Genomic DNA, 121896 nt, shown 5'->3' with positions numbered 1-121896 from the left:
TGTCTGGAACGGCAAAACCACTTTTGCACCCAGAGTTTTCAGCAGATCCCAAGCAGACCTATTACTGGAATAAAATTCATTATAAAATAAGGGTCAAAACTCCATTTAGCAAAAAAAGGTGACATGGCATGAGAAATCAGAAATATTAAACCTGAACAGTACTAGCCTTCTCTGTTATAGTAAAAGGGTTGATACTCAGATAGTCTAACCATGAAATTGTCTAAAGCACACAAGTGTTTTTCTAATGTAAGTATTACTGTTATATTATTTCTGAAAAAGAAAAAGGTAAACCAGCAACTGAAAGAAAACATTTATTGAATCAAAGTCAATACTTTCCTTTTAATATCTACAAGTCAACACTGAACTGACTTTATTCAAGAATGAACACAATGTACAAAAAAAGTATGTTCGTTATAAAAATATGTCAATTTTTTTTCTGGCTACTGAGCTGAAGACATTTGACAAGTGCAAGGTAAACCTGCTCACTAAAATTAATTCGCAGAGTGATGACAAAAAGTAAAAATCATTTTGTAACCCTAGAGTATTTAAAGGCCCATTGATAAAGAAGCATTTGAAATGCTGACCCCAAATCACCGTGTTGTTGTGTATTTATGCACACTAGACAACTGAACGTATCTCAATCCTGTGTCATTATGAATCAGTACCTGCATCAGTGAAGACTATCCAAGTTTACCAGAGCTATCCAACCAGATAATTAACGTCTACCATTGGATTACAACTTTACTACTCCTGAAGAGAGTCAATGGCCTCAATGTCCAGTATATCTGTGTGAATATGACTTTTTGTTTAGTACCAGGAAAAAAAGCAGATGTGTATGTGTTTATACCAATCTGGGGTCTGTTTCAACACAAAATGGAAATGGAAATTAGGAGAGGGGCTAGAAAGGAGAGAACTATAATTGTTAAGTGTATCGCATTTATGTTTTTATGTATATATTTTTTAGCTTTCATCTGATTAGGCTCAGTTATGCCCAGTTTGCTAGTTAAAATGTTGAATGTAGTTGAGGATGATTTTTAACATAATTTTTTGAAGTCAGTTAGGATTCAAACTGTTGACTTCTGTTTCATATCACCAACAAGGAAGGAAAAAAAGGAAAGGACCATTTACAGAAAAATCTGAGAACAGTGCAATATTAAAATACAATTTTCACAACATGTGAAAGAGGAACATGCTTTGGAACCTGAGCAAAAGGCTTCTTACTGAGATAGTAAAAAGTCACCCTGTATGTTGTTTTCCCTGGCATCTGTTCTGCCAGATCAGTATGTTGCTCTTAGCAACTTACATGGCCCCTAAATATTTAGTACACAGAAACTGCCAACTACTTAGAGAGGTCAACTAAACTTCAGCTAATATTGCAGGCAGTTTGACATGCTGCTACTGGAAATGACCATATAGCCTAAAAATTAAGCAAAATTTAAAAAGGAAAATGAAAAAGAAAGCAGCCAAACATGATGATGCTTTTTTAAACAGACAAAAAGGTCTACCACAACACTTAGATACGGTACTACACTGGTTTACAATCTTGAGGTCAGCTCTTTCAAAATAAATATACTAAACATTTACAACAAAATGCCTTATGAATGCAAGCTCACTCTTTATTATTTCAAGACCAGTTGGTTGACAACTTAAGACATGACTCTGAAGCAGCTAAGTTACAAGTCCTCCTTCAGAGCCTGCCATGAGCCAGTGCCACAGCTAAACTTTTAATCAGCAACAGTATCATCAGTCCGCAGCGACAAACATTTTTTTTCTGGCACCAAACAGGCCACCATACAAAGCAACTTCACAAAGCATGCGGACATCTACTCTGCTGATTTTCAAATGTATGAAATGATCATTGTGCTTGCAGGTCCCAGACCTTTCAAAAACATTTATAAACAAGGACAGATTAAAAACATTAATAGAAACTCACTCCCTTCTAAATTACAGCAGGGGAGGGGGAAATTAAGAGGCCCAGCAAAAGAAGAATGCTGGGCATTAGCACTTTCAGGAAGAAAAGAAAGAGATGACCAAGCTAAAACTGGAGCATTAATTTGCTTAATATTGAAAAATGTAAAAAAAGGAAAGCGACAAACAAACAAACAAAAACTCCCCAAACCCTAAACAGCTATATGTCCATGGTTTTGACAGAGGCCAAATGTGTGCATGCCACTGAAAGGCACGGTAGGACCAGTCTGACAAATGACATCATCAGAGCAGAACAGCAACTTTCACTGGAATAATCACAAGGGGTGAACAATGAGCCATCACTTCTCTCTTGTCATGAGCACAGAAAGCAGTCACCAGGGCAAAAGGGGGAACACAGGAAAGAAGATACAGAAATTCACAAGAACCTGTGAAACAAAGAGAAAATGGAAGTTAAACAAAAGCAAGACTTTTGAAAATATGATCATGACAGCTTTCTAAACACTATATAACATTAATTTGTTTAATAGCCTTCATATTATGTTTATTTAAGTATGCAGCACTCCTGCAACATTCCTCTTAAATGTGCTATTTAATTATACAACTCAGAGTTGTACTGAAATTTAGTATGCAACCTGCATCTCCTGCTAAGACATCCAATGTACAAAGAACCCCAACTCCCTACAGTAACATCTTGATAGATGGGTGTAAATTCAGTTTAAACAAACATTTTTATAATCCATACTGAATTATTAAACATATCGTTCAGCATAGAATACAAAGTATGTGGTTATATAAATATTTTCCTTGTATGGAGCCCACTACCCAGATACATGCTTAAAATAATGCATCATAAGGGTAGATTTATTTATAGAGAATTGTTTAGGTTACATTGTAGGATGTTCTCCTTTAGCATTCTCTATCAGTGATAGAAAGGCTATACTAGACTGTGTAACACAACATTGGAAGGACTGTAATACTCACTGGGAATGTTTCCCCAAGGTTATCCTGCTTTTGTATCTACAAGTTGCATCTGAACATTTGCAGACATGCCACCTCCATAGCCTCCCTTGGACTGCATTTGGTTCTGAATTGAACTCACCTATAGAAACAGAAAAGGAATGGTGATAGCAAATGATAAGGCAGATCAAACGTGAACTGGTGCTTTTTAAAGTGCCCTCTCCCTGTTACAGCAGCATTATGTTTGTTTGAGGACATTTCTGGAAGTAGGTTTGCTGGAATTTTCACATCTTGCAGTTAGGCAAGCAAGAGAGATGAAGGAAGAACTGGTATTCATTATTTCTTTTTTCTTGGTCCATAAGGAAACTGGCTGATTCAGTCTTTCATCAACCAGTCTTGATTAGTCTCAAGAAAACTAATCAAATTCTAATCCAAGTGCTTCAGTATATCAAGATAAAAATTTGGCTTCAGATTAGAATTAGGCAGGGATTCTTTGCTGTGCAAGAATGAAGTTAACAATACTGTAGTTAAAAAAAGATGATGTTTTCATATAGAATAGTTGCACTGTAGTATAGATTCCATAGATATAGTTTTATAAGCCTATCCAACAGTTCATTGCCTAGGGATTCCTAAACTACTAGAGACCCTTCGGAAGGATTTTTTTGTGGTGATGTAGTATGGAGCACAGATTTATTTTTCCTTCAGCTGATCCTATTCCTTCAATAAACAGAGGATTTATTTAAGTGATGCTTCAACATATCAACTTCTCTGGCAAGGATTTATTTGAAGGTACTTTTTAGGCTGACACAAATAAATACGTGAATTAAAAAAGGCTTCATAGCCTATATCCATAAAAAGCTAGTGAGAGCCCAATTCTCATGTGCTCATGCAGCATAAATCAAAATAATCACATCTCTATGACTGCCTTAGGGCAGATCATTTCAACGTTAAGAATGGTTGGAAAAAGCTCTTTATGTACACCACAGACACACACATATATATTACACAGACAGACACTTCTTTCAGTCTCCATCTTTTGAAATGGGGCTCAGAGCTATAAGGCCCTGTCCCAAAGTGTGATACTTACAATCATTTCAGATATATCCTCCCACAGACAACTCAAAAACGTCAGTAAAAAAAACATGTTAAAACTATGTCAGTGAATCAACCTCTAAGCTAAGACAGGGCAATAGCATTTTTTGTTTTTTTTTTGGTTCACACAGACAAATGTTTTATAATGTAGACACCCACAGCTGAAAACCACATTTAACATGGCTCTCTCCTATGTGTAGACAGTTCCCATAATCAGCGTGAAATGATCCTGTGCTAAAACTCGGCTGGCAACAACCATGTTTAAACAACATTTTAGACAGCATAGTTCTGATACCAGGCCAGTGAACAGGACCAAAATTAACATCTGAAGAAAACATGGCGGCTGTTTTCCAAATAAACCCAAGGAAATAAATTGTTCAATTTCACATTTCACCAAACAGTACTCTTCACCACAGCATCTTCTCTTGAGCTTAGGAGCAAAGGGATTGCAGGTGGTCCACCCACTTCAGAAACTTTCAGTGTATGGGCAGGAGTGACTACAAAAAGACTTAAAAGGATGGCATACTTCTTTCATTTCTGATGTACCGTGCCTTAACTAGCCTGGAAATAGATTATTCCACCAAACATAGGTCTTCAGTATAGGTCTTCCTATGCATATCCCTGGCAGCATGCTCACCTGGTGGCCTTGTAATACTTTGATACGTTGCTTTATTTTAAAACAGCATACAAATAACAAGTCACACCGCTGAACAAACAAAGAGTAAACTTTCAACAGTGGCCACCTCTGAAGTCTTGCCAGGTGCTGTTGTTAATAAAATAAACTGTCTCAATAGTTGGGTGTCTCTGGCATAGGTGTTGCAGTTAGCAAGTGTTGGGAAGTTGTTAGGGTATCAGTACAGATGCTGAAGTAACCATATTTATTCATGGAAGGCAAAAATCAGCAAGTTTTAAGGCTTACCACCATAACTCAACAATGGGACATCCTGTATGAAAATCTATGTAAGCGATATGCAACTGTCAAGAACGCTGACTGAAAATCAGGTCTATGAAAATGTTGCACTGGTAATACTCATTTGGAAGTATCATCCTTCTGAGTCTAACAAAAAACGTTAGAATGAGTGCAGTGAAGTACAATTAAAGCCATATTTCTTAAAGGCACTATGCGGCTCTATGATGCTGTACATGTAAGACAAGGTTCCTCTCCTGAGGAGCTTACTATCTAACTGAGACATAACATGCAGAGGGATAAAACAGGCAATGGAGGGGGGGGCGCAGAGGAGGGGAGAAGAAAGAAAAAAAAGAGGGTGAAGATTACAGCAAATAGAGATTACATGAGCTGTTGAATTGCAGGTGTGTTTTAGTAATTTCTATTTATTTTTCTTCATATAAGGGAGCAGGGCAGATGGCACTGAAATGGAAGATAACAGTGGAAGACTATTCAGCAAAATGAGTTTTCAGGAGGAATATGTAGATGTGGGACAGTGTTTGGCACCCTCAAATAGGGTGGTCATTAGGTAAAAAGGCAGGGAGTGACAAGTGGGAGTAACAGACAGAGGGACAAGGGAAAGCAGTCAGCAGAACTTAGGGTGCAAAAGAGGGATTGGGGGAAATATGGACTGAGCTGTAGATGAGACCAGAGTTGTGTAAGCTCAGTGCAAGAGAAGACAGTTTGAACTACACATAGAAGAAATAAGGGATTCATAAAGCGATTCAAGTACTAAGAAATACCAGTAGATGGTGAAGCAAAGAAAACCTGGGACGCCTCACAGGGGACACAGAGGTAGAGGACAGAGTCAAAAGAGGAAGGAAGTAATGTGGAATGATAAAGGAGCAGGGATGAAGAGCACCAACTAAATCTGTCAATTTTGTCTTTGAGAAAACAGCTAGATCCTATGCAGAGAAGGAAGAGAAAGACAATTAGACCCACAGTTCATACTGTGGGGGTGTGATGGTGTGAACTCAATAGTCCCTAATTTGCACTACTATAGTACAAGTTCATGCCTGCAGCATCCACACAAGGGAGTTACAGCACAGTACTTTGTTGTGTACTGTCATTCACATCCAAGTAGTTCAAACTGTGGGGCAGCACCCTGGGCAGTGCCCTAAAGTGACAAAGAGTTGCCAGGTACTGGGAACATAGGAATGGATAAATATTGCTGGGCAGGCATGGGGCACAGCTGAATGAAGAAAGGAAGTTATATGACAAGGTAATAGGAATTCCTTCAAAGTTGTTCAGCAGAACAAAAGCAACAGCAAAGGCAAGAGCAGGAAAGTTGGATGAATAGCTGGTGCAATGGGCAGAGCATTAAGTGAGGCAGATAGGGTGGATCTATGGTTGTGACCTTGTAATGTACACTGTGGAGGATGGGTAAGAAGAAGAAGAGGGCTGGGAGGAGAAAGAAGTCAGAGGCTAGGGAACTGAATACAGAAGGAGTGAGCGGCTGAGCAAGAGAGAAGAATGGGCAATGCCAGATGATATAAATAGGTGAATCAAGAATGGAGAAATCAGTGTTTCTCGAAGGCCAGAGTGGAAAAAAAATATGACCAAAGCTGAGTGGGTGAGTCCATCCTGACGTGGGGACCAGAGGAGAGAAGAGGGAGATGAATCATATTAGTCACATGTGTGATTTTACTCAAAATAAAGGAAGGAGACTGGGGGGATAGAAAGAAGGCCAACCAGTCAGTGTTCAAGACGAAGGCAGAAGTAGGTTCAGGGATGGTAAATAATGACCATCTGGAGGGAAAGATGAGCTGTATCATATGTAGTTTAAAAATGAAGAAAGAGAAAGGGTCTTTGTAGTCTTTCCTCATCTGGAGAACTGTGTGAACTCCCATGTTTAAAACAGATTAATTCAAAACAGGAACAGGTTCAGAGAAGGACTACTAGGATGAACAGAGAAATGGAGAACCTATATAGCAAGAGGACACTTAAGGAGCCTGGCTTGTTTAGCCTAACAAAAATGAAGGCTGAGGGGGAGATATGATTACTCTCTATAAATACATCAGAGGGATACACACCAGCGAGGGAGAGGAGTTATTTAAGTTAAGAGCCAATGTTGGCAAAAAACCAAAAGGATATAAACTGGCCATCAATAAGTTTAGGCTTGAAATTAGATGAAGGTTTCTAATCATTAGAAGAATAAAGTTCTGGAACAGCCTTCCAAGGGGAGCAGTGGGGGCAAAAAACCTAAGTTGTTTTACGACTGGGCTTGATAAATTTATGGAGGGGATGATATGATGAGATTGCCTACAAGGGCATATGGCCCATCTGCAACTACTATAACCAAATGTCTCCAATGGCCAGTGATGGGACACTAGATCGGGAGGGCTCTGACCTACTGCAGAAAATTTTCCCCAGGCATCTGGCTGGTGGGACTGGCCCAAATGTCCAGGGTCCAATCGATCACCATATTTGGGGTCAGGCAGGAATTTTCCCCCCAGGTCAGATTGGTAGAGACCCTGGGAAGTTTTCCCCTTCCTCTGCAGCATAGGGCACGGGCCACTTGCTGGTCTAAACTATAGTAAATAGTGGATTCTTTGTAACTTGAAGTCTTTAAATCAAGATTTAGGATTTCAGTAACTCAGCCAGAGTGGATGGGTGAACTTCTGTGGCATGTGATGTGCAGGAGGTCAGAATAGATGATCCTGATGGTACATTCTGGCCTTAAAGTCTACAAGTCTGAAGTCTATAAGAGGGATGAGGGCTGAAAGTGGAAGGAAGAAAAAGGAGTCCTTTGTCACCATAACCTTCTGGTTGGTGGCTGTGGGAAAAGAAAAGCGTCCCAAAGGAGAGGGAACAACTAAATACTGATTCAAAGGTTCTTAATCCTTCAAAAGAACTATAAATTGAAATTAAAGAGAAAATTTATGTTTCTAATGAGCAGGCAGATAAACTGTTTTTAATGAAACTAAAAACACTGCATTAAAATGCAGCAAAAGCTAATTATATATTTATCAAGCTATACATCCATTTATAATGGTATGTGTACAACTGTTTTAGTAAAACTGTGCCCTAGCCAATACACTGTTTCAAGAAGCCTTGGTATTGTGTTTGCAATGTCGAACCATCTCCTTTTGCCCTCCCCCTAGCTGCTATCAAGGAATACGAAGTGCCTCTACTACAGCTGGGAAGGCAAACAAGCTGCTTCCTTTCCAGGAAGCTACAAATGTCATCTTTTGCTTACCTAACAACAGAAAGTGATTGATTTCCATAGCTCTGCTCAAAGATTCCCACATGCCTTAAATTCTTATACTTCTTCCCTAGAGTCCTTCCTCCCCATTCACTAAAACTCACTGTTCCCAATCAAATCTCTTTCCTTCCAAGAGTACCATTAGAGGCATATAAATGTATCAAATTTCAAAGGACATAAAGGTATCTTCCTATCAGTACACATCCCTTGCCTGGCATTAAAACTTTAATGAGGTGAATCACATCTTAAAGACTGGTTAACATTTCATAGAAAACACTGAAAAAATATTCTGTATAGAAGTCTGCCTTTATATAATAATTCTTAACACATTTCTCCATCTTTGTTTTCAAGGTTGTGTGCATGAGAACAAGCACTTGGTCTCTTGGTAGTACATAAATTCATTGTTGTTATGCTTTTCCTCCATAGGAAGCTGCAAGTCTCTGCTTGTGATATCACAACAGTTTGCTGTGAGAATAACTAATGTCACAAATAGGATTATAGCTTCAGGTGGAAAAATGTGAATTCTTAATAAAACAACAAGACTAATAACATTTGCATAAAAGATCAATAAACTAATGAAGAGAAATACCAAAAATGTGAAATACTATGGAAACATTTTTATCCCTTTTTCATATATGCATTGTCTGTTGGTCTTAAGGATAGTCTTTTTCTAGTTCTTCCTAGCCTATTTTGCAATACAAGCTTATGGGAATACACAAATGGCTCATTTCTATTAGGAAAGAAAAAGAGGCTTACTCAGTGACTACCTTATAATTTATATGGCACCCAAAATTGCAAGATGATAATATCAGTAAACAGTACATTAACGTTTACTAATTTTACATTTTGATTTAGAATATTTTAAGCACTGTGTTATTCTCCAGTTTTACAATGAGGTAACTCCATTGAAATCAATAGTAAAATAGATGTAACACAGGGGTGAATCAGTTTTCTAACTATAATTTCTCCAGTCTTTGTTCTAGTATTTGTATGGATGCAGTCTAAGATGATACAGGGTTTTCTTCATTCATATACACTTACCGAATTCATTCCACTGAATAAGTCTCCTGATCCTACATGAGCTGTGTGAACAAAGTTTGTTGGCTCTCCAATCATACTTCGGTCGATCCGCCGTCGCCTCTTCTGAAAAGTGGATAAAAAAGTTGTGATTGCCACTTACTTAAAAAGCAAAGAATACCTGGATTAAATATAAAATTTGGTTTATAGTTAAAAGTGAACTGCCCCCACAGAGTGTTAAATGTATTTTTAGCATAAGAAGACCACAGCCCAATTTTTTGGTTAAGCTAAACACAGAGTCATCCACAATACCTTGGCATCAACCAAAGGGCATGTGACCAAGTATTGTGTTTAGAAGACAGCTCGATAAGAATATTCCTAGAATTAGACAACTTTCTATATGCAACCAACTACACATCAGTAACTTTACTATAATCTAATGCCTATTAAACAAAACAACATACTTAATTCTTTACACAGAAAAAGTTCTAACCATCTTTGACATTTGGCGTTGCACATCAATTGTCCCATATTAGTTTACAGTTGTGACGCATCAGATGCTCTTGGTTTAATCAACCATTAATCACCATCTTTCATGTCCATACAAAACATATAAATGCACAGAAATCCTAGACTATTTCCAATATGAAGTCATAGCACTAAGAACACATTTTGTGAGAGTGCTCTGATAGGAGCATTTCTAAGGTATCTCTTCATGGATTTACACAGTATAAACGTATGTTCCCAAAGGTCTCTGTATATTCAAACTGCTTTCATGCAGCTTAGTTAGAGTACCATGCCTTAATACCATGGCAGTGGATGTCAGATTACATGCTCCGCATACCCTTTATAATGTATTTTACCATCCCTCACAGCATGGGACAGCATAACAATTTTGACCTCAGTTTCCCCTTTCTTGCATAGACTTGCTGCCTCAATTTTTGTTAATGTAATAATAGGTAAATGATGAATCAAAGGCAGCCACAATTTACCCTGATAAAGGCTTCTTTGGCAGTCTTCCACAAGACCAAAGTCTGCATTTAAATGCATAAAATGGAACAGACTGCAGCTGCCCTTATCTCTAATACAGGAGATGGTTAGATTGAATGCAGCATCATATGCTGCCACCAGTCGTTGCTGCAGGCCACTCTCCTGTATTAAAAGATGAGAGTGGCCATGGGTTTCACACCGAACAGTCCAGTTTAAGCTAACCACTGAACTGAAATTGAATAAGTACAACACAACTGCCATTAAAAAGTTACCTGACCTCAGTCAAAGCTTCCCTGTCTATCAAGACTTGATCTGTCACAGTTTAAAGGATGAGTATCTCTCCCTTCCTGGTCTGTCATAGATGCTAGGATCATTTAGAGTTTTGGGTGGGAAGTTTACATGTCTTACCAGTGGGAATCACGCCTGTCAAAATACAATTTTAGCTAAAAGTCACTGTGAATCAAAGCCACAGCTGTGAGAATACATCACAGGATATGCCCAATAAGAGCAAGATATTTCTGGAATTAAATCAAATCCATGACAAATATGCACCTTCCTCTCCCACCTGAAGAGTAACTTAAGAAGTCTGCTACGTCTTTTAACACAAATATTAAACAACCAAAGGATGAAAAAAGCAATACTGTAAAACCAGCCACGTACAAATGGAATAATAAAAATGATCTACTCTGCACCCCAAACTGTTACTAGGGTCCCTACAGCAAACAAATTTGACAAGTAATAGACCACCAACTAAAATAAGCATTTTATTTTATTTTCACTGTAGCTTCGCAGGGCTTTCAAGGGAAAGAGGATTTTTGCTGCCTAGATCCATTTTGTTTAATATAAATATGGAAAGAAAAAATGGTTGCTAACCTTTCATAACTGTTGTTCTTTGAAATGTGTTGCTTATGTCCAGTCCATGCTAGGTGTGTGTGCGCCGTGTACACAGTTGCCGGAATTTTTTCTCTCAGTGGTATCCATAGGACCAGATTTAGTGCCCTCTAGAGTCATGCACGTATGCGCCTGTATAAAGAGTGCCACCGGCCCCACACCCCCTCAGTTCCTTCTTGCTGGTAACTCCAACAGAGAGGTAGGAGGGTGGGTCATGGAATGGACTTGAGCAACACATCTCGAAGAACACCAGTTACAAAAGAACAGGAGTACTTGTGGCACCTTAGAGGCTAACAAATTTATTTGAGGATAAGCTTTCGTGGGCTACAGCTCACTTCATCAGAATGCATAGAATAGAACATATAGTAAGAAGATATATATACATACATACAGAGAACATGAAAAGGTGGAGTAAGAGGCTAATTAAATACAATGAGCTATTATCAGCAGGAGAAAAACTTTTGTAGCGATAATCAAGATGGCCCATTTAGACAGTTGACAAGAAAGTGTGAGGATACTTAACATGGGGAAATAGATTCAATATGTTGTGGCAAATTGCCGGCACTACCATGATGGGTCTCGCACTTTCTCTTCTGAGGGGGTGGTTCAGGGCACCGTTTCTTGCCCCTGAACTGGGGTATTAACTGCCCCACTAGTGTCCTAAGGAGGGGAGTGGAGTGGAGTGGGAGGGACCCGGGCCCTCCCTCTACTCCGTGTCCCAGCCCAGGGGCCCGAGGGACAGTAGTAAATCACTAGAACTAGCGGTTCCTTCCCCTGGGCTACTTCCCTCTCCGGCCCTTCAGCTTGTGGGGCTTCCTGCCCTCCCTCTGCACAAACCAGGTGTCCGTTTAACTAGGGTCTTGGTCTTCTTAGCCCACCACAGCAATTCTCCAAACTCTCCTCTGCTTCCCTCCAATCTGCTCTCTGCTCCAACGCCAATCCACTCTGCTTCAACTCCTCCTCTTGTCTGATTGAAGCAGGGAGTTATCATCATGTGACTGGCTTCAGGTGCTTTAATTAATTTATAGCAAACTTTCTTCCCTCTACAGGGAATAAGGCTCCCTTCTAACACTCTCCTGCTGCCCTCTGGCCATGCCGTATCACAATGTGTAATGACCCAGCCACTCTCAGTCTCTATTCAAACCCAATTAATGGTATCTAGTTTGCATATTAATTAGTAACCGTTTTTTCTCGAGTGCTCGTTCATGTCCATTCCATGCTAGGTGACTCACAAGCGGTACCCCCGGAAGTGGGCTTGGAGTACATGGTCGCACCAACTGCAACATTGCTTTCCCGAAACTGGCATCGTCACAGGCCTGTTGGGTGATGGCCTAGTGGGAAGCGAAGGTATGAACCAGTGACGAGGTTGTGGCTCTCCAGATGTCCTGGACTGTTACCTGCATGAGGAATGCTGCTGACGAAGCATCAGAATGGAGAGAGACTCCAACAAATGAAATGTTTGCACTTCCACCAGGCAGACAGCCCTGGTGGAAGGCTTCCTACTACCTAGCAAGACCTGTTGAACCTGAACAAGCAGGCCTGTTTTTCAGGGTTCAGCCACGCAGCAACAATGCAGTCAAGTGCAGAGAAGTGAGTTTTGGGTGAAGCAACTGGCCATAGTCTAGTGAAATCAAGTCTAGGCAGTGTGGGAATGCGAGTGGAGTTGCCACTCATAGGTCCAGAAGCGTACCAAATGAATACTGGTGTGTCTATCCTGGTGCTACCAGGATACCTTTTACCTTGTCCCATTTGATTTTTAGGAGGACCTTGTAAACCAAGCGTTATTGTTGAGAAGCGTACAGGTCTCCTGTCCATGAGAGCAGGAAGGCATAAAAGAGGGAGCTCATGCTGTGCCTGTGCAGCAAGCCGAACTGATGGCATTTCCTGTTCTGCCTGGTGGTGAACTAATCCACCTGGAGAGGCCCCTACCTCTGGAAGATGACATTGATGACCTCTGGTGAAGAGATCACTTGTGGTGAGAGGAAAAGGATCTGCCGAGGTGACCTGCCAGTGTGTTTCAGGCTCCCAAAAGATGTGATGCCTCAATGTGTATGATGTGATCCATACAGAAGTCCCACAGCCAAAGGGCCTCCTGGCACTGGGCTGAAAATTGAGCGCCTCGCTGCTTGTTGATGTAAAACATTGATGCAGTATTGTCCGTCATGACCTGCATCACTTTGCCTGAGATCTGGGGAAGGAACACCTGGCAAGCCAAGCATACTTCTCTGAGTTCCCTAACTTTTATATGCAGGGAGTGTTCTTCCTGGAACCAGAGGCCCTGAGTCCTAAGGTTGCCAAGGTGGGCTCCCTACCCAAGGTCTGACACATCCCCACATACAAGACTAGTGTTATCGATGGCTGAGAGGCAGCAAAGGGTACTCCTCCGATACAGATCCTGGGTCTTTCCACCAGGTCAGCAAAGCAAGGACCGGAGGCAGAATTGAGAGTATTGAGTCCAGGTGGGTCTGCTTGGGGAGTAGGCCGATGCCAGCCACATCTGCCACCATGTGTCCCAACAATTTGAGGCAGACCTGAGCAGTCGTCATTATTTGGATTGCGACCTTGGAAATCACATCCGACATAGCTTGCTTCAGGCTTCCCGTAGGGAGGCTTTGGCTGGGTTGAGTCGAGCACTGCCCTGATGAACTCTATTCTCTGAACCAGGACCAGGGTTGACTTCTGCTCATTTATCAACAGACCCAGTGCCTGGAAGGTGGCCCATACTGTACCGATGCTGTCCTGCACCTGAACCTGGGACCGACCTTTGATCAGCCAGTAGTCGAGGTACGGGTAGACTTGCACGCCTCGACACCCGAGGAAGGCTGCTACCACTGCCATATGCTTTGTGAAGACCTGTGGGGCTGCTGATAGGTCGAAAGGGAGAGCATTGAATTGGTAGTGACGTTGACCAACTACAAATCTGAGAAATCTGTGACCACAGAAAACAGTGATGTGGAAATAATTGTCCTTTAAGTTAAGGGTGGTGTATCAGTCTCCTGGATCCAGGGGGGAATGATGGAGGCTTGGGAGACTATGTGGAACCTCAATTTTTTTTTTAGATATTTGTTGTGGCGATGCATGTCCAGGATGGGCCATAGACCCCACCTTGGTCTTCAGGATTAGGAAATATCTGGAGTAAAACCCCTTCCCTCTCAAGTCTCGAGGAACCCCCTCTACGGCCCCCACACATAGGAGGGCTTGCACCTCCTGGATGAGAAGCTGCTCATTCGAAAGGTCCCTGAGGAGGGACAGGAGTGGGGCATAGGATCATAGAATCATAGAATAACAGAGTTGGAAGGGACCTCTGGAGGCCATCTAGTCCAAACCCCTGCCCAGAGCAGGACCAATCCCAACTAAATGGATGGAGGGGTGGATGAAAATTGGAGGGCACAACTGACTGTAACTGTACTCAGTACCCAACGGTCTGATGTTATATATGGACACAGTGGACTGGAGGGCGACAGGTGGTCCAAAAACAAGAGGAGGAATGGATCTGAAAAGTCAAAAATGGTATATTGCCATCGGCTCCAAGGTTGGTCTGAGGGCTATCTCCAGAAGAATGGCCTTCAGCCGAAAGTCTCTATCTTTTCTTATAGGGAGTTTGAAGTCACTACAGACCTGGCACTTCTCTTTAACATGAGAGTCCCCCCAGACACTTTAGACAGCTAGTTTACAGGTCACTAATTGCCATCGGCTTGCTGCACGGGACATGCCCAGCCCCTGGGATGAAAAGCCCCTCAAAAACAGGGACAACTACGAACACTACTATATAGACTAGCTCTAAAAACTATATACACTAACCACAATAACTGTACAAAATATGAACAAAGTCCAAATGACTGAGAAAGAAGCCTTGCTACAGCAAGAGGGGTTGTCCAGCAACTGTCATGGGCGGTAAGAAGGAACTAAGAGGGGGTGGGGCCAGTGGCAACCTTTATACCAGCACATGTGTGTGTGACTCCAGAGGGCACTAGAGCCAGCCCAACAGATACCACTGAGGGAAAAATCTTTGGCAACTGTGCACACACCTAGCATAGAATGGACAAAAGCAAACACTCAAAGAAGAATTAATGTAAAATATATTTTATAAAAATAAACTGTTTAAAACCTACTCTGTAGTAGTCCACTAAACTAGTGCTTGAATCCAAGAGAAGAGCAATAGGCTCATGTAGGAAATAGTCTGTTCAGTATTAAATTCTAAGTTACTCATGATATAAATAGGGAAAGAGTCTGTGATCGACTGAGAGAAGAGAATTTCAGAATAATGTCTTTATGCTTAACATTGATTAAAGTTACTATAATTAAATAGTTCAGAGTTTAGAACATTTCTTCTATCTCCCACCGTGACAGAATTGTGCATATACTCCAAGGTTTCAACTACTAGACTAATTTCTTGTGTGTCAAATACACCTGATTTTTAGAGCTGGTCAGAGAAACTTTAAAAGACTCATGCTTTGTTGGAATATCTGGTTCTGTCAAAATGGACATGCTTCAAAAATTGGGCTGATTTCACTGCAATTTCATTTTGGAGGAAAATTTGAAAAGCGTTTCAACCTTATCCCATTATGACATTTTCAGAAAAAAATGTTTAGATGTTTTAGTTTAAAATGACTTTGTTTTGAAATTTTATTTTGTGTTATATATTAAAATAAAAGTCAAAATTGAAATGAAATGTTTCATTTTTGTCAAACCAAATATTTCATTCAACCCAAAACGTGTGTGTGTGTGTGTGTAAAATACATGTGTACATATAAAAATTTTAGATTTTTCCTTTGCAGAAAATTGAAAAATGTTGGTTTTCATTCTGATTCTGAACAATGACAAAATTTCAAAATCCTTTGCAAAAATGGAGTCTCTGTCCTCTGCACAGCTGTAATATTTCATAGTAATCAGTACCAGAACACTTCCCTTTTTAAAGAGAAAAGTGATAGTGCTCAGCCAGAACAGGCCTGACTCCAGGATACACCATGAGTCAAAACAGTTACACTGGTGTACCCAACCACTAGTGAAAGTAGACCAGAATCAGATGCTGTGCATTTATGTGATTCAAACCTGGAAACAAAGGGTTAATCATCTCCCCACAACCCCTAAGTGATTTGCCAAGGCGGCATAGTCCACAACACAGCAAAGAACAGGACAATTGATCTCCTGAGTCCCAGTCCCATTTTCTCAACAACAAAGCCATACGTAGGGAGCCCCAACTGGTCTTCCCTGAAGTGGCTGTAAGTCAAGACTCTAAAAAGCATCAGGAAACACTGTTTTTAACACAAGTGCAGATAGGAGCTTAGTTACATAAGGCTGAATTACCATGTTGTCTACACTAGCTTTTGTCAAAGGTCCCAACTCAGATAAGTAGTTAAGCATGTGCCTATGTCCCATTGTAGCAATGTTACTATTGTTCATTATGGACAAAGGGGGCAGAAGAGACGCACCAAGCTGGAAACAAGGCAATGAAATATCTCCTGTCCCTAGGGATATGTAATTGAAAATTAAAGTAACTATGGACTATGAGGTTTTGAATGAGTGCCTTATAAAGGCTGAAAAACCTTCACAACTGAACACAAGATTTCTCTTTGCTGGGACTTTAAACTTTATGTTGGATTTAAAAACATTCTATGCATAGTATGTATACAGTACAAACATATTTCTCACTGACAGTCTATTTAGTTATGTTTAATCTATGAAAGAAAAACAAAGCAAACGTCTTTCTTTCAGATCAAAGGAACTGCTTCAACTTAGCCACTTGCTTCAGTTTATCATTTGTGCCTATTTAGCACTGTGGGCATGACACACATTAAAAACAAACAAAATAAGTAAAAAAAATCTTTAAAAAAACCCCCAAAACTCCCAAACCGTCCCAACCACCAGCACAGCCTCCAGCTGGCCCTTATCTATACCCCAATCTTTATTATACACCATCAGTAAAATAATTAATAGTACCTGAATTGAAAAGTAAATTAAATTATCATTCTAGTAATGGGATCGTCTCATGTAGGGGATTCACAACAATAAAATATAAATAAAAAAATAATATATGCATATAGTGCCACTCAGAGTTTCTGACACCACTGTAGCTACATTAATAAAGCCTTCAGGGAAGTGCTGTAAGTATTCATTTTATAGATGGGGAAGACAAGGCACAAATGGGTTAAATGACTTGTTCAAGGGCACAGAGCGAGCCTATGGTAGTGCCAGGAACAGCATTCGGGTGTTCTAAATCCCAGTGTCTCACTGCTGCAGCTAAATCCCATTCTTTATTCCATGGTAGATGAACAGCAGTTAGATGCTATCCATCTTTCACAAAATCTAAAAAAATCTGTTTGCTGCCTTGTCCTGAATAATTTTTTAAAGAGTGGTAATAACTTTCCATATTTTTGAGGTTAAGATTACTGAATCTTTTTTTTAAAAACACTAAAGACTTCCTTTAACCTGCAAAGTATTTGTTTTTTTAACCTCTTCCTCTTTCCAGCCTTCCCCAAGGCCTCTTCACTTCCTTTTACAAAGAAGTGACAACACACCAAGTAACCTTAGACCCGAGAAAGAAAAGAATACTGTAAATTCCTTCTTTAAAAAAAGGATCCGGGGAAAGAGTCAGAACCAGTAATTCTGAGGCCCGTTTCAGAATTTTTGCAATTACTCCGCACATACAGTAGAATTACACAGATGCCATGTCACATGCTAGTTGCCATAGTTGCCAGGGCAACAGTTGAAGCCTTTCCCATTTTGAAGCTGTGAACAACACACTTCACACCCACACACAGTACTATCTGTTCCTTTTAAAGTATGAAATCAGGATATAGGATGAGACCAACGTTTGGATGTCATAACAAGATGATTTTAAAATCTTGCACATTTCTAGCACTTTAGACCCAGAAGTGAGATTAAAAGGTCTAAATATAGTATGTATCCACGTCATTTATTGAAATTAAACAGCAAGCAGTCAAGGTATCTCTCATAATTTTAAAGAAAATACTTAGTAGTTTACAGCTCCTTGGGAACTTGAAAACTGTTTCTTCACCAAAATAATCGTTACTGTAGGGTCCTAGAGCAAGGCAGTTGTTCGATTTCATTTCTGTCAGGCTAGGAAGTCAAGTGATCTCTCCTGACTTTCTCAGGTTGTATCGGGGGGGGGGGGGGGGGATTTGAGTTTCTCCAGCTATCAGTCCAATCAGAAGCACCACAGCTTCAATCTAAGTTTCATACACGTCTCCATCCACTTACTTTTTTCTGTTAATCTTGTTTTTGTGAATCTTTCTGCCCCTTTCCATAGGTTACACAACTCCTTCCATGCCCTTTCACTTCAGCCTTTTCCTTCTCTTCCCATACTTCAGGTTGCGTGTCACCTCCCACTCATGATAGCAAGAGGAGGAACACTTTGGCTTCTGTATAGCAGGTCCTCTATCAGTATCAGCAGGCAGTCTAGTACTTAGGGCACTCAGGAAACCCAGGTTTAATTCCTTGCACTCACACAGACTTTGTGTGATCTTGGGCAAGTCACTTAGCTCTCTGTGCTTCAGTTCCTGATCTGTAAAATGGGAATAACAGCACTTTCCTACCTCATAGGGATGTTGTGAGGATAAATACATTAAAGACTGTTAGATACTCAGATACTATGGTGAGGGGGCCATATAAGAACCATATCAAGATAAGCAGCAGGAACAGGCACCAGTAGTAACACCAACTACCCAGCCACTAGTGCTATGGTGGTCGTGATAGCATGTCAGGAAGATAGTGCAGGTAGGCAGATTGAGGATTCAGCAGGATTCTTCCACTTTGATGGCAAAAAGAAATGGGGTGAAGTGCAGGTGAAAAACAAAAGCAAACCAAATTCCTGCAATCCTTAAATTAATCTAAATTGCCTCGGTACGTTGCCACGTATGTTTTACAGTTCAGTTTCAAACACCTCTCTTCCTCCCAAAAAAATCAGCTCTCCCACTCATAGACTTTAAATACAGAAAAATCTAGAAAAATAAAGATATTGATCAGCTTTTAAGCTGATAGTTTTCTCATGGGATATTATTAAAGCTGGTAGGCCTGAAATAAGAGCTAACAGTTGAAAGGAATTAAAATTTTGGACTTTTCAATCTTCAGACTATCCCTTAACCTCCAGAAAGGCATGACCACCAGCTCAAAAGTTACAATCTCTGCAGGAATAAACATGCCATTTCATAGCCCACATAATTCAGACGGTTGGGAAAGACAAAGTATTCAGTCAAACACAGGTCACTTTTCCACCTTCTCTCATGAGCAGGATGTTTACGCTCAGGCAGTAAAGTAAATTAATTCAAAGCAAACTCACTTAGCTGGAGAATTGTCAACTGTTTTTATCATTGGATTACTACTACACAGTATGTAAGAGGTAAGCTGTTTAATCAGTTTCAGATAATATTTTAATATTAGGATATGGTTGCCAGGAGTCTATGCTCTCAAAAAAAAGATTTAAAACTTGAAAGAACATATTCTGAAAGTTCATCCTATCCACTCAGATAGGATTTCTGAATTTGCTCCTTTAGTGGAGGACTACAGAAATGCCACAGGCCTCCTGAGAAGAACTGGACTAATCAGAAGAGTTCTCACCAGTCTGGTAATTTTATTCTAAAGTCTTCCACAAAATAATTGTGAGGAAAAAGTCTAATGCTTAAAGAATTCCTCTCCTGCCCCCACACAATACAAAAACCATACCACCATACCAGTAGTAGCCTGAATACTTAGAGCATCAAGAGCCAAGAAATATCCAGCAGACAGAGCAGTGACTGCTTACGCAGCAAAAAAGGCTATGTGAAAAGTGAAAAACAAACAAAATGCAATATTTCAATAGGAATGTCAGGCATCTCTTCTCATGCAGATGGTCAGCTTATTCACCACTTTGAGAAGGAAAGTCTGCAATTGACTCAGGATACTAAGCAAAAGGTTCTAAACTAATTTAACAATAATAATTGCACCAAATTTAATCCAAAAGAGTTTGAATTAAAAGCAGGCACAAACCCAAATGTAAGAATCTATCATCCAAAGAGACAAATCACTCTCATAAAGGACAATTTAATCCAAAACTCATGAAACATTAAATTTCCAAAATATATTTTAAAAGTAATTGAACAGTGGAAAACATTGTTCAATCAATAACAGAAAAAGTCATCCAGAATCCTTTTCTGAGTTATTCTCCTCTTGGTGACTGTTGACCCCTAGCAAACTGTCTACAGATTTCTTGTTTTGGGACACACAGATAGAATCCTGACTCTGAGAACTATTTCTCTGAATTAAAGCCTAGGCTCACCCTGGATTTAACTTAATCAGTTTAGCATGCGTTAAAGCATGCATGACCTTATCTATACGAGACTTTTAGAAAGTATTTGTTAGACCGCCTGAGCTAACACCTTCTAACAACACACCTTTATACCTTAGACTAGAGTCTAGACAGAGCCTAGGCGTTGCTTAGCAGTTCACAGATCAGCTCCCTCAACACAGAAAGCTATGATAATATGAGCTGGAGAAACATACATCTCTTTATTTGTGTGCCGGGAGTAGTGCTTTAAAAGAAGGCATGATGATGGTGCCAGTCACAGATCAGGAATAGGTGGTAAAAGCATGCATGAGTCATCTGTAGCAGAAGCCAAAAATAAGAAATTCAAGGAGTATGACAAGATATTGTCATAAGTAAATGTTTGCTATTTTCTAAAACAATGGATCTTTATTGAATTTTCTCATAAAGCTGGAAAAGTGATAAATGTTTCTTTCCTGTCAACTGCTTCTTCACCATATAGCCACAGAAGTGAAATATGCTAGTCCAAAAATAGAGATGCAGGAGTCTAATGCAGGAGTCTACAACATCCTTCCCTTAACTAAATGTTCTCTTTGCCTTCTAAATCTTATGAACAGTGTTTAACTTCTCACAAACAATTTAACTTGAAATCACAACAAATATATAAAAACTCAATTAACACACACACGGCATGTGTAATATTTTCAGTATGAAAAAGGAAAATAATTCCCTTCAGTAAATAAACAAAGAGAATTTGATCACATCACCATTTTTGAACCAATGTCTGGGCCCAAATATAATTTGCTTTCCACTGTAGTAAAATTATAAACTCAAGAGATCAAAACTCACCATCCTAAGTCCAAACAGATCCATTTGTCTACACCAGACATCTTTAAAACTATAATATGTTGAGTTTTGGAAATAGGAGATTGAACTATCTTACTTAGTTGAATAAAACAGAGACATTAGCCCCTTCCCCACTTTACTTTTAGAGAATCTGATAGCAATGTTGGCATATAAACATTTGATTACTTGCTTTGTGTTACATTTAAGAATATGCACTAACGTCTTCTCCATGTGGGGCACTTTAGGACTGTGCTCTTTATGGACCCAGTGGGCATGACTTTATGGACAATGTTTGTAAATAAATAAATAAATAAATAAATGCTACAGAAAGCATGGTGGCCAGTAAGATGACTTACAGTTAGGGAGTCCAAATCATCCAATCTCTTGTGACACAAAGAGCAGACCATTTTAACCTAAGATCTCCATCTTTCATGGGGACAAGCAAATTGCCTTACTGGGTCCAACCCACAGTCCACCTACTTTGGTATTCAGTCTCCGATAGTGGCTAGCACCAGATACTTCAGAGAAAAGCGCAAGAAATCTCCTAATTCCTAATAGTTAAAGACTGTTTTAAGCCCTGAAGCATGAGACTTAATATAGTTAGTGGTACATTTTGATGTAAATGATAATGAAAGGGAATAACTGGATATTTTTGTTATTCATACAAATGTTCAATCCTTCTTTGAATCTTGTTGAATTTCCAAATAAAGTGGATGATCATGTCTTTCCTCAACTGTTAGGTAGTTAGTTGGGAAACACAGTAGCAAGATAAATAAAATGGGGGTAAGCACCTTAATTACTTCCATTCTCTTCAGCCAAATAACAGAGGGATAGTTTCATTGGATCACTGTTTTCTGAAGAAAAGGGAGGTAAATTAGAGAAAACAAAGACATAACAGTAAGTAATATGAATTCCTAAATATTTAAAAATGTGTCCTTGACCACACAGAAGACATACAGGCAACTGACTGGGTCTGTTTCAAGGACAACTATGATTTTGATACATAGATTTGATATGCAAACAATTTTCCTTACTCTGATTACCCACAAGAACTTTTGGAATATATCAGGCTAGGCTGGAAAGGAGTAACAGTGTACTCTGCTGAATACAAAGAGACTTCAGTAGTGGGATCTCACCTGATCCAGCATGCCAGGGCTTCAGCAAGCAGTCAACAGACATTTCTTATTTCTAACACAAATCGATGTGATGTGGTGCACATGCAAAAGACCAAATTTATGTTATTTTAATTAATTAATGACTTGGTCATCAGCTTTCACACCTTTATATATTTATTTGTAGACTAGGTGTCCTGGTCCACACTTGTCAACATCTCCACATTATTGTACAATAGCTTGCCAAAAAGAATGATATCTTGGCCGTTCTGTTTAAATATTTTGTTAGTTTCTGATCACACTTGAGGAGGCCAAGACAGACATATATACAGGAAAGTTCTATGGTGAACTAGATTGAGGCACTATACTTTATTTTACTTATTAAAAAAAAGCAGATAATGTATATTAAATCTATCAAATTTGTGTATTCTCATATGAGTTTTAAAAAACCACAGCCAGTAATCCCATATTCCAGCACCTAATCTGAGATGTAGATAATTATTTCCACTGTAGAAGGATTAGTCTTTGTCACCACAAAGGAATCTTCTAGTAGTAGTTCCCTGAATCACGTTAATTCTATGAAAACAACATTAATAAATCCCTTAAAAATAAATGGCATATGGCTTGTAGAAAGCACGATATCCAGAATCAGCTGGATCTGACTAATAATATTTTTCCAAAAGTATGTTAAACTTGATCATTCCCACAGCATGTGGAATTTAGTAAGTGGGTCAGAGTTACATTGCCGACATTGCTTTTTTTGAATCAGCAATACACACTGGTGTTGCAGGCTCAGGAGCCCAGTTGAATGAAAAATAGGTTTTGGTTAGATTAAATCCATATTATAATAAAATGGCCTTATCACCATGGACAACAAAATCATTTACATTGATAATTCCAGTGTGATATAATTAAATTTAACAAAACTGTTGAAAGATGGTGCCAAATGTGGACGGAAGCACAGGGATTGCTGGGATGCGAAGCAATGCATCACGGGGCACTGGGACAGGACCCAGGATGCCTTCCGACCCCCTCCACCTTCCACAAGTCTTAGCAGCAGAAGAGAAAAAAGTGCTCTGTGGGATAGCTGCCCAGAGTGCACTGCTCCAAATACTGCTGCTGCAATTACTGCAAATGTGAACATGCTATTGCGCAGGCAGCTGACTGTGTGAACACACAACAGCGGTTTCCCTTCAACGCTCTCTGAGCGGCACGGTAACTCCCGGCGCTGTAACTCTGCCAGTGTAGACATACCCTTAGTAAGTTAAAACCTCACACTGACTGCATACTGTTGATGCCTCCAAAAAGATCCTTTTTTAAGCCAATTCAGCACATCACCACCTTCTGGAATTTTTTGAAGTTCTCAGTTTCTGAACTGTTTGCACAGTATTCCATTATGTTATGATGGCATTACTGATCATATGACAGAACTGGCAATTTCAGGCTATGTTGTCTAAATAAACAGGAAAATTTGCCAGATGAGGTCAGTTGACTCCTGAAAACAATAGGTCTTTTGAGAAACTGTGTCTAGGTCAAACAGCAAAGGGATCTTGTTCTTTTCTAAAGGCTTAAACAGGCTCTATTTAAAATGTGCAATAAATAGTGAATCATACTTGGTAAAGCTAGAAACCACTGTATTTTCCTAGAGGCACGTAAGCATAATCTTCTAGGTCTTATAATTTTGAAGCTTTATCATAATTTTTTCCAGCAACTTTTAATTATTTTTTCCCCCCACAGGAGTTCATTTCCCCCTCCTTTTAGCCATTACCAGATAAAGGATCGTTTAAAAAATGAAACGAAATGAAATCAAACCAAACCCAGTTTTCTCATTACAAAAACAAGATCTTGGGTTTCTACTGCATTAAGCATACCATTCTTCAGTACATTCAGACAATAATTCATATAATCTTTGTGTAGTGACCCAAGAGTAACAGCGATGAATCAGCTACAGAAATGCAGCAAAGTGAAGTGACAAGTTTAAGGTTATGATTTGTGCAATATCACTGGCTATCTGAACTAGAGTTTGCAAGACCTCCAACACATGCTCTTTCCTTACTGTAAGCAAGTTATATGACAATTCTCAGAAGGGCATGATTTTAACACGAAAGCTGCTCACTTGAATCAAACAGCTGGCACTGTGAAGGTTTATACCATTAAACAAGCTTTCAATGTGAATTTCACAGTAACAATGAAGGGTAGGGACAAGAAATAATACAGAATACTCATGGAAGAGAAAAACATGAAAAACATGGAAAAATAGGGAGATGGAAATTAACATTAGAATGCTACCTACTGAAAAATAATCACATTTAAAATTTTTTTTAAAGTGTTGTTTAAAAAGGTGATATTTAAATCACACTGGCTGTTAATAGGATATGGGCCAGATTTTAAAAGTTATTTAGGTGGCTAGAGAGGCACCTAGGGGAATTTTCAGAAACACCTAGTCACCTAACTCCTATTGATTTCATCTTTGAAAAAGTCATTAGATGCTCAAATAAGTTTTAAAATCCAGCCATAAGTACTTATAAGAATCTACAGAGAATAGCACCATAAAAAAAATCTATTTCCACTTGCTGAGCCTCTCCTGAAAATTAACACAGGAAATATTAGCAGAGAGGTCAACTGACATGATGAAAAATGACAGCTCCATGACAGGATGTGTCTCAGTACTTAGAACATGAAACCCTTCCTATTCAACCAAATAAATGTCACCCCCAACTGAAAAACAAACACAAGCAGCCAGTTAACCTTAGATAAATCTGTATATCAAAGCCCGTTTGGTTAAGAAGCCGTCTTTCATATTAGCGAATCAAATAGGGACTTGCTGGTGCTAGCTGAAGTGAGCTGGTAGTTTTGTCCACTACATACACATGTGTAGAGATACTTATGTCTGGGTATATTTATATGCACACAGCAGTATATACACACATGTTGTAAAAAAGACTTAGTTTTTAAAAAATGTAACCACACTCTCCTAAATCTGAAACATCGGTTTATACTGAGCTTCAATAAAATAAAGCAGGAGCTTCTCAATACTGCCTCCAAACATGCCACCAGAAATGGGAGATGAATGAAATAGAATCCTCATGTACACTTCAGCACAACTAACCAGGAAGCAATCTAATTGCCTTAAAACATCCCTGGCATCAGGAAGGGCAACAGCAGCAAACATGGGCCAGAGTCTTGAACCTATTCCTGTCACTTATTGCCCGAGCAAGCATTTTAACACTGGCCATGATGATTCACCCTCAGGCAGTCCCTGATGTGATCACAAAGGGGAAGGAATCCCCAACTACGCCTGCAACAATATTACTTTTCGGGAGCCTCTCAAAACAACCCGCAAGAATTCCCTTGCTGAAAGAAGGTGGATGTTCCAATTCGTATCCAGCTAATGGGCTAACTTTGCCTTCATCTTTTCCAAGTTCTAGGTCTTTTGATGCTTTCCAGTTTTTAAATTTGCAACTGAATGCACTACGGAGTTATAATTCTAGTCTTCAAGTAGAGTATGGTGACAGAGGACTTGGAACTTCATTCTCAACACTTCCACAGTCAGACATGGGCAGTTCTATCACCATTGCTACTGCAGACTCCTCCTCACTTCTCGTTCTTTTTCCCCATTCTCTCCAGCAGACACTGACAGTTCAGGAACTGGATCCACTGTGAACCTCTTTCTTTGGTTCTTTGCACTGTGGGCTCTGCCCCTTCCCTCCAGTAAAAGATTGGCCAGAGCAACCAGTTGTTTTATTGGAGTGGAAGGGGGAAAACAGTGAAGCGCCTGTGTTTGTATGTGCTGTGAAGGGGGGAGGGGTGCAGAGGCTGAACTGTGGCACCAAGCAAATAAGGACAGTAAGCCTATTTCAACTCCTCAGATGTGGAGCTTGTAGCATCCACTTCCCAGCTTTACCCGCTGCAGCCAGCACCAAGTACTTCCTGAGGAGTGTACAGTCCTTCAAGGCAAAAGGAATAGGTCAAATGAGGAGGGAAAATGGGAAGAAAACAATCATTTCAAGGGACAATTTCAAATAAACTAAGGATTTGGGTCTGCAGGACAACTGCATATTGGTAAAATTTAGTTTATTTTTACTGAATGTTGTTCCTCTTGCCCTTTGAAGAAGAAAACCATGTGAAATTCATTATGACATGCAAATAACCTTCCAGTGAATCATGACTGGGGGGTGGGAGGGGGAGGGAGGAAGGGGAAAGGGGAGTCCACAGGTCCCCAAACTCTCAGCTTATAGTCAAATTGTTCCCAACAAACATTTTCACATATAGCAACTATGGCTACTGGATTGGACCACTACCCTGACACAGTATGGCAACTTCTGCAGTCTTTTTCCTGGGTTAAAAAGAAAAGAAAAAGCAGCTATATTTCACAGTCTGGATGTCAGACACCTAGTCCCCTGATGGCCTTATACTGTTATTGTGAAATATGGAGATTCCCTCCCTGTCTCTTCCCCCCAAACCATGTCAAGCAAATTGTTTTCTGACAAATGGCTTGCACACATATCAAGTCAGGTTGTGAAATCTGACAAGAGCACTAGTTACTCACCCTCCTAAATTCCACTGTAGTTTCAGCTGGAGAAAAAGCATGGTATTAAGGTTAAAGCACTGCACTAGTAGTTGGGAGAGCTTTATTCTTCTCTCAGCTCTCCACAGACTTCCTGTTTGAGCTTTGGTAGGTGCAGGCTGTATGCCTCAACTTCCTCATCCACAAACCGTGGGCAATATTTACCAACCTCCCAGGGATGCTATGAAGCTCATTTCAATGATGTGTGTTAAGAACTGTGAGATCCTTGGATATAAGGCATAAAGTACTATTGTACAATTCCTGTGCTGAACAGTTGTGTAGTAGTGTTGTGTGATGTTAAATAGCCACAGTGTTCTACCCCAAAGGCAGCTGCATCGCAGCTGTCAGTGAAACAGCACTACGTGACAGGATATGACAAGAAGTGAAGAACAATGATGTATCCATTTTGGTTAAAGGAATATAATTACCTAAAGTGGAATTAATGGTACTATACCGCTTCCCTAGTGAGAATGGTCATGACTTATTTAAATTTTTATTCCAGATGTTCAAAAATGACACATCAGAAACAGCTTCAAACATCAGAAGGTTGTGGTCAGCTTTACAGACTCAGGTCTCCAGTGGCTCACTCCCACACCTGTCAGCTGGCATTCGAATCCACTGAACAAGACTATAACTCCTCCTGTAGCTGACTGGCACATCTGCAGCAAACAGCATACCTGCAAACCTGTAGCTAGTCAGGAGTCCTATCCATTGGACACCACCTTTGCTCCTGTTCAACTGTTCTCCAGTCCTGTTCCAGCTCTCGCTATTCCTTCCCTAACACCCCCAAACAAAAAATATTTACAGTTGCTATTACCCATCAGACAACTTCTTAAAAACTACCCCAGATGCCATCCATTTCTCACACTGGAATGATGGCTAATATATAAGTTTGTGATCTTTTGGGATGAAGTCACTATATAAATATAAAAGGATACAGAGTGACATTTAGAAGTGCTGTTACTTTAAACATCTGGCAATCCCCCCAGTTTCTCTTGCCCTAAATCACTTGCAACAGCTATGTTCAATTCCCCCTGAGAGGAAGGAAATTGATCAGGCTTTTCAGAAGCTTAAAAAGCTTATTTTTACTAAAACAATGTACACTTTACACTCCAGCTGGATTTTCTGAGTAAAAATAGAATCATTTACAGCTTCAGAAATAACCATGGGGTCTTGCTAAACCATCTTGCCATTCTGGTCAGCAAGTTCCCCACCACTGTTTTTAAAGCTGTAAAAGTTAATTGCAACTAATTGCTAATAGTACTAAAATCCTATTTGAGCATATACAACCCCCAAGTAAGTGTTTTGGGGGTTTTTTTTGAGCTAATAAGAAGGCTTTAAAGCTCAAAAAGGGAGCACTTATTTTCCCCTTTAGGGATTTTTGCAGCTCAGGAAAAAAAGCTTTTTCACTTTCTATCTCTTATGCACTAGCACGGTGGTTTTTAACCCTTTTTTCATTTGTGGACCCCTAAAAAATTTCAAATGGAGGTGCAGACCCGTTTGGAAATCTCATAGTCTGTGGACCCTGAACAGTCCGCAGATCACAGGTTGAAAACCACTGCACATAGTGGCTCTCCAATGTCTCCGTTCTGTGGACCATTTAAACAAAAATACTTCCACAATGCATGTTTATGGTCCCCATCCCCAATCCCTCACTGCTTTGTTTTCCAAAGGTTTAATTCTGCCGAGTACCAGGAAGAGCTCTGTGGATCACAGATGATCCCCAGAACACTGTTTGAGAAACACCTGCACTATCATAACACTGCTATCTGGGTTCACATCACTGCAGCAAGTTTTATTTTGTTTGCATCCCTTAAACTCTCAAAACCATGATGAATGTTAAATCTTAATTTATTTGTATGTCTGAGTATGAAAGATTTTGTAAATTTTGTCCAATTTTAATGCCTTTGTTAAAATAATTCTTTCTCAACTGTTTTGCTGTCATGTTTTCAGCATCATATCTGTTGAGTTTGGGGACAAAAATAATGTTTTTTTACTGCTTTTTACTCCCATTAGCCCTGCAGTGCCAATATAGGTCAGATTCTAAACTGGATTCTGGTCCTTCTTGAGCAAGAACAAATTGTTTACTAAATTCCAATAAACTGAGAGCAATGGGTTCCCTCTGTGTCATGGAGGGACTAATTTGGCCTGCAGAAATTTTATTATGATGACACGTGAGAAGGACCCAGCTTGACTCTAAGAGCCTCGACTGAGTTTGCAAGGCTGGCAGTTGCAGGAAAAATATTTTTATTTATGATGCGACATGGACTTCATTGATAGACAACAGGCTACCATTTTTACAGTCACCTTCCGATGAAGTGAGCTGTAGCTCACGAAAGCTTATGCTCAAATAAATCGGTTAGTCTCTAAGGTGCCACAAGTACTCCTTTTCTTCTTCCAGAGTAAGTTTCATTTAAAAGGGAGAATTTTCTTTGTTTCTTTACCATTACTCAGAAAGTTATAACATTCAAAAAACAAACCAAAGTCCCCCCCAGTTCACCTAATCACTTCTCTCTTCCTCTTGACTGTGCAATTAAATTCCAGTCATCTTGCAGTTTATAAAATATTATGGAAATTTTATGAAAAAGCACATGATTAATTTTCCTGTTATATAAGCTGGGGAGTCAGGCTAAGGTGAAAAGAAGCATTTCAGTCAATTAGATAGCCTTTTCTACTAATTTATAAAGCTAAGTGTTAAAAGTAAACAGTTACACTGGGTTAAGTTAAGGACATAAAACATATGACAATAATGCATGATGTGTTGGTTAACTGTATAATAGTGGCTTTGTGCCTCAAGAGGTCTGTTGCTCCATGGGAATCACACGCCAATATAGTATTCTTTACCACACAATAGGAGGCCTTCATATTTGTGACATACAGCTATCATTGAAAAAACTGCAATAACTTAACATACATATTATTTCATCCACATTAGGCATACCTTTTATATTGTTTTATATTATTATATTAATCTGTTTTTGTGGATGGGTTTGTTTCCTTTGGAAAACATTTTAAATGGGCTTTTTAAAAAGTGGCAAAAGCTTTCAGTCACTTTTTTCTTAGATATGAATCATTTGGATTCCAATTACTAACTTCATTTAATCAAGTTTATCTTACAATTATTAATAGGTTTCATCTGTAAATTAACAGATATGTAGACTTAAAAAATCTGGCTGCACACATACTATATTATACACCCCCCCCCAGCTCCTACATTCCAAAGTTCTGTATACTTTCCATTGCTACAGCACCTTTCATCTGATGATCTCAAAGCACTGATCTTGGTGGGACTACTCAGGTGCTTAAAATTAAGCAGCTTCTTAAGTCTTTGAAGGATTCAACTTTAAATAACATCTCACAAAAGTACTCTGTAGTAGATATACCAGTTTTACAGGTTAGGAAACTGAGGCACAAAACAACTTTAACATGGCTATACAGGAAGTAAGTGCAGGAGCCAGCAGCAGAACCCAAGACTTTCAGCCCTTCTACATTAACCAGACTACACAATCTCTTCTACATACACAGACACAAGGTGATTTCTCTTTACTGGTACAGAATGTACTTTATGATGTGACCACTAAAATTTCCTCTTTCCTTCATTCTCGTGCCCTCATTTAACTCAAATCATAGCTCCACAAAGGAATAAAAAGCAGATAAACCATGGAAGATTCTCACTCACACCAATAAGGACCCAGGCGTAGCAAAGCACTTGAGCACATGCATGACTTTAAGCATGTTCTGAAATCCTCTTGACTTCAATGAGACTGGAGCATGTGCTTAAATGCTTTGCCTAGTTGGCTTAGTGCTGTAAAAGAATTCAGTGTTGAATAGGCATCCAACTGAAGTCCAGCTTAGTCTCCAATAGTCAGCTTCAGCTTCATCACTTTTTCAAATACCTAACTGAACCAAATAGGTAGAAGGGCTGCTGCCTCCTCTCGACACTTCTGGTATGGCCAGTTTAGCTGCTTTTCTCCTCCTCCTCATAGCCAGTTCTGATGGCGCCCTAGCACGGGTGAAGTAGTAACGTTCACAGATCTGAACCACTCTGGATATATCAATTTGCAAATTGGGTATTAGCAGAATACTCAGGGATTAAATGAAGCTCACATAGATTTTAATATCAGTAATCAAAACTGATGAAGATGTATAAAGATAAGCACCTCCTCTCTCACCCCCTCTTCTCTGCATCAGCCCCCAGATCAATCCCATTTCCTTATTCTACAAAGACAGAAAGCTACAGTGAATAAAATTAGCTACTGTGTTATTCAAGCCTTGCTTTCTTTACATTCCAAATTCAACGGACACTTCATATTGCTCAAAGCTTGACTCCCATTTTACACAGTATAGAGCAAAATCAGTAGGCATTTAATATTTTTCCATGGAGAACAGGAGACTAATTAAGCTCCCTATAGCCTGCTGTGCTAAAGATCAGCATGCATATTCTCTGGTTGGCAATCCCCCCAACTCTCACCTTTACAAGTACTGCAATGACCAACTTTTACCACAGATAAGCAATCCAGTATATATGTAAAGTATACTATTACAGTACAAGCAATCCAGGTATGTAGGATAGTCTATCAGGTTTGTTAAGGATATATGCCTAGAGGGATTCAATGCCCCACTTTAACTTTGGTTTATCATCAATCATTATTTTAACAGACAAATTACGTTAGTTCAGCAGAAGTGGGGTACAACACATTTGTAAAAAGATTTGTTCGAAACAAAGGGCTAGATGACATACTTGTCCAGATTAATTTTACAGAAGTGCTCTCAAGAAGCTCACTTGATTTAGCTTTGGCTTGGGAATTCCAAGGAAGTTTTGTCAGTCATACAGAACAACTCAAATTTATAAGTGATCATAGTACAATTTCAAACTTTATACAATATACTACATTGCCACATAGCTTTGGTTCCAATGTAATAAACTGAACTTTGTAGTATTTATTTCCTGATAACACAAGGTAAAAAAAGAGAGAGTTGCATGCAAAATACATAATCAGGTAGAGATTCAAAATTACAATTTACCCCTTTTCTCTTTAAAATTTCAGATTATGATGTTTTATGAAGCACATTTCTAAACTGTTGTTCCATTCCTCCTGCCTAACTAATGTACAAACTTTGATACCACTTAACACCATTACTGGCTTATGTTCCCCTAATCTTTCCATTCCTTTTTTCTCTATCCATTACTTTTTCCTGAATGCCACCCAACCCACTTCTGTTTCTGCTTTTCTTTACACTAGCACAATGGGAGCCAGTGTTCCACTGTGACAAGCTGGTCAAGTCAGATAACAGTAACCTGCCTCAATTTTTCCATCTGTAAAATGGGAATAATAATGCTGGCCTACCTCACAAGGTTGTTGTTCTTGGGTTAAATCCTGGCCTAACTAAACTTAATGACTAAACTCCCATAGACTTCAATGGGCCCAGGATTTCACCCAATTAAACAATCTGAGATCATTGTAGGAATTTCACTACTATACTAATCTAGTTCAGCCACACACAGGGTACACAAGAAAGTGGTTTTCCAGGGTTGAGATTAGTTAGCAGATTAATAAAACAATTCAGACAATGTCACTGAGTTTTTAATGCTGACACTAAAAGCTCTGGGACATAGCACATCCCCACTCAGGGGATGTTCTTGTTGTTCAGTAATACGGATAGAAGCACAGAGAGGAGAGCAGCCTCTAAGGGACTATTATATTCTCGCTGTGCATGAGTTGAAAAGGGGCAGAAGATGGGCAGAGCATTAGCTCTGCGTCCTTGTCCCAACAGGCCAGCCAGCACACCTGTGCTGGATAACCAATGGGATATGCCATGCCATTCTGGTAAAAGGTACTGCACTCCCTCCCCAAATAGGGGGGGAATCAGGAGGTAGATTGAGACATTAAAGCCCAATCTCCTTCCTGCTCTGCTCCTGGGGCAACAGAGCTCTGTGCTGCCCCATACGTGGCCTTGTAGCAAAGCCACAATTTAGCCCTGTACATGAACTTGAATAATTTCAAGAGCTTTTGGAATCTGGGAATTGCCTAATACCAAAAATACATTTCTGAATATGGGCCTGTTGTTATTTTATGATACTGTAAAATGAAAAGGGATGGATTAAAACTTTTGAAAATCTTTCTGAACTAAGACTTCTAGTAGCAGCCTCAAACATGCACAGAATTCTTATTAAGAAAAGAATTATATCAGGATCAGTTTTTTCTTAGAGCCAGCACAGAATTTAGTCACTAAAAATACAAGGCATAGGACAGCAACAGTTAAAGGACATTAGCTTTACTACAGTACACACAGTACAAGGTTTTAGCATGGAAAATTAAGCCACATGGCAACAGCTCTAATTTCTTTCCACTGTCTACCTGTCCATTTACATGACACATTCTTCTACAGAATGGGAAACTGTAGCTATGTTATTAACTAAATTGGTGGTCCTGACAAAAACCTTCTGCAAGAACGAGAAATGTGTGTAAGGAACAGCAGATTCAGAGGAACTGGAAGGTATAAATGTTCCTAATGGTACATTCTGACATTTTGGGGTTAATCTATCCTGGTTCTTATATGAAAGCCAGAGTGGCAAGGTAGGCAGTTGTCAAACACCAAGGAAAGAGGAGAAGCCTTCTGTATTTTACTGTTAAACACTAAAGCAAAAATCAAAAATTGGAGCTTATCCTATATAATATTTTAAACTTATAAAAAACTTGCTTCAAATGTGGTTCACTTCATCCCAAAACACTATGCGGGGCTACCAGCTCTTGCTGATCCAATTCAGCTTTTCTGAAGGCAGATGCATCTCTTTGTGACCGACATGAGACATTAGTTCTGGAAATACATTCTCAGTGACAGAGCATTACTGACCATGACTGACTACAAAAGATCAGAAAACATTTGAGAATTTCTTTTTAAAATGGTGCCCTGATTAGCAGAAGCTTCAAAAGCAGTTTTTCTTTCAGAGTTTTAGGCAAATAACCTGTGCTCCTCCTAGCAAGCCCTTAAATTAATCTAACAAAAAAATGCCAAACCCTTTTTCAATGTGCTGACAATTGTAGAATTATACATTATTCACACACATACACACTACATACAAACATTTCATTCCTCCAACAGAAGACTAGGCATAATTCTTGCACACATTTTTTAAGATATCTGGCTTTAACACCTATTTCACTAATAACCCAATGAAAAGGTATAATGTTACTACCACTATCTTTAATTGCTCATCAGAGATCACCATTTTATTCACAAACACGTACAAGAGAAATACCCAATGATTTCCATGATTTCCCTGCATTTACGTAAATATACAGAAAAATGCTCCTTATTTACCTTGGTAATGTTTAATATTTTGACACTGCACCAGAGATTGTAAGACACAAGATAGGTCATTTAAACAAATAAAGCAGCCTATTAACTGTTAATGCAATATGAAGTGGCAAACAAAGTGAGGACCAGTAGAAACCTGCAATAAACTGGCAAACTGTCTCTTCTAATAAATGACACCTTTATCAAACCGATTTGACAGGCCATTAATGAGCTATATAATACAGAAACCTCAAATATCTGAGATTGATGGTTTGATAAGTAATTCTACGCTACAGCCTATACAAAAACGAAATATTTCTGAGTTATTGTGCCAGCTGAAGGTTCTATCTTGTATATTTCAACACTGAAATTTATACTATATTATAGGTCAAAAAAGTTTCAATGATTAAAGGGCACTGAATGATCATGTTTTGTCCACATTGGGTCAGAACCTGCACTTGCTTTTGCTAATGTGAGCGCAGAATCTGGCCCACTAGTTTTAAAAATACTCTGAACTACCAAAATTTTATTTGACTTGTTATGTGGGCTGGGGGTGGTTTATGCTGGGTTTGCTAATTAATTCTATTGTATGGTTGTATATATTAATTAAATTTAAGGCTACATTTTAGTCAGGGTATTTTTACTAAAAGTCATGGACAGGTCACGGGCAGTAAACAAAAATCCATGGCCCGTGACCTGTCCATGACTTTTATTAAAAACACCCATGACTAAAACTTGGGGGTGGGTGGGGGGGCTGCCCAGGGCCCATGCAGGTGCTGGGGAGGGGTTGGGGGGGGCAGGCTCCCTACCTGTTTCCACACCTCCCCCTGGCCCCCACCCCTCCCGCAGCAGCAGTTTGGGTGTTGGAGGGGGCAGAGGATGGGGTGAGGCAGGCTCTGCGGGGGCAGTGCCATCCACCTAGCAGCTGAGCAAGGGAGACATCGATGCTTCCAGGGGAGCCCCCCAGGTAAGCACTGCCCAGAGCCCATGACAAACTTGCAGCCTTAATTATGTTCAGGTGCCCAACGCTGTAGGGATAGGTGTTTTTTGTACAAATAGGGAGAAGAAACACACAAATTACAAGTTTCAGAGTAGTAGCCGTGTTAGTCTGTATTCGCAAAAAGGAGTACTTGTGGCACCTTATAGACTATCAAATTTATTTGAGCATAAGCTTTTGTGAGCTACAGCTCGATGAAGTGAAAGCTTATGCTCAAATAAATTTGTTAGTCTCTAAGGTGCCACAAGTACTCCTTTTCTTCTTACAAATTACAAAATGTTTGTCAGCCTTAACCACAGAAATCTCTTCTATTAGAAATAGAACTAGCGGATGAAAACGTTTGTCAGCAGCAGGTCCCTTCTGGTGGCCATATTCATAGTTTATATCACACTTTGTGTAGCGCTGCTTACACAATACACTAGCAATCAGATCAGATTAATTTAAATTAATCACTAAACAATCAATTTAAATCACTTATTTTAATCACTGTTTAAATTAGCAAGCAGGAAACCTTGATTGAACTCATTGATTTTAATCTTGTTTTGAATTTGTACTTTTTAATTATTTTCCTAAAGAAAGGTTGATTCTCATTAGTTGTTAATCATTAAAACATGTTGATTTGCAAATATATACAGCCTTTACACTAAATATGAGGCTTCTTTTTGCTAACCAGGTGCATACATTATAACTATACACTTTATAAATGCAATTTTACAGCTTAATATTTATTCAGAGTCTTAATTTTTCCAAACTTATTTGAGAAAATGGTGAGTAATGCATTTATTTCCTAGATGATTAACTTTTTACTTGTGATTTGTGTCAAGCTCTTTCAATGGAAATTCAAATTAAAAAAGCACAAAACAGCATTTTTAAATGTTATTCGTTAAATAAAGCAAGCTTAATTGTGTTGAATACATAAAAAAGAAGTTTATCACAAAAATTATCGAAAATGTTATGCATTTAAAACTGGATTAATAAGAAAAATATTCTCTGTAGCTAGTGAACTGAATTGATGGTTTCAAGATTTTAGAACCAGTAGATCTCACCCTCTCACACTTTTTTTTAATTCATAGATTGGAAGAGGAAAACAAATTTTCTTGCTTTTTCAAATCCCAACTTTGTTTCTTAAACTTTGAATGAACTATTCATTGAACTTAACTAGCTGAAGAAACCAAAATGAAGAAATTAGGCTCTCTGCGCCTGCAAAAAAGGCTACTGCTGTCAAAAGCTGGTTTAGCACTTTTGGTCCCAGGTGCTTAACCAGTGATTTCCACCAGTTCAGTGGTCTGACTTTCTTTAAAGCTTGGCAGTAATCACGTACTGCTTAGTATATTTTTTATTTAAATGATAAAGTCAAAATTATATAATCTAACATAAGTTGCCAATTTCAAACTTAAATTTAAATGTGTTTATTTTAAAAAGAAAACTATTTCATTTAAATCAAAAAACCTGATTTCTTAATGAAAAAAAATAGCATTTTTTATCTATCCCGCAGTACAGTGTATTCATTTAATATCGATCATGGACAGAAAGAGATGGGTTATAAACTGAAGGTTCCACTTGAGTTAGACCTTTAAACGGATAGCAATGGCAGTGTTTTAAAGGGGCTCTAATGTTAGCTTTTTTCTGTAATTCACAACGTTGTTAACAGTGTTCTGGAATATACCACAGAATGAAGCAGAATTACAGAAAGGTGATGTTAAAAAGATTAGATAAAGGCAGGTCTGTTTCTTGTACTATATAAAGATTTTGCTACAAAGTTAAAATGGTCTCTAAAGAAGATAGAATACACGTGTACTTTGCATCTTTTGGCTTTCCTCTTCACTTCAGAGGGCTTTACCGCCATCTTGGAGCCCAAAACTAGGGAGAAAAGGATGGAGAATAGTGCCATTTTTTGGTCCTAGGCACCTCCCAAAAACCTAAAACCTACAGGAAAAAAAAAGCCCTACCAAGCGGTAAAAGGCCTAAAAGGAAAGTTTTTCAGGCAAAATGAATTATTTAAAGTAGGGCTGTCAAGCAATTAAAAAAATTAATTATGATTAAGCATGCTGCTAAACAATAGAATACCATTTATTTTAAATATTTTTGGATGTTTACTACATTTTCAAATATATTCATTTCAATTACAAACACTGAATACAAAGCGTACAGTCCTCACATTTATTTTTTATTACAAATATTTGCACTGTAAAAACAAATAATTTTTCAATTCACCTCTTACAAGCACTGTAGTGCAATCTCTTTGTCATGAGAGTTGAACTTACAAATGTCGAATTATGTACAAAAAAACTGCATTCAAAAATAAAATAATGTAAAACTTCAGAGCCTACAAGTCCCCTTAGTCCTAATTCTTGGTCAGCCAATCACTCAGACAAACGAGCAGGGTGGATTTGATTTAAATCATGATTTAAATCACTAGTCAGGAAGACTCGATTTAACCATGAATTTCTACATAAAAGTGCATTCTTCTTGGTTGTTATAACCTTACCACATATTCTTCACAACTCAGATATAGATGTAGGTTTCATCTTTAGAACGTACACACTATACATTTTTTCAGGGATGTGTTTTGAAAACTTTTCTGATTAGTTTTACGGGTCTATCAGAAAATGAATGCTCATTTGGTTATTTCATTTACCAAAGGCAATTGAAGCAGATATTTATGAAGTCACTAGGAGGTGAACTATCATCAATATTTGGAGGATTTCCTTGCCATGCTCTATTAGGAGAAGAACATCACCAGACAGACATTTACATTGTTTTATTTAACTAAAACAACAATGTTATGTATTCTGGATTTTTTTCTTCAACAGCAAACATATAATATTTTAACAAAACAAGCATATGAATTTCTGAATTTAAACATTCAAGTTTTTTAAAATCAAGTTTCTTTTTGTTAAAATTGTTTTTAAAAAAGAAAAATTAAATCAAGGTCAACATGAGAAACTTAAAATATTGGCTTCTGCAGCTAATTCAATCGTCTTCACCTTCATTTTCCTGTTTGTTCATAATCTGGAAAAGAAAAACAAGCTTTCCTGCTTTTTCAGGTCCCAAACGATTTCTCAGTTTGGAATGATTTAGTCCAAAGGAAGAAAATATTCTTTCTACACCAGCAAAAAAAAGCTACTGCTGTTAAAAGTGAGATGATCACTTCAACAGTCTCTGAATCCAAGTGCTTAAGTGACTTCCACCAAGTCACCGGTGTGACTTGCTTTAAAACATCATCAGCAAACATATTTCTTGAATGGTTCTTATTCCCAAAGTGGGTCTCTTTTACAGCCTGCTGCCATTATAGGTTTGCCCTTCTAGTGAGAGAATGGTATGGTAGCTCTCAAATCAATGAAGGCTACACTCAGAAAGACCGCAAGACTTCTGGAATATGCTGCTCAAACAGTTTCACTTTTCAGAGTAACAGCCGTGTTAGTCTGTCTTTGCAAAAAGAAAAAGGAGTACTTGTGGCACCTTAGAGACTAACCAATTTATTTGAGCATGAGCTTTCGTGAGCTACAGCTCACTTCATCGGATGCATACCGTGGAAACTGCAGTAGACATTATATACAAACAGAGACCATGAAACAATACCCCCTCCCAGCCCACCGTCCTGCTGGTAGCAGCTTATCTAAAGTGATCATCAAGTTGGGCCATTTCCAGCACAAATCCAGGTTTTCTCACCCTCCGCCCCCCCACCCCCCCACAAACTCACTCTCCTGCTTTTATTTGAGCATGAGCTTTCGTGAGCTACAGCAGGAGAGTGAGTTTGGGGGGGGGGGGGCGGAGGGTGAGAAAACCTGGATTTGTGCTGGAAATGGCCCAACTTGATGATCACTTTAGATAAGCTATTACCAGCAGGACAGTGGGGTGGGAGGGGGTATTGTTTCATGGTCTCTGTGCGTATATAATGTCTACTGCAGTTTCCACGGTATGCATCCGATGAAGTGAGCTGTAGCTCACGAAAGCTCATGCTCAAATAAATTGGTTAGTCTCTAAGGTGCCACAAGTACTCCTTTTCTAGTTTCACTTTTGTTTCTACTGCCTGTACCTCCCTTCTCACATTTATCTCCAGACTTCTTCCCTTTGTCCAGATCAATTCCACCCCCAACAATCTTCTATTCATTGAACTTTTTGAAACTTCCCACTTTTAGAGAGACATAAGGGATTAATTCTGTGTACACAAATTTGCAAAGGGACAATAGGGTTGAGGTCTGTTATTTCTCACCTCTATGTATTATTTATTTATTTATAATAATTTTTGCTGTTAACAAGCATGTTACCTCTGAAGACTCAAATCCACAGTTTGAGAACTAAGCAAAACTAAGCATCTCTGATGGTATTTTCTAGACTGAGCACTGAGTCCCATTGGGTAGATAGAAAAATTAACCTAAATAATCTATGCAGAAGCCCCTGGAACCCCATAAGATTGGGTCCCTAATCCATGAACTATTGGAAATCATTTGCAAACATTTTCTTAAACATTACATGTCTCATACTATAGAATTAGAATGTATAATCCCTATTCCATGATGAGATATCTTTGAGCTAGAATGTATCTTAATTAAACCTATCTTTAGATAAAATGTTTTTTGAGGAAAAAAATCTGATTTAAATAAAAACTGGATTTTTTTGATTTTATCCACCCTGCAAAAACACTGGTTACAATTCACAGGAGATAATGCTGCTTGCTTCTTGTTTACAATGTCACCTGAAAGTGAGAATAGGCGTTCACATGACACTGTTGTAGTTGGTGTTGCAAGATATTTACATGCCAGATGCGCTAAAAATTCATATGTCCTTTCAACCACCATTCCAGAGGACATGCTTCCATGCTGATGATGGGCTCTTCTTGATAACGCTCCAAAGCGGTACAGACCAACATGTTCATTTTCACCATGTGAGTCATATGCCACCAGCAGAAGGCTGATTTTCTTTTTTGGTGGTTTGGATTCTGTTGTTTCTGCATCAGTGTTGCTCTTTTAAGACTTCTGAAAGCATGCTCCACACCTCGTCCCTCTCGGTTTTTGGACAGCACTTCAGATTCTTAAACCTTTGATCGAATGCTGTAGCTATCTTTAGAAATCTCACATTGGTACCTTCTTTGTGTTTTGTCAAATCTGCTGTGAAAGTGTTCTTAAAATGAACATGTGCTGGTTCATCATCCGAGACTGCTATAATATGAAATATATGCAGAATGTGGATAAAACAAAGCAGGAGACACACAATTCTCCCCCTGTGGAGTACAGTCACAAGTTTAATTTTTTTTTCCAACTAACATCAGCAGCATGGAAGCATGTCCTCTGGAATGGTGGCCCAAGCATGAAGGGGCATACGAATGTTTTGCATAACTGGCACTTAAATACCTTGCAACGACAACTACAAAAGTGCCATGTGAATGCCTGTTCTCACTTTCAGGTCACATTGTAAATAAGAAGCAGGCAGCAGTACCTCCCATCAATGTAAACAAACTTGTTTGTCTTAGTGATTGGCCAAATAAGAAGTAGGACTGAGTGGACTTATAGGTGCTAAAGTTTTACACTGTTTTGTTTGAGTGCAGTTATATAACCAAAAAAAATTCTGCATTTGTAAGTTACACTTTCACGATAAAGAGATTGCACTTCAGTACTTGTATGAGGTGAATTGAAAAATACTATTTCTTTTATCATTTTTAGTGCATATATTTGTAATAAAAAATAATGTAAAGTGAGCACTGTGCACTTTGTATTCTGTGTTGTAATTGAAATCAATATTGAAAATGTAGAAAAACATCTAAAATATTTAATAAATTTCAATTGGTAGTCTAGTGTTTAACAGTGTGATTAATTTTTTTAATCACAATTAATTTTTTTCAGTTAATCGCGTGAGTTAAGTGTGACAGCCCTAATTTAAGGTTTTTTTAATGCTCTGTAGTCCCAGACAGGAGGAATCCTGGAGACCACCTGTTGAAGCAGGCTGGAAGAATAACCCGGGGTTTTCCAAGAGGTGGAAGTCAAACTTTCTTGTGAACAGCAGTCTTGTCCTGTTTCCTGGAGCTTGAGGGCAAGCCTAGATATGATGGAGAACACAAGCACACACTTTCTATACCTTTTGTATCTTTCCTCTGACGGAGCCAAAAATATCAAAAACTATGCTGTTAGTACTTATGAGGCATCCAAAATTTCTTAGATGTTTTATAGACGAAGAATGAAGCCACAGAATCTATGATGAAAGGACTTCATATTTAAGAAACATGATACATTCTGAGCATGGAACGGAATATAAGCAACATAACTGAACAAAGTGAAGTATGTGTCTATTTTGCTTCCATGATTTTTATTTTACAACATCAATTTTTGTCATCACTTCTCTGTGGAAGGATTAATCTTTACAAGCCTTGTGGAAGAAATGTGTTTTAGTGATGGACTTGAAGGAACAGTGGATCAGGTTAGGGAATGGGTTCAAGGTGTGGTGGCTGGCACAGTAGAAGACATATAAAATAGATTGGGACAAGGACATGAAAGTTGTGGCTTAGCTTGAGTAATGGGGACAATGCTTACATATTTCCTATTTTGGAAGGAACAAATCATTACATGCGGATATCTTTTATGCTAAATCTAGCATATTCCATATTTGTTCATTTGCATGATTCTTTTAAAAATTATTACGCAGGCTGAAGAGTAACTGCAGCGTGAAATCTTTTGGGTTAGAATGATAAGGTGCTGCCTGAAGCTGGATATATCATCATAAGCAATTTACATTTTTGGGGGCTTTGATTTATTACTCTGAGTCCTTGTACTAGGATGCTGCTAGTGTAATTAGATGTATAAAATGTGCAACTGCATTAAACATTAATACACAGGATACATGAAAAAATCTTCTGCAATTCATTTATCCTCATGGGCAGAGAATGCAGTCAGCAAGCAACTAGGAATGATTCATTTTAATATACAAAGATGAGTCTTCTAAAATTTTACTATTTTATAAAATAATCAAATAAATATGCAATGCATTACTCCAAATCTACCAAAATATTATTTTACAGTAAGTTTGAAGCCAGAGTACCTAATCAGCAATAGTCTTAATGTGTAAATATACCAACAATAGGGCATAGGGCCAGAAAAATCTCTTGTATGTTAGATCACTGCAATTCAGAAGCCGGGGAATTTGTTCACGTACCCTTAGTCAATTTCTAAGAACCAAATTTTAACCACCACCGAATAGCATGTGCATTACTACATAATTCAAAATACAAAAACGCTATTGTGCTAGCTCAGAGTTATACATATTAGATTAGAATTTAGCACTACATTCGATACGATGGTTGAGGGCAGCACAACTGATATATTCCAGCTGTCTCATGGGACACAGGAACTTCACAGTGTGTTGTTCACTAAGGATATATCTACACTGCAACATAAGTCCAGGCTCAGACTAGAGCTTTAGCCCAAACCCCTCTTCAATCTACACACAAATCACTCAGACTCGGGCTTGGCCATAGAGTTGTAGAAACCTGCGGGTACTGAGGGTCCAAACCAGGATTCAAGCCCTATTGCTTTGCAGTAACGATGCAGCCACCCTCCTCGCCTGCTACCTCCCCCGCCAACTGGGGCCCTCAAGAGTCCAATAAAAAGTATCCCACAATCCCATGGGCCAACTATCTACATCCTCCCTATCCCAAGAATCCTCAAATTGAGGCCAATGAAAACAGAAGCATCCCTCCTTTGTGTATTGCAGCAGCTCAGTGAATCAGCGCTAAGTCTTCCATTGTCTTCTGACCACTGAAATGCAAACACACCATCAGCAGCCTTGTGTTTGCAATGGAGGCTTAACAAGACAAGCCTTTGCAGCACACTGCTTCATGGTCACTGGAACAGAGGCAGATTTTGCTGATCCTTTGGTGTGAGGCCAGCAGAACAGTGGACTTCCGTTAGAGTACTAGGAATGACCAGGAATACCAGCAAATAGTGAAGAAGCTGGCAACGCTGCAAATATACCAGACTGATGACCAGTACAGAGATCTGATTAAGCACCTCAAGACTGAGTACAGGAACCAGAAACACACCTCAGACAACTTGCTGACTTCCTCATTTTAGGAGGAACTTGACTGGGTTCTGGGCACTGTGCTGGTCAGCTGGGATGGTGCCCTGCTGGCCTCAGAACCCAGCATGGGGAGTGATGGGAGCCAGCGGCAGGCACAGACTGAAGCCAACAAAGTGACTCAGTTGCTGAAACCCATCCCACAGGAGGCTCTGCTGCAGGAGCAGCACATTCTGGGGCCTAGTTCTGCCGCCCTTACATTGAACAGTACCGTCACAATGCAAGTACTTCCATGGATTCCACGAGGGCTGCTTGCAGAATGAGTTACTACTTAACCATGAGTAAGAGTGACATATTCATGCTTTTAATGTGTGTTGGGCTCTAGTGAGACAAAGTAGTTTTATGTGCACTGAGAATCATTCCCAGTTTTCAAAGAAATTATTTTAAGAAGTTTAGAGAAGTCATTGTATTTACCTGCCCAGAATGAAAAAGGGATTGATTTAGATTTGTCTTTTTTTTTTTTTTTGGTATAATGTTAATAATTTACTTAAATTCTGCAACCTGAAATTTCAGTCACATTTAGACAGAAGAGGAACACAGATAGAACTGGAATTTAAGAGCTCTAGGTCTCTTACGAACTACAACAATACTATCAGCCCACATGCAGTCACACAAAACTACTTCTCAGTCACACGCAAAATCCTTTGCAAAAGCTCTTATTGTACACATATGTGCCAGCCAGGTCCTTCAACCCTTGAAATGCAGCACTTCAGGAACAAGTGAAATGCTTTATAGGGTGCTACTTGTATCTTGGGGGTCAGGGAGAGGAAGGAGGAGCGCAAGTTACTGAGCAAATCCACATCAGAGACAGGAGTGGGTGAAGGCTTGCAGCCCCTATTCGGCTCTGAACTATAATCTCTATACTTTATTGGGGATCATGACCCACAAATTAAGAACTGTAGTACTAATGTATTATGTTAGCTGTAACATTTCATTTTGCACTCCCATACAGTAACATTATTGTAGCATAAAATTATAATCATTAGAAAATCAGCTATCTACAGCTCCTAAAAACAAGTGAAACATTTTTGGTTTCTACTGTTATTTATAAAATTAAAAAAATGCAAAGAGTCTGCAAGCTATATGGAATTGTACTATATATCCTAAGGGTGTATTAATTCTCTTAATTCCAGAATGCCATCACAACTCGCACATCATTAATCCTATTAACACATTTTGTCTTCAAACTATGTAAGTCATTAGGATACTGACACAGCAAGTCTTGAAAGACTGCAAGGTATTCATTCCACATTAGAGGAATTTTAACTCCCCATGTTGGTATCTGAGATATGAACTCCTCCCACAACTCTGTTTCATTAAAAATGACAGTAAGTTACATTTATAATGTGCACCAAGGAGGTTTAAATAGTTAAGTTTACTGATACTTCAGGATTCTTTTTGCTTTCAATCTTTTTGCAATTACTATTCCTGACAGTCTCAAAAAAGCAAGTAGGCATTACGCTTTTCAGTGGCTTTGACATTCCTTAAGTCAATACAAAACCAAATTCTCTGCGTTATTGTGAGCTGCATCACTTTGTGGTTCTTTTATTACTTCTAATTCAAATATACTCTCCTGCGTTCGCTGTACTGTCTCCCACATATTGACTGGGATAAAGAATTCTCCTTTCTGTACATCACTACTTGAACTGATCTGGATGCACTGCTCAACAGGATTGATCTTCCCAGGTGTAGTTGTGAAGACATCTCCAGAACTGCTAATCGAATTCCTGGCCTACTTTACCTGCATGATAGGTAGGTTTTCTCCCAGAAGCACAAGAGTATTGGATCCAGTGCCTGGTAGCAGAGGCCCTAAGTCTATTTCTTGAGTCTCAATATGAAAAAGAAAAAAAAACCCAACACTTCTCTACTGTTTCAGCATTTTAATAAATTCGTGTGGTACATCTGGGTACCCTGTCTTTTCCTGATTAATAGTATTAGATAGTTTATTTTGTCTTCCGGGCATGACGCTTTGAATTGCTTCTGTCTTGTATTCCTTCATGCTTTACTTAGCCATTATCACATCCATTCCTCCTTCTAGCAAAACTGAAATGATGGTGGTGCAAATCAAGTTAACTGATTGTAATACACATTCTCTCAAGATGTCATCAAAAAATCCTTCAGAGTGGCAGCTAAACACTGGTGAAATCCTAACCTTACAATTGAAGTAAATGGCAAAAAAAGGGAGTTTTGCCATTGATTTCAGTGGGTCAGGATTGGAATTCCCACTTGATTTCTAAATATAAATATTCCCTTCCCTCAACCTCACCCAACCCCATCTTCAACTTAGCCTAAAATAGCAATAAAACAAGCTGAAGCTGGATTTTTATATTTCCAATTTTCCATCCATTTCATTTGGGCCCTTTGTTGTATTGCTCCCTCTACCTCCAACTTCCTTAGTATCTTTGCAAATCAAAATAGCCACGTCAGCCTGAAATAGATATGATTATTTCTACAGCACAGCTAAACAGAGATGCTAGATGATTTTTTTCATTTTCACTGAGCTTAGTCAAATGTACGAATTAAAAAAAAGAAGAACAATATACTTGATTACATACAGAAACAATGCAGAGATTCATACTTACAGGCTGAGGCTGTTCTGCAATACAGCAGTTGAAACACAACCAGAACTCACTCATTGTTTACAGTCTGACGTGTGAACACAGAGGATAAGAGCAAGCAGCAAAATTCCAAATCTCTGCTATAGAGCCTCCACGTAGAAAGTTCCTTAGCTCAACTACTGTGTAACGGACCGAAAGTGGAAAAGGTTTTTCTTCTGTTGTGAACTTTTCTCAATGGCAGTTAAGTCCTGGGATAATCAAGTTTGTGGCAAAGATGTAAAAGAGACTTCTCTCCGAATGCGTTAGTCCAAGCACCAAAGAAGCATGTATAAATGGTCTCTTGGTCCTTATTCTAAAGGCAATAACCTGAAAGAGAAAAGTGTGTCACGTCAGTAAGAAAGAAAACAGGTCTTTTTAAACTGACAGATTTCAGAATATACAGCCGAGAGGCCCTAACAAATATTTAAACCATGAATCACATATATGAACCCAAAAGATGCACACTTATTTCAATCACATTTTTTTTCTACAGACACACCACTAAAAATTGTGTAAGGCAGAGCCTCAAGTAGTACAAGGATTGCATGACTTCTTGTAATAAAATTACAGATAACGTAACCAGAATCTACACTTAGGAATAGTCCTGACTCGGAGAACGTTCATTAGCCATCTTTTTTCTTTTGGCTGCCCATTCTCCCTTCCAAGCCCCTTAAGCAAAAATAAATAAATAAATAAATAAATAAATAAAGGAAGTTCCGATCAGAGTCATAGGAGAAAAGGACAAAACTTCAGAGGGATATCTACCTTCTGACATCTCCTCCCACCAGCTTTTAAAATAAATAAAATAAAAGCAATATTCAATAAAAGCAATAATTTGTTCCAAGCACACTCAGATTAGGCCCAGTTACAGCCAGTTAAGATGCTGGGGGTGCAAATTTTAAGTATGTTGTAACTGGTTGCCCTGACAGTTGTTTTTGTAATGCTGATGGGGACCTTGCTATCCAAGTCACCCTTTTCTAATTCTGAAAAAAAAAAAAAGTTACCAATAAACTGAAGCTAATAAGGCACAAATTCCATCAACACAAATACTTTTCTTTCCCTCCCCTCTACCCTGATGCTCCATATACAATTCCATTCATAATGGGAAAAAACATGTGAAATGTGGGGCTGTCTTCTTAAAACACAAACTCCTAGTGTGGAACAACTGACACATTAAATTCCAGCCATTCTTTTGCTGAACTATAGAGTGGTTTTTTTTTTTAATTTTTGTTTAACCTTTAACCTGAAGTCTCCATCCTTTGCCCCCCAAGTAATTCCCTGGTGATTTTACTGTGGTCATTCCATTCACAATCTGTCTTATCCTTATTTTGTATATAAATGGAAAATTAAATGATTATAAAATTTATAAAGTTACACAATTAATTTTTTAAAATTTAAATACTGACTATATAAATGGTTTAATCCATTTATGGAAATCTAACATGCAAACTGCTGTACATTACTATTTAAACTACTGCATTACCTAGAGATTTCAAATAAGTTTGGGACTCATTGGGCTAGACAAAGTACAAAGAAAGAAAGGAGATTCTATCCTGATGAACTGACGGTCTAAATTTATGCATTCCAATTTTGCAAGGAACTTAGATGTCACGAAATTTGTCTCCAGCAAAGGTAATTAGATATTTGTGTTCATGTACAAGAATGTCATTCTAAGGAACAGAAACTATAGTAATAAGCAGTAGTAGAAGGAGAAATCATTTCTTGGCGGTACTGCACTCATGGGAGGGACACAAGGGGGGGGCATGTGACCTCCCATATGACTCCTCCCTGCCCCTCCCCAGCCCAGGACCCCCACACTCTCCCCGTCCCCTCTGACATCCCCCTTTGATACAAACATCAACATGCTTAACTACTCACTTTCCCCCCAAATATGTAGTATTTCAGTCTGTTTATAGGAATATGGGAGTTGGGTGAGGAGCCATTTCAACACATGTATGATTTATTAAAAGACAAATTTTAAGTAGAACTGTACCCTAAACTGCATTATGTTATTCACAGGTGCCAACTCTGTGGGTTCTCTGGGGCTGGAGCACCCATGGGGAAATTAGCGGGTGCTCCGCCCCCACCAACAGCCGAACTCCCCCTGATGATGGGACAGAGGGGGCATAGTGAGGACGTGGTGTGCTCAGGGGAGGAGGTGGAGAAGAGGCAGGGCAGGGGTGGATACTTGGGAGAAGGGGGTGGAATAGGGGCAGGAAGGGGGTGGAGCTAGGGTGGGAAAAGGCGGGATTGGGTGGAGACTTTGGGGAAGGGGTAGAATGGGGGTGGAGTGAGCCAGGGGCAGGAAGAGGCAGAAGGGAGGGGTCGAGCACCCACCAGACAGAGGGGAAGTCAGTACCTATAATGGTATTGTACCCAAACATCGCATTTCAACGCGGGATTCAACTTCCTTTAAAGGAACAGACTCCTGAAACTCCTACCAGTCCACAAAAAAGGACCATAGTCATGCAAATAATCCCATTGTCTTCAATGGGATTGATCAAATGATTAAGGGTTTACAGGATTAGGTTCCAAGTTTGTAAATTGTTCTGGATGAAACTGACAATGCCTTAGCTGTCAGATCAGAAGAAGCTTCATTCAAATAAAGGTGGAGAGATGTGTGATAAGTCTTAGCTCCGTTGCTAAGATGAGGAACACATTTTCAGCGAAGTTCTTGGCAGATTCCTGAGGCAGCTGGCTGGTTTAAGGCTGTCAGTGTCCGGCATTATAATCTTCACTTATAGTTCTCTCACCCACAAAGCTGGAAAATGGAGCATTTGTTTTCATTGTTTTGCTGCTCCAGTTCCAGTTCACAAAATGCATGTTAGACTAGTTTGGCTGCAAAGAAGAATTCTAGGTACACTGGGGACAACACCTGATTCCCATCAGGCTGCAGAACTGGGCTGACATCAGACTCCAAACATCCTCTGGTCAGTGCAAGCAGAGGCATTCCTCTAATGATTTGGACTTGATGTGATGCAGTATGGATGTCATGGATAATTCAGACCAATGGGGAGAAACAGAATAAAAACACGGTTTAAACAGCTTCCATCCCCCCATCCCTCCCCTCTTGAGGACTCCTGACCAATTTAACTGCACAGTGCATATGCTAACAAACTTAAATAAAGCCTTTGTTTAAGTTTGTTAGCATATGTATTGTGCTGTTAAATCCATGTAAAGAATGAATGTCCTCCCTAGTGCAGCCCCTCTCCCCAGAGGGGCAGGGGCTAGCCCCAAGTCTTTCTGGTACCCCACACCTGCTAAAAATCTCTTGCTGGTACTGTGTACTGGAGGTTACTACCCGACTTGCACCCCTGGTAATAACACTAATTTCTATATTTTTGATTTGAAGAAGCTACTAACAAAATTGACAGCCCCTGTACTTGACGATAGGCTTGACTACACTTGAAACGCTACAGCGGCACAGCTGTAAGCCACCTCCCTGAGAGGTGGTAGCTAGGTTAATGGAAGAATTCTTCTGTCGCCCTAGCAAGGTCTACACTAGTGGTTAGGTGGGCTTAACTACATTTCTCAAAGGTATGGATTTTCACATCCCCGAGCAACATAGCTCAGTCAACCTACCTTTTTAGTATAGACCAGACCTACATTTAACCACCCCAGAATTAGGATAAAATGGAAAAGGTATTCTACCAGCCCTTCTGGAAAAAGGGGTAAACTGTGAGGTGGCAAAATTTGCAGACGATACAAAATTACTAAAGATAGTTAAGACCCAGGCAGGATGCGAAGAGCTACAAAAGGATCTCTCAAAACTGGGTGACTGGGCAACAAAATGGCAGATGAAATTGCATGTTGATAAATGCAAAGTAATGCACATTGGAAAGCATAATTCCAACTATGCATATAAAATGATGGGGTCTAAATTAGCTGTTACCACCCAAGAAAGATCTTGGAATCCATGTGGATAGTTCTCTGAAAACATCCACTCAATGTGCAGCAGCAGTTAAAAAAGCAAATAGAACGCTGGGAATAATTAAGAAAGGGACAGATAATAGGACAGAAAATATCATGTTGCCTCTATATAAATCCATGGTAAGCCCACATCTTGAATACTGTGTGTAGATGTGGTCGCCTCATCTCAAAAAAGGTATATTGGAATTGGAAATGGTTCAGCAAAGGGCAACAAAAATTATTAGGGGTATGGAATGGCTTCCGTATGAGGAGAGATTAATAAGACTGGGACTTTTCAGCTTGGAAAAGAGACAGCTAAAGGGAGATATGATTGAGGTCTATAAAATCATGACTGGTATAGAGAAAGTGAATAAGGAATTGTTGTTTACTACTTCTCATAGTACAAGAACTAGGGGTCACCTAATGAAATTAATAGGCAGCAGGTTTAAAACAAATAAAAGGAAGTATTTCTTCACACAATGCACAGTCAACCTATGGAACTCCTTGTCAGAGGATGTTGTGAAGGCCAAGACCATAACAGGGTTCAAAAAAGAACTAGATAAATTAATGGAGGATAGGCCCATCAATGGCTATTAGTCAGGATGACCAAGAATGGTGTCCCTAGCCTCTGTTTGCCAGAAGCTGAGAATGAGCGACAGGGGATGGATCATTTGATGATTACCTGTTCTGTTCATTCCCTCGGGGGCACCTGGCACTGGCCACTGTCAGAAGACAGGATACTGGGCTAGATGGACCTTCTTATGTACTTATGTTCCCTCAATCCACTGCCAACACTATGGACAACAAGCAATTTTGCTTTTTTTAAAAAATAAAAATAAAAAAAAACTTGTAAATCTTTTAGCAGACTAAGGGATTTCAAAAGGAGGAACTGAGGCAGTGCAAACATGGAATATTTTCACTAGAGAAAAAATGCTTCTTAAGAAAACAAACACCATTCTGCCTCAAGATATTACATTATGCTAGAACAACAACAATGAAGTCCAGATGTGCATTAGCTGTTTTGATCTCTCAAGGAGACATAATCAAGACACTAAGCTACAGATCTACAAATATAGCCAGGTGAATGTGGATCAACTACCAACTAGTCAAGAAACAGCAAGTTTCCATGACAGCTGGCTGCCCCCAAAACAAAGAAATAAAAGAAATTAGTTCATAAGCCTTCACTGCAGAGTTGACTTTATGCATTCCCCAGAATTGTCATTGTTGCTGATCTGAAGAAATGTTTGTTCTACCATTATTTTATGCACTGATGCAAATGGAAGAATTAACAGAATGACTCAAGTACTTAGGCTGTATAATATAAATGACAGTAAAATTTCACTAGATTAAAATTTTAAAAATACCAAAAGACTTCAATGAAGCAGTTTTTTAAAAGTCAACTCCAAGTACACTCACGGCACACTCAGACCTTTTAGATTGGGATTTTCAAAAGTTCACGGCATGGGCCTAACTCTGCTCCCCTTGGAGTCAATAGTAAAACTTCCATTGACTTCAATGTGAACAGAATTAGGCCAGCACAGAGAAATTTTGAAAATTCCACCCTCAGTTTGTTCTCATAACTCTAATCCCAGGAAGCATCCCACTTTGTTTCCAGAATTCTTCATATCCAGTACTGCCACAATTTTTTTTTTTTTTTGCAACCAGAATATGGTTAATTTGTTAGGTATGGCACTTCTGACTCTTGTTTAGCTCTGTGACAGTACCCAGCAAACATCTACAATTAAAGCTTAATGCTGTATACTGTTTAGAAGCTGGGATTCCAAGTTGCTCAGAGGTGAAGAAAGGCATTGGTTTCTAGCTCTTGCAACTCAGATGATACTAACTACTAAGACTATGTTAGAACTGAAATGGGAAAAGCTAGCTGATAATCTGTGACAATATTACAAGGCCTGATGTATCATTACCTACTAGAGCAGAGGTCTCAAACACACAGCCCACAGAGTTATTTCCTGTATCCCGCTATAGCTCCCCTTAACCCCCGCCCTCTGCCCCCCCGCCACCGCCACCGTCCCCCCCCCCCCCCCGAGTGCACCATGTCCCCGCTCCTCCGCCTACCTCCCAGCACCTCCCGCTTAGGGCTTTCCAAGAGGGAGGGAGGAGGAGGCAGAGAAAGGGCTGGGCCGGGGCAGGGATTTGGGGAAGGAGTTGGAATGGGGGTAGGGAAAGGGTGGGAAGAGGCAGGGCAGGGGCAGGGCCTCATGGAAGGGGTGGAGTGGGGACAGAGTCAGGGGAAGAGTGTGTGTATGTGTGCGTGTGTGTGTGTGTGTGGGGCTTTTGTATCTTTGTATGAAAAGGTGTAACTGATGCGGCCCTCGGGTCAATGTACTAGTTCTCATGTGGCCCTCGTGGTGATTTGTGTTTAAGATCCCTTTACTAGACCTAGAAATAAATACCCTGTGGAACTGTATTGTTGGGTTTCCCTTTTCCCTAGCAATGGTATAACATTCATCTGTATCCCTGGAAGCTCCAAGTATCAGACCATAGAGTGTCACTACTCCCTCAGTCTAACAGAGCTTTTTTGGCACAGGTCCAGAACTGAATATATTAAGTTCCTGTTATTACAGTGGTTCAATTTTCAATCCCTGGTTAAATCTAAACCCACACATATAGGGAAATTCTTCCGCAGCTCATAGTCTTATTTGCATGCTAATACCTAGAATGCTCTTCCAACTTTTTGCAGGTTGAAGTGCTGCAGTCAGTTGAAGACCTGGGAACAATCCACAAAGCTTGGACATGCTTGCGTTCGTCTGAAATTCTGTTCTGGGTTGCAAAGCTTGTGAAATTCGCTCCTCTCACCCCCAAATCCAAACATTTATTTTTGTCTGCAAACAAAACCCACTAAACAATTGAACCTCAAAGTATAAGTTACATTACAGTGAGCCTACAAAGACCATCATTCTTGTATAGCATATAACAGTGCCAAGAACCCCTTTTTTTCTGCTTCCTCTCCACGTGAGAAGAACTTTTCCTTTCTTTTCCCTTTAGAAATAATTTCTATGTCTTGAAACAACTGAATGTTGTATGTTGAATGTTGTAGCATTTTAATTATCTCATTTTTAAAATTAGGTTACCAGAAAATAAAGTAAATAAAGATGGCTATTTGTTAAAAGCTGGAATTTTATACGCACTGCCCTGTAAAACAAATGACTTTTATTGTGGTTTGATTATTATGTAGGGCAAGGCACAAAGAGCCTGTGTAAAATGGAAAAAATTCAATTAAGCAGGTGGCAAAAGAGACATCAACCTTCTAGCTAGCAATAATGATATACTCCGCAGAGTCCTCTTAACTTCCTCTGGAACCCTGTTTAAGAACTAATTCAAACAAGGAGAGTAAGTTGTTCTTTTGTTGATTATTGGTTTAAATATGAAGGGTACTGATTATACCTACAGCTACCAATCAGGTAATTATATAAATCATGATCTCATGTGAAAGTACCTAGGCCTGATCCTGTGAGGTGCCAAGCACCCTAAAAGTAACATGCTTAATGGGGATTTAGACACTCAGCACCTCACAGGTAGCGCTCTGCACTTTCACAGCATCAAGCCCTTAATGCGGTATTGTGAGAGTAGCAAACCACATTACATATTGCTGCATTTGTCTGTCTAGACCTCCCAGATTACTGGGGCCCCACTAGCTTATCCTCTTAAACAAGACTGAAGCATGCAGTTCAAGATGACTGCTTTAAAAAAAAAAAAACCTAAATTTTTGATCTTACATAATTTCCCAGTGCTGTTCTAGTTGAGCAGCTGGGTAATGAAACTCCAAATGAGACAGACTATATCCTCATCTTGCCCCCACTACCAACTTAACAAGAGCCTTACTAAAGGAACACCATACACTTTATTACTATAGCCCACTAACGTCTTTTGTAAGGTTTAGTTGAAGAATACAATTGAGGGTTAAAGAGAACATATAGAACAGTGTCACACAAACTGTCTCTCAATCAGCATTAAAAGTATCGTACTTAAACTTTATTTTGCCTTTCGTGTTGAATTTAATTAAACAGTACTAAGGGATGAGGATCCCTAGATATACAGATCTATTTTGTTTTTCACAAATTGAAGTACTAAGGAGATTTTCACTGTTTCAAAGTGAGTTCTATGGCTGATCAAATGCAAAAGTGAAACTACGACTCAGAATTGTTACACTGCAATCTTAAATTTAAACTGCTGAAATAAAATGTCACAGACAATTAGTGGGTAGAGCAAGGTGTGGCAATTAGGAGTATGAGCAGAGGTTTAACTTATTAAAACAGTATTATTAACTTTACTGAACTTTGATAAACCTTGAGAAAGAAATTTTAAAAGAAAAAAGTTCTCCTTTCAGGCTCTCCAGGACTCTTCATAGAAAGGGGGCTAATCAGTGTTAATCTTAAATTACCTGAATAGGAATACAATATACGCTGACAGTGGGAGGGGAGGGTTTGAAGAAAGCAAGTTGTTCTGTAATTACAGTGTAAGAACTGCCTCCTCACTTTAAAACACTTTAATAGGCTCCCTTCATGGGTCAATCTTCCTTACCCTCTGGCTGTATTTTCTTCGCTGAAGCTTCAAACAGGAAGTGTGGTAATCGGGCTATTTGATGATTGCTAGCAGCAGATACAAAGCGCAGTAAACCACAGGAAGAAAAATTAAATTCAGATAGGATAATAGCACCTGCAGTAACTAGCCTCCCCTGATACCAAGGCCCACAATGTTATTTTAAAAGAACATTTACATATCTACAAAGTTGTCAACAATATTATTTTATACTTAAGTCGTTTATGGGACAATGAATTTGTTAACAATTAAGTTCATGCTCAGGTTGCACAAAGATACAGTCATTGGAAAGGAAGCTCCATTTTAAATATTTGTGTTCTTGTCATGTCTACGCTATCCATCCCATCTGGGTACTGGTGGGTTTGGAAGTCAAAGTTGTTTGATAACTGCAATGAGGACTACCCAGCAAGGAAGCTGGGAAGTCTGCCAACTGGGGGTGCCTGACCAATCTGCTTAAATCAAACGTGTTGCTTTTGATAAGTAAATATCATGAAGTAAAAGGCATGCTATGCTACGCTGTTAGGTCATTTAAAGACCCTCTGCAGCCACCCAAAAATATTAGCATTCCCCAAGAGCTCTAATCTAGTCACTTGTTTGCAAGATTATATTCATTTTATCACAGCTCATTGTCTACTACAACCTTATTTCAAAAGCAAAATTAAATTTACCATTTTCCCAAATAGTTTCCAAGTACACAAAATCAGGGCTGAAGGTGGGCAACAAGAGGGGCAGAAGAGGCAATGAAGGTCAACCGCAATGACCTGCAAACTTACACACTAGACCAGAAGAACCACCTCCTCCAACTGACCAGAGACTCTCTGGAGGGAGCAGGAGATGATGGCTCAATGCCCTTCCCCCTGCAGACCCCATTAGTATCTTGAGATGCTTTAAATCACTCAAAACACTTTCATGACTCTCCTGATTGGACAGTTGTTTTGGGGGGTTAATCCTCACATGTAGTAACTCTCCCACTCAACTCATGATCTCTGAAGGAGAAGATGAAATGGGAAGTAAGGAAGAAGGGCATGATTGTATCAAGGACAGATAGAAAGAAGGAACACAAAAGGAGAGGTTGGAGGGGAGGAGAGAAGAAAAAAAGAGGAGGACTTAAGAATAGCTAGACAGAGGGACTTCTGGAGACAGTTTATATATTAAAGAATGGAAGTAATAAGCCATGTGCCACTTACTGCCCTAGCCAATCTACTTGTACCATGAGGGCCTACCTCATACTCTTTGTCTTTTCAGTCAAGCTTTTCAGGGCAGGACTGTCTTCCTACATAGCTCTACAGCACTCAGCACATAGAGCCCTACTTGCAATAACAATGCTCTTATAAAAACACACACATTTTTTGCTTAGACCGCTACTGACATTATTTGGTGCAAGAGTCTGAGCAAAACCTAGAAGTAAATTCTAGGAACATAATTCCTCCATCTGGAAGTCTGAATGCAAGAGAATACTACCAGACCAACACAGAACATTAACAACATTACTTCTTTCAGTGTGTTCATGCACTTAGGACGGAAGAATCCAATGCACCTCTACAGACTAGGGACCGAATGGCTAGGCACCAGTTCTGCAGAGAAGGACCTAGGGGTGACAGTGGACGAGAAGCTGGATATGAGTCAATAGTGTGCCTTTGTTGCCAAGAAGGCCAATGGCATTTTGGGGTGTATAAGTAGGGGCATTGCCAGCAGATCGAGGGATGTGATCGTTCCCCTCTGTTCGACACTGGTGAGGCCTCATCTGGAGTACTGTGTCCAGTTTTGGGGCACACACTACAAGAAGGATGTGGAAAAACTGGAGAGAGTCCAGCGAAGGGCAACAAAAATTATTAGGGGTCTGGAACACATGATTTATGAGGAGAGGCTGAGGGAACTGGGATTGTTTAGTCTATGGAAGAGAAGAATGAGGGGGGATTTGATAGCTGCTTTTAACTACCTGAAAGGTGGATCCAAAGAGGATAGATCTAGACTATTCTCAGTGATAGCAGATGATAGGACAAGGAGTAATGGTGTCAAGTTGCAGTGGGGGAGATTTAGATTGGATATTAGGAAAAACTTTTTCACTAGGAGGGTGGTGAAACACTGGAATGCGTTACCTAGGGAGGTGGTGGAATCCTCTTCCTTAGAAGTTTTTAAAGTCAGGCTTGACAAAGCCCTGGCTGGGATGATTTAGTTGGGGATTGGTCCTGCTCTGGGCAGGGGGTTGGACTAGATGACCTCCAGAGGTCCCTTCCAACTCTGATATTCTATGATTCAACAAGGTGTTCCCTGGCGATCTTCAAAACCCACAGTATAAATTAAGAGGCAGCAGCCTCACAGAAATGTCCAATATTGATTTTATGAAAGACTAAGAATTCATCAGATCTCATTAATGCTACTTTTGTCCTTGGGGTACCCGGAATACCCTTAGCTCTGAAGAATTCTGAAATATTCTATTCTACTGTTCTATGCCAGGAGGGAGCCCCATATTCACCCCCACAACAACATGCCACATTCTGCAGCTCAAATACTTATTTTTTAAAACAAGGTCCTCCCACATTTCACCTCAGAACACAAGTCCTCCTCATTTTATTGAAATAAAAGTTAAAACTTATTTGTAATTCTAAAGTGTGTGGGGAGAGAGGGAGTGGCGGGGGGGCGCGTTAAATCTTCTCTCACAATGAGGGTTGCTGGTAACAAATGCAGAATCTCCTTACAAAGATTACAGCTCCTCGTCCAAACAGGTGCTTTTAGATTCCCCAACTTTAAACTTTACCATCAGACAGTAACTCTAAGCCAAGCAATAGAGTGGCTCAATTCCGCATGCTGTAGAGTGGCTCCAGCTGAAAGCAGAATTGATTGATCCTTTAACCCTTTCCAATGTGCTTCATTCATACTATCATCAATTCCCTAAAGAACAATTACCAGCTAGTGTGGTAGCCAGAAATACTTCATGTACAATGTCTACTAAATTTAAAAATCACCGCTTTCTACATACCAAGGCCTCTCTCTGGGGTAACTCAAAACTCTGTATAGCAGGCAACCCCATCATCTGGCCAGATTGGATTAGGAAGGGGACCTTGACCATCAGTCCATCTATTGGAAATTATACCTTCCTCCCTTTTACAATATTAAAAGAAAGATTAGTTTACAGTGTGGGAGGAGGGTCTGGGCTGAGCCTGGAGCAGGGGATTGGGGTGTAGGAGGGAGCGAGGGGTGCAAGCTCTGGGAGGGTGTTTGGGAGCAGGAGGGGGCTCCGGGCTGGGGCAGAGTGTTGGAGTGCAGACGGAATACAGAGTGCTGGTTCTGGGAGGGGTGGGGGTCATGGGGTCAGGGCTGGGGTTTGGGGTGCAGGAGGGGGTATGGGTGCTGGCTCTTCGATGGGACTCAGGGCTGGGGATTGGGGTTCAGGAGGTTTGGGGTGTAGGAGGGGGAATGGGGTGCTGGCTCCAGGATGGGGCTCAGGTGAGGTATCCCACCGGCTGGCACTTATTGTGGGTGGCTCCCGGTTGGTGGCGCAGCGAGGCTAAGGCAGGTTTCATGCCTGCTCCACACCACTCCCAGAAGGGGCCAATGCGATTCTGCAGCCCCTGGGCGGTGAGGAGGGGCACGTGGCTCTGCACGCTGTCCCTCTCTACAGGCACTGCCCCCAAAGCTCTCATTGGCCACAGTTCCCCGTTCCCGGCCAATGGGAGCTGCGCTGGCAGTGCTTGCAGGCTGGAGCAGCGCTTGGAGATCTCTTACCCCTCCCCCCGGGGGCATGCTGGCCGCTTCTGGGAGCGGTGTGGGGCCGCGGCAGGCTGGGAGCCTGCCTTACCAGCACCCCCGCTATGCTGCTGGAGATCGCAATCAACTGGGAGAGTCCTCAGGATTGACCTGTTGATCGCAATTGACAGGTTGGTGAGCACTGGTCTAGAGACTAAGGAGTGGCAACATATCCAGCTTAAACATACCATCTCTCAACTGTTTCGCCCTAATGCCTGAGCTACTCCTGACCCACCTGGACTGCTTTCATTTCTCCAAATATTACCCAGATTGCTAAAACCGATGGCAACACTATATGCACATTTGGCCAGCAAATTTGAATTAAATACAGATTTTCTAAAAAAGAAATGGGAGGAGGAACTAGACCAATATTCTCTGCTAACTGGTGGAAACAAATTTTAGCCAGTGTTCCAAACTGTTCCTTGAACCTCCATTTATGATTAATTAAGTGGAAAATCATATGGAGGAGGCATTTGACCCCTCTTCGAACTCAAACAGGTGCCACTAAGTCAGACAAATGTTGGGACTGTGATTCAACAGGTGCTAATTTAACCCATATGCTGTGGGAATACTCCTCTACCTCTATGTTTTGGCAAAGCTTAATTGCAGTGTCAACTTTTGCCTACCAAATAAAATTGTGTTACAAGCTAAACATGTAATTTTAAATTTAATGGATATGAATTGGAAGCTGAATAAATCTGAAAAACTTTGGCTAAGCAGACCACTAATAATTGCTGAAAGACTGCTACTACAAAAATGGTAATCCAAACAGTGACCACTATGGAAAGAAAACCCAAGCAAAATTCTCATAGATATGGGATGCTTTCCTGGAAGAATCTGAATGAGCCTATTAAATGCCAGAGCCTCCCCCCACTTACTTCCTCCCCATCTCTATGCCCACCTCCTTCCCTCTCCATCTCTAAACCCCTCTTCTGAACTTTGCTTCTGTTCTTTATTTTATCTTAATAGTTTTTCTTGAACTAGTTGGATTTTTATAAACCAATTTGTTTGTCCGAAAATTGTGTAATACAAAACATGGATTTATATTTTAACCATTTCATATGACACACATAATTCAACGTTTCACATATAGCTACAGTTAGGTGGCAGATGGTTAATATATTATGAGAAGTTTATGTACAGTTTGTTATATTTTCTGTATTTATATTTTAAAATATTTAATAAAAAAAAGTTAGTAAAAAAATCTTCTCCCCCAATGTTTTTCACTCTGAAACTGACACTACACCTACATACTTTCCTCTTGCTGCTCAGCTGATAGATAGTTAAGGTGGACTAAGTAATGTGCCTATTTTTGGAGGGAGACTAAGGTTTGCTGCTCTTTTGATCGATATCTAGCAATCCAATTATGCAGCTACATACTAAATCTCAACTTGTCTTCTCAAATCTATACATTTACTTAAGACTGTCCCCACACCCCATTACAGTACACTTTGGACAACAAAGGGGAATGTCACTCATCATCACTTGAACTTTGTTTACCAGTACAGGACAGAACATTCCATACCTTCATCAAAACCAAAGATTTTCCAAAGGCCATAAATTTTTCTGAGAACTATGACGGGAGGCAATAAGAATATTTACTGGAGCTGTTCTGAATGCCAAGTTCTCCACTCAGACGCAGAACCCCCATTGAAGTTAGCAGGAGTTTTATGCATGTATCTATGGGACTTTGACTCCTAAAAGGTAATTAGTACTACATTAAAACAAAATCTGCAAATCATTTACTCTCTCAGATCCTGAGGAACCTGAGTTGCAAGTTACTCTGCTGGATCACATGAAAACACATTCACCATAAACAAAGGTTTTAAGAGCCCTAAACCCTCCCCTTCACTTCCTTATAACATTCTCATAATAGCTTTTTGCTTGAAATTTCTTAAATTTAGTCTCAACCCAGGAATGAAAAATTTGGGAAAGAGATTCAGCTAAGTTTAGATTACCTTTAAAATTTTTCTGCCCTTAGGAATTTTTCTGCCCAATTTAGGACCCAATTGTGCAACCATTTCCACGTTCTCCCCTTTATCCATATGAGTAAGGTTAAACATGAGCGTATTTGCAGTATCACACCTTTTGTCTGTTTGTTGGTGGTTTTTGTTTTGACAGATATGACTTATGTTCCTTAGGTGGATTTCGGGATTCACTAGTAAGTTGGGTGAGAAAGTGTTTGTGGATGGGGAGTACTGATTATCTATAGCCAATTCTTAGTTTTGTACTCAAAATTTCAAAGGAATACTTAGACTTTCACAGACATTTGTGTACTTTGAAAACACTTTGATCTTCAAATTTGCCAGGGATTTAGCCCTTCATGGCTAGTTATTCTGAACATGTTTGAAACTTTTTGGCTCAAAAGCAAATGATGTAAAATGGTGCAGTGGATATGCACATAATAGTACTTTTTTATTATTAATCTCTTATGGCCAATTCCAAACCAAGGCAATTTTCCCCCATTCTGACTTTCTTTTAACAACCCTGACAATCTATTTTCATGCTTACATTCCTTTCAGAAAAATCTCAAATTTTAATGGAAGCAACACAACCCTAAAATCGGCTCACAGGGGAGGATACTGAAGATTACTAAGTTTTGCATTTCCATTCAGTACTAAAAGGTCTGTTTATTGACAGAGGTATCTACCCTGTAACATTGCAGGGTATTAAACCTGGTTATTGCCTTCAGTATGTAAGTGTTCAGTTACAGTAGGGAATGTATACTGTAGGGAAACTTAACAGGAGAGAAAAGAGGACTGCAAAAGGAGTAGGGACAGAGTGCTAGAAAGAAAGTATAGGGAGAAAGGTTGGGCTCTCACATCATGTAAATGATGGTATGTCAGAGGAAGCCATAAAGTAGTTAAAGGCAGGAAATCATGTGATTTAGTTCAGGGAAAGAACAGCCAGTTCAGTTTGTGGGTAACAACACTGTTTGCAAGTAAGAGCTGGAAGCAGTAATAAGAGTGTGTGTAACTCCTTTTTAAACACCTTGCCTGTACAAAAGGGTAGAGATCCTTTCCAGAGATTTACTTTATTGAAGAACATTTCCTGCATAATTTTATTTGATCATTTTCTTCCCCTACTGTTTCATTTGGACACCATGTTGCATTCAATTATTTCTGTTTGAAGTAGCTCAGCTTCAAAAGGTCTTATTAGTCTGTCAAAACCCACCACACACACACACCCCCCACCAAGCAGTACTGCAGTGGCTTCATTATCTTCCATACTGTAAGGCAGGGATTGTAAAAACCTAATCCATAGAAAATGGTTTGCAAAATATTTTACCCAGCTTCTTCAGAAACAAAAGTTATACAAATAACTTTTGGTAAAAATAACATTTGGGAATTATTAACCAGAAGAGATGCCTGGGTAAAAGTAATATATATGCAAATCAAATTTTACAGAGGGTAAAGTGGTTCTGATTAGTGACGCACACAGATCAATGTTTTACAGCAGACAACATCAAACTCTGCATTTATAAGATTGTGTGTGTGTGTGTGTGTGGTTGGGGGGGGAAGGGGTGTTCCATGCAGCAGAGTTTCCCAGAACAGCTGATGTATAACTTGTATACAGTCTCATAAATACCATATGCACAAACAGTACAATTTATATTTTTATGGTGTTAATGCAAGAGTGTTAAATAGTAGAACAAGAAGCATGGTACAGAACAGTTGACAGAAACCATACAAAAAAGTAATGCATTGAGGCAGAGCATTTAAAAAAATGTAATTTAAAAATGGAATAAAAAGCTTTAATAAAAAGTACAACTGGAAGTTGCAAAGAACCCAGTTCTATAGGTCCTGCAATACAGAAACACAACCTCTTCAGCTACATTTGCTTTAAGAAACTTGATCAAATATTCTCTACCTACTCCCTGATAGATAGAATTCTTCCAGTTCCTGAGGGTCATCACATTATCAAATCAGTACATCACACTTTATAGAATCACAGAAGGTTAGGGTTGGAAGGGACCTCAGGAGGTCACCTAGTCCAACCCCCTGCTTGAAGCAGGACCAATCCCCAATTTTTGTCCCAGATCCCTAAATGGCCCCCTCAAGCATTGAACTCACAACCCTGGGCTTAGCAGGCCAATGCTCAAACCACTGAGTTATCCCTCCCCCACTTGGCAATCTAGAGAGAATGAAATGAAAGGCTATCCTTTCTTCTCCTCTACAGAACTCTTTGTGAATCCTAACACATAATTCCAATCAAGGCAAAAAGCAGTGCAATGGAAATTCTTGCGGCCTTCCAAAAGCATGGCTACTAATTATTATTATTATGTGTATTGTGGAAGCACCTACAGGCAACAGTCAGGATCATGGTTCTTTTGTGCAGGCCACTGTACAAATCAGTATAAAAGTATGTGCAGACTTATGGTATAGAGTGAAAGAGGCACGATGGACGAACACTCAATAGACTAGTCAGTGTTTGCTGGGGGAGCATGGTTCAATTTCTAATACAGTAAAGCAGCATAATAATTCATTCTTAGCATTTGAACTCCAATTTAAAATGAGTCAAAGGCACCAGTGCTATTTCTTATAAAGATTGTGGCCTTGGAAAAAAAGTATCAAACCTTAAAAGTAAAACATCAGCAGTTGATATGAGCAGACCTCATCAAAGGTCATTTTATTTAAGCAAAGTTAGTTTACACAATCTCCATTTCTAATTTAATCTGACATTCTACGATACCTTATTCTTGCAACAGTGTCTGCCATCAGATAGAATGTGTCATTTATACTATTGCTGTCAGTTTCCCTCACAAAATAATCTTTAAAAAAAATAGTTACAGTAAGTGAAGTAAAATCAAACTCTCCTGGACATGATCAAGTACATTTATTCAGTCACCGAGGAACTTTGGCTGGGCTGTACATTTTGCTGTCTGAAAAGCCAGCTAAATCACCTCTATCCCAGTCTTGTTTGGTGTAAGCCAGTGTGTGTTTCAAACAGGAAGGGTGCATCCGTTCACCCATCATGCTTCTGCTTTAGCTTTCAGTTCCCCAGACTACAAACAACAACTTAATACTGAACATTTTCTGCTGAAAGGGCTACAAATCAGATCTCTCATCAGCTGGGCTTTCACTCTCTTAACCAGGTCATCTATTTATGTTTACTCCCTATTCCTTTGATCACTCTCTCCACTAGTAACTGTTTTCCATGGTGTTCAAAAAACTTGGATGGAAGATCTGACTCAACAAACTTTAAAAATTAAAAAACCCAGGCATTTAAACAAAGTAGACATGGGGTACATTTTCAGATGTGCCTAAATAACTTAGAAGCCTGTGTTCCATTTTCAAAAGTTTCTAATGGCATGTCTCCACAAGCAACGTTAAAGCGCTGGCCATGTAGTCACGGCATAGCGCTGGGAGACAGTTCTCCCAGCGCTATAAAAAACCACCTCCACGAGGGGAGTTGCTACCAGCGCTGGGAGCGTGGCTCCCAGTGCTCGTGCACTATCTACATTTGTGCTTTACAGCGCTGAAACTTGCAGCGCTCAGGGAGGTGTTTTTTCATACCCCTGAGCAAGAAAGTTGCAGCGCTGTAAAGTGCCAGCGTAGACAAGCCCTAAGTTAGTTGGTAGCCTAAGTCTCATTGAAAGTCAATTAGTCAATTTTTGAAAAATTTAACAATAGAAGTTAGACACTGAAGGCACATATTGGATCATGCAGCCCATCGCCCTGCCACTGAAGGACTGTTCCAAAGACTAAATTTGCTAGAGCTTAGTCCAATCTAGCTTTAAAAGTTGCAAGCTAGAGCTTGCATCACGTCTCTTGAGAGTGCATTCCACAGCTTAATGCATCCCTCAATCAAGCAGCTTTTCTGAGTCTATTTTTTCCTTTTCTTAATTTCATTCCATTGACCCTAGTTATACCTCTGTGCACTGCACTAAATAATCCCCTCTCCCTCCTTGCTTTTAACACTCTTCAGATATTTGTAACCTAATATACCTACCTCCTTAGTCACTGCTTAATCAAGCTACATATATTGAGTCTTTAATTTTTCCTCCTATGTCATTCCCTACAGCTCTCTGATAATTTTTTTATGCTTTTCTCTGATTTCACTCAACATTTAGCAATATCTTTCTGATCACTTGTAGCCCAGATTAGAATATTTCAGGTGCAGTCACACAAGCACCATATACATATAGGGATTATTATACCTCTGCTCCATAACATGCCAGTTTCTCATACTCCTTGCATCTCTGTACTGATATTTTAGAAATGCCTTACCTATTTGTTTCATAACAAGTCCATCTTGTAATAGACAAAGCAAAGCAAAAATACAAGCCAGAGTGCTTAAGTAGAAAAAGTAGCGGGGTATTGGAGCATACTTTAGGGCTATTAAATGTAAAGTTTTAAAAGAACTGATACATGAGCTGGTAAGTGCCAAGGGACCTGCACGGATTTTGTTACTTTAAAGACAATAAAAATGGGGGGAGAGAGGGAGAATGGCGAGGGCCTGAAATAGGAGATTGATAAGACTATCCTTATAACAAAAAGCTCTGAATGGAAACCAATAGACTTTGCCCAAAGTTTATCCTTGCCTTGAAGCAGGAGAAAATCTGATAAATGGAGTTTCACTTTAGCTTCAGTCAAAATGCTATTATATAATTGGTTACGGCAATTACGATTTTCCTACACTTCCTACAGCAACACTAGATGAATATTGTCTTCATTCTCCACCAGTGGAACGCCAACACTGCTATAAAAAGCTGTGCAGAGCATAAACCCTCTCTCTACCAAAAAGCTGTGACCTTAAAATGCAAGCCTCAAGAAAGGCAGTGCTAATCTGACAGATTCTCAATACTGGATGAGTTAAGTGACAACGACTGTGTTCCATGCACCAAGATCAGGGTACAGGTAGTGCATCTACCAATCAAACTGTAGCCTCTCTGGTAAGAGTTACTGCTGCACTTTATTTTCAGAAAATTAAGATCCTTCGGTACTTTTAAAAAAATCATTTTTAAGTAAAGGACAAAAATCTAAGAAGCACCACAGACAAGAGAAAGCTTAAGTGTGTATGATATTAAAACTTAACAATATAATGTAGTTTACCCTAACTCTCCAGGAACAATGGCCCAAGCTGTGGTCCTATAATTTTTTTTTTTTTTTTTTTTTTTTTTGTAATTTTCCCCTGAAGAAATGATACTTTACTCCCAGCGCTAAAGGTAATGAGCGCACAGCAAGAGGGGAGAGCTTGAATTTATCAAACACAGGATCAAGCAAAAATCAAAAGTCAATTCCCTTAAGGGAGAGGCAGAGCTCTAAGCACCCAGGCCTGGTTTCTACTTGCACTGGCTGACCTCTGTTAGGGCTTCGGCTCTCTCACTTCCAAGGACAAGCCTGAGAATTCCAGCTGAACTTCAGGGGACGGAAAGCATCCTTTATTGTCTTCACCTCATTCTGTTTCCTTTCCTATAGCTGAAGTTGTACAAAATGCACATTATTCTCCTCCTGTAGCAAGTAAGGCAAGTAAAAGCTTCCTAAATACTCCTCAATCTTCCCAAACCATTCCTTGGGGGAAAGGGAGGGAAGCTATTACTGGATCATCACAAATTTTTCCCCACCAATTGACGCAATCAGCTGTTTTTGTAAACTCTTCCCTACCAAAGCAGCACAGGTTACTTTGAAGTCTGCTTATGAAGGACAAAGGTTTTCATGATATGACTATAATGGGTTGATTTATCAAGCAAGGTGGTAGTTACAAGTAAAAGTGTTATCTGACTCACCTTAAATACACGAAACACATTTATGCTTAGCCAGGATTAACAGCAGCTTTGGAGTGAGACAGCAGAACTGAGCACACATTATTTTCTTGTTTTGAAGCACAGAAGGCATTCTCTCCCCAAGGCCACCCTACTGTGCCTGTGTGCTGACAACAAGGTGTTATTTCACCATGATACAGAATGGGCACAATCAAAGACGACTTATTTATTTTATTTTTAAATGTATTCCCCAGTTCCATCATGAGCAACTGTCAGACCCATGCGGGCTGAAACGGATCATTGCTAGATCTAGGCCTTGAAACAGAGCAGTGAAGATCATAGACATGAATCAGACTGTGGAACCTCTCCCACCCATGAGAGAAATACCGTTTTAATAGAAAATGGGTAATATTGTATAGTATTGGGATGAACTACAAATTCAGTTAATTGGAGAGGGAAGTTATTGGGGTTAGAGGGAATAGAGGAGTTCTGATGTACAATACTTACAAGCCAACCCATTTTCTTCAGCTGAAAAGGACCCTACCTACCTACCTGATAGAAGAGATGCTAGATAACAAAATGAAAGAAAAACTGCAACAGAGAGAGAAGATTTGCATACAGCCTCTGTTTCAGTAACTGTTCATCATAGACCATCATACAAGCATCTATGACCATAACTTGCATATGGCTGTAATGCATTAGCAGCAGCAGGGTTCCTTAGTGAGAAAAAATTGACACATTAATACCCTGAGCAACTACAAACCAGTACTACCTTGAGACCTTCTTCAGAGTGCAACTTAACTTAGATGTTACAAATTGCTTATGGGCTAATGATTTTTTAATACAGCTTTATGAGTAACCCAATGAGATATGCAAGCAACATGCAAGGTAACTGAACAGGATTCAATCTTTTTCTTTTGGAAGAAATACTCATTCAGAGAGAACAGACGCTAATTCTTGCATGTTTTCATCAAAATGTACTGACAATCACACAGGGATCTGAAGTAAGATGACAAACTGCATCAAAAGAGGAATGAATGCTAAAATATCAAAAATCCCCACTGAAATCCCTATGGTAATATATCAGGAGTTACTGGTTGAAAGTGTAGATCAAATTTCTTTCGGTGTTTCTTTTTATGCACAAAGATAAAACAAGAACAGCATTACCAAATTAAACAAAACTGATTTATTATTGAAGAGATGTTAGCCACTGAAAATACTGATTTAGCTGAGCTTTTCAGTAAAAGGTATAGAAATGCAAAGGTGTACATATGTAGCAAAAAGTGAAAATATAAAGTGCATATCTGAGAACAAAAGGTGTATAAAATGTAACTGTAGTTGAACATTTCCAACACTGAAATACAACATCCACAGTTACATACATTATACAATTACTGACCTACTTATGATATTAACTATGTGTCATTTTAACATGTCCAAAACACATTAACAATATTACAGCAAAATGCCTATTATCAAGGGAGCCGTTGCTACAGTACAAGAATCAATTTACAGGAATTTCAAGCCATTAACCTGTATCAGGAACAATTATACATCAGAGAATCTCCTCTACAATGGCTCACTTATCACTCCAAAAAATATTTAATCACTTTACAAGAGCCCACCGTTGTACCACTGGTATCCACTACAAGTTCAAGTTTGGGCTCTTCAGTTGGAAGAGGAGAGAGATCTGGGTTTGTGGGTCGATCACAGATGACTATGAAACATCGATGTGATGGGGCTGTGAAAAAGGCAAATGCGATCCTAAGATGTATCAGACGTGGTATTTCCAGTAGAAATCGAAAAGTATTAATGCCACTGTCCAGGGCTTTGGTAAGAACTTCTGTGCACCCATGTTCAAGAAAGATGAATTTAAACTGGAACAGGTACAGAGAAGAGCTACAAATGATCACGGGAATGGAGGGCCTAATCTTAGGAAAGGAGACTGGAAAAGCTTGGCTTGTTTATTCTCACAAAAAGAAGGCTGACAGTGTATATGAATGCTCCCTATAAATATATTAAGAGTAAATACCAGGGTGTACCTTGATCCTTCCTGTTCTCTGCCTGTGGCACAAAGTAGTCTAATCTCCTGAGGGCTGTAAAATGTTGGTCTAATTTCAGTGGTTGCGTTTAGTGTGTGGGTGCTGGGTGGTGTTGGTGGGTGCTGGGTGGTGTTGGTGACCAGTGATATACAGGAGGTCAGAGTAGATGATCTGGTGATCCCTTCTGGCCCTAGAAACTCTATGATTATGTTCACGGCTGAAACACCCATTTGGGAAATGTACTATGGGTCAAATCTGAGTTTCAGTCAAATGGATGGGAGATTTGGTACTCTTTTATTAAGTAGTAGGATTCCGCCTTCCGATGTTGTGAGCTGTGTATTGATATGTGAGTCCTACTGCATTTAAAACTTAGTTCAGTAAGCAGAAAATGATATAAGACAGAATTTGCAGGTCCATTTGCTGAAGTTATTTAGTTACATATCTAGTTCAAAACTTTATCCTGTTGCACATACCTCCAAAAGCAAAATGGGTACCTTTCAGCTCTCAAAGGTAAAAACTATAGACAGATCTAGGATTCTCCTTGTATATTTAAACTAAAAAATACTTTGTACATCTTGATTTTCCTCTTAATAAGCAGCTAGCAAAGTGGAAGTGTTCAAGTCACATGGAAAAAGTATATTCTGACACTGATAACCAAACACTACAGCATGATAGCATTCATGCCTACCATTGAATTTTTAGGTATGGTACATTGACTGTACATAAACACAGCTGCCTAAATTCTGTACCAAGGGAATAGAAAGGGAAATACCTGCAGCATCTGCTTTCAGACTCTCACTCAAGTGTGTCTACTGCAAAAACAGAAACCCTAGGATTTTAAGGATCTAAGAACAGAGGCTCTGAAAGAGTGAATACCAACACCACCTCATGATGACTGAAGAGCAGAGTAGAGAATCTTGTACAGCTAACACTTTATCTTATTTAAAATGTCCTTTGGCATAGTCTTTCATATATTTAAATGCCTCATGGCATAGTGGAGGATATTGGTCAGTTTACATAATTTTACAAGGCACCCATTTTTGCCTCTACTACCAGCTCTGAAAACTTAACAAAAAGGCTCCAATGGAATGAAATGTGCAAATATTTGTTAAGATAGAACATATATGTTTTGTATGCTGGTTGGGACATCTTTTTAATTGAATGAAACTGGTTTTAAATCTCAGGATATGGAATCCAAAACATCCACTAAGTCATGACAGGGGGAGCAGTGGGGGTAGTGCTAAAATATCAGGCATTGATTAGAAGCTTAGTAGTTAATAATTAGGCTGCAGCTATATCCATGCTCCCATCCTAGCACACACACTAGTTGCCAAGACTCTGACCACTCCCCACCAACCCACGGATTTCCCCTCAAAAGTCCAGACATACTTCCCACTGGTTATAAGAGCTAGCCAATTCAATTAGAGCTACCTGTAACTCGCTTAGAAAAAGGTAGAGGAAACTTGCAGATGAAAACAAGTTTCCACTTCCTCATAAACGAAGCTTGTTGACCGATAACTGAATCGCCTATAACATACTTCCTCATTTATTCTAATCACAGAATTGATTCAGTCAGCTGGCTTCCCATGTGCTTTGCATCTGCTGTTATGACTTTTCCCATAAACCATCACTTTTCTGCATACTTTGTATTAGAACAAAAATCCTTCCCACCCTTCACCCACAAAACTCATGATGAAATTAATATTACTTAGCAGAAGTAATAGGTGAATGAATGAATAAATGAATGTATAGCAAAAAATAATGTCTGAAGTCTCCTGAACTTATGAAATGAGATACAATAGTTTTGCCCAGAATGTGTTGGCTGTTCTATGCTACCTTGTTGAAAATTAACCAGAACAGAACTTAATTTTTCCTTTCAGAAATACACTGTTGAGAGGCAGCTGTAAAGGAGTACAGCAAAAACTTGAAGAATCACATGTAAGGAAAGTAACCTGCAGTCTCCAATCTCACCTCGCAAATACATAAAACTGCAAGAGCAGCACAAACTTAGGCTGCTGCTACTCCCAGGTTTCAAAATCTGGCATTGCAGCAGCCCACAGTTACATCAGACGCTTTGAGAACTGTATTGCTTAACTCATAAGAATTCTGCACCATACAAATGAGCCACTGAAGAGGAGAATGAGCAAAGCATGGTTGTAAATCTGCTCTATGTTTGTATGGAGGCAATAACTGAAGATTTAAATAGCATGACATTTTTACTACCTTTACTGTACCTTCACAATCACCAATTTGCTTGTTAACCTTGATGTTAGTACATTTTCTGGTACACTAAAAGTTTAACCCTAAACAAAACCATCTCGTTTTAACTTGTAGCAATGTGATTCATAACAGACCAATTCAAGGTGAATCCAGGTGTGCATAAACAGATGTTGCCAACCTGTTCTTAAATACGGTCCACACAATACGTGGAGACAAAACTCACCCCTTTCCTGAGGCCTGATTTGACTAACACAAAAATTAACCAGATGAAGTTCAGCTCAAACACTTCAGCTGCTCCCAGGGCTCCTATCTCAGGAATGATAATAGATGAGAAAAAAAAATAGTAAATGCTCATCCAATCAATCAATCTGGCCATGCAACAAGAGAGCTCAAAGACAGCCCAAGTTAGTTGTGTATTAAAAGGGAAGATTTTTAAAGTCACAAATGTCATTTAGGTGCCTAACTACAACCAATTTTCAATGGGAGTTTGGTACCTACCCTCCCTTTTTTTCTTTTAAAGCCACAGAAGATCCTGCTGTCCAGACTAGATGCTCATCATATACACAACTAATCCCACTCTTTTTGTGAAGCAGGCACAAAATATTTAACGATTTTAAGAATAAGATGTATTGTGAACATTCAAGAGAGAAATAAGCGAACCAGCTCTGGACAAAAATACAAATAGGCCCAAATCTGATTTACCTTTCATCAACCAGATTAATCCAAGTTGAGTGTCCTTAGCAGAAATTCTCTGTGTTCCTCCCTCTGGCCAGACCACCTATCCCTAAGTACAGCCACTTGATCTATTCAACCACATCATCACCCGTTCCTAAGTTCAGTGGCACTTCCCCAACATGGCAAATTATGAGGCAGAACTCAAGGGCTTGTCTGCCTGGCACATTTTGGGGAGTGGAGGGAGGGGAATCCCACTATTGCTACTTTGCTGGTTCAGTTGCACTGGCAAGAGCCCTAGAGTAGGAAAGGCTCCTGAAGCTTCTGGAATTTTTAACTATCGTGTCAATTAAACTGCTGAGAAGCCAATAATATATATTTTTGAGTCCTGCCTTGGATTCCTAGCATTAACATTCTGTGACTCTCTTTACTACCCTCCATTAGCCTCCAAGGTATTGAGAGAGAGTTGCCCATTTTCTCAGATAGACATATCTGCCTGACCATTTTTTTCCTGGTTCCCCAAGGAGATAGAGATACTTTGCTTGCCCATACAGAGACACACATGGGCATCTATTTAGCCAAGTCCAAAAGTCTGATTTTGTAAATACCAACTTTCAGAAGAAGAATTGTTAATAGAAACATTTACATGTATTTTTTTATTTCAAGAAAAGTCATTTGTTTGGATGTAGCCATCCCTTGAAATGTGAGCAACCCAGGCAGATCCTCACTGTTTTTGCTCGTGAATGAAAAACAAACAAACAAAAATGAATAGGAACAAAATTGAAGCCAGCTAGCCTGTTGAATGAAGTGCAAAAATAAATAAAAAGCATAAATGATAAAGAATACATTTGATTTAATGGCCACAGGTTTAGAAGGTTGATATCCATCTGTGACAGATGTAAGCATTAAAATGCACCTATAATGAGATGGCTATTTGCTATGACCATAAGTACAAGTCAGGTAATTCTGTGCAATAATGGGCAATTACACTTTTGAATATGTGAATGTGATCACAGGTGAACTTTTGCACACTAACATCTAGCTTCCAAGTTTCTCTCCCTGTCTCTGCCTTTTGAAAGATTGTTGATCTATTTAGCATATACTTCTTAGTGGTATGTTGCAATAGAACCTTTAGTAATGTTATGAGACCATGGAAAGAAAAATTTAGGGTAAATATTAAGAAAAACTTCTAAAATTTAGTAGAAGCTAAGGAACAGTCTCTCAAGGGACATGGTGAAAGTTCCAGCACAGGTCATTTAGACTTGAGTATCTGAAAATTATATTGTAATGGACAATCCCATAAGGAATAGGAACTAACAAAAATGAACGAACAGATCTTTTCTGTCCCTATTTTCTAGGAATCTATGGGAGAAAGAGCAAATGGTCTTTACTGAAAGTGGAAAAAAATATTCATTTGATTTGTAGTTTATTGGTACAGGTAAGGCAAGTCAATTTTTCAAAAATAGGTACTGGAGAGACAAGATATAACAACAATTAAAATATTTACAGATCAATACCTTTATATACATAACAGTTCTTAGCGGATATTTTTCTCTAAACTCTGCCCAAAGGTCATCTTGACGGCTGCCAGCAGCATTCTCCTATCTTTAAAAGAAACAATGTCCTGGTAGAGTCTGATAATTTTGAATGGTGATGAATTTAAATAAGGCTGTCACATCTGCCTTGATCTCTACTTTCGTTGCATTGTAGCGGTAGATTAATCAAGTGATGCATTCAGAATTTTTAAACAGACTACATTTCTAAAGGCATACCATTTGTTGCTATTAAAACAAAAGATGAATATATTTTCTTGTTCAAGGACATGGTAAGGCTTTGTATTTATGGTCTCCAAAAGCAAGTAAAAATTGTAATGCTCTGTAGTGCTTTTGTCAACTTTGTTTTATGTTTAGTGGCAAAACTGCAATGATCCTAGTTTTTAAATTCAGTTTCTGCTGTTAAAAAAAAAAAGTTGATTTTATACATGCTGAAAAGGAATGAAACCAACTACTGAACTTTTAGTATTAGTATTTAGTTTTAAATGATACTAAAAACTTAGTACTGTCTTCTGCATTTTATAAAATTCTGTAATGTACACAGTACCTCTGCAATACAAACCATTTCACAATCTTCTGAAGATGTTGATAAATATTCTCTTGACACTTACCAGTGTAGAACAGTATGTTTTTATTATCTACTTCTGTGTTTATAAATATATCCTAACACATAATAACACCAAAGACAAAAACATTTACACATGTAATGATTCCTTTCTTCCTCAATGCATACATGTCAGATGAGTTCTAGCTGGCATCTGACTAGACAGGTGCCACCAAATACCCAAGTTCACCCCTAAACACAGGAAGAAAACAAAAAACTAGCAGAGATCTGAGGTAACCAAGAAGTTAGGAAGAGAATGGGTTTACATAATGATTGTACTCAGGAAGCAAAGACAACTAGCCATATCAGATAGAACCAGCCCAGTGCCATGCTAAGGTTCTGACAACATCCATCCTGACCTGCAGTACCCTCACATTAATTCCTTCACCTAGACAAAGCCAACCTGGAAGACTTTGCCAAAGAATGGTTACAAGTATTTCATTCTGCTCATCGAACAAGATCTCCAACAAATTCTCATGCCTTGAAAGATCAAGATACTTGCCCAGCCTAGATAACTGGTCTTCCTATTCAAAACAAGAAATAAGCACATCTCCATATGGCCAACATCCATGTTTTATTTTCAATTATTTCAAAAGGCATCCCATTCAGCAAGACCATGAATAGGTTCAAAGTTGTAAAATGTCCCTACAGAGGCTATATTTGTACAGAAAAAGATCACAAGACAGACAAGGCTTGGCAGGAGAGTGGAGTTATTAATACTGCCTTAAAAATACTCTCTTTGAAACACTGGCTAGTTTTTGATGACAAAAATCTTCAGGTATGTCACCATGTCATACCTACATACTAGCTTGTAAGTCTTTTTCTGCCACCCTCTATTTTAAAAAAGTCCATTTTTTCATAGGCCATAATGGCAAACTTCACAGAGCAATATTAAATTTCTTACACACACATTTAATGGCCATCAACCACCAAACAGTATCTCACAAGAAGTTAGAAGCATTTCAGTATGGTTTTGAAGACACAAACTTACTCACTCCTTAGCTGTTTCTTGGATTTATTTATTTTAATTCAAACAATCAAAGAATTATTTGTTCAAACCCACACCAAAAAAAAAAAAAATCTAATAAAAGCAAGCAACAAATATTCTAGAACTTGTATTGTAAAGTAGATTTTAGGTCTGCTTCCAGGTAGACTGATAGATTTTAAAACTAGAAGGGACAATTCTAATCATCTAGTCTGATCTCCTGTAGAACACTGGCCAGAGAATTTCATCCAGTAATCCCTGTTCTAAAACCAAGAACGTCTGGCTGAACTGGAGCATATCTTTTAGAAATATGTCCAATCGTAAAGATTTCAAGTCATGGAGAGTCCACCACTTCCCTTTAGTAAGTTATTCCAGTGATTAATTAGACTTACTATTAAAAAAGAGTGCACCTTATTTTCAGTAGGAGCAGTGATTTGGGTTATCCAGAGCACTGAGTGGCAAATAAGCAGAGGTATCATCAAAAGAGGGAAGGGATTCTTTTCTTGTTCCATTGTTTTGTGCCAAACAACCCTTTCATGATCCCCCATTTTTCCAGAAGTTGGTTCCAGCAGAAGTAAACTCTTGCCTCCCTAGCATGTGATGAGACTTCCAGATGACAATCGCACAGAGCTTTCCTTTTATGATCACTTGGAATATTGCATATGAAATGCTCTTTTTCCATATGACAGGAACTGAAGTTTGGTAGAAACATTTCCTAGCTTTAAAAATCTGCCTTGACATTTTACACTCCATGTATAAATATGGAAACTCTTGCTTTAAAATCTGCCAGTCTTGTCTACACATCTGGCTCCTGTAGGGCAAGCAGGGTGGCAGAGCCTGCCTGCCTGGAGGGAAATTATACCATTTAAGAAGCAGAGGAGAGAAACAAAAATGTCAGCAATTTAGAAGAAACAGGACCCAGCTACAGAAATTATCAAGATTTATCCACATAACAGGCCACCTTATTATAATCATGATTAAATTAAGGGGTGGAAATAGCAGTAACCAGAAGTTTGGATCTCTTTACCAGAAACTTTCAGGAGAGTTCTAGTGAAAGATGATCTGGTGGTAGGATCACCCTGAAAGGTACCAAAATCGAGCCAAAATGTAATAAAGTCTCTGAGGAACTCAGAAACACAGGCACATCAATGAGCAGTAGGGAACAAACAAAAACTCAGACAACCAATCTCCCTGCAGTCAACATCGGTGATTATGGTCCAGTCATGAACATTCCAGGCCATTGGTGACAGATAAAAGAACCTGACAATGCTGAGTTTGGAACCAGCCCATGTGCCAATGTCCGGAGTTCCTCCGAGTCTTTCTTATATAAGCTATACTGATAGAAATTGCAGAACAAGTCATAGATAGAGCCCATGAACTGAATCACAAGGCTTGGCACTTGTCAGCATTAGCATCAGGTGTTTCAGAGTTTCTAGGCCCAGGTAACCATGCTTTGCCAACACCAGCAAAAGTTCTTCAAAACCTTCTGGGGAAGGGGGTTGATCCCATCCTCCTACTGATAATTCCGGTTAATAATAGTAAATCTCAGTTAGCGATTCTGCTAGAAGGAGCACATCTCTTTAAATCATGTGATCAAAAAATCTCCAAGGATCAGCCAGGCTCCAAATTTTATTCTTCTGAAACAAAAATATGAGAGAACACTAATAATTCCAAGACCTACCACAACTTAACAGTTAATGGCATTAGAAGAGCTTGCAAACATTTCTGTAGGTACTTAACTTTAAGCACAAAAGTAGTTTCCTTTAAGAGAATGGGACTTCTCTCATGCTAAGCTTTAAGAATATGCTAAAAAAGTGTTCACTGGGATAGGTTCATGTGAAGAGCCTAAGCAACAACTACAAAGGCAACATTATTCCCCTCCATAAACACTCCACACTGCTACTGCAAATAGAAATAAAAATTATTTAACAGTAAAGTTACAGGGTTCAGACAGACAGACAAAAATAGAAAAAAGTACCACTGATTTCATTAGCAAAATCAAACTGGAGATGTTGGGATTCATGTTTATTTATAGGGAAGATACAAGATACCCTGGGGATCCTGCTGAAATATGCAAGGGCAGGGGAAGAGTTTTGCAGTCACTTTTGAAGAAGCAATTAAAAGAGCTTTCATGTGTACACTTGGTCACCAAGCAGACCTTTACAAACTTCTGCTGAGTCTCCTGCACAATACAGAACTGCCGGAGAAACCCATAGTTACTGAAAAGAATATTTAGGCTTTTAAATTCAATCGAATCCCACACTCAACACTATTTTTGTTGCCCTCACATTCCTATTAGTTCTGTTTTTGAAAATTGTTGTATAACAATGTCATTGCATTTTATTTGTATAATCCTGTGCAATGCAATGTCTAGAGATGTAAAGGCTGAATCGTAAGTTTTTTGCTGGAAGGTAGATTTATGTGCCAATTAGTTAAGTCAATTAATCTCTTCCTCTTTCAAATAAAATATAACGGAACAGTGAGCAGCAACTACTTTGAGTTGAGATATTTGTCATATTTATAGCTGTTAGAACCGCAAAAAGCACTAGACAATTTACAGTCACCATTTACCCTTGTTCATGAAAGCTATAGAAAAGTTCTAGACTGGATAAAATCACATATCCCAATCCTGCATGATCATCAGGTTCTGACTATATTTCAATATGTACAGTTCCCTGAAGCAGTATTTCTATGTCAGCAGATGCAAAAACATTTAGGTCTAACAGATTTTAAGTCCTGTCTAGGAATTAGTTTTATTTTTAGGATAAGATTAGAAGATGAGAAACATACTATCAAGGGTTGGTCTACACGACCAGCTTATGTCAGTAGTGATATACCAACCTCACTCCTGATGTAGACAGTGCTATGTTGATGGGAGGGCTTCTCCCATGGACATAGCTACCACCTCTCAGGGAGGTGGAGTACCTACACTGATAGGAGAAGCTCTCCCGTTAGCGTAGGTAGCGTCTTCACTAAGTGCTACCATGGCGCCACTGCAGCACTAAGTGTAGACAAGCCCTAAAAAAGGATGCTGCCTTTAGTCAATGTTGCTCTTTGACACAGCCTTTGCCTCTTTCCATTTGTTTTTTTTTTCAAAACTGAAAGAGGTAGGTACACAAGCGCTTTTTAATTTTTCATGACTCTGCTTTCACAAACCTCTTTCACAAAAAATTCAAGATAAGGTGATTACCTCCTCCCGAACAAAATCTTGCATTTAAACACCAGACTGAAAATAGCCCAGCCTAAAATCTCTTCCCTCCAGCCCCCAAGAACACCAACAGCCTATTTTGTAATTTGAAGGCAGTGTCACACAGAAGACTACAGATAACAACCCATTCCCTCCCACTTTAACAGGAAGTCAGCACCAAACAGACATGGGGACAGATTCTCGCACCTTGGGTTGTCCTTTATACCTGTGCAAAATGCGGAGGGGCAGGGGCCACGGACAGGACCCTATCCATTCTGATTTGTTAGCATTTTCCATCCACTTTCCATAGGTGTTAGTGACAACAAGGGAAGAGAATCTGGGGCATGTTCATTTTCTGTGTAGCTCCTACTGACCTAAATTAATGGTCAGATTTTGAAAAAGGATACAAAAAGGTTGGTTGCACTAACACATTTCCTTCTTCAGCCCCATAAGTAAATGGAGCTGGTGCAGGAAAGGTACCTTCACCTTCAGGGCACAGTTGCTTACCCTCTTGTGAGTCTCCTCTCTCATGGGGGAGAGGAGGGGAGAAAGGGTGTGGCATCTCACATTCTAAGTTCAGTGTGAAGGTCACAAATGGCAGCTATCTTTTCATGCACAATAAGCAACTTCCCCAAAGTTCTCTTTGTCTGCCACTCACTCACAGTTCATGTGGTGTAAGGTATTCATTATTCAATCCCTGCTCTAAAACTGACATCCCCTTCTCTCAGAAACCTGTACTGAGAACTCCGGGTTGTTGAATCACTTTACACAGCTGGGTAATTAATGAAGCCTACTATATTCACATCAGCATTATTATCCCAATTAATTCAGTACTTCCCATGCAAACAAACCAGACTGCTGAGGACACAAATGGAACATTTATAGTTAATTCTTTCAGAGGCTTGTGTTACAACAAGCGTAACCACTTTCAATTACTGCTAAAACAAGTCTTGGAAATGTTTTTACAGTCTCCACCCTCAAAAGCCATTACTGATTTGAGAATTTTTAAAAAGTTTCCCCAACTGAACTCATTACTATTGAATGCCAACAATGAATTTAGCACTGTATGAAACAAAGTATGGTATTGTCCTAAAGAGTTAGCCTCAAATGAGATTCAGCAATATTGAAAATTCTTTAAGGTTTTTACACCTTCATATATTCTCAAATTCACTTCGCCATGTGTACTGAAACAATTATTACGTTTAAAATAAAAATAAGGAATAAAAACACCTTAAAAAGTCTTATCAATTAAATAAGTAAGTCAATTTAGTTTAAAAGGTTAAAAAAAAGTTGTCAAATACTCTACCACCTCCTTTTCAGAAGGGGGTGGTCTTTCTTTTTCTAAACACTTTGCTACCAGTTTCATTTGCTCATCTCCAAATGTGACCATTCTCTGCCTTGCATTTTGGAAGGCTGCCCTAATTCTTCTCTCCCAGGTCTTGTTGCCAGGGTTGCAGATACACAGCCAAATCCTGTTGAAATGGAGGTCTTTGAAGGGGGTACAAAGGGTTTCATTATCTTTTCTCAGTGCACACAATCAATGAGAATAGAGCACTCCTGGTAGCCCTCATGAAGAAATCCCAGCCGTGACTCAGTCATGACTATTTACATATGAACAGTCATGCAAGGAATCCAGCACCCTCAACTAGTTGCATGTGTCTACTGTAGATTATTCCAAGTAAGAGCAATGCTCTTCAGAACCTGTTCACCAGATTACACACCGCGTTGTAGGATGTTCATGTAAAATCAAATCATTTTTAACACTGGGGGACATGATTTATTTTTAAGCACTACCAAGTTTAAACTCAACAGACTTGTATTTTAAACCAGAGACTAAGGCCTTCAGAAAGTTCTAATTTGGAAGAGAAAGTGTGGCCTTCCATTTCAAATTCCTGCCCTTTTAAAGCATATCAATGAGAATGAATACCATTGAAAACAGATATAAATGAAGGAATGCAAAAAAAGGAATGCCCCACCCCCATATACCCAGACGCCCCCTGCTGTGCCCCCCTCCACCTTCACCTGGACCCCCCTGCACATCCAGATCCCTTCCTAGCGCCCACCACTGAGCTGCCTGTACCCAGACTGCCCCACGCAGAACCCTCTCACCCCACACCTGGATCCCCCACACTAGGATCCTGCTGGGCTGAGCCAGCTTGCCTCACAACTGGATCAGGGCTGGGTACATGACAGAGACTGTCCCTCTCGCTTGCTATCTTGGTGTGCCTGGTGTGGAGGGGCAGGCCCAACTCTTGCACTGCAACCGGATCAGGGTGCAGCCCCACCACTGAGTTCGTGTCCAGAGGGCCAGCGCTGCACGGTGATTTCCCACCTCCATGAAACCAGTGGCCTATGCTCCCCATGGCATGCTTGAGCCTCCATATTTATTTAGTGCCAAATAAAATATGCATAATTTTACAGAATTTTAAAATATTGTACACAGAATCTTTATTCTTTTGGTGCAGAATTCCCTCAGGAGTAAAAAAGAGGAAGCAGATCTGTCCGCACAGGGATCACTGAGAACCCCACAGTGTTCAGAAACTTAGTGGGAAACAGTTAAAGGTGCAGGGCAATGATGATTTAGAAGATGTTGGAGAAAACAGGTGGAAAAAGGTGGAAGAAAGGGAAGGAGTTGTCACCTTACAGTAAATTGGAGGGCGGCGGGGAGATTTTGAAGTAATTTAGGAGAGTAATGAAGAGCTACAGGTGCAAGAGAATCATCACACCTTTAAATTGGAGAATAAAATAATTATTGACGGCACAACATTTTTATACACTGCCTGATCTGAAAGTACAGCAGCATAATGAGGACTGGACAATAAATCATTTTTTTGGTGACATGCACTATTAATAATGAGAGACTAAGCATCTGGAGAAACTAACTCATGGAGAAATAAATAAATCAAGCAATAATTGTGTACAAGGTGCAGGACTGCAGCAGGTGCAGGATGAGAAAACGTGTAGTCATGCCTCAGTGCAGTTTATAATTTTATTTACCAAGCCGTGGTCAACATCAGTCTAGAGGAAAAACAAAACCCAGAAAACAAATACAAAAATCAGTGACATGAAAGAACAACCTACATCTCAATATCAGGCAGCCCAATCAGAAGAGTTGCAGTGCTCTAATTTTTGTAGTAGGCCAAGATGTTTAGAAAATGACATGAATACCAATGTATCCAGCTAGAATACATAGGAGTTAAAAATGCCAATACAGATGGATAAGGAACTTCCAAAAATAACTACGAGGCAAGTTTATAGACCTAAAATCAAGTGTTGAGAGCCACTGTACAAAACAAGTGATATTCTGGGCTTGTGTTATATAGAACACAAGAAACTGAATGTAATATTTTAAAGAACCCAAGGCAGGTACATTTTATAATTATACAAGATTTACTGAGGGAAAGGAAAAGGACATCTGAGTAGGAAATTCAGAATGCAGAACACTTGAAAACTCTTTACTGAAATTATTTTGTTCACTTTTAATGTGGGGAAAAAGATAATGTAACAACACTTTTACAAAATAAAAAAGACATTTGAAAAGGAAAAAAGAAAGTGTCTTTTTCAATTTTAAAGGGCCACAAAATCTGAAAATGTCATTTTTAGGATAATCATTGTGTACCTGAATTTATACAAGGTCTCTTCTACTACGTACTGCAGTCACTTTTGAAAATTTTACCTCATTACTCCTTTAAAGAACTAAGATCTAACAAACATTCAGCATGTCTGATGTAAGCCAGTTGCTTTTTATCATTTATCAGGACTAAGGACCCAATTCAGTAAAGCACTGTGGATAGTCCTGTATGTGGTATTAGTGAGACTACTGCAGGAATACTGTGTCAAGTTCTGGTGTCCACACTTTAAAAGGGCCATTAAACTGGAAAAGATTTAGAGAAGAGCTACACAGATGATCTGAGATCTGGAAAACCTACTTTACAATGAAAGACTAAAGATCAATCTATTTAGTTTATCCAAGAGAAGGTTAAGAGGCGACTTGATCATTGTCTATACATATCGACACAGAGAAGAGATTTCAGATAACAGACTGCTCTTTAATCTGAGAGATCAGGTGGGCGAGGTGATATCTGTTACTGGACCAACTTCTGTTCATGAGAGAGACAAGCCTGCGAGTTTATAAAGAGCTCTTATTGCCCAGACCTGAAGAAGAGCTCTGTGTAGTTCGCAAGCTTGTCTCTCTCACCAACAGATGATGGTCCAATAAAAAAATATTACCTCACCCACCTGTTTTTGTAATATCCTGAGCTGCCACAACAACACTGCCCTCCAATCCAGCAGACAAAGGCATATCAAGATCCAAAAGTTGTAAACTGAAGTTGGACAAATTCAGACTAGAAATAAGGTGCAATTTTTTAAACAATGGGGGTGTCATAAATATAAAGGGAAAGGTAAACATCTTTAAAATTCCTCCTGGCCAGAGGAAAAACCCTTTCACCTGTAAAGGGTTAAGAAGCTAGGATAACCTCGCTGGCACCTGACCAAAATGACCAATGAGGAGACAAGATACTTTCAAAGCTGGAGGGGGAAGAAACAAAGGTTCTCTCAGTCCGTGTGAGGCTTTTGCCAGGAACAGAAAAGGAATGGAGTCTTAGAACTTAGTAAGTAATCTAGCTAGTTATGAGTTAGATTCTGTTTTGTTTAAATGGCTGATAAAATAAGCTGTGCTGAATGGAATGTATATTCCTGGTTTTGTGTCTTTTTGTAACTTAAGATTTTGCCTAGAGGGATTCTCTATGTTTTGAATCTGATTACCCTGTAAGGTATTTACCATCCTGATTTTACAGAGGTGATTCTTTTACCTTTGTAAATAGTTTGTACCTTGAGGAAGTTTTAACCTAAGCTGGTAAAAATAAGCTTAGGGGGTTTTTATGCAGGTCCCCACATCTGTACCCTAGAGTTCAGAGTGGGGAAGGAACCTTGACAGGGGTAATTAGCCATTGGAATAATCTACCCAGGGATGAATTGGAATCTCTACTACTTGAAGACTATAAATCAAGGTTGGTTTCTTTCTGAAAGATATGCTCAAGCTACTTGGAAAAATCCCATGGCCTTGCTATAAAGAAGGTCAGACTAGGCAATCTCAATCATCCTTTCTGGCCTTAAAAGTGATGACTACATAAAATCTATGAATAAGTGCTTTGCTGAATCGGGGCCTAACTGCTTCCCCTGAGCAGCTTTACTAGAGCCGAATAACTATCCATTCAAATGCCTTCCAGTGTATGTTAATGACAGCTTATCAAGGAGGAGAGGTGGCTGGTAGCATATTCTCTGTGGGCACAGAGGTTTCCAGGATGAAAATAACTCATCCACCATTAAATTAGACTTCTGGGATTTTGAAGACAGGAGGCGAGAAAATCAAGCAAGACGAAAGAAATAATGAGGAAGCCAAATTAAAATAAAAGACTTGATCTAGTATCCTTTTCCAACATCTATGAAGTAAATGAAGGCAAATTGTAAGTTATTGTTTTCCCTCTAAGCAGCCATTGCTAAAAATACCATACTGCTATAAAAACAAATTATGGAGAAGCTAAACAAAACTCCTCCACCAAATTCCATTTTTGCTCAAATCTGTAGCCTATATGCAAGGGACAGATTTTCATAGGCATCATGTGAATATGGTATGTATAAGCTATTTGAATCTGACATACAACACATGGCAAAAACAACTACCCACAATATGTACGGATATTACAGAAAATAACCCAATTTGGATATATCAAGATAATTAAGGGATCATATCTTACAGTATCAGAAAGAACTCTAGGATCGGGGGGGGGGGGGGGGAGAGCCTGCTAAACCCAAGGTTGTGAGTTCAACCCTCAAGGGGGCCATTTAGGGATCTGGGGCAAAAAAAATTGGGGATTGATACTGCTTTGAGCAGGGGGTTGGACTAGATGACCTCCTGAGGTCCCTTCCAACCCTGATATTCTATGATTCAAAAGTTGACACACAGAAATTAAACAGTACATCTTCAACAATTCGTGATAAAGCCTACTAATGCTTTCCACACAGATCTCCTGGGATACAGGATGCATGAATTCAAGACATTAACTTTCAGACTTCTCATGACAGAAGGCAGTCAGCTCTGGGTATCATGCACCATCTCGTCTTAAGAGAACCCTCATTATTAGTGCTGATGTAAGCCTGAGATACTTTCTTCGCTTTTCCAGATTTTGTGGCTTAATTATGAAGAATGAATGAACTTTTACTCTTCTTAACAAGAATTTCAAACATCAACTTGATAGCAAAGAGCATAGGAATAACAAAAGGCAAGAAACATGCACAATTTTGTCAGGATGTTTTTCACACTGCACTAAAAGCTAGGTATTTTAAGACATATAGAAGGGGAAAGATTATGGCATCATGACTGTATCTTCAGAAAGAAAATGCATCAACCATCCAAGTTTCTGATCCATCTCAAGGATACTCTTATGAATGTACAAACTAAATCCTGTAGTGCCTCAGGAAACACTGTACATGTCTTGAAAATGTCATGTAGCTATGGTAAAAATGTGAGATGAGTGAGTCTCTGTGGTCACTATTTAGGGCTAGATTCACTGAAGCTAATGTGGGGATATGTTAATTAGACTTCTTTGCTGGAGCAAGTATGCGTCTTATCTTACAAGAAGGATCCCCCATAATATGAAGGGAAGACAGTATGTATGTTGAATCTAAATTTATCTTGTCTTCCCTAAAATGCCCCCCTTCCTACACGTTGCACAGTACTGTCCTCATATAAGCAGCCAGGAACAAAGAAAGTTTACAGCTGGTTTCTACCATTCCAGTTTCCTTACTGATGGAGTTCATGTTTCAGTTTATTGAGTGAATCTGGCTCTTACAGTGCTATGTACTCTGAAAAGTGACAAAGACATAGTGGAGTTCCACATTTATGGTACCCTCCACAATTACCCCCTCCCCAGCCATGATTCAGTATCAGTTATGCTCTATTTATAGATATTAACAGAGAAATTTCTAATTACCAGTTCTTCAAAGTCAAACTGGGTTTTTTCCTGGTCATACATAAGAAGCGGACATGAGTTACTCAGCTGCATATTTGCTACCATTGAGTAGGACCAGAGTTACTGATTCATAAGAGGACAAACTCATTTTGTGTGAAAAAATATTTTGTAAGATGAGTAAATTTGAGATGGAGTAACTGAAACAAAGCAAACTGAAACCCCACAACACTGTGTCGAGTCACTTTTGAGATTACCATTATATTTTATATACTATTTAGCGGAAATGAGACCTATAGGGAAGAAAGTCATTATCCTCCTCCCCCCTACAAAAGTCAAACAAAAATAAAAATGTAACAATATTACTAAAGTTAGCAAAGAAATTAAACAAGCAACATCTCATTCTACCTAGGGCCTTAGATATAGCAAGCACACAAATCTGTTCCAATTTAAACTTACAAATAATAAACCAATAGCTAATCCGTATCCTTCGCAAAAAGATCAGTTTTTGGTTTCTGTGAGTCACAGATCTTTCCTACAGGCATGTGAACAGCATCTTGTATGTCTCTCCTCCCAGTTTGGACTGATTTACTGCTTTCATTTTGTAATTTTTTTCTTTCGGATTTCTTGATAACAATCACAACATAGGCACTACAAATCTTATGCACATTGTAATGAAGCTAAAACCAAAAGAAGTTAGCCCCTGAGACTTAAATTTGAGGAAATATGCATTAGGAAGGAAAAAAAAAAGAAGATTTCAGATTCTGAAACTATGCAGACTTTTCTATGGAGGTACCCATGCATGAACACTGCTGTGAATACACTCTTATATTTTAGCCAAGTGCTTTTGGCAGCAAGAATGTATTACAGAAATGTTGTAGAAGCATTTGGTACTAGAAGTGAATGGGAAAAAAAAAAAAAGGTTTCCTTCATTAAATGCCTTTAAGCTTTTATATATATTTTTCATTTTTCTCTTTCAAAGTTCATTACAAGAGACAGAGATAAAGGGAATACACCAACTAGAAAAACCACATTTTCTTCTGAAACTTCTGTACATATTATTGTAATAAGCAATGCTGAATAACAGACCAGCAACGTCTTTTTTCCTTTTTCAACCTATTCTGTGCTTTTGTCAGCACTTGGTATAGAGTCACTTTCACGATTTTAAAGATTCCCACTTGCACTTCCGGTCTCATGAACTAATAATACAACCACCTCACTGTCACGCACTTTTCTGAAGCTTACATGAAAACTCGTCCCCAGGCTCTATGTCTCCCAGTTATAGCAATGGCAAAGCTGAAACTAAACAGACAAGAAGCAGGTGCATTCTTCCTTTCCGTGAAGGGTTGGACAAGACCAAACATGCTTGGCATTGTCAACCTTAGGTTCACCCAAAGTGCTTTCTAAAAGCCAACAGCAGGAATGCAGAATAAAACCTTTATAATTTAAAAAAAAAACCAAACAGCATGGGATTGAGTATCCAAGTCAGCTGAAGGTAATAGGACTTGTGAATGCTGCTATGTAAGATCTGGGCAACAGCAAGGAATCCAAGTCTTAAAGGACATACACAGAGGCCTGGAACATGTTTGTTTGACATATAAACATGTTCCCGTTAGATGTCTATCTTTGATGAAGTAATATACACGATAGCAACAAATGTTTTATTAAAACATGCAAGTCCTTCATGATGCATTTCCTCCTCTTCTCACTCCCAAGTTCAATTAAGTAAATATTCATTGTTGAATTTCAGCAGCTAGCATATGAACTGCTAAGGGAAAATTCTAAAACAGTACAATGAAATGTTTGCATATGTAAAAACATAAGAATGGTCATAATGGTCCAGTTAGCCCAGTTTCCTCTCTTCCAACAGAGTGCCAGTACCAAATGCTTCAGAGGGAATGAACAGAACAGGGCAATTTACCTGGCGACCCATCCCCCGTCATCCAGTCCCAGCTTTTACTATTTTATTCTACTAGTATTTTCCACAGCATGCATCCGATGCAGTGAGCTGTAGCTCACAAAAGCTTATGCTCAAATAAATTTGTTAGTCTCTAAGGTGCCACAAGTACTCCTTTTCTTTTTACCAGCTTCTGTCATTCAGAGGTTTAGAGAGACACCCAGAGCATGGGGCTGTGTCCCTGGCCATCTTTGCTAATAGCTACTGATAGACCTATCCTCCAGGAACTTATCTTATTTTTTTTTAACCCAGTTATTTTTTGGCCTTCTCAACATCCCATGGCAACAAGTTTCACAGGTTTACTGTGCACTGTGTGAAGAAGTACTTTCTTATTTGAGTTTTAAACCTGTTACCTATTAATTTAATCAGTTCCTAAGTTCATTTCACCGTGGTAAATAACACTTTCTTATCCACTTTTTCCACACATTCATAATTTTATAGACATCAGAACTCCCCCAGTCATCTTTTTTCTAAGATGAACAGTGCTAGTCTTTTTAATCTCTCCTCATTTGGAAGTTGTTCCATACCCCTAATAATTTTTGTTGTGCCGTTCTCTGTACCTCTCCAATTCTAATATATCTTTTTGGAAGGGAGGCAACCAGAACTGCATGCTGTATTCAAAGTATGGGCATACCTTGGATTTACATAGTGGAATTATTATATTTTCTGTCCTATTATTTATCTGGTGATAAATTAAACAGTAATATATCAGTTTGTTCCAAAACCTCCTCTACTGACACTTCTGTCTAGAACAGTCCCTCAGCTTTGTCACCTAAAAAGAATGGCTCAGGGGTAGGAACCTCCCTCTCATCCTCTGCAGTGAAGAACAATGCAAAGAATTTATTTAGCTTTTCCGCAATGGCTTTGTCTTCCATGAGTGATCCTTTAGCATCTTGATTGACCAGCAGGCTTCTTTCTCCTGATGTACTTAAAAAAATTTTGCTGTTAGTTTTTAAGTCACTAGCTAATTGCTCTTAATTCTTTTTTGGTCTGTCTAATTATACATGACTTGCCTGAGTTTATATTCCTTTCTATTTTCCTCACTAGGATTTGACTTCTAATTTTTAGAAGATTTTTTTTGGGGGGGGAGGGGGGGTGCTCTGACTCCTTTACTCTGTTTAGCCATGGTGGCAGTTTTTGGTCCTCTTACTGGTTTTGTTTTGTTTTTTTTATTTTATTTGGGGTATACAGATAGTTTGAGCATCTATTGTGGGGTTTTCTAAAAAGTTTCCATGCAGTTTGTACTCTTATGATGGTTTCTTTTAATTTCCATTTGACTAGCTTCCTCATTTTTGTGTAGTTCCCCTTTTTGAAGTTGAACACTACTGTGATGGGTTTCTTTTGTATTTTCTCCTTACAAGAATATTGCATTTAATTACATTATGATCACTATTACTGAGTGGGTTAATTATATTCCCCTCTTGGACCAGATCCTGTGTGCCAATTAGAACTAAATGAAGAACTGCCTCTCCCTATGTGGGTTCCAGGGTTAGCTGCTCCAAGAAGCTGACATTAATGGTGTCTAGAAATTTTATCTCTGTATCCCATCCTAAGGTGGAATGTACACAGTCATTTTGGGGATAGTTGAAATCCCCCATTATTATTGGGTTTTCTATTTCTGATGCTTCTCTAATCTCCCTGAGCATTTCACCATCACTACCACCATACTGGTCAGGTGATTGGTGGCTAGTCAGTATATTCTTACTGCTATACTGTACTCTTATTATTCAAGCATGGAATTTCTATCCATAGACATTCTATGGGAGAGTGAATCAATTAAGATTTTTACTATATTTTATGCTTTCTTTTACACATAGTGACACTCCCACATCAATGTGACCTACTATATATTTTGTACCCTGACATTATCATGTCCCATTATCATCGCAAATCTCTGGTTGGCAGTATTTTGACCTGTAGGTTTGAAGCATGGCCCCACACTGTGAAGACTGAATAGATGTTGGACACGATTCAGAGAAAGCTCTCTGAATGACTGAAAACATCAAAGGATACTAAATGCAAGTGGAATGAAGATTTTAACTATACAGGTCCCACACTCTCAAACAGTCATACAAACACTCTCTAAGATGGTATGGTCATCTTCCTCAAATGCCTATCAACTTGCCTGTATGATTCATCTTTGACTTAGACCCCATGAAAGCAAGATAGAAAAGAACCCTGGAAAACCTAAAATATGATGGTTGGACAGCATCAGATACCTGCCCCTCACAGGTATCCTATCCCATTATGTGTCTGATTTAGCTCAGAGCAGAACATCATGGAGGCTCATAATACGTTTGGTGGCCTCTATGCTGTCCAAGTAACAACTATTAGAACTACCCAACCTAATCAAACGTGAAGCCCATAAGAATGCTCCTTGATTTGGCAATATCATCTTAGATCTTGCAAGGTTCTGATCCCTATCAATTCTTTGTGATCTCATTTGAAGTTAAGTATGCTTAGCACATTACAGTAGAGTCTCAGCACCTTGCAAAACTGGTTTCTGAAGGAAGAAATTCCAAGCAGCATGGCGTGAAATTGCTGTATATTCTGCATATAATACCTAAAATAAAACACAAGGGTTAACAAAACTGATATGAACAGAAATGATGTCATGGAATATTTCTGAATGTCAATAAAAACAGCTCTATAAATATATATTTTGAATATGTACCAGAGATGTTTAAACCCCTAATGCAACAGCATTGCGCTAGTGCATCAGAATGAGGGCCAGAAAGTAAGAGTGACTAGGCTAGTATCACTGTGCAAGCTAAGTGAAGTTCCAAAAGCAACAGCATACATGGCTTTAAAATTTTTTCAATTGTAATAATCTGTTACACAAAACAAAGGAAATAAAATTTTCAGAGATGTGATTTTTATGCTGACAGCAAAAACACATTAAACACTTATTTAAAAATATTTGAGGATAATCTTAGCCTTCATGCTTACACTAATTTAAATATTAAGAAAACAGAAATGTGAAAAACACAGAAAACTAAATAGAGAAATCAAAGAAAATGTATTTTAATTAAAAAAATAAAAAATAAGTATAAACAGAATTCTAGAAAAAGCATAAGCTGCATACCATAAATACCAGAGTCTGCAGGGGCAACAAGACAATTTATTGCTGTCAAAAATAATTCATTCAATTAACTGAGGGTCATAAAACACCTGGACCTTCTGTCAATGTTAGTTTCAATTATATATGAATATTAATAAATCTGTTTTATTGTGGACACAAAAGAGATTTGCATATAATCATTCCATTGGACAGTTTATTAGAGGCTCATTGCCAGAAATGTACCCCAAATACTGTTTAGAATTCAAGAAAAGTGCCATGAAACCAGATCCTATCTATTTAAAATTAAAATCTCCTACCATGCATTGATGATTTTGGTACCACAATGAATTTTCTTCCCCATCTGTTATTGGCATGTAGCTAAACAATTATACTGAAAAGGAAACAGACATTATCGCCTGCCTGGATTACATAACTAAATTTACTCCTGAAATATTTACACTGAAAGTTCCCTATTACTTTGCATGTTTTTTTTTTTAAAAGAAAAAAATCTACTTCTGTTCATAATGAACACTGAATAAATTGCTCTTTGTATTATAAGGTCACAGAAGTTAGCATGGAAGAAAAAGAAAACATACAGATATTATTGGACGGGAGTAAAAAATTATTTCTCCCCTCCCCCGCACTGCAGCGTGAAGGACATGTCATAACTCCTGGGAGGCTGAGCTACTGTAGACAGCAGCTGTATTTGAAGATTACAATCTAGCTTGTTCACTATACTATATAAGCACTCATTTGACCTTTGTACTCTTAGTGTAATTGTAGAGACAGAATGCCTAACAGCAAACACCAGCAGTGTGTTCCATGGCTGCAGTGCAAGTAATTGTACAAGTGCAGCAAACTACCTTTAGATATTTGCATATTTTAACACTGTATTTTAGGCTATTATACATACTGTGATCAATGCCAAATGCCACAAAAACTAGCATGCTGTCGGTGCAGCTCAACTGATGACAGTTGCAAATCTGAAGCTAGAGATGGCCTCAGAGGTTTTGGATCAGCCACTATCACTATACCCAAAGTTAGGTAAACAAGAGGATTCATTGGGACACACCTCAAACATAATGGGCTCATTTTACATGAGGAATGAGCTTGTGTGAGGAGAAATCTTTAGGTCACTCTACTACCCACATAGCCTCACGTTTGAGAAATAGTGTCCAGCAGCTTCTCCCAGACCATCTTCACATGGAAAAGCGCTACAAACATACTCGAATAATAAAAAAAAGTTTAACATGTCTTTACATTTCTAGTTCCTTCAGATAGGGCAGGGCCCCAGCTGTTGCATTTGTAAGGCCTAAAATCTGGTTTTATTTTTATCCACCAATTATGGGTTCAAGTGTGCATGACATCAGAACATAGGTTACAGTGCAACGCGGATACTCAAGTGAGATACTAAAATCCATTCCCTTTTGGGTAGCTGAAGTCCTTCACTAATACACACTCTCAGGTCTGGACTGGTGGCTCATATAGCTTAGAAAAAGAATAACAGGTGCCATGTTACCTCAATGTAGTCACTTTCCCTCGTACAGTAAATTGGAAACAAGCTAGCCGCTGAATCCCTCCACAAAAGTTCATACATAGTAACAACACAGAACTCCAAGATAAAATCTTCTATGAAAGATACAAAATACTGTTTTAAAAAATTAGATCCTTTTTCAAGTATATTTTTATTAAACTGAAAGACTCTAGCATACCTTGGGCAAGAACAGCCTACAGAACATCATGCTTTACCAATTTTTACTTTTTAATTACACAAACTAACTGAAACTGGATAAAATGCTTTTTCAAATGTCTTCCTAAACTACATATAGACAAAAAAGTTAGATTGAAGTATTCCTGTTAAATTACAATACCTTCCTACGTATAAAGTAAATAAAGCTAAATCAGGATTTTGATGAGTTAGATCATTTCCAGCACTGTATGTAAAATACATGCACTTTTGCTTTTGCTTGCACATATGATTTTATTTTTTAAGATATCAGCTTAAAGGCACAGCACAGAAGTCCTACTGCATTACTGAACTAGATACCAAACAACAAGTACGGCATTGGCTTCCGGCAAGTGGAGAATTTTAATGCAAGTTAATGTGATCTTTCCCAGAGATGGTGCCCTTAGGGTTGATGATGTCCGTACTATTTTTAAGTATCCTGGAAAGACTCTACATGGAGTGGCACTGGAATTCACTATGGAGAAAGATAATATTATTCATAGCTGAATAGCTGGGAAGAGAAGAAAATCCCTAGGAATAAAATGTGGCGAGGGGAAAAAAAGAGGGGGGGGGGGGAAGAGGTTCTCTTGTTTTTAAATAAATCAAATATCAAAATGTGTATGATTCACTTTAAACTAAAAAAACATGTTTTAGTATTCACCCCAGGAGATTCCTTTCCCATTCCCCCTCCCCATGCACAAAATCACACATGAGACAAATGCAGATGACAGAAGTTTATTTCAGTTTGGAGTGCAACCTGGATCTTTTGCTCTCATTGATTTTGGCTGTCTTTCACTTGGCACTCAAGCAGGCACATACAGATGGAAGTTCTGCCAAAGATTTTCCATATTACAAGAGGGATGCTCTGTAGTTGAGTAGTGGTGAATATAGATCCTCTGTTGAAGCGGTTTTCTGCAAGCTCCTCACTATACAGGCTCCACATTCTTCCATTCAGTTTGCTCATGTGTATCTAAACAGGGCTGCCAAAGGTCACGCATCTCTCATGACAGTCATGTACTTGGCAACCATGCCTGCATTCCCGCAACCCAGTTGGAAAGTCACGCATCCCATCCAGCTGGGCAGCAAGCTGTGGTGCAGCTCCTCCTGTGGTTACTAGATGCACTGTGGAGTCTGGCTTCAAGAAGCCAGGTAACATGTCTGCCTACACTGTGACTGCTCCTCTTGCTGGATTCAAGCAGAAAATGAAGAGCAGCAATAGGTGGTGGTGAGTTAGCTGGTGGAGACAGAAGATGGAGGAGTTCAATATTAGCTCCAGGTTCCCCTGACACACCCCCACTGAAACCTGTGATCCCAGAGGATACCTCTGCTCCCCTAGCCAGACTCCAACCCCAGAAAGGCAACAGACTCCCTGTCCTTAGTCAGACCCAAGGCCCTTAGTGAGAACCCAGGTTACTGGCCACCATCCAGCCCCCTAGCATCAAAGACATGGTGACATGGACTTCAGCATGAGCTAGCAATAGGAGTATGTTCCTATATGCCTGTACAGCCTGGACTAAAGTCTGTGATGCCACATCTTCACTGTGATTTTTAGCCCTGGTAGCTAAATTAAAGCTAGCACCGATACACCAGACTGTTCTGCAATCACATCTCCAACTGCAGTTCACATATACCCTTAAATAGACCCCAGCCTCCCTCCCAAACAGAACTCACCTACCCCAGTGCTCTCAGACCCAAGAGCACCCAGCATCTCCACCCCACAACCCACTTACCTCGGCACTCACCCACCCCAACAGCATCCAGCTACCCCTAGATGGCCCCCAGTCCCCTCCATCATCCAAAAGCACCCACCAACCATCCATCCAGTTCTCTAACCAAGCAATCCCGGACAACTTCCAGCACCCTACCACAAATGCCCTTAGGGCATATCTGCACAACAATTGGGAGGGTGCTTCCCAGCATGGGGAGAAAAACATGCTAGTTCCGCTCAAACTAGCATGCTAAAAATAGCAAGTACGTACCCAACAGCTTGTACTCTGGTGGCTTGCCAGAGCCACTGCCTATGCCACCGCAGCCCCACTGCTACTTTTTGCATGCTAGCTCAAGCGGAGTTAGTACGTATCTGTCTATCTATGCTGGGAAGCACACTCTCAGCTGCTGTATAGATATACCCTATCACCCCCTCCCTATGCATCCCTGATCTGCCACAGCTTTATGACTGCCAAATTTTGAGCAGCTCCACATCTTTAATCCATTGCTGCTTGGGGCAGAATATATTGACCATAAGCTTAAGTTTGTGTTACACAAATTAGTTCATTAAATAATTTGCACCTAATGTCACACGAAGCTGTACAAAACTTGGCACCTATGTCTTATGATGACACTTGAAGAAAAATCTTATTTGATAAATCTTACAACTATGATCCATTGTCTGTAATTACTGTCTGTGGAGTTCACAGACATAGCAAACAAGGATTAGTGCACTTCAAATGGTAGAAGCTGTGGCATCTTCAAATGTCACTACTTATAATGGGTTGTTTGAGCAACTTTCTATGATTAGGCAGCTGTATTTTCCCAGGCCAAACAAATCAACTTCAGCTTTGTCTCATGGAACTACACGCACGCTCCACCATTTCAGCAATATCACTGCACATGTATGACCGGATTGTGACTTCTCCAGATCTTCTATTTGAATTAGTTATTCCAGGAGTGCCATCACTATATTCTCTCCAGCATTTTCCTTCTCATCACTCAGAGAACTACTATTGGGTTTACATTTAAACAAGTAAGGAGAGCCAAGGAGCAGCAGAGAGGTTGTTTATCTCTCCGACAGCCAGGAGGAAGACGACCATCTGCTGCAGCAGGTTGGGGTGTATATTATTAGGTTCTGGAGTGAGGGAGTAGCTGGGAGTTCCAAGGAGAGAGAACCATTTGCAGAGGCAAAGCTCTATCATTGCCCAAACAGGCAGCACATGACAAGAGCCCGCTGGGTCTCTTTTCATTGAATTCTGTAGATGTTCAGTGTGTACAAGCTCTGCAGAACTCCCTTCTTCCCTAATAGCACTAGATGTTTTCGTTATGAAGAGACTTTGGCACAGCACAAATATAAGGAAAATACTTTGACAGGGAAAAGAGCAAGTTCAACAGTATTTTTCAGTAAAAAAAGGAAGGATGGATCACGTAACTAATAAAGGCAATAATGGGAGGGAAACACATTGCTAAGTACTTGGCTCCGAGAAGGTTATGCACTGCAAGTGAGGAGTGGCCCCACTGCAAAATGAGATTATTGAGGTTTTACAGCCAATGGATTACTCACAGGTGCTGATCAGGCACTAGGTTATAAAAGCTGTATTTGAACAGCACCAACCAATTGCATTTTAACCTCAGGTGCCAAAAACTCCTTGCCAATATGAGAGTGCTTCTATGCTGCTGCTACACAAGCAGAAGGGAAATAGAAAAACCTCATACTCATGCACATTTAAAGGTCATACTTTAACTGCCATGTTAAAGAGAACAGTGCTGTCTCCTGAAGATACAACTCTTGCTAACCATTTACACAGCCCCTGCATGGAACAGTGCAGTGTTTTGTTGACTACTCCTTGTGCTGAGGAGATCTTTAAGCTTTTCCTACTGCACTGCTGTACTTAGGACATGGCCTAGGCACATGGGATCTCATTATGGTAGATGGGTGATGCATTTCCCTGCTGATTCATAATAGAGTCCTAGCGTACTTCACTCAGTCAGTCCCTGCTATTAACAGCAGGATTCCTTTGACTCAGGGCCATCTCTCAAAATCTTTTGCACAGACTAGAGATAGCCATTTGTATTTAAATAAATAATTCTGTATGAGGGTTAATGAAATACTCTGAGAGCAATACGCATAAACATATAATAAGACTGTAGGATATTTGTAGCATAAATAGTAGGGGAAGAAAAACCAGGTCACCCATGGTAGAATGAGAGGTATATATGACAAAGGAAAAAATGGTAGAGTTGGAGAGGTATGCTATGCAGAAGAGGGCAGGGTCATGTCTGGACAGCGAGACAGAGGCAGAGGAAACTTTAAGCACAGAAGTTTTCTAGTGAAAGGACATAAAAATATGGAGGGTACAAAAAATAAAGTAGAAGAGGGTTAAAGAGTTTAGTTTCAGGAAGTGGCTGAACAGGCCTTTGTGAAAAACAGTTTGGTTTTTAGGACCATGCAATGATCATATAAGAGAGAACACAGAGGAAAGAACTAGTTGAAGAAAGGAGAGACAGGGAGACTGGGGGTGAGATAGAAGAAATTGGAAGAGGCATACAAAGGAGCATAGGAATGGTTCTCTCAAAAGGCACAGAGAGTGGAGCATACAAATATATTCAAAAACAAAGCAAATGAAAACTTTGGAATATAATTTCCCTAGAACTGAGAGAGCTAATAGAGTCAACCAACTGCATAAAGAAGAGCAAAAATAGCCAGCTTGGATCGAAAGCAAGTCATCCAGAAATGAGGTTCGGCACACTGGTTTTGTCCATTGAGTCACAGAGCGAAGTAGCCTGCAAGAATAGGTCATAGACACACTAGCAGGGCACATGGGGGAAAGGAACTTCAGTGGGTTAATGTTTGGGAGGTTCATTTAACTTTTAATGCACTACTATGCATTTTGAACCTTGCACCATGTAACACAGTGTTTTCCAAACTTGGGACGCTGCTTGTTCAGGGAAAGCCCCTGGCGGGCCGGGCCAGTTTCTTTACCTGCTGCATCCACAGGTTTGGCCGATCGTGACTCCCACTGGCCGCGGTTCACTGCTGCAGGCCAATGGGGGCTGCGGGAAGCAGCAGCGGGTACATCCCTGAACAAGCGGCATCCCAAGTTAGGGAAACACTGATGTAACAGATAGTAATCACAATATATTTATGGACCCTTCTCCACACAGACACTGTCAGGTTATTGCCAAACACAGTCAAGTTGAATGATAAGAATGTGCATTTTATGACAATTCTCTAGAGTGGGGTAACCTCCAGATAGGTGGACACCATAGCAAGAACTTAAGAGTTTTTCTTAAGATGTAAGGAATGACTGGTAGTACATTCAATTGTTGATTAAATGCTTCAGTATTGTTGGGCAGAAAGCCTGTGGTTAACAGCCACTACACTGGACTCAGCAGCTACTCAACAAGTTAAATATAAAAGCATACTAAATCCTGGAATTTGCTTAGGGAGACTTACATTTTCACAGGGAACCTCAGTTTTTGCTGAGATTTCAGTTGCATGGCTGGATGCCTTCTTAGACATTGGCTATGATGTGAATTCCTTAACTAGCCATTTGGGGACAAGGAGAACTTTCTTTGGCTCTGACACTGAAATCACATCTGTTGGTCTGGATCCCCGCACCCATGTGGAGCCCAAGTGAAATCAATAGGGTAGGGGTCATGCTAGTACACCTGACTGCAGAACTGATTACTTTTTCTTCTTCCTTAATATGTTCACTGCAGAATCTCGCTCCTGATATATGGTCATGTAATAAAACCCTTACTGTAGTGCACACCTTAAAGAGCACAGAGTTTATATTGCTGGGAGACCCTTAACTCTTCATATTGTAAGCTAATGCATTTAAAAAAACGAATAATACTGCATTCATATTTTGGGTGGAGGGGATAATGTAATATTTTCAAACCTATAGCAGATGTGCCATTGTTTTCCTCTTAAAAGGGAAAAATAGGCTAAGTGTGATACTAAATGATTTAGCATAACATGTACATAAGCTGTAATACAAAAAATGTTCGAGACCTTGATGTCAGCAGGGGAATAGAGAACAAGCAGAGCCAACTTTATAGAGTGACATTTTATATAAATCGTAGGTATGAGACCAGGCTGGTATAAATCATCCTATGATGATAGTTCAGAAGCCTACAGGAGTCATGTTGGTGGTCTCAGGCAAGTTCCTATTGGACAATTTAATTCACAAAGCCACCATCATAACTGCACCCTTTTAGTAGTCTTAGCAGGAAGGCCAGGAGATTAATGGGTATGCAAATCAGACCACCTTTTCAACTCTTCTGGTGGTTACTCCAGGTAAGGGCTGAGGCACATTTGTTTAAGTGTTTACAGAGTACTTTACAGGTACACCACACTGCCCGCTTAGTAGTAATATAATTCATCATTTAAGTATTAGCATTTGTGAAGCACTTTGAAATTGTACAGAGGCAGAAAACATCATTCAGGGCTAATAATTCAGCACATTTCACAACACTAAATAACACAAAAAGCAGTGATCTAACAAAATTTTAACCTATTGCAAAGTGTTATCTTTTACAATGTTAGCAGAAAGCATAAACCTGTCAACCTGACAATGTTTGCGAATACAGATTAACACGGCTGCTACCCTGAAAAATGTCTGCTCAGACAGTCATTTTGCTACTCAGTCCATAATAGTGTGAAAGCCATATCAGCTCATTTGAAGAGTTCAGTAACAAGCAGTTTGTCAAAGCAAAGATGACAAAATGTGAAACAAGATGGGAAATGAGATACGGAGTCCCTTAACAGGGTGCAACAGCATAGCAATTAGCAGTGTGCTGTGCAGCAGAAATAGCCACACTTTTAGAGAAGTAGAATACAGAACATCACAAACCCACATAACAGTCTGAGCAAAACACCACAAGTTTCACTATATCTTGTGACAAACTTCAAGAGACTGTTAACAAAAATAATAGGGTTCTGACTGAAATGTGTCAGTGCAGGAAGAGAACAGAAAACAATCCATTTGGGAATTCCATCTGCAAATCAACCAATCCCTCCCTCTTCCCCAAATTGACTGAGAAAAGTCACATAATGCAGTGCTTAATAAACCAATAGTTTTTATATAGATTTGGAAAAATCAAACAGATTCAATTGATGCATATCAGGTTACGTCGAAACCACTCAAGACACTTTCGTCTAAACTAATTTCTGCAGGCTATGTTTTCTGTGTACGTAGGACCCTACCAAATTCAAGGCTGTGAAAAACATGTCACAGACCATGAAATCAGACCTCCCCCATGAAATTTAGCTACTTGAGAGGAAGGGGCAGGTCTGACCTACAACCTACAACAGCTTTGCGACCCCCCCAAAGACCACAACACTGTGAAATTTCAGATATAAACATCTGAAAACATTACATTGACTAAAATTTTCAAATCCTATAATGTGAAATTGACCAAAATAGACCTTGAATTTGGTAGGGCCCTATGTATATGGTACTAGATTTAAAATGTATTTCTACCTTAAAAAAACAAACAAACAAAAAAAAAAACACTAAGCCAATTCCAATGCCAAGTGTTTAAGTACAGATTATTCCTTTAATTGGGGACTACAATCAGTCAGCTTTTTTTTTTTTTTTGGACCCTCAACTAGACATTTCAGTTTACTCACAAGAGAGAGGAGTACTGAGGTAATATAGCAAGATAAAACAATAAAGCATTATAAAATAAACCATCAGTTGTCTGCAGAAAGTTGAATCAAGGAAGTGTTCGGAAATGTAAAACATTAAATCAAGGGTTAGTTCTGCATCTGCTGAATAAGGACAGCTCTTAATTCATAAATATCCCAATTCTGTTCTCACTGAAGTTAATGGCAAAACCCTGTCAATGGTGGTTGTATCAGGCCTCAAGCAAGCACTTTTAAAATGACTTTCTTCAAGAGGCTTAAAGCAATGCATCGTTTCCTTTAATACAGCTAGAGTGTATGTCAGCGCTGCTGCAAGTTATTAGGAAAAACTGTAGGCATTTGGAAGTAAAAAGGTATAATGAGATCACAGAAATATTTAATAAATTAATGTACTCAAAATATGAATTTTAAAACTGTTTTTAGAAATCCTCACCAGTGTATCAGGATCTCCATGTGGGGAAGGTAGGTATCCCTTTCAGAGGACTTAAATAATACAGCATTGTATCTCCTAGCAGGGGGCTGAGGCTTATGCAACAGATCAGGTCTGAGAAGTGTAATTCTTCTATTAAAAGACATCAAAATTCAGATAGTTTCAACATTTTTAAGAGGTAAATTCCAACATTATAGAATTTACCTTTAAAAAACATACTCAGACTTTGAAACCACTGAATCAAATAGTTTCAAACAGGACTTGAATATTCTCAGTTCTAATCTGCCTCAAAATAGTATTTTATTTTCCTTTCTCAAGTAAAACAAATACTCACCCTGATCAATTTTTATGTTTTGCTCACTGTCAGCTCTTATTTCAGGTTTCAGGTTATTCAAAGTAGCAGCCATGTTAGTGAGTAGCAGCCATGTTAGTCTGTATCCGCAAAAAGAACAGGAGTACTTGTGGCACCTTAAAAAATAAAAGAAAAGGAGTACTTGTGGCACCTTGGTTAATCTCTTAAGGTGCCACAAGTACTCCTTTTCTTTTTGTGAATACAGACTAACACGGCTGTTACTCTGAAACCTTAAAAACTAACAAATTTATTTGAGCATAAGCTTTCATGGCTACAGCCCACTTCATTGGACGCATAGAATGGAACATATAGTAAGAGGATATATATACATACAGAAAATATGAAAAGGTGGAAGTTGCCAGACCAACTCTAAGAGGCTAATTAATTAAGATGAGCTATTATCAGCAGGGGAAAAAAAACTTTTGTAGTGATAATCAAGATGGCCCATTTCAGACAGTTGACAAGAGCTGTGAGGATGCTTAACATGGGAAAATAGATTCAATTAGTTTAATGACCCAGCTTCTCCCAGTCTCTATTCAAGCCTGAGTTAATGGTATCTAGTTTGCAAATCAATTTAACTTCAGCAGTTTCTCCTTGGAGTCTGTTTTTGAAGTTTTTCTGTTGCAAAATTTTCACCTTTAAGTCTTTTACTGAGTGACCAGAGAGGTTGAAGTGTACTACGACTGGTTTTTGAATGTTATGATTCCTGATGTCAGATTTGTGTCAATTGTATTCTTTTGCATACAGACTGTCCAGTTTGGCCAATGTACATGGCAGAGGGGCATTGCTGGCACATGATGGCATATATCACATTGGCAGATATGCAGATGAACGAGCCCCTGATGGCATAGCTGATGTGATTAGGTCCTATGATGGTGTCCCCTGAATACATACATGGACAAAGTTGGCATCGGGCTTTGTTGCAAGAATAAGTTCCTGGGTTAGTGTTTTTGTTGTGTGGTGCATGGTTGCTGATGAGTATTTGCTTCAGGTTAGGGGGCTGTCTGTAAGCGAGGACTGGCGTGTCTCCCAAGATCTGAGAGAGAGAGGGATTGTCTTTCAGGAAAGGTTGTAGATCTTTGATGATGCGCTGGAGAGGTTTTAGTTGGGGGCTGAAGGTGACGGTTAGTGGCGTTCTGTTATTTTCTTTGTTGGGCCTGTCCTGTAGTAGGTGACTTCTGGGTACTCTTCTGGCTCTGTCAATTTGTTTTTTTTAACTTCAGCAGGTAGGTATTGTAGTTTTAAGAATGCTTGATAGAGATCTTGTAAGGTGTTTGTCTCTGTCTAAGGGATTGGAGCAACTGGAGTTGTATCTTAGAGCTTGGCTGTAGACAATTGATCGTATGGTGTGTCCTGGATGGAAGCTGGAGGCATGTAGGTAAGTATAGCGGTCAGTAGGTTTTCAGTATAGGGTGGTGTTTATGTGACCATAGCTTATTAGCACTGTAGTGTCCAGGAAATGGTCCGCTTGTGTGGATTGGTCCAGGCTGAGGTTGATGGTGGGATGGAAATTGTTGAAATCATGGTGGAATTTCTAAAGGGCCTCCTTCCCGTGGGTCCACATGATGAAGATGTCATCAATGTACGCAAGTAGAGGAGGGGCGCTAGGGGACGAGAGCTAAGGAAGCGTTGCTCTAAGTCAGCCATAAAAATGCCAACAAAAATGCTGACTTAGAACAACACTTCCTTAGCTCTCGTCCACTAATGTCTCTACTCTACTTGTCAGCACTTATGTCTGCCTATACAGAGAATTAACGGACTATATGGCACAAACACCACTAGCAAGGGGAATCTGACAGAGTTGGGACTCAAAAGTTCAATGAGGTCAGGCTTGAAGTCTACTTTTATCCAACTCAAATTAAAATCTAAATGTATTTGGCATAGTTTTAACACTGCACAATATCCAGTGTGTGCACTGCCCTACTTGTAAAAGCATTTGACCTTAAATGACAAAAAAGGAAACTCAAAATGAGGGCTGACAGTCCTTTCTTAGCTCACTCTGCTGTGCAAAGACATTTCAGCAATTTAAAAACAGGCTTTAATCTTACATCAGTGCTGCAGGGCCCATCTCATCCTGTTGTGCCTAAAGGGTAAAGAAGCCTCTTTAATTTCCTACTCTCCCCCGCCCACTGTTTTGGTGAAATAATATGTAACATTTTTAAAGCAATTTTGTTGCATTTAGAAGGATCCTCTCAGAACTCTATTGCTCTGTCATTTAGAAACCTGTTTTCTAATGTATCAACTTTACCTGGAAGAGGATCAGGTTTGGGCAAAGCCTACATTAACTCATGAATGTTCATTCCTATTTGACCTAAGAAACTAAAATCAATTCAAATTAAGCATCAGCATGTAGTTCAAATAAACCCCAGCATGTCTGCTTCAAATCACACAAATGTCCAAACAAAGTCTCGGTTCTAATATAGAACTTGCACATGTTAGAACTGACAGGTGCTCACGATTTGATATATTTGAGGAGTCTCAACATATGTGAAGAAACAGGAGCACTACATGGTTTTAAAAACACATCAATATTTAAAGTAAAAATAATAAAGTTATGTCCTTTAACAAAAAATCAGCAAGAATACGATACATCTAATATGTGATAGCTAAACCGACTCATCACACAACAAGTGTATGATGGGGTCTTTAATAAATCAGTAGCTAAAAAATTGCTCCATTGCATGAACAGATTCACAGCTTCCAAGAACTGCAACCTGTTTTCATGAGATAAAGCCTTTCATAGTCACCACTTTTCCAAATTTACTCTCATGGAGGACAGATTTAATTTTACAAAAAGAAAAGGAGGACTTAGAGACTAACCAATTTATTTGAGCATGAGCTTTCGTGAGCTACAGCTCACTTCATCGGATGCATACCTGAGCTCCATTTTTTTTTTCAAATGAAGGAAAACCATTTTAACAACATGATGCACTGCAAGCAACTAAAACAAATGGAAAACCTCTACCAAAAACGCACCAAACTGTGAGTTTAATGCATACTGTTGCTCAAATGGCTCTGCAGCTAATAAAACAACTTCCAGAAAATTTGATGTGCAAGTTTGACAGATACCAAATTCAGAACCTTAAGAGCGAAGACTGACACTTAACACACACAAAAATTATCCAGATTTGTCAGTAGTATATAGTCTGGATTTGAACCAGAATGAAAGGCTAGCCCAATCTCTACAAAAAGATAAGCTACTTTTAATATTAAACTGCAATTATTTCTTAGACTCATTTTGGGGTTTCAGATTAATTTTTATTATTTTAAAAACATGACACACATTCTGCTTTCACTGACACACACAGTATTCACTAAATGAAGAGAAGTTTTTCCACTTGGTTCAACAGCAAGGTTCTTAAGGCTCCTTCCCACCCTCAATCCCCCCTTAAAATTTCTCACTCGTGGAATACTAATAGAGACAAGCTGATGTCAGCAACATAGGTAGATGATATAGTGGGTAAAACATTCACCATTGCTAGAAACTGGAGAACAAAAACGGTGGTGGGGGGGGAAGAGATAGAATCGAACTGGTGATTCAGGACTCATTCCATATTCAATGCAATGATAGTGCGCATAAAGTTTCTCGACATACCTACAAAGCAAAAATCTAAAACATTTCAGGGTGTGACCTGGCAGGATTTCAACAGATGATGAGCTGCTACTACAACTGTAGCCTTTTTAATATGCAGCTCCAGTTTTAAAGACATCCTTTTCTATGCCAAGGTGTCTTAGACCTCTCTACGCTGTTCTTAGAGCTGCAGTAAACACAAGACTTTTGTTTACCAGTCTCACTAAGTTTTGATATGCCATTGTCCAAATAAGGAAAAATACCAACCAATACTCTCATCTCTTTGATTTTGTGAGCAGATTAGCTGCCAGGTCACAATAAATCAGATACAGAGGTTTGGTTTTTGTAGGCCATTAGCAGCATTGGCTGCATCATATTATTAATTAAGCCCAAAGAGCCACATACTTCAAAGAACTGACAGTTCCTAGTGGCAGTGAACACATGTAATATAATAAACTCCGCTTCCCACACAAACATTACCATGGTGATGTACAACATTTGTTGCCTGGAATTTTGGAGCAGCACTGTATCTAAAATGCCCTTAGTATCTTTGGCTAGATGTGAATACAAATTAGGTTACATTTAAAGACACAATATGAGTCACAAACATTTGATAAATATTGTCCTAGGACAGAACACACTGATTAAAATATCTTAAATTTGACCTACCTGAGCATAAGCAATCCTCTACCCCACCTTTCCAGTTACACAATTATTGGAACTTCCAAATAATATTACTTTGCTCAACGCCAAAACAACAAGGCTATCTAATCGTCTGAATGTGTTGCTTTGTTGGCACAGTCTTTAACCAGACAAATACATTTGTTTAAATTGTAAGTTGTCTGTCTAGGTTGCGAGTTCCATGGAACATTCTTCCTCTGCATTTTGTACTTTGCCGGAAATAAAGATAGACAACAAGCCAGTGGCCTGCCAGCTATGTATGCAACGCCTGACTGGCTGTGCATTGTCCTCCTGGTGATCTGAAGGCCAGATCTGACTTGCAGGACAATTCTATCTGGCCCCCTGAGGACCACACAGCATGACCTCACATGCACCATACACGTGAAGTCACATCACATGAAGGATACCGTTTTGGACCACCTAAAGCAGGCAAGTGAACTGTTTCATACCTTACTAAAACTGTCATGCCATGCCATGCCATGGTAACAAGTAGAAGGTGGGGGAGGGGAAGGGAAGGATCTAGAATATCCATCCACCCTGGCATAGAGTATAGACCATGAATCTGCCTGTGTATAATACTCCACATTTTCTCTTATCGGTCAGTGCTAAGAACATTGCATCAAATAAGGCTCTGCATCTTGCAAACATTTACATATGTTTAACTTTATGCATGTGCATTGTCCCAATGAAGTTAGAATTAAGGGCTGAAGTCAATGGGAATTTGCCATCAACTTCAATTTGGCTAGGATTTCACCAGAGGTACTTAAGGATGTGAGCTGTGAGTTTAAGTCAATGGCAGTTGGTGGGGAAGGACTATGGAAGAAAAACTGTGCACTGAAATCTTAGATACTAAGACAAGATTGTGCTTGCATGTTCAGGAGGATAGGTGTGAGGGGTATAGAGTTTTCTCGGAGTCCTAATTTCTTAGCATTCTTGTTCAGTAGTCAGGTCCAATGGCACAACTGTGAACCAGGGCCTGGTGAGCCCACCCTACAGCCAATAAAATTAAGCAGTGGTACTGGCCTACAACCCCTCCAAATCCATCTCAATGCAGGCTTAAATCCACTAACTTGCCCTAATATTAAGAAGCTTTACCTGCTACAAGACAGCTGTTTTACTTCTGTCTTGTAGCAAATGACAATCACGTTAAGGAAGCCAGGGGCAACCGAGTTTTATCTCTATAAACAGAGTAAGGCCATAATAATATTTTAATATTGAAATAAAGGAAACTGATGAAATATAGCAGGCCCTGCTTGTACTACTGAAAAAGTCCATGCCACATGCAGATCAGGGTGGATAAAAATCAATTTAAAAAAATAAAAAAAAAATCGGTTTTTGATTTAAATCAGATTTTTTTATTTAAATAGGATTTTTTTGATAAAATGCTTTTTGAGGAAAAAACCTAATTAAGATGCATTATAGCTCAAAGATATCTCTTCATGGAATAGAGATTATAAATTCTAAGTCTATAGTATGAGACAATATATTCATGTAATGTTTAAGAAACATTTTGTCAATGAATTCCAATAGTTCATGGATTAGGGACCCAATCTTATGGGGTTCCAGGGGCTTCTGTATAGATTTAGATTAATCTTTGTAGCTACCCAATGGGACTCAGTGCTCAGTCTAGAAGATACCATGCTTAGTTTTGCAGTTCTCAAACTGTGGATTTGTGGGTCCAGAGATAACATGCTTGTTAACAGCAAAAATGTTTTCAAATAAATAAATATATAGAGGTGAGAAATAACAGATCTCAACCCTATTGTCCCTCTGCAGATTTGTGTACACAGAGTCAATCCCTTACCTCTCTCTAAAAGTGCAAAGTTTCAAAAAGTTCAATGAATAGAAGATTGTTGGGGGCGGAATAGATTTGGATAAGGAGAAGAAGTCTCGAGATAAATGTGAGAAGGGAGGGACAGGCAGTAGAAACAAAAGAGAAACTGCTTGAGCAGCATATTTCAGAAGTCTTGAAGTCTTTCTGAGTGTAGCCTTCATTGATTTGAGAGCTACCTTACCATTCTTTCATTAGAAGTTAAAAACCTATAATGGCAGCAGACCGTAAGAGAGACCCAGTTTAGGAATATTTTAATGAAGTTCCTCTACCAGTGGGTAAGACAGGCTTGCGTGCACAATAAAAACAGTGCAACAAAGAAATGCAAGGCCTGGTTGCCTAAATGAAAAAACATCATGAGAAGTGTCCCTTCTCAGGAGGAAGCTATGTTGAAGATGATCAAAGGAACATGTCTGAACATGCAGGATCTTCATGTTGGTAAACTTTATTTCATACTTTTTTCTTAAGGACTGCCTGTCTTCCTTCTGGACTATTATTGAATTCTCTTGTTTGAGCAAAAAATATAGTTGTTACTCTATGGTACCCTCATTTTAGGTGCAGTTGTGATAAAAAATAAACAGCTGAAATAGGCAGATCTTCCTTTTACAATTTCACGTTTAAAGTAGTACTGAGTGTCAGTGAATGCAATGGAGTAATACTAAATGAGAAGTATGGTAATAATAATTAAATAACTGCACTGACTTAATTGTTTAGGAGAATTCATCCTCAACATATAGGATTCTGAAGATTATCCAGCTTCAAGATCATCATCATTTTCTATAGTTTCAGAGTTATCTGCCAATGATAGTGTTTCAGTCACATCATGTATGCCACATAGCCACAGTATATCACCTGTAGCAAAAAGAAAAAAAAATCTCCATCAGCCAGAAACATCCAAAGATAAGTTTGTGTTTAGAACCACCAGATTACAAAAAGAGGTAATTGATGAAAAAATTGCCTGGTTTGTTTATGCAACAAACTCTCCTTTCCGTATATTGAGAACCCACACTTCATTAACATGGTTCAGTCACGAAGACCAGGATACAGTCCACCCAACAAAGCAGATGTTGCAGGCAAATTGCTGGATAAAGTGTATGAAAGAGAAATTGAGCAGTGTGCAAAAGGTCTAGAAGGTAAAATTGTTAACCTGAGTCTTGATGGGTGGAGCAATGTCCACAATGATCCTGTTGTATGTGCTTGTGTGACAACAGAAGAAGGGAATGTCTTCCTTACAGAAACAATTGATACATCAGGAAATGCACACACAGCAGAATACTTACAAGAAGTAGCAGCAGAAGCTATGACAAACTGTGAAAAAAAATTCAAATGTCTACTACACAGCTTGGTCATAGACCATGCTGCAAATGTATTCAAGATGAGAAGAAATTATTCAGAAGAGAGTCCCAAGCTAACAACATATGGTTGCAGTGCTTGTTTAATGCACCTCCTAGCCAAAGATGTCAGTGTTCCAGAAATAAAGGCTAATGTTGTTGAAATTGCAAAATACTTCCATAACAACCACTTTGCAGCAGCTGCTCTGAAAAAAAAGTGGGAGGAACCAAGCTAACTCTCCCACAAGACATGCAATGGAACTCAGTAGTGGACTGAAGAAGTGGCCTAATCTGATGACAGTTTGTGAACAAAATTGTGAACAAATAGATGGCACTGTCACAGCCAAAGTGCTCAACATTGGGCTTAAGAGAAATGTTAAACACGTGCTGAGTATTCTGAAACCTATTTCTGTAGCCTTAAACAAAATGCTGGGAAATAGCTACTTTATTGATGACGCTGTTGAAATTTGGAAGGAACTGAGTGAGATCTTAAAAAGAAAAATATGCAATTATAGAATTAAATGACAAGCATTAAAAAAACAAATGGGACAAGCACTATCTCCAGCTCATTTTCTTGCAGATATTCTCAATACTCGGTACCAGGGTCAAACCATAACTGCTGAAGAAGAGGAGTTGGCTATGACATGGACATCCAGCAATCATTCCTCCATAATGCCAACTATAATAAACTTCAGAGCTAAGGGTGAACCATTCAAGAAATATATGTTTGCTGACAATGTTTTAAAGAAAGTCACACCAGTGACCTGGTGGAAGTCACTTAAGCACTTGGATTCAGAGACTGCTGAAGTGATAATCTCACTTTTAACAGCAGTAGCTTCTTCTGCTGGTGTAGAAAGAATATTTTCTTCCTTTGAACTAAATCATTCCAAATTGAGAAATCATTTGGGACCTGAAAAAGCAGGAAAGCTTGTTTTTCTTTTCCAGATTATGAACAAACAGGAAAATGAAGGTGAAGACAACTGAGTTAGCTGCAGAAGCCAATATTTTAAGTTTCTCATGTTGACCTGGCTGACATAGTCGATTAAATTTTGTGGGTTTTTTTAAATATTTCATTTAGCTATTTTAGTTAAAAACAATTTTAACAAAAACAAACCTTATTTTAAAAATCTTGAATGTTTAACTAAATTCAAAAATTCATATGCTTCTTTTGTTAAAATATTATGTTTGCTGATGAAGAAAAAAAATCCAGACTACATAACGTTGTTGTTTTCGTTAAATAAAACAATGTAAATGTCTGCCTGGTGATGTTCTACTCCTAATACAGCTTGGCAAGAAAATCCCCCAAATATTAATGATTAACCTGTTGAATTGGAGATAGTTCACCTCCCAGTGACTTCATAAATAGCTGCTTCAACAATTACCTTTGGTAAATGAAATAACCAATCATTCATTTTCTGATATAGCTGTAAAACTAATCGGAAAAGTTTTCAAAATAAATCACTTTAAAAAATGTATAGTGTGTGCCTTCTAAAAATGAAACCTACATCCATCTCTGAGTTGTGAAGAATATGTATTAAGGTTATAACAACCAAGAAGAATGCACTTTTATGTAGAAATCCATGATTAAATTGAGTCTTCCTGACTAGTGATTTAAATCATGATTTTTAAATCAAATCCACCTTGATGCAGATTCAGAGAAGGAGGGCATCGCCTGAACACTCTGTCTTAAAATGTAATTAAAAAAATAAAATTTAAATAGTGACTACAGTTACTGACCTATAGATTCTTCTACCACTCCACAGACCTCTCCAATGTTTATGGTGTCTTACTGGAACCACACCCTAACAGAAACATAAATGTTGTTGTCTGTATCCAGTAATAAGCAATACTGATATCAAGACACCACATACATACATTAATGTATACTTGAGTATTATACACTGAACAGTGTTTGCAGGAAATATCAGAGCTAAATATGATTGTTTAAAAACATTTAGCTATATGTAATTTCACCAAATATGTACAGTATTTGAATCTACATTTTGGTCAGTTACAGGTCAGTATCTCAAGTGTTGTCCTCAAATCATCTCAGATGAACTACTAAGTGAAACACTGCGTTTTCCCTCTGCCATTGTGCAAGACTTAATCTGCCCCAAAACCTGGTGTCAAAAACAAGCCGGGTGGGGGGGAGGGGGGAGAGCACTTACTAGAAAAGTGACATCAAACATCAAAGCCAAGCAAAAGAGAAAGGAAAGAATTATTTTGATAAAACAACATGCACAAAAAGGCAAGTCTATAAATTAAAACACAGGAAGGTCTAACAGTTTCTGAGGTAACTATAGCTAGCTTGGTCAGAAATTGCTGATTTCATTCAAAATATAGTACAACACTCTTACCTCTGAAAGTGGGCAATTAAGATTTTTGTGACACCACATTTTCTGCTTTGTTAAAGGCTTCATACAGTTTACAGATTTGACTTGTTATGGATATAGTGCTTGCTTTCTGTAAAGTTCAAAGCAAATGCAAGCTGAGAACCATTTTAAAAAGTGTAAATATTTCTTCAAGCAATGCCTTGTTAAAAAAATATAAAACACTGAAATGCTTAGCAAATGAAGGTGCAGTATGTGCTAATCAGTTATTCAATACACAAATTGCTTTCTGTCTTTGGACCCTGTTTTAGACACACATGGAACAAATGGTTCTTTGTTCTGATCTAAACAGTTACTAGATAACTAGAAATGTTATCCCTACTTGCTTTTTAAACTACTACAAGTACTTGGCTGGGAAGAGAGATAATTAGATATAATTATCATTAGGTTTCATCTTAAGATATGAGAAGCCTCAACGCAAATTGCTTATATGAAGTTTTTTCCAAATATTATCATAAGAATGAATCAGTATTTTTCAGACAATAATTCTTCTACAGTGCAAGAACATCACTATACACAATTAGTCTGAGCAAACATTTAATATTTATTTCCATTTCAGCTCAGATACAGCTTAAACCATAAGGAGTAGGAGGACAAAATTGCCCAACCAAGGACCACATTGGCAACTTGACAGTAGCCAGACAGCCAAAATCAATAGCTAGAGCAGGCAGCAGCAGGAGGATGTTTGAATAAAGAGGAAGCACTGGATGCTGAGACCTGTAATCTCTACAGTCTACATTTCAGTATTAAAAGGAAGTGGGCCATATATTAGCCAATGTATGAACCATTCACTGATCACCTTAAATCTAAATCTAAAATAAAGAGTATTTTGAATATTGCAAAGAACGTTCAAAATCTATATTAAAGGTATACTAAGGCCTAGAGAAAGAATTTCCTCTTTCTCAGTGTTCTCTGGGCTTCTGATTTTCACATCTGCTTTCTGGTTCCCTATTAGGGTTTTTTATTAAATTATTATGTTATTATTATATTTGTAATGTAAGTTTGAATCCAAGCAGAGCCCTAGTATTGTACCACTATCTAGCTACCTCAGCCAACCTGGGTGATTTCATCTTGCCTTCTCCTAGTAGCACTCTATAGCAAGTGGTATCCTTGGGGATATGTCATAATCACAAAATGCCAAAAAGAAAACAGATATGAATTACTGATCAATGAATGCTAGGAAAATTTGGGACAGGGACTGGGAATTCTGTTACCAATAAAACAATATGGAATAATAAAAGGAAGTTAATATATTGTAGTAATTTTTTCAGAAGGTAGATCACTAATTAGGGCTCTAATCTTACTAGAGGGAAACATGTGGATGGACCCTTATGCATAACCAAATACCTCTGTTACTCTGCCAACTGTACAGAGGAAGATAAAGTAAAATGCTCCAAGTACGTCAGCACTCATTTAATTGTGCCTCCATGAAGGGTGGCTAATTAACTGAATACTTCTACTCCTGTTGGAGTATCAACCTCTACGCTAGCAACAAATATACTTCAAGCCCCAAAAATAAACCCTCTCATGGGACACACTTCCAATTTATCAGTCCTTACTCTCCAGCAGTTATAATTGCAGTAAGGAATGTGAAAACAGTAACACAGAACAGAGTGAAGAGAGATACAGTTAACATAAGCTTTAATATAGTGGGTGCAGTTACCTGATTATGGCTATCCTGCTTCCATTTTGTATCCAAGGTCTTTATTTCCCCAATCTCTCCCCCTGCTTAATGCCCTCGCTGCTCACCCAAGGAAGAAAGACACCAAGCAGTTGTGCATGATGCAGACAAGTGCTTTTAGCTGGTTAAAATCCCCTGAGAAACTTTGAGAAGATTTTGACTGGTTCATGGCTAGCCATAAGCATCACTGCTTGAAGATGAATGTTTTACTCTACTGTGACAAAAAACAAACTCTACAGATCCATTTTCAGAACCACTATACTTCAGAAAGCCACTTACAGCTGGCAAGTTTTTACATCCTCAAAGACCAAAGTATATATTTGGGGTGTGGGGGAGGAGAATTCCAGCTTTTTTAAATCACAGCTGACACATGTAAAGACTAGCAATAGACTGATTTAACTGACAAATATTTAGGGGACTAGATCACTTAGTATATTAATTATTGTGCTTTCACCTCTGGGAATCCAAATCCAATTGTTGCCATGGTGCCTGGATATATTTTTAAGGAGATAACTAGTGAAGTGTCCTAAAGGTTTGGTAGAGCCCTCTCAGCTTAGAAGTAACCACAGACTGTAGCACAAAAGCATGTGTGAAGCTCATAAAGACTCAAGGACCAAAACTGTAATATTACTCTGATCTGATTTTGGTTCTTCTCTTTTTAAAAAAACGAAGGTATTTCATAATTTGAATAACCACGTACCACTGTTATCGCCAGAAAAGCTAATCAATTTTGGTCTCATATTTGTGCTTGTTTTTTGTACTGTGGCAACAATTTGCATGTGGTCTTTATTAAAAATCTAAATCAGTACATAATTTTGTCAGAATCACATGCAGAAGCAAAATATCAGATCTGCCAGAAGAATGGTAAGATTGTTGTATTTCAGTTTTTGAATTATACACTTTTCAGAGGCAAAGGCTTCCAAAATAAGATGTGCTATGTTTAACTTCTGTGCTAGACATTGTATCCCTAAAATAGTCTACAGGTGACCTCAAGAGTCACCATTCCTCCTATTAGGTTACATTCCTATATGCTTTTGGGTGCATAGGTTCTAGAATGGCGAGTCACACAGGTGAAAATTAAACTAAGCTGGAGGTTGATCTGAGACACAGAACATTCAGGATGGCTTTCTGCTCAGACAGCAAGCTCTGAAAAAAAAAAAAAAAAAAAAGATTTAGCAGTAAGCATCACTGCTTGAAGACTGACCGATGCTTCACCAGTGTGACAAAAAAAAGACTCCACAGATCCATTTTCACCAACACTGACCTCTAAAAAACCAATTACAGCGGGAAGATTTTTACATCCTCAAAGAATGAAGTGTATGGGAAGAGGAAAGCAGGTGGTGGGGAGAATACCTTCTTGTTCTCCATCACAGCTGATGTGTTTACTTAATTCATTTCTAAGAAGCTTCTCCATGATTGCTTTTTACAGGCTAATCCAGTATTTACAGGCAAAAAAAACTGTCTGTGGCACTGCCAAAGATGGCATATTTGAAGTGTATACGATGCTGCTAGCATTAGCCTTAGGGCACTTCAGAGACTGTCAGGAAGCAAGATGTCTGTGATATTAAGAGGACTGAACTAACAGAGAAGGGCTCATATTAACTCTTCCAAACAAGCCTTCAGAATTGTGAAGCACAAGCATTCTGATTTAAAACTCACACATTGTTCTAAAGGCATAGGTGGTAGTCAGAGTACTTATCAGGAAAGTCGGCATCAAGTTTCTACAACGTCCACTACATTTATTAACATGAAGTCAGAGAAACCTTCATTTAGAAAGTATCAAAGGAACCCTAACATTATCACATCAATGACAGAGCTCTTAATTTTTTTAAGATCACTTAGTTGTTTTGAGTTAAACATTTATTTTATTAAGAGAAGAAAACAGAGCACCATGAAGAGAAATGGGAGAGTCATGAAAAGTTACCAAAAGAGAAGTGTCAGCAAGTATTTGATATGAATGTGATGAGATGAGGCACTAGCAAACCCTGAAAAAAGGGCCATGTTGACCTACACATGGTCCTCTTCCCCATAATACCTGATCGCCTGCTGAAAACCAAAGATGTTTAAAGAGAGAAATAGATATGCAGAGCTAAGAAGGTGACCACAGATCATTAGCTTACCACGCCATCCAGATATGTGCTTATGTAGTTCTAGTTTGAACCAGTAGTGAATCTAGTAGTTCTAGTTTGAACCAGACCTTGTGCAAGTATGTGTTGCACTAACATTCTCCATGGGCCACTGAATTGCAAACCTAATCTGCTATTGGATTCCTGAACTTGAGCTGTCAAGTATGATAAGAAGTTCCATGGTTGATTTTGTGATGTGGTCAAAGGATCACTTGAAGATAAATATGAGACCACCAAATTCAGTCCAATTTGAGTCATATAGAACATGAGCTTCACCATATCAACTGGAGATCAGGGGAATATTTGCACACACAAACTACTACTACCAAAAAAAAAAAAAAAATCATCAAGACAGGCATTTGTCAGAGCTGTGCAGGAAAGTGCATAACGCTGGCCACACTATGATGGCTCTAATTCACCCAAAAATGAAACTTAAGGGCTGAATAACAGAGAGATTTGCATGTAATATCAAGCAATTACAGATACGTCCAGAGAGCAGTTTTATGTCAGTGATAACTTTTCAGAACTTGGTATAAATTAATAGATGTGCATCAACCATATAAACTTCATGCCTCATTTGCAGGGTTGATGGATTAAATCACATTTAATGAACCAAAGCAATAATGTCAATGTAAATCTTGTTTTAAATGGAGAAGTTTTTAAACTCATTCTTCCAGGGAAAAAATTACATCAGAGAATAGAATAGAATAGAATAGAATAGAAACTGTATTATTGATCTAATAGTTACCAGGGGGAACCTAAAGCTGAATTATATTTGACTTAGAATTCTAGTAAAAAAACAAACAAAAACTAGAAAAAAAATGTGTGTGAACCAGCCAAAAGCTACGGACAACAGAAGCATACACAGAATTCTAAAAAGTCAGCCATGTTCCCTGGCAGCACACTGGATCATAACTTCACTCTAGTGGACATACAATTAATTTTGACAGTGACTGGTGGTTAACGTTTCTTCATCACAATCTAGTTTTCCCCACTAAAGACTTAATAGTGTTAGTGTCAAATACAGTTCTTGCTGAAAAAGAATGTGCCAAGCATTTCTTACTCCTGTAAAGCCCCCAAGTGACATTAGATAGTTTCTCGTCACCACTATATTACTCAGGATCTATCATTACACTGCCTGTTCTGACAGCAAAAGACCCCGACAACCCCACCACGAAATATTTAATTAAAAAAAAAAAAGGCACTTAGAACACTCTGCTGCAGTTTTCCCCTTTGGACTATTTTTTCACTTTCCCCTGCTAAAATCAATCAACTTATTATTTTGGACAACAGGAACCAAGACAAGATGTTGAAAAGGCTCCTGTCGCCTTTTTCTACAATGAGAAGCCATACCCTTTGCAAGCTTTCCTCAAATCATTACAAAGCCAGCTACTGTAGAACTTTGACAAGCACTCGGGGTCAGAATTAACGGCATGCTTCAAGACAAGTTGTTTTTTCTTGTTATATAATATAAACATAGCCAGTAGATTTAGAACTCTGAGTCTATCTATCTCTACTTTGATAGCGTAAAGCTGTAGGAGGTTCAGGCATGGACTAACAAATTATATGTAATGACTCTACAGCTTCCTCTATTCTTCACTAATCAGTGCAACAACAGGTTATAAAAATACTTGCTAAAGCTAATTTTATAATTCCTGATCTACAGATCTTTGGTATCAACAATGTCATGAAGTTTCTTGAAGCAAATAAAACAACCACAAATGAATTCTTTGTTGTAGGAATGACTCCATTACTACTCAGAGAAAAGCTAGAATCGTGGTTCTCAAACTTTTGTCCTGGTGACCCCTTTCACATAGCAAGCCCCTGAGTGCAACACCCCGTCCCCCGCTTATAAATTAAAAACACTTTAAAATATATTTAACACCATTATAAATGCTGGAGGCAAAGCGGGGTTTGGGGTGGAGGCTGACAGCTCGAGACCCCCCATGTAATAACTTTGTGACCCCCTGAGGGTCCCAAATCCCAATTTGAGAACCCCTGAGCTAGAAGAACACAGTTAGGAACCTGCTCTTCTGTAGAAAATGCACTAACCACTAATAAAGTCATCTTAATTATCAAGAAAAAAATATAACCTTTGCTTCTAAATTTCTTACTGCACCTAAGAAAAGAAAAACTACAGATTGTTTACACCCCAGTCCTTCAAATGTTTACATGTATGCTCAACTTTAGGCAAAGTGAAAAATCCCACTGAACTAAGCAATGAGTTCAGTGAGACTATTCACTTGCATAAGTATCTGAAGGATCAGGGCCAGACTTATCACTCTTCAACACTTAATCTTTAATGTTGCCTTTTTTGGCAAAAAGGGAAATGACAATAGAAACTGAAAGAGATCAGGAACAGACTAAGAGCTGCACAGGTGTATTGACAATGCAAGTGGTGTCATTTCAAAAATGACTTGCTTACCTTCAACAATTTTTAGTACTATGAAATCCCTAAAGGTATTTTATAATATAAAATGTTCTGTAAGAGAATTTCACCAGAAATCAGCTCTTCCCTACTCAGAGCAACATGGGCTGAGCAAGATAGTATTATATGGGCAATTATAACTAGAAAGACAAACTTAATCATTGGACAAAATTCTGTCACTTGAACCGTTGTAAATCCAACATAATACAATTACAATCATTGGAATTACTCAAGTCATACCCATATAAAACAGAACAGAATTGGGCCCTTTGTGTTAGGATTCAGAAGGTAAATGGAGAGCTTAAAACTATTACATAAGCTTTTGTGTCACAGAAAGATATCTTTAATTTACTAAATCAAGTTAACCATTAAGCTATGATAAAGTAGTAAAACTTTGTCAGACAGCAATAAAAAATTAGCTTTAAGTTTTTATTTTCAGAAAAAACTATACATAGCTATCGCAGCACCAACAGTGGGGTTTTTGTGTTTGTTTGTTTTTTGGTTTAATTGCCTCTAGAAGATCTTGTTACTCACTGAACATAAAAATAAACATTTTTCTTTAACATTTACCCTGAATCACCCAAAGAGCAGTCAGCCTCTGGTTCAAAACAATATGAATTAAAGAATGCGCGTGACACTTATTTCATGCTGGATGTCAAAGTCACAAATCTCACCTCAGAATGTTATATTATCTTAGCCTATGAAAAACAATAGTTTATGCCAAAGTTCTTCACACATGGTTAGTCACACAAAATAAACTTAAAAACATGTCAGGAGTTTGTTACTTATTTGAAAAGGTGACTTTTTAGATGTTTTGTACTATGAACACTGAATTTTGAAATTAACAGGTTTAAATTCAAAGACAGATAAATTAATGTACGCAACACTACCTTACAATTCTGATATGCTGGTGCTAACTCATCAATGATTTCATACATACAGCTTGTGGATAGAGTCAGGTAATTTCCCTAGAGTGAATTTTTGTATTTTACTCAAATTTGTATTATTTAAAAATAAAAGCTGTCACATCAGCCATGAACTCATTAACAACTCCATAGCACCCAATAACTGACAAATGTTTTTCCTCACATATGCGGTCAACAGTGCCCTGCTCCTGTTCACTTACCAATGCTGCATTACAGTGCCATTACCACACCCTGTGTGCCAAGAAAAAAAAGAAAAAAAGAAGCCTCCTTTTGTCCTTGAGCTCAAGAAGCACTTGCATTAAACAACCTGTTAAAGGCATCACCTGTCCCCCTCAATGCTCTCAATTATCATATTTTCCCCAGAAACAGCAGCTTTTAATAATCTTTGAGCAAATGAAACTGTCCTTCCTGCCACTTCAACAAAAAAGGAACAAGGAATTAACTGCTAATTTTTTAAAAATGCTGTAGGAGCATCACTTTACTCACAGTGAAGCCTACAGCATTGTGGAAAGGAAGCAAATCTGGCCTTATAATCACTGTAGATAAGGGTGGGGGGAGAAAAATAATAATACATTTATGCTCTAAATCCCTATTGGAGTTTCCTCTCCTGCTCTCTTTAACTCCATGAGAAAGAGCCAAGCTGTGCAGGCTCTAATTCTGGTAATGTTCTGATTAGCTTGGAGGGAGGAGGGGAGAGAAAGCCCTAGATTTTTTTGCTTACTAATATCCAATTGCAGGGTTTACAGCCTACTAAAAAAAAAGTGCATGGGGCGGGCACGGCACTGTGTGTAGGATCAGAGAGACTCAGCTTCTTCCCCAAAACCTTTGGTCCATGCCACTGTGAAACCTGACCTGCCACTGACAACAGCACTGGCAATGCAAAAGCACCAAACATTTGCCAAGTTTTTTTAGCCGTCTGCTCCCACTTGCTTCACACTGCGAGAACTATTGCACAGTGAGCCTTCATTTTTGCCCTGCGTGTGGGAATTCCCCCTCCCCTTGCTTTGGCTTTGAAGGAAGAGAAGTGACAACAGAATGGAGAGCAGAGGACTTTCCCAGGGACGAAAACGGAGCTGCGGGCTCTGGTGCATTACACCGTAGCCCAGTGGGGTCCACACAGGTATGGCTGTTTGTTTCCCACAAACACACCCGCACTACAGATCACACTAGTCTTCCAGATGGGGATGCCAGCCCCGCGCTCCCAGCCCCAGCTCTGCTCCCTTCTTCGCTGGTAGGAGGCTGGGCGAGCCTGCATCCCTGCAGCAGGGTCGGGGGGCAGGGGGGTTGATGGTGGGGGGTGGGGTAGGGTGTCTTTCTGCTCTCCGGGGAGGGGAAGAGGCCACTCCCAGTGCACATGAAGCCAGAGGCTTTCGAAGGAGGGGATTACATAGAAATGGGGGAGAAGCACGAAAATTAGGCCCCTTCTGCCCCATAAGCCCCCCAGTCACTCACCTCCCGCTAGAGCAGCGCCGGCTCCTTTGTCTGGCTTCCCCTCGCCTCCCCTCGGCACCTCCGTCTCCCGCCGGGTGCCCGCAGCGCTGGGGAGGATGGAGATGAGATCAGCGCGGGAGGCTGCTGAGCCCGGGCGATCACATGGAGCGGGCGGGGGCCGCGCCCACTCCCCTCCCCGGCTGCCCCGGCTCTCGGGCGGCGACGGGCGCTGGGTGCCCGCGGCAGGGAGCTGGCGGCGAGGGATGCGGCGCGAGCAGCGCCTGGCTGGAGGGATTTTCCGTCGCCCTGCCTGGGAGCCGGGACGGGGAGGCGAAGATGGCGACCTCGGTGCTGCTGCGGGAAGGGAAGGATCCCCCCCAGGCCGACCCGCTCTGCTCCCGGCTGCTGCACCCGCTGCCGGCTCGGCGAGTAGGGGAGGGGACAAAGGAGGCCGGGCTGCCGCTGCCCGCCAGCCCCGTGCGCAGCCCCGCTCCTCCTCCGCACTTTCAAACAGCCGCCAGAGCAGCCCGGGTGCGCCCGGGAGAGCGCAGGCAGCCGGCTGGGGGCGCCCCCTGGCGCCCGATCTGCAGCGCCGAGTGCTCGGCTGGGAGAGCTCCCCGGGCGCCCGCGGCCAGGCATTGTGGGTACAATGAGGTCGCAGGAGCCCAGGAAGCGGAGCAGCCTTGGCCCCTGGAGTCCGTTCTCCAGGCTTCTGTCCGCGGGGGATGACTGCACAGCCTCAGGCACCCTGCCACCCCCACCCAGCCTCTCTGGCGGCCTTGGCACAGCGGCCAGGGCACTGAAGGCATCAGTAACAGGGGGCAGGCCCCCACCCTCAGGAATTAGCAGTCTTGGAATCCTGTTCTGATCCCATTGACTTCAATGGGACAACTCAGGAGAGTAGGGGTACCAGGACTGGGAACTCGGGAAAGCTTCTCTCTGTCACCAACTGAAGTTGGTCCAGTAAAAGATATTACCTCACCTACCTTGTCTCTCCAATATCCTGGGACCAACACAGTTTACAACTACACTGCAATCCTCTATTATGTTCATCCTATGCAGTATTTTCCTTTGAATTTCCACTTTTATGATAAACAACAGGACACCCCTGTGGTTTCCTGATATCCATCCAGTCTTCTTTCTGTAAAAATGTTTTCATAAAAAAATATTTAACAGGGCACCTGAAAATCAAGGAAATAGCTCGGAGTGCATCTTAGAGTATGTGAAATGCTGCAGTATTTATTTCTGCCACAGCAGTGTGGGGATCTCCTGTTCCCTTCTCCTGTGAGAGGAAAATCTGACACGTGGTGTTTGTTGTAGAATACTGGAGCTCCCATGAAACATAGTCAAAAAAGGACTTAATTGTCTTCCTGCATTTGTCAGTCCTGTTTCCCTCCTTTACAAGACCTTGATTCTGAGAGGTACTGAACACCCTCAGCTCCCACTAAAGTCAATAGGAACTGAGGGCACTCAGCGCCTCAGAATCTCACAGGGTCAGGGCTGCAACAAAATTCCCAAATGCCCTGGATTCTTACATTAGGTCCACGTTCTGAGAGCCTTTAACGCCTCACTGCATCACAGGATTTTGCCCTTGCAATGGCACTAGCAGCCTGATCTTACAAGCAGCCAAGTGCCTCCTGTACATCCTCAGTTCCCATGGATTCAAAGGGAAGTGAGCTGCTTAGCACTGTGCATAGGGCACTCCCCTCCTCGTAGATTTGGCTCTATCTGAACAAGGAGAAAAGGCTGAGCTTTCATTACACTGATCTAACAACTACAAGTATGGAGTAGAACATGATACCTGTCACAAGGGTGGTGACAGCCATTCAGTGGATGCTGCCCATTAATTTCCAGCTCTTCACATTAAGAAAAGCAGTAATCCTTCTTGTACCAGGTCACATATACCCAACATTATGGATCATATATAGTTGACTTTATGAACAAAAATGGACAATGTCACAATACAAGAGAATTTTCAATAAACTGCACTTGAACAGTATCATACAGCTAAATGGAGGGAGTCTTTTATACAGTGGAAAGTTTCTTTATCTATACCACCTCGAACAGAAGGTTATAAAGCAGTCTAGAAAAGGGAGCATACAAAAGATGGTATCTAAACATTAAAAAAAAGGTCTTTATTTGAATGCACATGAATAATTCCAAATTTTATACACAGGAGTAATATAGATTTAAAGTTCTTAATATCCTAAATCACTCTGAAAAGCAACTGTTACTGCAACACAATAGTCTATCCTAATAGTGCTTTCCACTGATTTTGCTTGTCTTTTTGCCTGTTTTTCTCTCTCTTGCTGTTGAACATCTTTCTGAGTGCTTTCTATTTACACTGTACTTGTATCTGAAATAAAAATATTAAAAATGTGTTGAATCCAGAACTACTGAGTCCAATACAGTGGTTGAACCATAAGATCATCTTATTTCTCAGATTTTAAAATGAGATTTTAGAATTTCACCCCTGAAGATCTGTCTGAAGGAGGAACAAAGTAATACAGAAGAAAATATAGCAATAGAATAACTGTATGAACACCAGTTCATGCTGGAGATTAAACAGTTAAATGGAGATATTGGGGCTTGGTAGGTTTGCATAGAAAACTTTCTGAAGTGTCATCATCCTGTGCTGTCAAGTCCATAAGCCAAGACTGGGGAGCTTCATATCATGATTTATAATTTCTATGTGCAAGATATACATGACGTCCATCTGAGACAGTTTGCACAGTTCCTACTGGCTAAATTTTCCATTTGGCCTACTTTCAAACCACAGGAGTCCCAACCCAAATCTTGGCTCTGGTTATGCACAGGATGCAAATTTGTGGTATGTCTACACTACAGAGACTATACCACCATAGCTATGTTGGCATAGCCTCACAGTGTACTGACAAAATGTTTTTAATGTCATTGTCGGAACACTGAATGGAGTTAGCTATGTCAATAGAAGCATTCTTCCATCAAAATAGCTGCATCTACACCAGGCGTTATAAAAGCATAGCTACAGTAGTCAGGGGAGTGTTTTTTTCAGACCAGACCTTGATGACTCCAGTAAAGACCTGTCCACATTACAGTTATCACTGTATTTCTAACCAGTTTGTGGCACTTTCTTCCCACCCTGTTAGAACAAATATAGTTTGAGTTGTGTCCATACTAACAGGCTCCTTCACAACACATTACAGTTATCATTATATTTTTAACCAGTTTGTGGCACTTTCTTTCCACCCTGTTAGAACAAATATAGTTTGAGTTGTGTCCACACCAACAGCTTCCTTTACAACACAACCATTCATGAGTCAGCTGTGTTTATGCATCCCTATCACCGCTGACTTACATGGCTTTTTGTTTAGTTTTTTTGGATCACTTTTTTTGGGCAGCTATTCCATAGTGCTTCAGCAAAGGTTAGAGTATCACAAAAGAGTCCCAGACGTACAGGGGCACAGTTAGGGGGCCCATCTACACTGCAAAAGAGTGTGCCAAATGGTGTCATAAGACAATCATGTGCCAGCCTGTGCTCCTGGCAAGGACAGTACATATTTAACTGCCATGGTTACTAATAGAGCATTAATCATGTTGTGTGTGAGAACAAACTGTATCTGGAGCCAGCCATGCTGCTAACTGGATACAAACTTGGTTAAAAGTTGCAGTGTAGACAGAACCTAATTGGATAAGTGTAATCTGGCCACCATTTGGGAGACACAGCAAATATACTCTGTTTTATGACCCAGCTAGTTCTTAATAGTGTTCAACCACCTTTCCTTTACTTCCCCTCCAACCATTTCTCTAATTCCCTCTTCATTAAAAATTGGACATTTTCCTACTAAGAATTCCTTCCCAGTGACAAACAGTCCTTAACCAAATACTGATTATTTTCCACTCACTGGTTACTCTCTTTCCATTTTTATGTTAAGCAATAACCGCACCTTTCAAGAGTTTCATTCTTTTTCCATTCTGCTGCCTACAGGGTCCAACTTGAACATCTGAAAAAAGCAACACTGAGCCCAATCCATGTTCACATGAGCCAGGCTTCTGTGATAAATAATATTCCTCCTTTCCTGTGTGCCAAATGCTTATTGGCAGGCATGTCAAATAGGTCAATATTAATGTTTTGGGTGTCACCTCAAGAGTCCTCATCTTCACACACTGCGACACACAGGGAGCAAAAATCCTCCTTTTGCTGAGTTTGGTTGCATAAGTATTGATTTTTAAAAGGGAAAAAATGTTTTCTAAATCTGTTTTTCCGTGATTTATTGATTAGGTTAGGTCTCAGGACTGTGGTGGAGTCCAGACACTGGAATCAACCATTCAAAAAAAGCCCAGAGTCTACAACGACCATTCCATTTAATTTCTGATTAATAATATTGTGTTATTTAAAATAATGCAAAACTATATCCTAATTTAACCATATTACAACTAGTTCTCCATCACACCTGCTGTACTGCCTTTGTCTATTAACTTTCCATAGAAATTAAAGAACTGTGTGGACATACCTGGTCTATTCATCAGTAAACCAGGTTCATTCCACTTGCAGTGATTGGTAGCAGCCAAGCAGTAGCAAGTTATAGAAAAAAGAAAAAGAAAGAAAGAAAAAGTTGGATAGGGGACAGTGGGCCAGGAAAGATCAAAATATCAAGAGAAAAAATATGAAGTATAGGATGCAACAGCAATAAACACGCCATGGT

At 39.3% G+C, this 121896-nt stretch overlaps 1 protein-coding gene across 1 annotated transcript; it reads right to left on the bottom strand.

Annotated features, from left to right (window-relative positions):
• Positions 1-295: 295 nt before the first annotated feature.
• On the bottom strand, positions 296-117760 carry CDC42SE2 (CDC42 small effector 2). Its single transcript, XM_073344880.1, has 5 exons — positions 117233-117760; positions 45757-46098; positions 9171-9272; positions 2911-3028; positions 296-2354 (listed from the first exon to the last, which is right to left on the bottom strand). The coding sequence occupies exons 2-4, from the start codon at positions 45808-45810 to the stop codon at positions 2930-2932; spliced, it is 255 nt and encodes an 84-aa protein (XP_073200981.1). The 5' UTR covers positions 45811-46098; positions 117233-117760; the 3' UTR covers positions 296-2354; positions 2911-2929.
• Positions 117761-121896: the final 4136 nt, after the last annotated feature.

This window comes from Lepidochelys kempii, chromosome 5, assembly GCF_965140265.1.
Source record: "Lepidochelys kempii isolate rLepKem1 chromosome 5, rLepKem1.hap2, whole genome shotgun sequence".
In the NCBI taxonomy this organism is placed as follows: domain Eukaryota; kingdom Metazoa; phylum Chordata; order Testudines; family Cheloniidae; genus Lepidochelys; species Lepidochelys kempii.
This window is presented reverse-complemented; position numbering and strand designations above follow the sequence as displayed.

Excerpts from the sequence above, each read along its gene's own strand:
- CDC42SE2 (XM_073344880.1), bottom strand. The coding sequence starts at position 45,810 with ATGAGTGAGTTCTGGTTGTGTTTCAACTGCTGTATTGCAGAACAGCCT. Across the intron at positions 9,273-45,756 it reads TTGCAGAACAGCCTCAGCCT|AAGAGGCGACGGCGGATCGA; the intron begins GTAAGTATGAAT and ends TCCACTTTTCAG. Across the intron at positions 3,029-9,170 it reads TATTCAGTGGAATGAATTCG|GTGAGTTCAATTCAGAACCA; the intron begins GTAAGTGTATAT and ends CTGTTTCTATAG.